The 136,158-nt window shown below is 38.1% G+C and overlaps 1 protein-coding gene across 1 annotated transcript; it reads right to left on the reverse strand.

The window, feature by feature from the left end:
• Nucleotides 1-7,419: 7,419 nt before the first annotated feature.
• Nucleotides 7,420-115,703, reverse strand: CPNE8 (copine 8). Its single transcript, XM_086473898.1, has 20 exons — nucleotides 115,564-115,703; nucleotides 102,987-103,027; nucleotides 95,413-95,459; nucleotides 81,965-82,068; nucleotides 78,112-78,151; nucleotides 75,023-75,099; nucleotides 64,846-64,909; nucleotides 62,039-62,142; nucleotides 60,115-60,219; nucleotides 53,842-53,883; nucleotides 47,320-47,395; nucleotides 40,637-40,690; nucleotides 37,576-37,637; nucleotides 27,892-27,938; nucleotides 26,933-27,114; nucleotides 24,850-24,977; nucleotides 21,103-21,205; nucleotides 16,881-16,938; nucleotides 13,979-14,052; nucleotides 7,420-7,608 (listed from the first exon to the last, which is right to left on the reverse strand). Exons 1-20 carry the CDS (start codon nucleotides 115,701-115,703, stop codon nucleotides 7,420-7,422), a joined length of 1,737 nt encoding a protein of 578 aa, XP_086330024.1.
• Nucleotides 115,704-136,158: the final 20,455 nt, after the last annotated feature.

Below are 136,158 nucleotides of genomic sequence, written 5' to 3' on the forward strand. Positions count from 1 at the left end.
GTCTAGCCTAAACCTACCCTGGTGCAGCTTGAGTCCGTTCCCTCTTGTTCTGTCATTAATTACCTGTGAGAAGAGACCAGCACCTACCCCTCTACAATGTCCTCTCAGGTAGTTGTAGAGAGCGATAAGGCCTCCCCTCAGCCTCCTTTTCTCCAGCCTAAACAACCCCAGTTCCCTCAGCTGCTCTTCACAAGACTTATTCTCTAAGCCTTTCACCAGCTTTGTTGCCCTTTTCTGCACTCTCTCCAGCACCTCAATGTCCTTCTTGTAGTGAGGGGCCCAAAACTGAACACAGTACTCAAGGTGCAGCCTCACCAATGCTGAGTAGGGGGGACGATCACCTCCCTACTCCTGCTGGCCTCAAATACTCCTGCTGTTCCTTCTTGAACCCTCTGGTCTACCCTGAACATGTGCTTTCGTATCCAGCTGGAAGCACTGATGACAGCAGTGAGCTGGCAGTGCTGCTTGCCTTCTCCACCGCCCATGCTCTGTGAGCCTCCATAAGAGGTCTGGTGTAGGGGAGATGTCTCATGCTACAGGTGAATGAGAAAAAAGGAACACTGGGGTATTGAATTCCCAGATATTGCAGGCAATAATGTGATGTTGGCTCTTTCATAAACTCATTTTCTCTTGGAAACAAGCTAGATTTACTGCCGTTCCAAGACCTCACCACGGTTTTGCTTAGAAACCTCAGATGTGCAGACAAGGACCCCCATCTTGCTGTCCTCTTGTACCAACTCACTTGCCATGTCTTGCTCCTCACCTGATGACAACCATCCTGATGCAACCACTGTGAGACTTTTCCCTCCTCATAGCCTTTGGTCACACTCAGGGGCCTGTCCACCGAATGTGAACCTCCTGAGAGCCTCTCTCTTCACCAGCCCGCTGAGCCCATCACTTAGAAAGCGAGTGACTGAAGCATACATGTATTTCAGACAAAATCTCACCAGAGGCCTCCTCAGCCCTCCTGGGTGCCTTCCTACCCATCCACCCACTCCAGTCCTCCTCTCCCCGTATACTATCATTGCCTCTATCTCAACTAGGCTGTCTATATTTGTAGGATAGACAACTGGGGCTTTGGGAGAACATTTAACTATTTAATGTATTATTTCCCTGCTTAGAGGGAGGCCACACAACTAGGCCATCCCTAGCAACCGTCCAGCCTGTTCTGAACAATTTCTAAGACAAAGAAGACATCACTTCCCTGAGATTCACTAGAAAGGGCCTCCAGTCAGTTGGGGAGGTTTGTCTATCAGCCCATATAAGGCTTCCTTGCTGCCAAAGTTGATAACGTCACCTGTCATCGCTGACGTTTGAAGATAGCTCATTACAGCCCCCCTTTGCACAGACACACAGGTAGCACGCTCCCTCTGATCTTTTGCACCCAAGTGCTTTAATTTTTTCCTCACAGGTTAAAAACCACCTGCTTTTTTTCTCTCCTGGACTCTCAAAGTTGTCTGCATGATCCTTAGAGTGTGGCCCCACAGTCCAGACAGTGCCAAGCTTCAGCATAGCTTAGCCTGGAGCAATGATTATCTCCCTCCCCATATGAATACGACCACTGTTAATATCTTCTAGGGTGATCTTCGCTTTTTATGCAGCAGTTTCACAATATGATTCATATTCTGTTTGGAGCCCAGCTGTAATCTGCAGATTATTAAGTCCAGAACTGCTGCTTATCCAGGTATTTTTCATTTTCATTTCAGTTCTGCTTATTTATTTCCCTCCTGAATGCAGTATTTCCCACTTTTTTTCACAGCAGTTTATCTCACTGATTCCTGACCTTCCCTCCACTTAATCAAAACCATTTTTGAATTCTAATCAGGCCTCCCAGCCTGCAACCCTGGCGAGCTGATACATTCATTGGTTTTATAAATGTAGTCTGTAATCTCTTTGTTAATTGCATTAATGACAATATTTGCCAGAAACAACCATGAGAAAGTCCTACTGGGCTCCCCTCCTTTCCTCCAGGTTTGACAACCTATCGATATTTTGCATTCCCCCCTGCTTGCAGAAAGCAATCAATCAAGGCTGCCTGCTCACTCCCATACTTTTGGGGGCTTTGTGCCAGTGGAAGTAATTAATGATTTTGTGAGGGGATTATTCCCTCCCCCCTTCTCTACAGAGAAGCTCCCCAGTCTGCAGTAGTCCTGTGCTCACAGAAACTAGCCAATTCGCTTCCCCCTGGATTCCCTTTGGCTGGTGATTGCACCCCGATGGCCCACTCAGTCGAAGACACAGCCTTCAGCACTAGTCACGCTGCACATGCAGTCAGTTGCTTTGATTTCATGATCAGCTCGAAGCAAACAGAACTACATAACAGCCTGCGGCATGGGGATGCACAGGCCACCCAGTTATTATGACAATGTCCCTCTCGAAGCCAGGCAGAATTTTTGCTCCCTGGGGAACAGACCAATGCAGGAGTGATGGAACTGTTCAGTGCACAGCCACGGCCCGCTGTGGCTTGGGAAGGCTGTCCCACCACCCGTGGCACATACAGCACTAGGAACCATGCTGCATGCTTGTGGAGCAGGCATGTCACAGCAGTTGTACGCCTTCTGTTGCATGGAACATCTGTAAGAACGCTCTGTCACTTCAATGCCTTTGTTTGCAAAATAAAATCATCAAATAAGAATCCCAGTGATGAAATTTATTCTTGTCAAATGTTTGGCTGTAGGCACAAGCTCAGAAATGTAGTACTCTATACCCTTTGTTTAGATGGCCAACTTGAATATACCAGCCATCTATGGTCATTCACGCTCTAATGGCAATGAACATAAATACACAATGCTGGCTTGAAATAAAACCTGAAATCCTACTGTATCAATTCAGTGGCAAAGAAGCAATAATCCATCGTGGAGTGCTGAAGAAAATTTGTACTATTGCCATAAAGCATTTTGAAAGAAAGTAAGAGTGCATTTCATGAAAAATGTGACCACTATGAGACAGCAGCCTACCACTGTGAACAGATATGGTCAGTCCTTCCTGAAAATATTCCTGCCATGATGGCATCAACCTGCTCCCCCACACGCGTTCGCATCAGTAGGGCTTGTCCTGATCTCACACAGTGGCCCTTGCTGTGGTAGTTCACCATGGTCATCAAAAACAGTTAGAGACAACCTCTGGCAGGGAGGACAACCCCATAGAAACTTTCCCATATCATTTGTCCAATTTGTTCCAACAGTCCTCGGTGACTTAACAGTCCTTTGTGTCTTTTTCCAGTTGACCCACCTGTCATTTGAAGTCTCAAAACTGGATCTGGTACACTACGTGAGGCCTTTTTATTTTGGGAACAATGAAAAGATTATCTCAGGTGGCCTATATTCAAAACTTCTACTCAGACACCTTCCCTTCAATGTCTATTTTGTGATCCACTATAACCTCAGACACTGTTTCGCAGAATTGCTGCACAGCCAGAAACTACCACAACTGCGTAGTAGGTTTTTATTACTTAAGTACTCTTACCCATTTGCCCTGATTGAATTTGCTCCTCTTTCAGGTATTTTTTCTAATTCATAAAAACAATTTCAAGTTTTAATCTCATCTTTGGAAGTGATTAAACTATCTCCAGTTGATATAATCCGCTAAGTTAATAATCATCTTTTATATATTCCGTCATCAATTGAAATGACTGAATAATACCAAAAGCAAGACAGGTCCCTATAGAACATCAATTGCTGTATTTTTCCAGCTTCATGATGAAAGACTGACAGCACTTTTCTGAACAGTCTAACCACTTTTGTAGTATTTCATGACACTTCAAATGAGGCTGTTATCTCCTGCTTTGCTTTTAAAATGTCATGTTACAGTAGCTGTTTCTCTCTTTTATCCTGAAGCTCATTACATTGCTTTTCAAGAAAATTGTTTCAGAAGTGAGTATTATTAACAAATTTTTATTGGTAGATGCAAACTTAGGTCTAGATTTTTTTAAATTGACTATTTAATTCAAGATTATCTCTCTTCTTTGAAGCTCGAAGGAAATACACATTGAGCATTTCAGTTTTCCCTAGATTTACTATTTTCTCATTCTTTTGTTAAATAATGGACTCAACATCCCTTAACCTTCTAGTATGTGTTTTATTAGGCTTTAGCAGTCATAATTTATTTTGTGGTTTTCTGTCCTTTTTCATACATACCTGTGCTATCTTTTACATTTATCCATAGCAACATATTCTCCCTTGATATTCTTGTTGATTTTTCTGTTTAAAGAACTTCTGACACAGTCATAATAGCCTCTTACTATGCTCCCTGGTTTCCCACTGCATTGCCACAATTTCTCATCATGTGTCCTTTTATTAGTTCTCAAAGATGACAATCATTTATCATTCCGATTGTTTCAGCCATTTCATAAGGTATTTTGGAATGAATGTCATCTGTCCCTACTTGGGTGAGAATTTCCAGCTTTTCAAAATGTGTCTTTTCAGAGGATACCTGCTGCCCTGAGCTCTGTTCCTCTCCTTTAGATACTTCCCTGTGGGACCGCACCTAACAAACCTTTCTGTGTACATAAGTGAGCTGATTTGAAGTCCATGTAAATTCTATTGTACAGGTTGCCATCTTCGCCTAAAACTGCAAAATTCCGTTTTGTAACTAAGATCAAATCAGTTTCTTCCAGATTCGTAAACAATTCCTCACTAGTCAGAATCAAGCCTAAAATAATCACTCTCAAATTACATCCTGCATGAGACAGCATCCTTCCTCATTTGTAGGAACATTTGTACAGGTTGCACCCTGCCATAGCATTTTCTGCAGGTATTTAAAAGAAAACATCTGTTCCAAGATAGACACCGAAGGAAGAGAGCTTTTGTCAAGGCCAACAGTTTCCCTTTCAGGGCAACTTATCTGTCACCTAACATGGCCTGCTTTACCTTTCTTAAACATAAATACTCTGTGACTCTCCAGTCATAAAAAATTAGCAAGTTTTGGCAGCAGCTAGCATTTCTTGGGAAGGAATATGAGTTTTGTGTTCCATTATTCTTACTAATAAAGCCAGAAGTAAAAATGGCTGCATAAGGTATTTTGGAGAAATTCAAGTTCTGACCGTTAACTCTCATCTCTAATACTGGAATGACTGAGGCTACTATGCAAGTCCACATAATGCTTGTCATACACATTACAGAATCAAGATGTCGAAGACACAGGGAATGTCACAAGTCTGGAAAAAGTGTCCTTTTCCCAGCAGAATGTTTAGTCCAATGATCACATCCACTAAATATGTTAGATTGAGAATCCAATACCAAACAGAAGAAAAAACAGCAGTGCAGAATGGAATAGGCTGGTACTTAGGCTTGATAGGAAAAAAACAATTTTGATTAAGTAATACCTATCTTTAAAAGTTCCTTCACTTGTTAAATGAGTTGTTAAACTTGTTTTGAGACTGATCTTTGGATTAATAAAGGCTGCTGATTAGATGAGAGCTAATAAATTACTCTAAACTGAACAAAAGTTCGTAGTTTTGGCCTCAGAATGAAAACCTGTTAAATACACGGGCCACTGGGAACCAGTACAAACGTCAGCATAAAGATTTGCCCAACCAAATGAAACAATACAAATATTAGATTAATTCAGTTATTTCTAAAGTGCCAACACTGTAAGTATGAATAATAAATGCAGAAGATGGAAGGAGAACACCACCGCCATTCAGTAGATTTAAACTTATTCTTTATGATGCACTTTCATCAAAATTTGTAGTTGCCAGGTATCAAATTTCATTCATGCAACATCAACCCACTAAGAAATACATACTTTGGTGAGAAAATTAAAGTCCATATTCATGTAAAAACTGTTTTGAAATAAAAATAAAAGGAGATTGATTTTATACCAAATAAATTTTTCTTTTTTTTAACAACAGGATATTTATCTGGAAAAACTAATTTCCCACATGAGAGAGTTAAAGGAAGTTAAATATATTTAAAAATGGAAGATTCTGCATTTACATAGTTATACACCATTAATATTGAAGATACGCTTTCTGGCAAAAAACTTCTCATGCTTAAAAAATGCACCTTAGTTTTATACTGTACATTACAACATACAGTAGTAAGAAACAGAAGTAGTAAACAGGTTATATATGCAAAGAAAAAAAGTTACATTACAAGACAGTTACAACCGTGACACAAAAAAATTAAAATGTTCAGTTTTAACAGTATTTGAAGGCAATTCACAATCATTTCAGGAGTTTTGTGAAATTTAAGGCCATTAGTTCTAAATAAAATGCATCTGACAAACTCACAAAACCGTGTATTTTGTAAAAACTGTACATGCAAAACCATTTTATAATTATATATGAACAGGCATATAATAAAATTTTTGGGTAGTTCCGTGCACAAAATTGTGCACAAAGCAACATGGTTGTGCAATTTTTAAACCAGTTAATTAACATTATCATTCATGCACCCTGCATGGAAATGTGATTAAATGACAATATTAAACCCAAATATTAAGAGCCAGCATCCCTTTGAATGGGCAATCTAGACAAAAAAAAAGTTAAAATTTTAAATTAAGTTTAAAATGGTCCATTATAAAACACCTGCTGTAATCACTCCAAAAGACTTTTCTGATGCAAAATTTCCAATGCTTTAAGGAATGCATGATAAGATTTAATGAGCTCAGTGAGTCAATTATAATACTCTGATAGTGCTGTTTTGAGGTAATTTTCTTTAATTACTCATACCAAGTAACTCTTCTAATTTGCTTCAGTAACTACCTTTAAAAAATGTAAACGTAGATAAACTTAGAAATTGGAGAATCTCTGAAAAAATACACATACCTCCCCCTCAAAGTTTGGAGTTAGTCATAAGTCATATGCAATTATGTTATTCACATTTTAGGAGTTAATTCTCAAACTGTGAGGTGAATGGATTACTGAGCACTGATTGAAGCAATTCAGGTATTGGAAAACACATACGTATTTGTCCATTTCTTAGTTTTCATTTGTATTTGTCTGGACAAACATTCAAAGAGATATTGCTTCTCTTGTTATCTTGTGACAAACTATTGCAAGCTAGAAGACATGTGAGTCAATATTCCAAACTTTTATTCTTAAGAATAGTTATAAAAGTACTGAAATTTAAAAATAGTAACATGTAAACATTGATACAGAGTAATAGCATTCCTATACATTTATATACACACAGTATTCAGAGAGGACAATATCTTCTGAGTTGAAATTCTGACTTGTGCTTTCCCCACCAACAGATACATCAAAAAGTAGGGCTTTTTGTCGAGAAAAAAAAAAATAGACTCAGAGAGAACATCAACATTTTGCTTCTAGCAATTAACAGCTTTCCAGTTGCTCACGCAACCATAGGAGACTTTTGGTTTGTGAAGAGAATTTTTCTAGCTCCAAAAAGTTATCAGAAGGTACTGCTGCATCCAGAGACTCTTGACTTGTGATAAATGCTAAGCACGTTGGAGCAGTCATATCTGAGTCTGCAACACATGAATTGGGGGTGTATAGGGTGGTGGTGCCGGTGATGGCTTTATTCCTCTGACTCTCATGTAGGACAGAAACTGCTCTGGGATCTCAGCTAAAACATCTTTAGCAAGTCTTGCCATGCTTAACACGTGGTTTCCACTTCTGTCAATGTAATCTCGGAACGGCACAAACTACAAAACAAAGGAGATGTTCACACAGGTCACTATGCAGACACAGAATACATCTGACAACAATAAGAAAGTTTTATCTAGGGAGTTAGGGTACATGAATATGCTACCTCACACATTTTATATATACATATACATATTTTGTATTTTATATTATGTATTTTATATATACACATTGCATCTCAATTTTTTAAAATCTTTCTTCTAATAGAAAGTGTCATGCTTTCATTTGGGTGAAGTTCTTCACATAAGCCATGGCTAGCTCAGATGGCTAATCACTTGTTTCACTGGTAAATTTGGTTTATCTCTCAATCCTTTTCATACAAGAAGGTAGTTCTGTCTCAGGAAGCTATTCTTAGCTTACATCTCTTGCTCATGGGGCTCTTCTACCAGAGTGCCTCTCCTCTGGAAGTTTGTGAATACAATTTTTGCCATCTGAAGTGAACAAACCAGAAAGGATGACTCTATATTCTTGATCATTTTGTGTTATACCTATAACATAACTACGAACCCCCTGAACACTTTTTATATCATACTAACAAATGCATAAAGAATCTAAGCAAAAAAGGATTGGATTCAAAAAATAACTTGTTATGCGATACCCAGATCTGCAACACTTAAAAAGTTAGCTACCCAGCGCTGGCTTGGATTTTATAATAATTACTTAGATGCTCGTGCTACTGGTATAGAAAAAAGAAACAATCTAGGCTCCTTCATTTTTATTCACAACAGACAGCATGCAGAGATGTAGTCGGTTAAGCTAGCTAATAGGTTATGCCACAGGGAAGGCTGATTTGAAATTCTGCTTCTTGCTCAGATTTTGGAGCCTATCTCAGGGCAACAGCTGTGTGACTTTTCAAAATTGGGATTCAATGTCCAAAGCTACTTCTGGTATTGATATGCTAGGCTATGCTATCCTGCAATTCAAAGCCCAATGGTGCTTTTCCACCCCCCCTCCACAAACCAGGGAAGATTTAATTGTTAACTGTTGTACTCCAGGATAAAAATAGAACTGACTGAGAAGTCAGACCCACAGATCTCTAACGTCCTGGCTGAATTCTAAAATCTGAAGACTCTTTTGCCCAATATACCAACCAGGCAAATTTTGCTTTCTTGGACGCAGAGCAACCAAGGCTACCAATTAAGCAACCAAGGCTATTGATTAAATTACATTTTTCTAAAAAGCATTGAAGTTTTCAAGATTTAGGGAACAGTGAGAGTATTTCTGAGATCCTGAGAGTTTTCCTGAAAAGACAGAAATAAACAAAAGAAATCTACTAAATATATAAAACAAATAAAAAAAACCTCTTGGGGAAAAAAACCACAAACCAAACCAAATCCAAACCAACTAAAAATACCAAGCAAAAATAATGACAACATTTCGGCAATAAAGAACTTGAACTCAATTAAATCGTTTTTATGACAACTTTGGAAATCACTTCTCACCCAGGATTTGTGAAACCTATCTAGGCATCAATCTCCTACTAAAAGGTGTTTAGAAGTCAAGTGAGATGACTCTTTGCATAACTGTCCTGAAAAGGATCTCGAATTGCCAGAAAAAAAGGCTTCAAGCCTAGGTATTTGAACTACATTGAATTAAACTGAAACCTGTCACCAAATTAAGCGTAAACAGCTACTGATTAGGGCATTTCCCCATGAAGCAGTAGATCTGCAGTTTCTTAGAGGATGATGATTTAGTCACAGAATTGTTGAAGCTAGAAGTGACCTCTAGAGATGCTTTAGTCCACCCTTGCTGCTCATGCACAGCCAGCTAGCGCAGGCTGCCATAGTCAACAAGACTACAGGAGTAGTCAGCAAGACTATTCATACAGGAGTAGCCTTTTTTCTCGATAGGAACATCCTTTACCTCTTCCTTGCGTTGTGTCCAAGAATGTATCAGGCATAAGGGCAGAAGAACAACAGGCAAAAAGGAACCTTATTTTAGGGTATTCTGTCAGGAAGCAAGGTATCTGCAGTTCCATAATTAGCTGTCAACTATTTCTGTGTTTATTCAGTAATTCTTCAATACAAGAGACAAGCATATACTGTGACGTTCACTAGTACTGACTTCTCCATGTCATAAAAAAAGCTCTAGTAGTTTTCAGAAGCCAGCCCACCACTGTCCTGTTTCAAATGGTTGCTTCTTCTTAAACTTCATCAACTTTTCTGTAAGGATAATTCCGACTGTCTCCAGAAGCATGAAGTCAGAGAATAACAAAAAACCTCAAGCACTGTAGCCTGCTGGTTTATACATTCAGCTGGGAAGGGTTAAGTTTGGTGTCCATTTCCCTCTCAGGTGGTTACTAATTATCTAATGCAATATCAGTCTTATGTAAAAAGCACGTGCAGTCTGAGTTAAAGGACAAAATGTGTCCCATCCCAAGAGACCATCTTACCCATTAGTGTGCAGAAACAAAAACTCAGACCACTCTTCTGCAGCAAAGGGAGGTTATTTCAACAGTGTAATTCTTGAAATGCAATTACACAATACAGATGGCCTGAATTCGTTCTCCCTCCTTTCTCCTTACGGTATATAGATGTCGGAGGAGCTGGAGGAACTACAGACAGATCAGCATACGCGCAGATATGGCAATGACAGCAAGGCCTAAAGCTAAAATGTGGAAGACGTAGAGGCGGCAGAGGAATAGAATGAAAGAAGTAAGAGAAACCAATGGGAAACTGATGGAACGTAAAGTGCTTTTTCTGTCATTTGAGAGTTTAATCTAAAAGGCTAATATACACCATTTTCAGGAGAAACAATAGGTACATTATTACAAGTATGTATTTTCCTAAAAATTGTTAAATAGAAAAAGGATAGCAAAGGAGCAGAAATGAAATAAACTGAGGAAGAACTGGTACACATGTAATACAGAGTCCCTACAATACCTATATATACTAGTGAGGAGGGAATAATGAAGGTCATGTCTTTACAAAGTCAGCAGTAAATATAACACAGTGACTCACTGTTAGCAAGCAAATTTTTCCTTTACTAATTTAATTGAAATATTTCACACTACTGACTGTTAACAGTTAATTTCACTAGCTAATTTTAACTAACCTAATACACAAAAAGATAAACTTTCTGTATTTGAGTAGTTAATTTTATAAAAGCAAATCAGTTTTGTTCTGCTAGATATATAATAAAGGTCACATCAAACCTAAAGGGTTTGACATTATCCCTTTTTATTTATTTAGCCTGCCTATAATGTATTTGTTAGTATTTAGACAGAAAAAAGCACAAAATAATACTGCCTTCAAGGCAATTCAATATGGCTTTGGGCAAACACACAAAATAAAACTGCCTTCAAGGTAATTCAATATGGCTTTGGGCAAAGTTCTGACTGAAATATGTTAATAGTAAATAAATGTTTTATTACATTTCAGATATGCAATGAATTCAAAAGAAATACGAAAGGGTACCCATTGCATATTATTTTTTATTTCTCAGCAGAAATGGGAATATTTCTGATGCAAAGCACTTCCACAAATATTGTTTATAGTATTTGAAGAACTATCCAGTTACGCTCTTTGAATGTAAAATCAGCCGCTTTTGGAACTGCTGTTGTTTGGAGAAATTATGTATAATTACATTGTGTATATTTAAATGCATTTAAACATGAGTACAATGCATGCCAGAGATATCTGAACTAGCTTTAAAAAATCTGCTGTGGCACAGGGTTTGCAGAAATACTTGTCTGGGGTTCAGAAACACTTAAGCTCTGGAGGCAGATCTCCACATACTGCTCTGTTGAACAGCACTGACATATATATCATAACAGATTACAGACAGCCGCTCTCTAGCCCAATATGGACTACCAAGGAACACTATAAAGGCTTTGGCAAAATGAGAAACATTATTTCTTGCCTCCTGTTCAGCTGTGCACCTTCTCCTTATCCCTACTTTTATAATTATCTTTTTGAAACATTGACTAAAGCAGTCAGCGAGACAGCATCTTACTCGTCTAAGAGTTTTGATATGTCACTCTCCCATCATTTGTTTTCTCTGTATGCTGCAGAAATTAAAAAAGTCTCTTTTTCAACTGTTAGAAAAAGAAATTCAGGAATCTATGTCTTTCTTCAATGTATATCCATACAGATAATGAGGGTAATTTAACTGCTGCCATCTTATTCTCATTTCTGGTCCCCATTTAGGAAAAAAATAGAGAGGGAATTTTAACGTAGTATTTACAGAAACAAAGAATCACAGAATCGTTTAGGTTGCAAAAGACCTTTAAGCATCAAGTCCAACCATTAACGTAACACTGCCGAGTCCACCACTAAACTGTATAACTAAACACCACACCTACACGTCTTTTGAACACCTCCAGGGATGATGACTCCACCACTTCCCTGGGCAGCCTGTTCCAACGCTTGATAACCCTTCTGGTGAAGAAATTTTTCCTAATGCCCAATCTAAACCTCCCCTGGTGCAACCTGAGGCCATTTCCTCTTGTCCTATCGCTTGTTACTTGGGAGAAGAGACCAACACCCACCTGGCTACAACCTCCTTTCAGGCAGCTGTAGAGAGCAATAAGGTCTCCCCTCAGCCTCCTCTTCTCCAGACTAAACAACCCCAGTTCCCTCAGCCGCTCCCCATAAGACCTGTTCTCCAGACCCTTCACCAGCTTCGTTGCCCTTCTCTGGACACGCTCCAGCACCTCAATGTCCTTCTTGTAGTGAGGGGCCCAAAACTGCACAAAGTATTCTAGGTGCGGCCTCACCAGTGCCCAGTACAGGGGCATGATCACCTCCCTGTTCCTGCTGGCCACACTATTGCTGATACAGGCCAGGATGCTGTTGGCCTTCTTGGCCACCTGGGCACACTGCTGGCTCATGTTCAGCTGTCAACTCAACCAGCACCCCCAGGTCCTTTTCTGCCTGACAGCTTTCCAACTACTCTTCCCCAAGCCTGTAGCGCTGTAGGTGGTTATTTATTTGATTGAGAAGCTTTAAGACTGGAAAAAAAAATCTGATCATTTTAATTTCCATATGTTTATGTAGACTTGTTTATTTTGTATTCTGAACAAAAAGAACTATAAAATCAGGTGTCATACACATGTTCTGAACACTTCCTTGGATTGAGATATAGTATCCACCAGCAGTTACCAAATCCTTAAACATTCACATACCAGTATCGGTAGCATTAAATATTTTGAAAGTTTCAGTTCCTGCATATATAAATGAAAACAAATACACACATTCCAAAGTTCATCAGCTGCAATCTGACCTTAACTATTATTAAAACCTTATCACCTGCAATATAAAATATTCATATAGCTCAGTTATTTTATATATATATAAAATATATTTTTGTTGGTTATATATATATATATATATATATATATAACCAACAAAAATCCAACCTGGCTTGGAGAGAATTAAGTGAATAAAGTCTTTACAGGGGGGTAGGTAATCAGGAGCCTATATGGGGTGCCTGGAGCATGGATGAAGTACATAGTTCAGGAGTTCCAGAAATCTGTAGCTCTGAGGGGGAGCGGGATTATGGTGGGTGTGTAAGTGCATGAAAAACTGGTGCACCACCCTGCCAGTGGTTGCATAGGTTTGAACGACAACTCCTGTGATGACTGAACAACTGTAGAGAGCAGGAACAGAATCAGATGACTTAGGCAGAGAAACGGAGGTGTCCGTGGAATGCAGATTAGAGCAGCACTCTTAGGGCTTGGTTCAGTTATGTGAACACAGATCATAGAATGGTTTGGACTGGAAGGGACCTTTCAAGGTCACCTAGTCCAACTCCCCTGCAGTGAGCAGGGACATCTTCAGCTAGATCAACTTGCTCAGAGCCTTGTCCAACCTGACTTTGAATGTTTCCAGGTATGGGGCAACAACAACCTCTGTGGAAAACCTGTTCTAGCTACCATTTGAGGTTCCTTAAAGCATGAGATGTCTGCATGGTTGCATGTAGCAGATGCAACACAGGAACTGGGAGACACTCATGGTCTTTTGGATTGGCAGTTAGAGGCAAGGGAAGAGACCCTAGGCATCTCAAATGCACTTGTTAGAAGTCTAGGCATTGCCGACTTCCACAAAATTTGCAGTTTTTCTTTACGGAATCATAGTGAAACTGCAGCACAGAGGCAACTAACTCTTTTCCCAGGACTGTACAATCCTAAGACTTTTTATCAGTGTGCTGCCAGTTAGAGGTTATTTCCCAATGAATGTAGCTCCACTACTATGTGTTATATAAAGGCATATAGCTATCACAGAAAGTTTCTGAGCTTGTTATAAACACCTCAAGATAAGGTATGTCAGTGCCAAGGTAAAATGAAAGGCAGGAATACAGATAGAAACAAGAATTCAAAACAAACAGGACCAGTAAAATCTAACTATTAGAGTAAATTTTCTCTCCCACCTGCACAATGTCTCTTTCTGCAAACTTTCCTCTTGAAGAAATCCTCACTACATCACCATCCAGTTCTTCCATCGCTCAAAAAAAGAAGAAACAAAATGAATTCATCTATGAGTTCAGCTACACAACAAAAACAATCTTACTGAGAAAATCTTCAGCTCATTTACACTTTAGGACAGCAAAACCAACAACTGTTATTTAGGCAACTCTTTAAGTTCATTTGTGCCATAAAATACATCATGCTTTCTAGTTACCTTGCCCTTTTTCATGCTGACAACACATACTTTTTGCCTTTATTGTCATTTTCAGAACAAAACAGACCATGACACGGTCCTTGTCCTTCCAGCTCTCAAATCAGCAAGTATATCTGTTTTGGTAAGGCTATATTTATACTTTCATAGGTGGAGAAGAACTATCTTCAGCAATTATTCTTACAGAAGATATCACAGGATACAGCAAAAAGAGGTACTAACTCACATTCATACTGGAAAAGTAATGACTGTTAATGCATAGGAATGAGATCTTAAAAAAAAAAATACAAAATTTATTGGGTAATTCTTCTTGTATCTTTCTGAGTAGGATCCAGGAAAAGTCTAAAATTGTCCAGATACCCAGAAGCCACTCTAGGTAGAAAGGCACTCCTGCTCTCTGGTGAGTGTTGAAATGGATGGACTTGGGATCACAGACTATGGCTCAGCTGTTGGATCCGCAATCCTGCAATCCTTCTTTCAGCATACGCCATGAAAATCAAAGCCCCGCATCACGGAACTTCCCAGGGGTTTTACAAACTGGGCCGAGTTCACTGCAACCAGCATTTCAAGACCTAGTTCTTCCAATCCAAGAACTAGAAAGCATAAATGATGCCATCAGGAACCAAGTTCAAACCGAACAAAAGAGCATGTTTGTTCAAAGAAAAAATTAGTGTGTCTGTAGAGCATGTTGCCAGATGCTGCTGTTGATGCAAAAAACGTACATGTGTTCAAACCAGGAGACTGAACAAGTATTTGAAGGAGAAATCCCCTGAAAATTTCCAAAATAGACATAAAGCACATCCTGCTCAGGAAATGCAAATCTTAACAGTATTCAGGGAAGTATCATATTTACTCATTCTGTTCCCAGTGTTCTTCAGATAACCACCCATGGCCATGTCAGATACAGAATACTGGGCAAAACAGACCCCTGACCTGACACGTTACAGTCATCTTCACATTCTTACGTAAAGCTCTGCCAAAGGTATGTGCCATCTGTCTGAGCTCCAGACTTTTAAGAACCCCTCTAATAGCCCCCAGTGGCTGGGAGATCTAGGGGGGAGTGATATCTGGAGAGGAGTAGCTTAGGCTCTCTACAGCAGAACCGAGACTTGCCTGGCCTTTGAATTGTAAGACAACGTGCCTGGAACACACACCCTCCTACACACACACATTTCTTCATTGTCCACATCAGACATGGAGTCTCTTGTTTTTTTCCAGAATGAATGTCTGCAGATAGAAAAGTAATTTCTCTGCTCTCTTGGGCATTGAGGGACTACAGATTTGGCACACATCAAATAAGTGAATTTAACTGAGGCATTATATTCAAGGACTGTGGGTCCAAAGATGGAAACCGTATCCTGCAGTACAAACAGAATCCTGCCTTAAGAAAAGTGATAGGAATGACATCCAAGAATACTGGAAAGACAACCTCCAGAAGTAAAAAGAAGACAGAATCTACATGTCCTGACTGAATTAAGGGGAGCCTGGCCAAACCCGAGGACTGGACAAACAGGGAGAAAGGGAAAAAGCAAAGGAGAGGTGAGAGAAAAGTAAGTAATGTACAACTAAAATTGGAATTCTTAGGTAAAAATAAAGTTTGCAAATTTCCCTCATATGCATTTATGAAGATAAGCTGTCTTTTCTCATTGCTTATGGCATACAATCATCTGAAGCGTAAGCATCCACCTGGACAATCTCTTCAAGGACTAAGATACTTAAAATTATCACTATACCACTTTCAAAAAGCATAAGAAAGTCAACCCCCAATAAATTTTTTTGGGTGGTTTTTTCCCTCTTCCTCTTTTTTTCATACTCTTAGAATATTTGTACAAGAATTAACATGTACAGTCAGTAGTGACTATTTACATTATACATCTGTGGTAGTACTAACTGTATTTCACATACAAAAAGCAGCATACTGTCTAACCAGAAGTACTAGAATTAAAAAAAAAAAAAAAAAAAAAAAAAAAAAAGATGTAGGACTTTGAGGAATAGATATACAGGAAATCTCTACACTTCACAGTGCAGTGATATACATGATGGCACTTAATAAATCAGTCCAAATAACAGAAGCAGCTTAGTTATTGCAACAGAGGATGGTGTTCCGGAACATCACATGAAAGAGTATGTAAATTATCCTGGTAATTTCTCTCCTGCTGTAATATTCTCTTAATGCTGCTAGACAGTAAGGCTCACTCCTGCTTATCTAGTGAAACCCAGTTTAACCCAGATTACCTCCTCAAATCTATTTATTTTTCTCAGTATTTTATTACTGTAGTAAGAACAGATGATCAATATTTCCAGTCAACTGACACTTCACAAGGCAACTAAATATCCGTGTTGAAGAAATTCGACATTACTTGAGTATACTTAGTTTACTGTGGGATTTTTTTTCCTCATCTTCTGGAGCTCTGTAAAAGCTGAGCCCCCATATGGTTCCGTGACTTGAATAGAGACCCTGAGGGGCTACACAGCTCCACATGGTATCTTGTAATCATACTGAGTTATCAATCAATCCAGCTGGAAATGTCAACAGTGCTTACTGCCTGTTCCATATGAGGCTCTTTTAAAGAACTATATTTGTTTGAAAAGCCACATATTACTAAAACATAAATAAATACAAAAAATTACAGGAAAAACACTAGAACACTTACCATCAAACTCTGCTGGTCCTACCCCCACTATAATTATTGACATTGGAAGCTTTGAAGCCTTCAAAAGAAGAAGAAAAAGAGCTTTAACACATTACATAACCTCTGCCAATAGTACATGAGATCTGAGGACAATATGAATAAAAACCACGCAGAAGTTCTGTTTTAAAGAATAATTTTTTTTTCACCTAAGAAGTTGAGTTGTGTAAAATGTCTGCTTAAGTGGTACAAAACATCTTGGATGAAGACAGAAAGGCAGATTATTATTTTAATTTATGTTTTCCTTACAAAGTCTTTGAATCATATAGGATCATAATTAAACACAACAAACTACATTAGGATTTAATATGGCAGCTAAGCTGACAAATTTATCTTAGAGACTTTTGTAAACTGACAATAATTGCAAATACGTACCTAATGAGAGTTTGACATGTATTCAAATGCACTTTGCTGTTTCTTGATACTAGATAGCTGGTTGGAAATATGTGACACTATTTTTTACATAGATCTTATGCCAATTATTCTCAAGAGAGTAAATCACTTATTTGCACAATATGTATGTTATATTTCTTCCATGAATGAAATTTTATTCAAGTCAGCCAGCCGTACCACAAAGTAAACAAAATATCAAACTGGTTTATGGTAAGATTTTTAATTTTGCTTAATCTTTTTCATTCAAAGAAACATGACAAAGACAATATCTGCCTTTCCCTAAATAAACTCTCTGTAAAACCTTTAAAATTACAAAGACAGTATCATAAATATTGGATTCTCCTGCACTGATAGTAGCACCAGATATCTGGTGGTTTACAGAAATAATCTGAAACTGCCTCCTTTGAGGAGGGTAACAACTAAAAAAAACCCATCTATCAAATGTCAGGGTTGACAACTGTTCCTTACGAGATAGTGTGATGAACTGTGAAATGTCTACAGCAATTTTGAACGGGAGTACACACTGGCCAAAAATCATAGATGTACCCTTTCTGCTAAATTAAGCTCTGCTTCACTGAAGTGGTTTTAGAACATAGTGCTATATTTCTCTTTTGGAATATAAAAAGTGTTTTTCTCCCTCATTTAAAAGATATTCTCATTTTACATACATCATCACCACTTCCCATTCTTCATCTGTCATAATCCTACATATAAAACCAACTTTCTTTAAGCAGAAGATTTAGTTAATTACTGTAAACATGCTATTTAAAACAATGAAAATATGCCATTCTATAAAACACTGTTTAATGTTCTACACCACTATACGTTATACACTTTATACTATACATTGACTGCAAATTCGTAACAAAGTGTTACTACATAGTCAATCTTCCAGCTAAAATTTTGTAGCAGAGTAAAAAAAAAAATTCCCTTGTTAGTTAAATACTAATATGCTATCGAAGATAATAGTAAAAGTCATCTGGCCATGGTTCTGGGCAAACAGCTCTAGGTGGCCCTTCTCAAGTAGGGAGGTTGGACAAGATGGTGTCCTGAGGTCCCTTCCAACCTCAACCCATTTGTGATTCTGTGATTAAGGGCCAAAAATATAGTGTAACTGTAACTGAATTACAGCGCACTGTGTAAGCCAATAATAGTTAGTACAGAATATTCTCAAGACATGAAAGCATTTCCTAGAACAGAACATCTGTTTTTCAGGTGTTTTCTAGAATCTTATTGCTTGGTTGTAAAGAAAACATCCTTTAAAGAGACTCCTACCCATACAGACATAGTATTATGTGATAAAATATATTTGAAAAAGTAAGTGGCAAGGACAGCATAAAGACAAAGAGTTAAACATTTGCACATAAACTTAAGCATTGGCATTTCCTGAATGACAGCATAACCTTTAAACAGTTTGGTAAAACAGAATGTGTCTGACATATATGCTGTAATGATGAAGATGCCTAAAAGCACAATTAGTGTTAAAAAATGAAACATACTCTTCCTGAGTTTTATACATATCAAGTTGCATTGAACATCATTGCCCTTTTTATTATTTTGGATATTATTAAGACTGAAAAAACTGCTATTGAGTAGCATTTAATTGGTTCTGTCATGGTATACTGTGATCACAGTTTGAGAAGTATACAGAAAAATGAATACATCTTCATAAAAAGACAGCAAGTATTCCCAAACTTCCTGTCATTCAAAGCTAGTAACACATCTGCTGTATTTCCAGATAGTTGTAGGCTAAAACCTATTATTGGAAATAATACTGGAAATGAACTATTTCTGGAAACAAGGTTTTTCTGTATGCCTTAGGGGCAAATTACTTAATCTTACAAGATATCATCCAACTAGACTTGCTGGTCACTAACTTATGGACTTCAAATTGAGGGGTGAGTTAAATCAAGAGCTGCTCTCTTTTCTCCATGGAGCCTTTCTGTACCTAAAGGAAGGCCATCTAAAAGAAGCTATGTTCCAAACTTCTAGGCTAGACTAGAGGATGAACTTGCAAACTAAAAGTCTGTCTCCTTTAAAAGTAAGAGTCAGTTTATCCTGTTTTAATATTGGAACCTGGAGGAGGAGACCAGGAAACTGGTACCTTCAACAGAGCTACAGCTTTGGGTGTAAAAACTTATCAGGTGGGCTGTCTTCTTGATACTAGATAGCTGGTTGGAACTATGTGACACTATTTTTACATCAGTTTTGTGCCAATTATTCTCAAGAGAGTAAATCACCTATTTGCGCAATATGTATGTTATATTTCTTCCATGAACGAAATTTTAGTCAAGTCAGTCAGCCTTACCAACAGTCAGTCAGTCCTTACCAACACACAGACTCTGTCTACGTGCTGCTGGCTAGAACTCTCCAGTGAAAGACAGAACATTTCAGTAATATTTTCACGTGCACCCTATGAACTGGAATGGTATGGAATCTCTACAGGACATAGTGAAAGTGGGCCTTCAAAAATATGCCACCTTATTCTACACTACTTGTTTTGATATGATGCTTAATTATTTTAATGTAGGCTTTTCATCCACCACTTCACTATTAACTAGATCCACTGTGGTAGTTCAAAATCGTTGGTATAGATCTTTTCAAACCCTCTCTGGAAGTTGTTTCTGTGTACACTTTCATCTGACATTTAAAAGGGGTGTGGTTAGCAGGTCAAGAGAAGTTCTCCTCCCCCTCTACTCTGCCCTGGTGAGACCACATCTGGAATATTCTGGGCCCCTCAGTTCACGAAGGACAGGGAACTGCTTGAAAGAGTCCAGCGCAGAGCCCAACGATGATTAAGGGGGTGGAACATCTCTCTTAGGATGAAAGGCTGAGGGAGCTGGGTCTCTTTAGCTTGGGGAAGAGGAGACTGAGGGGTGACCTCATTAATGTTTGTAAATACATAAAGGGCGAGCGTCAGGAGGATGGAGCCGGGCTCTTCTCAGTGATGTCCAATGACAGGACAAGGGGCAACGGGTGCAAGCTGGAGCACAGGAGGTTCCACATTAACATAAGGGAAAACTTTTTCACTGTGAGGGTGCCAGAGCACTGGAACAGGCTGCCCAGGGAGGTTGTGGAGTCTCCTTCTCTGGAGATGTTCAAAACCTGTCTGGACGTGTTCCTGTGCGACCTACTCTAGGTGGTCCTGCTCTGGCAGGGGGGTCGGACCAGATGATCTTTCGAGGTCCCTTCCAACATCTAACATTCTGTGATTCTGTTATTTCCCAGGGGCAAAAGCAAAATGGAACCTGTTCATAATACAGAATATTACTTATATGCATAGCTGTTTTGAAGAGAAAAATATTGAAAATAATGCAGAAACTGAGAAACAATTAAGAATTTTCAAAATTCTAGGGGACTATCTTAAAAGGAAATCAGGTGGTTGGTGTGCTTGCCATTTGGGATATGAAAGTTTGGGGCAGTTTTTAAAAAGTGGGAGGAGGGGGATCAAAACTGTCTGCAATTACTAGAAAGATGAAGAACAGTTCACGATGAAAAACTGCATGGTGGGATGTGCATGAGGAAGGAGGAGTCAAGCAGATGAGGAAAATCATATGAACATACAATGTTAGAAGAGTATGGTTTCCCACAGAACACTATCTAATCAAGTTAAGATTCAACTTTTGCTTTCTTTTTGTCTTTATGCATAGTAAACTTTTGCTGTTTGGATAAAATGGTTAATTTATGGAACAAATTCAGTGCCTGAAATATTAACTGATTTGGTTTATTGCCTAAAAAATTAATTCCTAGAAACATAATTCTTTTAAATTTCAACACTTTCAGCAAAACTTACATTCACTATGGATTCTTTTGTCTGAGCCATATCGGAAATAACTCCATCTGTAATAATGAGAAGAACAAAATACTGGGAGCCATCTTTTACTGAAGCAGCATATCTAAGGGAAGAAAAAACAATATTAGAATAGTTAAAAGAATCCTTTATACAAAGGAACTAATATGAAAAGAAGCTGTATTTTAAAAATTTGACTACTAAGGACTAATAAAAGTAAAGAAACATGATTCAGTGGATTTCAACAGCAAACACATTCATAATTAAGATGGACATTCTACTTTCCAATGAGAACATTAGAAAAAAGTAACTAATACAATATTGATATTGATAATCTGCATGTGTTTAGTTTAATCAGTGAAAAATGGGAACTGTATCACTACCAAGAGGAGCATGGACAGAATGTCCTTCATAGAATCACATGTCGTTAGAAAGTCTAAGTTATTTTATAGTTATTACATCTGGGGAACATAGTTTGGTATGAAGGGCATATATTAATATTGAATAGTTGGGTTTACAGCACAAATAAAAATTATCAGGAATCCGGACACTGCATAAATATTTCATTGATCTTTTTTTTGGGGGGGGGTCTTAGAAAAACAGGTTATTTACTGTTGACCATGCTTGCAGATTTATAGTTCACATTTATGTGCACATTTGTAAAATGGCTGAACATGCACCCTGCTCCCCTGGCTTAGATATTCATCTCTTTACACCACCCATAGACGTCCTTTCAAGACTCAAGCTTCTCCCTGTGCCATACATGAATATAAGACAAAACATATCCCGTGCTATTCCAGTCCCACCTCAGCCAAAGAACCCAAGAAGCAACTGCTCTTTGAAAATGAGCAGCTTTTGAAGATCTGGAAAGTCTTGAAAGATAGCAAGTCTGTAGCTGCCTCACTGAACTTTATGCCCTGCATACCAGAAACTAAGACTTCAATTCATTTATCTTCAACTTCCGACAGTCAAAGAGTCCTATACAGTGAAAGAAGAACTTTTTTTGTGTGTGGAGCAGTTTGCTTCACTTGCTGCTTCACTTGACAGCAGCCAGTATAGTTCCTACTTTCATGAAGGCTCTTGGTGCTGTGAAAGAGTCAAATAGTAGAACCTTGTAAAAAACGTATCAATGAGTAGTATGGAGAACAGTAAAAAAAAAAAAAAAAAAATTAGTCTCCATATGAATACTGTGGAATATATGACCAAGTACAGAATATGACCGTCAAAGAACTCACTATCTTATTGATCACTGAACATGAATGAAAGGCCTGGGTCTCTGAACAGGACATGTTCTAATGATGCTCACAATGATTGCATGTGCTTAGAAAATTCTAACTCTAATGTCACACAGCACACTGGCAAGCGAGTACTGCCAATAAGTAAGATGCTGTAACTGTAACATTTACAAGACTTTGGAGGAATGTGTGTGAAATGGAATCCACAACTCACAGAAAGCTACCACATTCCTCCCTCTCCCTCCCCAAGAAACAGATGGGTAGAAAAGCCTCACAGACAATGAACCCGTTGAACATCATCTATTTGCATACTGGCAGTAGGGACTGAAAGTTAAATATCTAGATTAGCAAGACCTATTGTGGAACAGATTTTCACTACTATGCGGAGACTTCTTTTATTTGATTTTTCCACAATCCTTATAATCTTTTCAATGATGACTGCAGTGACAAGGGATGATGAGAGAGTAAAATAAAAATTCATTATCCTTTCTGAGCACTTAATACTGTCTACATACCTACACTGAAGAAGTTGAACAGAAATTCAGTTATTTGAATTTTCTACAGAATAAAACATTCTGAAGTCTTTTGCAAGAAAGATCTTACATGAGGGGAGATGACAGAAGACACTACGTTGAATCTGGTGTAGTTTACATAACTCCCTAGCTGGGAGAAGGACAATAAACTCATTATCTCCTTAAAGAGCTTCTAAAGAGTTCCAAGACCACAACAGGATAGTAATACCTGACATTGTTTCCACAGAGCTGATCAGAGGCATATTTTTAAGTAGGAGGGATGTGGGAAGAAGAAATTTCTTTGAGACTGAAGGTACATTCAATGAGTAGCTGCCAGCTAGATCATAATTTCTAGTACTATGCCTATCAGAGTCAACAGAATAGCCAAGAAATTGAACCTTGAAGGAAAATGATGTTATTGAGAACTTGACTTGTACATAGATTGTATTAAGGATGATCATGCAACAGAAATCCTCATGAAGACACTTAGCTTTTCCACTATAACGGAGTGTGATTTGCTAGCAGAAAGGGTTCGCAAAGTTTACAACAACTTGGTATTTAGGGAAAAGTTCAGTGGAAGAACTACAAATGCTGGTGACAGGCTTTTGTAATTCTGCAAAAGTTGACAAATATTCCTGAGAAACAACTGTCGAGTAAAGGAACTAAATTTACGCCAATGCTTTGATGGTACTAGATCAAGAATTTCAATTTTTGCAATGAACAGGAGGCTTGAAGTTAATTGCCAAATTCTGAACCAGCCAGCTCAGCTGATATGTCCAGTTCTAAAGAATAAGAAAGAGCCAGAAAAGTCAATGGACTAGATTTCCAGTTAGCATGGCTAACGCAGACACTGAAAAGTCACATCTATGGAATTCAGCCAGCATAAGGATTAGCACATTTCCTCACAGTCTGAAAACTGCTGCTGGAGAGATCCTGTCAAAGGGAAGATTAAAAGGAGACAGCTAGTTGCTAAAGACAAGCAATGGAATGTACATGTATATAATTTGGATGGTATGATTTGAAGATGGAACAACTAATCCTAATGATAACTGAAATTAACTACCTAGCCGTGCTGAGGTGCGCTGAAAAGTCTTCGCACCATAGAACTTGCAAATTATTTTTCGTGGTCTGTAGAACTTACAACTGCAAGAACAGATAGTAAATAAATATTTCTCACTACAACAATTAACTATTTTGCAAGCTCATAAATAAAACAGTACAATGATTTACACATCCCTACTGCTTTATTTTATAAACTTTAGCTCTTTCTCTGTATTCATAAATACAATAAAATCTGTTCAGGTAGTTACTCAGCTAAATTATCTGAGCCATATCACTTTCCCTATACCAACACATGCAGGTACACTGTACGTCAAGATCTTGTCTGCCAAAATAAGGCAACATCATCCTTCTTAAGAAACTTCTACAAACACAAGAAGTGTTTTACTTTGAGAAGTTAGATGAGTTGTTGCATAACACAGCACTGTGGCTCCCCAAGAGTGGCTGCTGTACTATTGCCTTAACAGTACCACTACCGGCTGGGAATGGTTGCCACAGAGAGCCCCGGAAAATTTTGTTGATGCTTCGGACATTTTGAGATTAGAGGAATTACATATGCCTAGAAAAACTGTTTTAAATTTTTTTAATAGATTTATGTCTTTTCTGTGAAGCAAAAACTCTGTGCTCCAAAGGACAAAGAGGGAACACAGCAAAGTGACCTCCTAAAAATTTTCTTTCATTATCATTTCTCCTAAGATTTTAATACAGGGTGGATGAACTGGATCACTTCTATTTATTTTTAATCAGCGATGAAATTCTGCAAAATACCAGCACATGGTCTTCAAGCCTACTCAAAAGGATAAGTTAATCATGTTAGACTGAATAAACAAAACAACTGTAAATATATTTTCCAATATTTAGCATCATGTAACTGTTAGCCTTTTATATGCAATAGTTGTACTGACAATAAGAAGTTTCTGCAAAGCACCTGTTGCGATGCTTACCTGGCTACATGATTAATTACCGGGGCAAAGTTTGTTGGTCCATAAAGCTGTACAGATTTTAGACTTCTATAATATGCCTCCATTACACCATCAATTCCATGGCAGTATGGGTTTTGAGGGTTTCCATTCTAACGAAAATAAGACATGATTACATTGCTAGAAGTAGCTATGAGGCAAAAATTATGTAGGTTAGTGAACACTATCCAGTGTACATTTTTAAATGGCAAAGATCTAAGCATTCTAGGATCTATTCAGACAGTTTACTACAAATGCCCAATGTAAGTACCATGGCTGGTTGTGTTAATTGCCTAAGGAAGAAGGTTCTAGCAGCCTCATGTTATATGCAGTCTGAATCGCTGGAAATGGTTCCTAGACATAAATGCCATCTTAAGTGGAATTAAACAGTCTTTCTTTCATGCAACAGTAACTGGCATTTCCCTCTGTGGATTTAAGGTATGAATTATAGTGCAAATGTAAAACTGGCATTTTGTTTAGGAGCACAGTTCCGACTCAGTAATCTATTATTTTAAAAATATGAAAAAAAGCAATGGTAGCCAGATCCCAGTGTTCATACACTATGTGAGTAAAAGGTAAACTATAAACTCTTCATTGTTTGGGTCAATGTTTCTGCATTTGAAAACTGATTTTCAACCTGGTATAAACAGACGAAAAAAGGAACTTATTCTTTGGGAATTCACTGAAATGGCTGGGATTGTAAATTCTTTGGGTAGGTATTTCACTATCTATCTCCATAATGACTCTATGATGAGGATATCTATTTACAGACGACAATACAAACATATAAACTAAATCCCAGACTAATGACCCATGTCAGGCCAGAAAAATGATCCATGAAAGGCTTCAAAACCTTCCCAATCACCTTACTCTCCTTCGTGTGCTAACACCTTGTTGGCTTAACGTGCCAGCATCTTATTCTGAGGTAGAGTATACCTCCCTGTGAATCTAGAAGAGCAATGGGGATTTTTCATGGAATTAATCTAGAACATTAAAAGCTAGTGCTGAAAACACTGCTTAGCATTAAATGGGAGACACCAATATATGTTTATATGTGGAGGAAAAAAAAAAAAAAAAAAAAGACTAATTTTTTCTTCTGTAAAAGCACCACAATGCCTCATGAATTAACTAAATTAATTTTAGAAACAACATTTAAAACAGAAAGTAGCCAGGAATAAGTCTGCTGTTTTAATAGCCTTAAGATTATATGTATCAATATATTTGAACTTGCTACACAGAAGTCCAAAGAAAGTTTGTGATTCAAATATCTGCAGTTGCACCTGTTTTAAATAACTAACTGTGTGGAAAAGCTTTCCTTGAGATAAGATATGCGGCATTGTTTTCTAGCACAGGCTGACAGACGAAATACACATCTACAATCACCAGTCTTCTGCCATGTCTTTGCTGCTATCTAATTAAAACTCTCCTGATATACCCACACTTGCTGCAATTCTGACATCTTTATCCTACTCAGAGAAGAACAGAAAAACTCAAAATAAGCAAGCAGATAAACATCCACAGTAATCACAAGCATCAGTTAAAACATATCAACCTTTCTGGCAAATTCTCTTAGACTTTAGGTTTGTAATTTAACTGGCACATGGCCCAGTCTCACATTTGTTCCTGTCACCTCAGCTTATAGTCCACTTAGTTATCTCTATGTCTCTAAACTAGCAGCCTGTAAAAGATAGAGAGATCTCAGAAAATGAGAGAGAACAATAACAATAATAATGAAAGATCATCTTGGATCATGAATCACTTGCTTCTTAAGATAGATTAGCTTCAGTCTGAAGTCTTTCAAGCATCTGTTTCTCATGCTGCTACAGCTGAAGTTAAAGATGATTACTTTTCTTTATTACTATTTTTGGTCTACAGGCACTTCTTGACTCTGGATTTCTCTCAGTAACTTCACTATGATGAAAAATTTTGAAGCAGTCTTTTAGACAGAAGAATTAGCACATTCTCTGTTATTTACTTGTCCACTAATTGCTTAAGACTGCAACCTTAACTCCCAAAATTTTGTTGCAGAGAAGAAATTAAAGCAATATATAAATATTTGATTACTTACCAGTGCAAACTCATGTGATACTCTTCCATCTGGAGGCAGTCTAGCTCCAAAACCTAGAGCTGGGAACATTTTATCACTATCGTAGTCCTGAATTATTTCACCTACTGCTTTCAGTGCCATGCCATAAGCATTCAGCTGATAGGGATTCATGTAGTGCAGTGAAGTAGGCTGTGAAGGGTTACCTGTTGAAGCAAGGATCGAATTTACTTTAAAACTGAATCACTTCAAAATTTTCTCTCTTAAAAATGATAGAAATCTAAGAAAGCAGAAATTGAAAAGAAAAGATCATGAAAAGAAAATTAACTTATTTCCCATATGCATAACTGTGGTTGTATCAGGTAAAAATGCAACGTTCTGAATACATTTTTGATAGATTAACAGTAGTAGCTGTAAACTCTTTCAGCATTGAAAGGGCAGCAAGAAACTGTGATTAGACTTGTAAATTTGTGTCACTTTATAATATGATATACACTTTTAAGATTAAATTTACAAAAGTATTATGACATTCTGAAAGCAGTTTTGGAGGAGGATCAAAACTTATCTCTGCTTCACCCCACTTCAGCCTCTCTCCACCTCAAACTCCTCTCTTTTGCCCCTCTCAATGGGGGTCTTCTAAGTTAGGCAGTTTTCACCCAGCAATAATAAAGAAACAAAGAACGACAACAAAATAATCAGAAAGTACACAAATATTTGCAAACTGCTCCTGCTTATTTAATTTTATATGTAGCTTTTCCAATTTTTATCTGTTCTGTTTGCCCTGCTTTTCTGGACAGGAATTGGCCTCTAGTCTGCTGCTCAGCAAAATGGAATCCTGATTGCAGGTGATGCCAGGCATATATATAATCAACAACACAATGAAGTTAAGCAGAATACTGATATAGATACATACACACACATATACGTACACTTAAAATTGAATACAGCACATACATACACAAGAAATTTATTTTTATTCTTACCATTTGAGGCTGTGAAATCAATAGCTACTGTGAAATTGATTTGGGTTCTGTAGAAAAAGCAAATATGAATCTTATTAATAGTTTACTGTTATGTGGAAAAATAAACAAGAGATGGTAACGTTGTTTGTGGACAATCTGTAGGACACCGACTTTCTAACACAGGAAATAAACACTGAAAATACTCTTTTATAAGGTTCCAGCCAACAGTTACCCAACACTACTTTATTAACACACTGAAAACAGTTACTTTACTCCATCCTTCCTTTTTTCATTGTTTATGAAAAATATTAAATCATTAATAAGCTTATTAACATTCATAAACATTATTAATTCATTTTCAACAGTAATACTGATTTTTCCTCGGACATATTTTAGCCATAGCCATGGAAGACTTTGACAAGAGAAGTAGGTTTTTACTAACCCGCTCCTTTTCTTAACACTAAAACTATGTCTTCAAGCAGAACGTGTCTGAAATCATGCTATGCATAAAAACTTTAGACAGGATATCATAGCTTTTGGTAGTGGATTTCTTTCACGTGAACACAGTCAATACTTTGAGTGAGCATATCAAGGTTATTCTTGGAAGACAAAAGTAAAATCTGGAAGCAAAAATACAAAGACCTGTATTTGGAGCAGTAGCTAAATAAAGCCATTATCGTGCATGGATCAGTTGTTAGCATAGACGTATTGTCAGAAAAATTAATTATTAATAGACTTTTACAGAGTGACAATCAAATTAAATGCAATTCTGTTCCACAGCTTCCTTCAGGACAAAATAGTCGTTCTGGAGATAATCTCTTAGCTAGTAAGGCTCTATCAGGAAAAAGAGTTTGTATGGATTTGAAAATTGACTTTTTTGCTTAGCTTGAGTCTTTTACATCTTCCTTTGAATTTCTGCCTCTCGGTGCATGCAACTATCGACTTAATGGCCAAATTACCAAAGATTAAAGCTCTCTGAAAGTTACTGAACAGATTTAATTCATGCATATTTACATTAAACATCAACAATCTGACACGTGGAATGACAGTAGTGGTTTTACTGTTCAAATAACCTGATGTGCCCAGAGAAAATATTATTTATTTCATAAAGAGCTGGGCATGAAAAAAAATTTTACATGGAATCATTTTATCATGCTGATCAAGGCTAACACAAACTAACCTGAGTAACAGGTGGACTTTTGAGACTTTGTCTCTAAAAAGTGGTAAAGGCCTATCAATGCCCACAGCATCAAGAAGAGTCCTTGGAACACGGTCAGCCCAGAATACGTCTAAAAACACTGTGGCCTTAATATGGACTTTAACAAAATAAACAGTGAAAGCTGATGCAATCTCTGAAAAGTTCAGAGACCTAAGCTTTATGAGAGGAGTCTTCTGCCAATACTTGTGCATTCTGCTTTATGCAGTTTCACAAAAAAAAAAAAAAAATTAATGGCATGACAATTTGGATTTTGGCTGATGTGTACCCAAATGTCAGGCTCTGTGGCTTCTTAATCACAACGCCCTGCATTGTCAGTTAGTTGTAAGAGTATAGATCCTAATTAGTGCATGTCAACTAGTTATCTACCACCATTCCTACAGTGTGCAGAAAAATTGTCTTCCTCACATAAGAACAGATTAGGAAAAACAACAACAAGAAAGTCTAATACAATATCATCTCTAGATTTATGCTTAGAGTCCTTATTGGCACTGCTAAGCAAAACTGCTTCTGGGCTGTAATCTCCCTGTACGTAAATGTTAAGGGCTTTGGTGTGGTACAATGTTCGAAGAATAAAACAAGACTCCTCCAAGCATTACATGTCAGGTACATCAAGTACAGAAATCCTTCAGCAAGCTGAAGAATGTGTCACAGAAAAAAACCTCAAACAGCTTTTCCTCTGTATAAGAACAGCAAAATGTATTTGTAAACTCATTTCCTGGATCAGCTATTCTGATCCAATTGGTAAGAAGAAATGGAGTTTCACAGATTCCGAATTCAAGACAGAAACAAAAGAAAGCACAGTGAAAGAAGATTAAAAAGGAAAATGACAAAAAAAAGAAGAAAAAATATTAAATCCACATCTAATGGCAAAAGGAACAAAGTCAATTTTCATGTAACTACAGGTAATGACCGACAGCATCAGTTTCCGGAGTATTCCTCAAAGCAGTGTATCTGTATTAAATGTATACTGCTCCAGATAACAGAAACCCATCTGGTAAACTAGAAAAACTCCCTCTCCCGTTGACAATCCACTGTATTCTGGACTATGATTTTTGTCCAAGCAGCAGAGTGCACATATTACAGTATCTGCCAATTTGACAACTAAAAAAATCATGACATGAAACTACATCAAAACAGATGTCTACATTGCTATAATTTGTTTCATCTGTATGTACATTTTGATGATACTGCAACAGAAAAACATGCAAGAACTTACATCAATTACCTGATTTCAACCATTTATAGATGACTATAGATTGTATTTCAGTTTCCTAAATATAGGTTCCTAATGTTATTTTAGAGCCCTCAGGGTACTTACTACACCGTGGAAATTTTTGGGAGTCTAAAATGGCATTAAATGCCTATATAGTTCAGGAAGCTGGATCCCACTCTTAATCCAACTGTCACTTTGTATTATGGACTCATGACCACAGAGAACGTCACTCGTGTCTTACAGAGAACCAGGAAAGCTAAAACAAACTCTGTTAGGGCAAATCTGCATGGTGATCACCCTATATTTTCAATAGCACTTTGTTTCATATATCATACAACATATGTATGGAGAAGAGGAGGCTGAGGGGAGACCTTATCGCTCTCTACAACTACCTGAAAGAAGGCTGCTGCCAGGTGGGTGTTGGTCTCTTCTCCCAAGTAACAGGCAACAGGACAAGAGGAAATGGCCTCAAATTGTGCCAGGGGAGGTTTAGATTTTGGATATAAGGACAAATTTCTTCACTGAAAGGGCTGTCAAGCATTGGATCAGGCAGTCCAGGTAAGTGGTGGAGTCACCATCCCTGGAGGTATTTAAAAGACGTGTAGATGTGATGCTTAGGGACATGGTTTAGCGGTGCACTTGGCAATGCTTGGTTAATGGTTGGACTCAATGATCTCAAATGTCTTTTCCAACCTAATGATTCTATGATCCTATATCAGAAACATCCCTCTGAATATGATCTCACAGAAAAGAGACAAAGCAGCCTAAGTTACATAAGCGTCCTCTGAGGAAAGGAATAATAAATCGCAAAAAAGTACAAAATAAAGGTCAATCCTTGTAGTCAAAATTATCAAAATGTAATTAAACCTTTTTGAACATAAAACTGGGTCTTTCAAACAAACAATTCAACTTCAAATTAATACCCCTGGAGATAAAAAAATTTAAAAGCAGCCCTAGTATTGTGAACATCTGCATTTTGTGTGAAAAATTATTAAGAAAAGGTATTAATTTTGCTACTGTTTCACCAGGACTGAAAAAATTAATCAGCCATAATTGAAAAATTTAGCCAGGAAGGCTAATTTAAAAGCTGTGTGTCATGAAAACATCAGATACAACTACTTTGGAAGCCAAATGGGATGACTGGGAAATTAATCTGAATGATATTTTAAGAAATGTTTTCATGGTAACCCATGTTATCCTAAAACCAAATTAATGTAATGAATACATCTGAAAGTCCACTGTCCTGTTTTTATTTCTACTAGATGTTTTATTTCTTTTTAACAGACTAATTCTTAGATTGTATCAAGTACACATTGTTAGGCTACTGTTATTATTAACATATTAACCTTCACCAACAACTACAAGGCTATTGATTACTGAATTTTGTGTAACGGATATTGGCTGAAAGATAATTAATTCAGAATATGGATGCTTAAAATTCATAAAAGGAGGTAAAATTGAAGTCTTTGAGACAAATTTAGATGCCTGATTAAATGATGCAAATTTTAAAACACATCAAGACAACAAAACTTACTGTTTCTGATAAAGAAATTCTTTGGCTAAGGCTGTGTCCCTGTTTTTCCAGCTGTAGGGTTCTCCAGGAGCTACATTAAAAGCTCATGACATCTGCTATATCAGTGATGTTGTGACATCATGAGGCTTTGCAGAGAAGCTGCTAAAACATTGACACCAGGCTAGGCAGGCTGAGCTGCTGAAAGTCCTGTCCCAAGGGAGAACTCAGGTAGAATATCCAATCACAGCAATGGGCCTTATGGATTCAGAGCTGGATAGTTCACTACTACTCTGTCAGAATGTAGTCACTATAGAAATACATGATCTATTTGATACCCAGACAGGTGATTTCACCCTATACTACCATGAGAAATGAAGAAAGTATCTTAAAAAGAACAGTAACCTTCACCTCACAACCACAGAGCTGCCATTTCATTTGTTTCTTTGGGAGAGCAAGGCAAAACCTACTGTCTTCTAAGAGCTCTAGCAGTACTGATACACATAACGGAACAAACTAAGCCTGGATGTAGCTTTTTAATAGGCTTCATAACATTTGTAATTATTAGGGTTTTTAAACAGTACATTGGAAGGAAACACGAATTTCCTCCTGTGGCTTTGGAATGACAACCAGCTGGTCTGTTAGTGGCGGGGCAGGGGGAAGCTGTTGAAGGTTTGAGGACCACTTACTGAGCAGAACTCTACAATGGAGCTAATGGAGTAACTAACACTACCAAGAGGCTGCATCCTCTCCATGGCATTTAAGTTCCCAGTGACAGTTATTTTCTAATTTCCCCTTTGTAGATGCTTGTTTTGCCAAATGCCGCATCAACATAAAGAAGATTTTTCTGGTAAAGGCTCTACAAGACCTTCCTCTTTTAGTGTCTTATTACTCCCTATTATTCTCCAAGGATACAAGAAATATATGGTAAAGTTTCCAAAATACGTAGCTATGGCAGCCCTTGCTTCATAACTCTACCTCATACCAGGTCTCCTCCAAACATCAAATATGCATGCCATTACATTATATGGTGTACTGGTTGGATGAAAATAGCTGTCACGAAAGGAATTCTACATTTATATTTTGACCATCAATGATTCAATGCAGTTCAGTTAAAAATATGTGTCCACAGCCCTTAGAATCCAAACAACGTGTGGGTATTCAATTCTGAAAACCTGGATGAAGGTAAGGCTTTTAACATGATGGGAGGAAAACAATTCCTCTTATTTTTCACTAATCTGGGACAGAAGAGATGACTTAATATTTTTGAGTTGCAAAAGGATTCAGCTCCTGAATTTTATTGATTTACAAGTCCCTAGAGTAACTTGCTAGTTCCCTCCCTATTCTAATAAGTCAAACAGGATAGAAACTTCTGTACAGAAATATCCTCTCTGTCCACTAAGTCTTGCAGCTTTTTGGCTCCTTTTGTCTCTTTTCCAGACAAAAAACACAGCAGGCTGTTTGATAGTCATTCCTGTAAACCACGATAATTTCAACTGCATTCCTCTTCAAGGCCGTATCCCTTACATTCCTGAGCTTAATCATATACTTGGAGGTGTTTTGATAGGAGTATGTTACTAATTGTAAGTGGCAGAAGAAATTCTATTTTGAAATATACATTAATTATTAGCACAATGTACCTATTATAATTGTGGGAAGGTCAGTGTGGCAAAATATGTGATTAAGTATCAAGATATAAGGAAAAGCCAGCTACTAAGATGGCACCACTTGATGCAATCTTCAGATGAAAGAGAGACATCCACCTCTTTCCTGCCATAATGCTATAAAATCCAGTGTTAAGCAGTAAAACGAAATTAGAATTTATGGACAAACTTCTATTCCATTCTTCAAAGCTCTTTAAAAAAATCAACAGTCATATTGATGATACTTATAATGGAATACCCCAATTAAACAGATGCAGACTCAAAACATAAATGAAATCAATACTGTAATCCCAATTTGTCGCAGTTAAAGCTGTCAAGATTTCCATTAAATCCGTATTAGTTCTAGACACCTCAAATCAATTACAATGAAGGTTCTGAACATGAAGTGTTTCATAAAGCATCAATGTATGGAAGAGCCAATACTGTGCCTATTGCAGAATCAGTGTTTTCTTCCCCTTGCCTAACTAAATGGAAGAAAACCAGGGAACTAAAAAAGCAATTTTGTAGGACACTTGATGGGAAAACAGACTAATTAATGACAAAATCTTCTCTTCCCCCTTCCTTCAAAATCTGTCAGCTGGACCGCAACTGATATGTAGTAGTATCAAATGAGACTAACGAAAGACGAGAGAAGCCAAGAACATGACTCTGAGTCTCAGCCTCCTGGTCGCGTTTACAAAACTGTATAGGTTGCAGAAAGACAGACAACAAATTATACAAGTATTTCTACAGTTTTGACTGACATGTACATAGAATTAACTGTATGAATCACTAAACAAGATTCTACATAAAATAATTAAATTATAAGTATTACTGCTCATACTTTTAAGTACAGAGCATTCTACTGAATTATACTCTTTTTATATAAAAGAGTAAAAAAGCTTAAAGGGTAATTATTAGTCTCACAAGTCTTCTTTGACTTGCAGTTACAGAGATATATACAAAATATCAGTAAGAACAACAGAGTATTATTTGTATTCAAAATTTCTATTATTTGCCTACAGAATGTAGATAGTTTTATTAACTTGTATTGTAACAGGGAGGAACGTGATAAACCACCCCAAAAAGATTACATATGCACCCACTACATTCTATTGTTTCCAAATTTAGATATAAAACTTAATTCCTCAGTACCTTATACACACTCTTCTTGTAGAGATTAATTTTGAATTAATTGGGAATAAGATGGTTGTACATATATGCCACAACACACTTCAAAGAAGAAACAGCTACACTAGAGGTAAAACTGTTTCTTCATGCATTTGTGTATACATATACTTCATTCAATACGAACTTTTGGTAAACATGGATGGATGGCCATTTTCTGCTTCTGTAAGTCTACAATGGGAATGCTCCTGAGAAAGGCACCAGCAGTCCTAATAAAAGCAACCTGTTTCTCTCAAACTCTAGGTTTCTCTACTAAAAACAGAGCACTTGTGCAAATCAGAAGAGCTCCACAACAGATTGACCATGACTGTTTGTATGGAAATCACATCTAGAACCTTGATGCTCCAAGTACTCTTCTGTTATCTCAAGTAGCTGTCTATCTGTTACTCACAGTGATCCAAAGCAGACACAACAAGCCATGCTGATCATTAGAAACGGACTCAGAAACATAGAAAGAACTGGTTTCCTAACCATATTAATCCAGGTGCCTCAGGAACACCTTGTCAAGCAAACGGGCTGATAAAATTATTTTCAGCATCTAGATTCAACATATTCTTCATATGTAAAAGATGCAGTAGTACCTTGACAGCATGCCTGAGCTACATTAGGAAGTTTTATCTTTGCTAAACTGTAAGAGATTCTAATGCAGCCAACAACTGAATTAAATCCTCTATGAGGAGAAACTGTAGGATTCAAAGAGTGAAAACATAGACAAGAAGTATTCCAGCAGCAGTGTTTCCAGTTAACTGAACTGAACTGGAGGTAAGGACAGCAATTCTAGAAGAGCTCGATAGTTTGCAGTCCAGAAGCACCCTGGAACAAAGTGTAGAGTCCTGAGTGTACTAACAAGCCTTTTAACGGCCCTAAACAGACTCACCTCGGCCCTCCACCATGTACTCTCCCATTGGCTCAGGAGCCCCATTTCAGCTCAGCCTTCAGTCCCTGCTTGAGCTATGCAGAGGAGTATGGATCTCCAGCTCAGCCAAGCCCACGACTGGCCAAGGACTCCATTAATCCAGATCCTGAGCAGTGGACTGACTTCCAGGCTTGGCCTCCCTGCCTTGTCCACCATAGGCCTGCGTGGCAATCACTGGACCTGATCCTGACCCACATCTGTGGTTTGCCTTCCCAGCCTGACCTCAGCCTGCCTCATCACCACAAACTTCCCTGATGATCTGGGCTCTTAATTGAGTCTAGCCACCATCTCTGGGCCTGCCCTGCTTGCCTTGCCCATGTACTGTACAACTGGCCCTGGCTGGTGAGACCCTGCCCTGCCAGCCACGCTACCCAGCTGCGCTTCCAGCTCCCCAGCCATTCTGTGGAGAAACGGCTGCTCCCCGACACAGCTCCTTCCTTCCACTAATGTGTCCCACTACTTACACACCTCAATGATGGGCCTATGCAACTCCCTCTGATGGTCACCTATAACCTGTTGTGTATACCACACAACATTGTGATATCAAACAATCAAATCTGAAACGTTGCAGAGGCTCTGCATCTTATCCAAATGAGAAAATACCAAAAGAGTGAGCAAATGAGCAAGGCAAATCACAAATTTCTCCAAAGATATTATATAAGAGTTTTTAAGAGAATACATCTACAACCATGTTAAAAACCCTAATTAAATATTCCCATTTTTAAGTACTATGCACAAAATATTCTTGTCAGGTTTAACCTTAATGAGCCAAAAGACACAGTGTTTTGAGATACGTAACAGACTGAATTCACCATTAGTGAAAATATTTATTTTCTTGGATGGAGATTGAACAGTAGTGAATTTGGATCTTCCATCTTTAAAATTTAACTGTTTGGGAGAACTGCAACATCAAAGAGGCTGTTAGTCCTTGAGAGAGAAAAAGATTACACTCTGCAGCAGCCCAGGGGTTAGGGTCAACAGTTTGGAGTACATCTTAACAATGATTCATTCCCTCTAGAAGTCACCAGTTCAGTATGGAGTACAAACTCAGGCTGCTGTTTTTCAAAACCTTGAATGCAATGGCAGTCAAGATAGCTTACTGACAGTTTCTCTGTAGCGAACAATTACGATTAGAGGCGTCATTTTAACTTAACGAACTTCAGTGATGAATGTGTTAGGAATAAACCTTAAGCACATTCTTATCTGTGGGATTACCACTGTTGGGAACAAAGGCAAAACCTTATATTGCTAGTGCCAAAAGAAAACACAGCCTTCTTTTATATTTCAGCTGAAGCCTGGTTGAAGACTGGCACACAAAAAAAGTAACTTGTTTCCTCACAGGTAGTCAATGCTGTAAATTAAATTTGGAATGTATATTCAGACTGTATGCCTCAAAAATCCATATTAGGTGCTTAGGAATATATAATAAATTATTTCCATTTATCTTCGAGAAAAATTGCATTTGGGGAAAGAGCCAGGAATTTTTGAGATTTGATCCTGTTTACAGGCATGTTCTAGGGTAAGCTGTTTGATGCTTCTGTCTCTACTTCTCTTTTGGGAAAATGATGATAAATGAGAAATTGAACATTTTACAGATTTTACATAATTAGTACTGAAAAAATGCATTTGAAGTGAAAAGGCTTTAAATAAATGCCAATATTAAATACATCAAATGTTAGTGTAATCTGAAGAAATAAACCAGCATTTTACTGATTTAACAGTATACAGATAATTCCCTTTCGATTAATTCAACTTTCACTGGCTGATCAGAGGTCATTACTCAATGTCCATGTTTTAGTATAACATCAATTCCAACATTATAAGTGATGTTTCATAATTTAACTTACGTCAATAACTATCTGCAGGTTTTATGTAGGAAAGTACAGACTCTAAAATGAGGAAACAATACAGCTCTTTACAGATACTAGAGTCATCATATGCAAAGTACAAATACAAATTATTAGTGAATTACAATAAGATTGTGAAAACAAGAAAGGTTTGTTGCCAATCACATACCCGCCTTTAATATAGTCGAGGAATGAAACTTCTGTTTCAATTAGGAAGGAAAGCAATGTTACCTGAAAGCAAATAAAAGAGAGTCAGACATGAATTTTCATTTCCCGGTTGAACAAGTAGAGACATAAGCACAATGTTTTTGAATCTCTATCCTTAAGATGTGATTTCCTACAGTATTAGGGGAAAAAAGATTTTTTTTAAAAAGAAACCATTTCAATAGGCGGTTCTCGAAAGAGAAGACAAAAATTTGGAAGTCTACTTTGCTTTTTTTTTAAGCAAAAGATAATGAATGGAAGATTGTGTTCCAGGGCAGGTTACCACACGTATGTCTTCTGATCGCTGTGTGCTACATCTACACACATGCACACGAATATTAGAGGCTAGATGATAATGAATCTATTCTATGAGTACTTCAACACTCTTTAAAAAACTTAGTTACAATTATTTATGTAATTTCTCATCTCACATTAAAAGTGGTATTGAGTACTGATGCAAGCCAAGAATGCAAAAATCTAATAAATTGTACATATATATGAAATATATTAAAAAAATGAAAGTGGATATAAAAAAATGCAAAGATAGGAAATTTCTTCAGTCCCAGCTTTTATCATTCAGAAATTATATGGGTCCAAAAACAAGACAGCGGATTAAAGGTGTTACTGGCGTTTCCAGCACTCGAGTCAGAAGTATGAACTCAAGTGGAAAAGATCCAGCATTTAAGATCTTCATATACCACGCAACATTTATGAAGCAAAGAATTCAATCAATATTATTTTCATTTTATTTACGAAGTCACACAAAACTCTTTCACAACATAAGTGCATCAGGCAGTCAGTGAAAACTGCTTACGTAACTACTCAAAGCAAATTCACTGATAATGATACAAGGAATAAGAAGGGGACGGAAGTTTGTCACAAAATTTGATTTGCCTCCAACTGCAGCAAAATATAAAAATTGAAAATATGCCTATGTTGCAAACTTGGACTCAGAATGAGATCACAGGTAGTATTTCTGTCTTCTATCCTACTTCCTTTGTCACAGGTTCTCTGTGATTCTTAGTGACTTGCAAAGTTTAAAACCACCAAATTACCCTTCTAGTTGAGTACAGAAGACCATAACAAAAGTTCTACCAGACTATCAGTAGCATTGTCATGCATACAAGACAGAAATTTCTATGCATGTTCTCTCTGGACACAGTCATTTAATGGTTCAACTATTATTACAGCTGGTCATCTTGTTCCTAATTAGTTTAAGCAAATGTTTTCCGTCAATCTGATTTAAAAAAGTAAAAAATGGAAACAGACGACACCCTTACAAAGTGGCCAGTGTTTACTTCCATACAGACAATCACTACCAATGTTCCAAGTTTTATACAGAGAGTTTTAAACTTCCCTACTTTGCTTTGTTTGAAACTAATCATATATTTTGAAATATTTCTCCTTACTATGTAGTTTGCCTGCTTGAATTTAAAATAATCCCTTAAGTAATAATGAATTGAGATGGCTACTGTATGTACACAGTCCTTAAAAGCAGCAGTGAGACAGCAGCCAATGATCTTGGCTTAAAGTTCTCCTACTTAAAGCTCTCCAGAAGCCAACTTCCTGTTGGTGAGAATGGTGCTCTTGGTACCTGGTTAGAAAATTTAAAAATCTGAGGGATAAAGAATATCTTGGGTGAATGACAGGCAAAAGAAAAACAAAACTGCAGGCAAAGACATAGGAAAGTGACAGTTTGGGGAAGCATAAGGGAAGCCTGAAGGACTAATAGAAGTAAGGGCAAATGGGGGCAAAGAGGACTTGATAAAGAAAAGAAATTACAAAACCAACAGTAGACAACACTGGTAGAGAAGGGAAGAGGAAAGAAAATTGCTAACAACTCTTTATTGGAAATTTCCATGTAATTTGAGACAAAGTGTCTGCCCAAACATGAGTAAAATACATTCTTTCAAATGGAGACAGATACATGTGAAGATGTTAAAATATTTAAAACGAAAATCAACAGGAAAACTGAACATGTAAATGCTGGTTTTGCTATTCTGTACCCTAAGTCAGATTTGATACATACAGTTTTGAGTACATTTACTTCTAATATTGATTTAAAATAATCTCTTTTCATAACATTCTGACTTGCTAGTGTAGCATAATAGAACTTTAACACGCTGAATTGTAGTAAAAGGAATATGCTAGCAAAAAATAAATGATCTAACAAATCAGATCTTGTATGGTAAATTTTCATGGTTAAACTACTTCTGCCTATTTTTTACAATTTAAAGCAAAGGTACAAAATAAGTGTTCACTTTCCTACTAATGAGCAGACTTATACAAGACAAAACATTCCTTCAAGGTCACAGTTCAGAGTGAAAGTAGCCCTACTGACTTCAGTGGAACTGTTCATGCAGAAAAAACCCACACGTTGGATGTGTTTTCAGAAAACATATCTGATTAGATTTTCCAATATACAATTCTTCAGCATTTATCTTCATTTTTCTGTAAATGATCTGGACATCATGAATGTCAGAACATGAAAGCTGAGAAAGTGCTGAAGGGAATTACTTGCACTGCTAGCGAACGGTTCATAAAACAGAATACGGCATACAAACAAAAGGATATTAAATTGTTATTCCAAACTATACTAATAGATCTTTCAATTTAAATTTACAAAAACCTGTTGGTAATAAAAAATGTTGGCTCTTTTTGGTTTAGTCATGATTAGCATACTAGCTTTTACTGATGGTAGCTCAGCAGTTAAATTTAAGAAGAAAGTTGACTTTTAAAAGTGCAGATAGGTTTCAGATAAAAATTAATAGTGTTCAGTCCAATAATTTCAAGAATTTGATTGAAATTTTGGTATAAGTAATTTTGGAAATCATTGGTAACTTAACAGCACACTTGGACACAGCTTTTCTCTGACTCTTCAAATTAAAATAAGCTGAAAACAGATGTTGTACAACAGTAAATAGTTTATTGTTGTGGCCTTCACAGAAGGTGCTGTTCTAATCCGGTTAAATTACACGTCAACTACACTCTGTAAGCATCCAGTAACATAAAGTATTTTTACTTACTGTTCCAGAATTAACATACTTTTTCTTTTTTCCTTTTTTCTTTGGATTTATTACCTAAAAACACAGATACAAATATTGAAGCAGTATGATTCATGATTTAACATAAAGATAAGATACATAAGATACTTTCAATGCAAAAAGTAGTCTAATTTCAGTGGATTCTAAATTTATTCATCATACTGTTTACTTATGCACCTCAATGCTGGAATATATGCATATCTGAAAACTGGTGAAGGTATCTTCATGGCACCTGCTAGGTAAGCCAGTGCTGTTATTCGCATTTGACAAACAGGGGACTGGGGCAACAGAGGTGAGAGCGTTCATTAAATCTGAGTGCTCAGTGAAACGCTTCTTTGAATTTTCACAAGATTCTCAATTTTTCTGCATTCCTGATTCCAGCGTTTCAGTGTACTGGGTCACCACTTCTTCATCTCACAACGCCCCTCTTCACATTCCAGTTAATCTGTTTCCATCTTCTCCTCATTATCATCTGAGAAACATGAGAGTTGTTCTACTCCTAGTTTCTGTATTCGGTGCAATGACAGGACCTGGCTGACAGGAAGAGCAAGTGGGGGTACAGATCATACTGTGCCAGAATAGAAACTAGTCAGTAATTTCATGAAAATGGCACAGATCACCACCTGACTGGCGCACGGGAGCTGTGGGGGCTCAAAGCACTCCCCCCCCACAAGAATCTTTATGGAACTGGAATACAAAGCATTAAACAGTTTTCTTGAACCCACACCTATGAAATTTTCACTGTAGCCACTGATAAAAATTGTTTCCCTTCTGAATACCTATCCATCCAAAGGCAAGTCTCAGTCAGTTTCATTACATACCCATTAAAAAGTACTCCTGCTTTTTTCAAAATTGCACATGGAATTGGAAGCAAAACATTATTTTGTTAATTAGGTCAATCAACTATCTCATATATAACTAGGAAACTCAAATCCTTGTGGCTTACTGCCAAGTTTTACTGTAAACTACTCACAGATGTTCTGTGAATGACAAGGAATGAAAACATTCCCAACTGAAGTCTTAGTCACTTAACTGCTATGAAATATTTAAATGATTTTGTCTGAAAATGGGAAAAATAGTAATAAATGTTTTCCAAAAATTCTCTCTCCCCAACCGAAACGAAATTACATTTAAAGATCATATTCCTTGCACAACACAGATCAGCTGTGAAACATAAGACAGAAAGAGATAACTATCATTTGAGGTCTTCGCAAACAGGCTAAATGTGAGAAACTCTTTCTTGCCCTCCAGTATGCCACACAGTTATCTAGTAAGTATTCTTCAAAGCTTTTACTGCCTTACATATACATAAGCCCTTTAACACCCCTGCCCCTCTCATTAACAGTCTATTGACTAGTGAAAAATGGATGAAATCTGTGTAATGGTGGTTTATAAACAATGCAGTAATTCTTGTTGAACCAGAATCTTCATCAGAAAGTGACTCTGCTGACAATTGCCCAGAAGAGGAAGATGGAGATAACAGACAGCCTGCCTGCCCTGTGGCCCTTCATTCACAACACTCCAGAATCCAGTGGTCGGGACTGAGTGAGCAGCATATTTCTTTCCAGCAGACAAAAAGGAGATTCATCTGAACCTTGTGCTTCAGGTAGCTTGACAACTGGCTTCTTAGGAATTGCTAGGAAATGCACCAGCGATTCGAGTGAAATATCACAGGATACAAGGCATCTACTTGGGATCAAAGATGTATTAAATCACAGCTCGTCTCTCTCCTATAATTACATGTACTAGAATTATTATAACATTTATGTGGCTTTTTTCCCTCAAATTTCAGATAACTTTATAAATAAACCAACATTTTTTAGCCTCTGTAAGTCTTATACCCCTGCAGTAACCTAGGAAGCTACACGATCCCTTACCTATTAAAAAAAGTCAATCGGAAAGAGCTTGTTATAGCAATGTTTCTAATGGGAAAACATGGGATACCCACTCAAATTTCTCTACCTGCCTTGGGGCAATTTGTAAATGCAAAACAATTGAAAAAGAATTTGTCCAGTCTCTTTTGTTCTGATATTGCACAGACTGACCAAGTAGAAGCAGTACTGAAGTACGGAGGATTACAATGCGGGGAGGCAAACATGAGATGCTCAGGAAATGTGTGCTATTGCTGTGAGTAAGACACTGATACTACATTTAAGAAACTCCAAAATGACTTAAGATGTTGTGACAGAATATTCCTGGTAGGGTAGGAGTCATGTTAGTGATACAACAGGAGAGGACATTTTCACCCCACACAGTAATCTGTGCTGTGACACTATCCATAGGAAACTGCTGTAAATTACAGTAACTCTGGAGTTGATCTTGTATCTAAGTGAGAAAAACACCTCATGGCTTTCAGTTATCTTCGTCCTGCTTTGCACAACAGCACCTTTGCTCATCTTCAAAACAAAAGTGCAGCTCAGAAGTGGAGCACCCTCCTTCCCTACCTTGCATCAGTGCTTGCCTAAACCGTCATGTTTGTGATCACCTGTATTAGGAGAATTAAATTTTACAAAATACTGAAGTTTAATGGCAGTGGTCCAAGACCAATGGCTTAAGGAATAACAAAGATCTGCACACCATACAGAAAAAAACCCAGGCTGTAGCCACATAGGCTTATCTTCTCATTATTAGCAAGAATAGCTTTCCATGAGGAAGAAAAAAATACATCTCAGTTCTGTGAGACACGATGCATGCAAACTGCATGATGCTGGAACTCATGGTACAAATACAGAAGCTGACCTAAATCCTTCAAAAAGCATACCTAAAACACAGAAGAAGGTCCTAAGTATTAATTCTGAGGGACTAAGAGGTCTTGAAATTAAACTGTCTACCAGGATAACCATGACTAATTAGCTGGATTTGTCTTACATCTGAATCACCCTCAGGAGAAGCAGAACTGAGAGAAGTTCCAATCATGGGATTAAGACTGCATCAATGAAGACCTTGCAGACAGGCTGGTCAGGAGTTTCACCAACCTGGACACATATGCGAGTCTAAATTCACGAACAGGCTCTCCTACCACAATGGGAGGGAATAGAACTGCACTCCTCAAGACACCTAGTCATGGAACCCCATCTGAATCCACAAGTCAGTAGGTGGCATCACATAGCAGAACTGCCTGTATTACCTGCAGTATAATTTGAAGGTAAATTAGATGATAATTTGAAAGAGATTGTCATACTAACAAGACTATGCTAAAGGGAGATTTGGTGGAAAAAGTTATTCTTGTTTTTTGGATGGCACCTAAGACCATTGGTGATGCTAGTGAGCCTTAGATATTACTTTCCCCGGGGGAAGTTGGGGAGGGAGAGATAAGATCAAAATATTAGCTTCTGGTAACACTGGAGATCAAGGACAGAGTCACTAAAGAAATGCCAAGAAAAATATCACACACAGGTAGAAGCTGGGAAGGAGCTCCACAATATGAGAAAGGAAAAATACTTTCAGGGACTTCCAAAACAACATGGAAAAAAAATTAAGTGTCTTATTTTTCCTCCAGTTCCTATACTTGGTCTGCATTATACAAGACAAGGGCTGAAACTGCTGATGCAGGAAGAGGACCTCTTTTATGCTACCAGAACTTCTAGAGAGTGGGACGGTTCAGTGTATCATAAAGTTTTCCAAGAGACGGTTGCTTTTAACTAGAATAATCCTGCTGATAATCAGACCTAGGAATGGGCATTTGTATTGTGGTGTGATGAGAACAATCTACTGCATGAGGATAAGAGTCAAGGTCTAACTCAAAAGAGCAAGGCTCTAAGAACCAAGGCAAAATAAAGGCAACTTCTAGTAGGATGCACTGTCACCTTTCCCATCTTTCCCTTAGGCACTTTGGCAGATGGTGTATTTTCCTGGGTTATGTTCATTACTCAACTGATACAAACATATTCTAAGCTCATTAGAGAGGAGACTATAGCCTCTTCAATGTGAAAGAAAGGAAAACACAACTAAACTTAAAACTGGACTATTCCTGTATTTAATGCTATTTATAAATTCTGAAAGGGACAAAAGATCTCATATTTTATATCAGTTTATTTTTATAAATGATCTGTCAAAGAGTCATCAGACAGATATACTGTCTGGAAATCATAAAACAAAATGCACACCAAAGAAGTCTACCTATAAAACACAGTTCTTTGGGTTCATGACTCTGTGATCTGAAGCACTGAATATGAAGTTCATACTCAGACTATTCTAAGGTTCCTCTATTCCCAGTATATAAACACCTTAGAACAATAAATACAGCAGAGGGTACCTTGCCTAAACAGCAGTTATCTTGTGCTGTATGAATGCTCGTTATCCAGAAACCAAAGAGCAAAAACGAGAACAGAATTCATTCAGAAATACAACAAAATAGTGAAGTTAAAAATAAAACACAAAAGGCTCTTTGCAAATCTCAATGAGGTTATGAAAGACCGACAGAGCAAAACCTACAGGTTCAACACTTCACCTTAAAGAAACTGAAAGTATCTGGCACAATCCACACACTTGGTCTGCATGAGCATGCGTGAGATGGAGGGTGCTAAAAAGCTTTAAGACAAATGGCTGGACATGTGCACACGTATATGAAAATGCAATAGCAGGTATTTTCACACAGGGGAATATACTGGTGACTGGAACACACACATTATTTCCATGGGAAAATTGCTACTCTTGAGCCCTTGCAGGGAGTATCTCTTTACGGTAACTGCTCTAATTACGCAGACCACCTGTTCCCAAACACCACCACCACATCAGTATCATGAGACAGCGGTGGGGTTTTGTGCAAATGCATCAAGAACGTCTATCATCAGAATGGGGAGTGAGACCCTTAGGTCTTGTTGTGTACCTAAGCACCAGGCTACTGCTGGGTGAAAAAGGAAAGGTAAAAGGAAACACAGGGCAATCACGCAACTAGACTTAGTTGTCTACTACCCGTATCACCTAAAGTAGAGGTAACACTTCCTGGCTTTCGTACACATAAAAAAAAAAAAAAAAAAAAAGGAGGTGGAACTTGAAACACTCCACATTGTTTTGCCATCAGAAAGAAACCAATTCCTTTTACAGGAATTCTGGAAGACAACTCCAAGTACATGATGCAATACAGTGCAGACACTTGACACAGACCTGGACAAGCCAGTATGTTTGCACAGCATAGTGTAGGACCTCTGGTCCTAAAAGGATGACAACCATGTTATATTGGCACTAGAACTGATCGTTAGACTAAGACAATCTAGGCAGAACTTACTAGCTCAGATGCGGCGTAATTCTAACTCACCTGTACTACTTCTAGCTGGGAACCATATTCACAGTATTTGAAGTTACAGTACTACATAATGTTACCTACTGAAGATAAAGCTGAAGCAATCTAAGTTATGCATAAAAAAAGGGGGGACTCAAAACTGAACATTAAATTTCTTGGATCTATAAAACAATAAGCCAGTTTAACACTACAGAATGTAATTTATTTCCTTAGGAAGAGTCTGTAAGTTGAGACTTCTTAGTGACAAAATACATTTTAAATCTGTTCCTCCTATTGCCTCTCCTTATTTAACACATTTTGAAATTTCATGACACATTTCTCATTGCAGACTGAGATTTTTCTGGGATACTAATTTAAAAATGACGTTTCAACGCTGGCGTCTTAATGCTTAGACTTCTTTATTTCAGTCAAGTTTTTGGGCCCAAATCTGGGATAATTTTTAAGGGGACCTTTCCAAAAAAGAAAAAAAGATGCCAAAAATAAGTCCCTTTATGACAAAGTCTGTGCATCTCAATTTTTGTTTGCACAAACTCACTGATTGCTTCTGAAAATAAACTACAGCATATTTTGAAGATTCAGTAAAGTCTGATCTCGGAAAAGAATAAATATACTTTTTTGCAAATCCCAATAATCTCAGACTAAATTAAGAAACAAATCTTAAACTAGGGATTTATCAGATCTGAAATAAACAAGTCTGCACAAATTTGTCCACAGGGCCCAGCGGAGAAAAGAGAAGAGAAAGAAGACTAGAAGGAAATGTGGATGTAGTCTGCATTCCCCTGCAACACATGATACGGTCTCACCACAGCTTAAAGTCATATGACAATATAAAACTCTGTAACTGAATCGACAACTGCCTTCAATCCCAGTAGCTGGCAGATGTATGAATCCTAAACTGGAAATGAGATGCAAATTTTTTTAAGCAAAGATGATAACTGACCACATGAAAAAACCACCAATAAGTAAGCCCCGCATAAAGATTCTAAATTCTGCACTTAAGATCAAAGGCATGTGACGCTACATCTACAGGAATCATCAGATGTCCTTGGGCAGGAGGAAATAGTATACAACACATGTACTGGTTGGCAAAAGGAGAAATGAACAACCAATTGTTCATACTAAAATGGGGATAACCCAGTATCTGCTCCAAGCCACATCATACCAATCCAGTTGCTTGAAGTGCTGCTCTTGCCCTATCACAGCCCAGTGTGCATACACACACACACACATACCTACCTGTCTTTAAATCTTTTTATGAAGCAATACTTTTAGATTCACTGTTCTTCATAAAAGAGAAATGTGAAATAATTCCAAAGTTTGATTCTGACAAGCACTGTGCAGATTTGACCAGTTTGCCATGAAAACATTGTAAGTGTTCTTCTCATTTATTTCCTGAAAGTGAGTAAATACCCACAATACTTACCTCATACACATTGAACTGAGATTGCCCTCTTGACAGCTCTCTGTAACTTGTTGTGAATTCTCCGATGAAATCATGGCTGTATAAAAAAAAAGTTTTCAAATCAAACACACAGCAGTTAGTAATTTAAACACATATTACATCTTTTTATGAAAGAGAAGCGCAGCCAATATGAACTGACACCCAAGAAAGAAGCAATGGCAAAAGATACAATTTCCTTACAAATCTTTATTTCTCCCTCTGTTTCTTCACTCTATTACTAACAAAAATTTAGAGATTAAAATCATTAGCTTAAATCTTTCTGATGGCTTCTGCTTAACTTAGCTGCACAACAAGGACTAGGTTGTAAATTAGTGATTTGACTCCAACGTAAGCTTACAGAATCTGAAAAAGCAGAGTGGGCTATCAAAGCCTATCACCATTTTCTCACTGGATGACCACTGGCACCACAGACTCTGAACTGTGTGTGAGACTATGGGAGAGAAAGGGAGGTATCAAGAGTGTGAAAGGAGTAACAAACCAGAAAAGACCAGTCCTACCAATTTGTGTAATGTGACATTGAGCAGTGCTATTAAGGGGAAGACCCAAAGCCTGTTTCAGCTGCTATGTCTTCCCACCTAGGAGGAGAAACACAATCCACTGAGGCTACTCAGCTTACGGTATTAGACACCATTGGAAATTAAATCTTAACATAACATTAAAGTGGTTATCAAGCTTTTCCTTTTAAATTCTGTTCCTGCTCCAAGAAGACGTTCAGCACTCCTGTGCTGTCACCCATGTTTTGAAAACTGCTTTGTCAACTCCTAACCAGGGGATGGCACACTGCCAAGGAGCCACAGTGAGCAGGGCGGCCAGAGGGAGTGTAGTGGATGAAGTATCACTGAGCAAGGTGGCTGGGGTCAGGGAGCTGGGGCACAGCAACCACAGGGCTGCCAGAAGTGACTGAACAGCAGGTTCATATCTCAGACAGGTACCTGGAATGGAAGTGACCACAGGGGTGAGTGCCTAACAGCTGGCCACACAACCCGTTCCCATTCTCCACCCTTCCCAGCTGAACTTTCCTCACTGCTGCTCCAACCCCCCTTCCCCCCTGCCCCATCTCCCTTGGTTTTCACAGCTGGTCCCTAACAAGGCGTATCTCCTCCACACTCTGCTTCCGCATCTGGTGAGCTATGAAACTAACTTTTTTACCTTCCCTCCAATGGTAAACTAGAATAGAAAGTCAAAGTTTTATGACTTAGTTGCTTGTAAAATTTGGTTTTAAGAAATATAGCACACTTTTAATTAAGGTATAAATATTAAAAGCAAATTTAAAGAAATCTGAACGTTGCAAGAAGAGAAAAAATTGAAACAATCCACAGCAACATGAAATTTCTTTCTTGATTTATTCATAATGAAATGAAACGAAAAAAACAACCCCCAAATATAAATCTCGCTTTCCGAAACCAGCACGAATTCACAAAATACATAAACCAAACAATTAAAGGGTCCAGTCATCATGCTAATGCACATGAAATGAACAGTGTCCTGTAAGAAGACAAAGAAATACTATATGGTGAAGATGTTCCTGATTACTCAGACTCAGAAGGGACCACCTGTCATGAAACACTCTCCTTCCAGTCTGGAGATCAGGAAATTTCAAGACAGACAAACTAAGACTTTTCTTAAAAAACTATTTTGGAGGTATTATCTCCTTTTATTAAATGCTTTCCAGATTGCAATGACTATTTAACAAAGGGAACAGAGGAAGCCACGCATACAGGCTATGGAACTTGAATTCTATACGGATTGCAGCACATAAGGTATATTCAACCTTGGGTAATCATGGCACTGGAGAAAAACGCACCTTGGTTAAAGAGGAACCTTTCTCTTTCCTAACAGTTCTTATCTTAAATTTTCAAGTCAGCTTGTACATTTCAAAGGCAGAAATTCAAACAATAGCTCAACGACTACCTACAAACATGCTGTGGCGAACAGAGAAAACAAGCAATTCCAGACAGGGCTGTCTCTGGGGAAAAAAAATCTGTACTGCTTCAAAATAGTTGTTTCTTTAATTCTAAGAGACACTGGAAAGCCTCTTTTCCTTGTGGCAATATACACAGACTGACAAGAACTGAGCTAGAAAAATGTAATTCCTCTGACTGATCACATTAAAAAGGTATGGGCACATATAACCAGTCTCAGAGTTCTCTGCACTTAAGAGATCATCAACCTGGATCTTAACACAGTATTCAGATGGATGTACGCCCCTCCACTAGGTTGGCTCTGAAAGATGAGTGCCTGTAGTACAACATTTGCCTTTGCCAGACCTATAACCCATGAAGAAAAACAAGGCACTGATCCCTCCCAATATTCATGGTCACAACGAAATGTATCTCCTTATTAGTCTCTGGATTGACAATCCGAAGAAGTTATTCTCTTTGCCTTCCTAACACCAAATATTCATAGACTTAAAGACTTTTATCCATGAGTGGCATATCAGAACACTGACTCAGAGACTCTTGGCACATAAAATAATCACTTGAGCCCCATCTCCCTAAATGTTCCACTTTTGGCACTATGCTTTGAAGTGCTGAAAATCACTTTCAGAATTGTACTAACTTAGATTTTTTTAATGATCTAAAGGAAAAGGAGGTAAGGACAATCATCACCAGAAATATGTCAATGAGTAAGGGGAAAAGTGCAATAATTTAAGTCATCTATCTAGCTGGAGAAGGAGGATGAAGATGGAGGACAAGAAATAAGTTGAGAGTGAGATTTACAATCTCTCCTGCAGTGTTTAGATTCTCAGATGTATGTTCTGGTGGCCCGAGGTTAGCACAATAATATTTACAGTTTTAAAATTCAAGAAAAAAACATTTCTTCTGCATAACAGATCATAAACGTCAAGACTGAAATGGCTTTTGCACCATGTATGCTAAGTAACAATTTCTCTGAAATTAGTGAGAAAGCCTTCAGAGAGAAATAATAACATCAGAGTACTATTGAAGTGCTGATGTGAAATTGCACATCATCTTATTTTTTCCTTCTGTAAGACCTGTCTGCAAGTACTTCACTGATAAGACACTCAATAAAAAAAAAGTCACTCTATTTCACACAAGTGGGCTTGTCCAAAGTAACAGAAAAAACTTTCTGACTTCTTATAGCATCAAATATTTTGGGGTTTGTCACAGCTCTTAGAAGCAATAAAAGGTATCAATTAGAACAAGTGGTTCACATTTTGACAATTTCTATGCAAAAACTGGTTTGAGACAAAGAAATGTTTAATAATTAATAATGTTACAAAAGTCCTGTACTACTTTTAGTCAAGAAATTTTAACTGATGTTTGAAAATAAATGAGAGCTAAGAACATACAATTACTTTTAACAATATCATTCATGAATGTGACAGTAGTAACCTCAACCCAAAGCACCCTGGTGCCATTTTCTCAAAGCACAGGTAACAAAGAATGGGGAAAAAGGAAAAAACCCCTCTAAGTCAAGATCAAGAAGTCAGAGTCAAGACAAGTCAAGACTCAGAAATCAAGAATATGCACAGTAATGTTGCTATACTGATTGCAGAATAACCTGCAATATTCAGTATAACTTGCTTTGCTATCTAGCAGGCTCTCTGATGATCTTTCAAAGGTTGTTCATGTCCAGTCTATACGTCTCTGGAGCAAACAGATTCAGTGTAGTGAGGTGATCAGTTAGTGTAACAACTGCTTATAAACAGAGTCAATCAGAAATGGAAATTAATATAAACTGAGTAACAGCAGCATTGTACAAAAAATTGACAGACTAATTCTTGAATGGGATTCACTTCAGATACATTTGGCAATGTCAAAGTTAAATTAGGCACTTAGATTCTTGCTACAATCACTAGTAAGTCATAGGCACCACCAACTGGCAATTTATTCCAGTTAGGATGGATTCAATCAGACCATTTACCCCTGTAAGCTACTGAAGTAGCTTAAGTGATTAGCTCAATCTAGTTGTCTGATTTTTACATTGTCTGAAGTTACATGAGATGAATGCTGTCTCATCTTTCTGAGGAATTTAACATGTAAGATGTCAGTGTTCCACCTGCTTCTAAATAAAATTAAAAAAAATAAAATAATCGTAGAAAGCAGAAGGCAAAACCCCCATACAATTAGAATAAAAAGTAATACATGTAAATAGAATCATAGAATCATAGAACGTATTGGGTTGGAAGGGACCTATAAAGGTCACCTAGTCCAACCCCCCCTACAATAAGCAGGGACAGCTCTAACTAGGTCAGGTTGCTGAGAGCCCCATCAAGCCTGACCTTGAATGTCTCCAGGGATGGGGCTTCCACTACCTCTCTGGGCAACCTGTTCGAGTGATCCACCACCCTCATATTAAAGAACTTTTTCCTAACATCCAAGCAAAATCTACCTTTTCTAGCTTAAAACTATCACCTCTCGTCCTATTGCTACAAACCCTTGTGACCAGTTCTTCCCCTGCCTTCTTATAGGCCCCTTTCAGGTATTGGAAGGCCGTTATAAGGTCCCCCCCGGAGCATTTTCTTCCTCAGGCTGAACAAACCCAGCTCTCAGCCTGTGTCTTCATAGGAGAGGTGCTCCAGCCCCCTGATCATTTCCATGGCCTCCTCTGGACTCGCTCCAACAGGTCCACATCTTTCTTGTGTTGGGGACTCCAGAGCTGGATGCAGTATTCCAGGTGGGGTCTCACCAGGGCAGAGCAAAGGGGCAGAATCATCTCCCTGGACCTGCTGGCCACACTTCTTTTGATGCAGCCCAGGACTCAATTGGCCTCCTGGGCTTTTGTTTATTAGATAGTAATTTTACAGATATTCAGAGTGGGATGTGAACAAAAGCAGGAAGAGTGTAGAGGCTAATGATTATACGAATCCCACGGTAAGTTGAAGATTTCACTCAGAATTGCAGCTACACAATATTATTTGTCAGATGTCTTAATTTTCTTTTTATTCATACCTCAGTTTCAGATTTTGGATTAAATGGGACAGCACATGGGGTTTGATACCTTAATAAAACATAATATTTATTTTTTATTAACTTGGCAATGTAATTTAATTTTTCATTGTTAAATTATTTTTAAAAATGTTGTAGTTTATACATGAAAGTAAATGTATTACATTTTGAAGGATTTGGCAAAACTAAGTGAGGAACAGAGGATGTTAATAGAAATTCATAATTACAGTGATGCAGTGATTTTTTGCTAATAAGGCGTTGTTAACTTAAATCCTTGAATTTTTAATTGCTAGAATATGCTATTTTGTCTCTCCAATGAAAATCTAATCAAGAAGGATGAATTTGCACTAGCAGGTAGTTATAAAGGGTAAACATGTGATAAGAATGCTTATAAATCAACAGGTTTCATGATGGAACCAAAAAGACAAAAGCATAAGCTGAGAAAGCTGAAACTGGTTTTGGACCTTGTCAGCAAAGAAATGAGTGGCAGCACAGGATAAATTTGCCTATTATGATTACAAGATCTGTTGGGCCACAGAAGCACAATATCATTAGCTACAAGATGCAAACTGTATTAGCAATATTAAAGCCCTTACTGTATAATAAATAATATACTCTTAAAAATACAAATGTAAGTGCATACCCATATATTTAAAATATAAATGAAGATTAATAAGAAATAATTAAGACAGACCAACTTGAAGATAAATAGAAATCAACATATTTTTATATTACATACAAGTTTTAGTACCATGGTTCATGAATACAGTTTCTAACCAAAGTATTAAGATACAAGCTCAAACATTTTTAAAAGAATGAGAGGTTATCTACCCAGTCCAATAAAAAATAATTCTATCTTTTTTGTCAAAATGAAGACAATTTGAAAGGCTAATTTCTTCAGAAAAAAGGTACATTCAGTACAGACAGCAAGCTTCAATAATAACCGATTGGCCCTCTTGAATTTAGCAACAGAAATTCGATGTCTATTCCACCATTCTCTTTCTAGCAATAGAGCTATTTAAAACCCTGGTCTTCAAACTCTCGAGTTTACAACAGCATTTTAATCAAGACAGGCATGGAAATGAACATCCAAACATCATCTGAAATTATGATAATGAATAGGTAGTTTTTACACTGAAATATCTAGGCAACCATGAAGTAGCAACTGCAGGCTCACCAGTTTTATCGTACTTGAAAAGCAATGGTTTATGAAGCAGTGCTTTAAGCGAAAGAAAGTAGACTACAAAATGGATTATGCCTCTCTTCATACATGTACATTAACTGATTACATAATGAGATTCACAAAACTGATTTTACAAATCACAAAGCATTCCATCTTGCTCGTTCCATGTATGAACACAGATACACATCATGTTTGAAACAGGCTAATACCTCAGCATTTACCACAACTGCAAAACAAAACAGAACTGTTAGCACAGTGAAACTTTTTTCCCGGTACCTGCACCTCTAAATATTGATAAATACCATTCTCTAGCCCTGTTCACATTTCAAAACATCCATAAATATGTGTACATAACCCTAAAGTTTAACAAGAGAATTAATGTCTTACCTTCCATCTCTATCCCAATCATAAACTTCTACTTTAATTGTCCTAAAAAACACAAAAAAAACAGAACCTTATTAAAATATATAGTAAAATGTACCAGGATTGCCTTTAATACTTGTATTTTAATAGCATACAGGTGCATCAATCACACCAAATCCAGAAGGCAGAATTTTCTAGTCATTTCTCATGGGGCAGAAAATAGCAAGTCACTCAGGTTACCCAACATATCTTCATAAATTAATAGTAAAATATAGTAAAATACAGTGGAAGCTAAGGAAACAACTAAACACATTGGAAGTGAAACCAATATATTTTTACTTGCTGATGCTCTGAATGTTCTGTGGTCTTTTTTATAAATGATTCTTTAAACCTTAAAGTATTATCGAAGTTTTTAAGAACATTAACAAACTGGAACTTATTGTGAAGGTTTCCCTGGTATATGCTATTATCTGGAAAAGGGATATCTACTGTGGGGTAATAACATCTTACAGAAAAAAGTAATATATCCATACTTGAGAAGAACTGTGCAGAGCTTGAGAGGACCTTTATAAAACAAAATTATTAAGCAGCAAAGTACAGATTAAAAGCAATGGTCGCAATGCAAAGTAAAGAACATCTAAAGCAGAAAGGAATTTTAGTCCATACATTTTGGGTCATAAATGAAAATACTCCAGAACACAATGAAACATCGATCTGGTAGACAGTATTAACCTCTTCCAAACGTTGTGCAGTGGTGAAAAATGAAAACTGTGTAAAATCCACCCAAGATCTTGTGAAGGAACGGTCTGTGGCTGCAGATGAAAGAATTTGTAGTTCTTTAAAGACTGTGCTTTTCCCCTCTTAAACTTCCCCCTAGCTCTCAACAGAGGAGGAAGAGGCTTGGCTAACTGACCAAAGAGGACAGAAAAGTGCAACATAATTTTTTTCCATAATTCCTGTAACGCCAACAGGATAGTTGTTCAGTTCTTTCATCACACTATGCTATATAACCATCAGATTACACAACATAACCATACCCCAGGCTTCCTAGAATGACATAGAATAAGCAGATTGTGGGGAATGAGGCGTGGAACACAACTGGGTACCAGTTTTTCCTGAACTGCCAGACTGACCTGGACATTGGGAATATTAACACTCTCTTAGTGAGTCAGGAGCTGGTGGGCAAGCTGGGTAATAAAATGTTCAAGTCTGCCAATACCCAAGTACTCTGTGCAAACACTTTCTCAAAATAACTAATTAGGATTTACCTCATTTAAGTCAGAATTGAAAGCCAAACTAGTACATTATTATACACAAAAAAAACCCCAACATGGATCTAAAATATTTTTTCACAGTACAAAACAATGAGTAATTGGCAAATTTTCAGAGAAGTGCCTCATGAAAAATGTTAAGTATATAATGGTTTCATACAGCTTCTTAAGTATCCCTCTGATGAACCTGCAACTGGCTACTGTGTGAATCAGGATACTGAGACAAGATACCACAACAGTTTAACTGCAAGTAGTATCCAATAAGCAAGCTCATCTACCTCCTATGCATTACTTCACATTTATGAGACTACACCTCTCATGAAGAAAGGCTGGGAGAGTTGGGGTTGTTCAGCCCAGAGAAGAGAAAGTTCCAGGAAGACCTTATTTCAAGATATAAAGAGACCGTATAAGAAAGATGGAGACAGACTTTTTAGCAGGGCTTGTACTTACAGGACAAAGGAGAAATGGTTTTAAACTGAAGGAGGGTAGACTTAGACCGGACATAACGAAGAAAGTTTTTACAATGAGGGTGGTGAGGCACTGGCACAGGCTGCCCAGAGAAGCTGTGGCTGCCCCCTCCCTGGCAGTGTTCAAGGACAGGCTGGATGGGGCTTGGAGCAACCTGGTCTAGTGGAAGGTGTCCCTGCCCATGGCAGGGGGGGTGGAACTAGTTGGTCTTTAAGGTCCCTTCCAATCCAAACCATTCTATGATTCTATACAGACATAAAAGCTGCAAATGGAAGATGAATGTGGAGATGAACTGTTTGCTTATGAGTGAAGCGAACCTCTGAGAACAGCTTTAACTACTCTTGCTTCAGGGATGTCTGGGACATAGATAAAATGTAGAAAATTTCTGATGTAAAGGATCAACCTTATTTCACACACTTACTTGAAGAGTGGATTTATTAAAATGCAAATACTATAGAGCATAATAGCATCAACATCATTAATGAAACATGAAACATATATCATGATGGAAATAATATATAATTTTATTTATCTCCTTTTACTACAGAAAGATTGTATATATAAGTAAATTCAACAATCAGTAATAACGAATCCTATCTGGCCACAAAATAAACTGAACATGTGATAGAAAAAAAATATGTCCAGACTTCCTATATTTTAAGCAATGACTTGCTTACTTTTATTCTTCAGAACCATTTCACATGAATCAAAGTCATCAGGTCTGTGATATTAATAGAGGGGACAGGAATCCAAACAATTACTTTGTAATTTGCTTCCACAGAAGCTGCTCCCCATTCTACCTATGAGATACAGTCTAATACATGTTGAATAATTTTCTTTATCTAGGAAGGGGCTCTTTGGGGATAAGGTTGATCAACAGCGGGTATTATGTACACCCACAAATTCATGCCTAGATGTTTTTTGTATTTTTTATGATATTCCAAAATAGGGAAAGAAGGAATTGCTTTGTCTGGATGCTTCTCTTTTCAACTCAAAATTAATGGCTCTGACTGCATCATTTGTTACATTTTATCCCTCTTGTGGAATTTCACTGTGGGGTTAAGTTACCTTAGAAGGAAAACTCATTAAAGTGAAAGTTGTTATGTGGAATGAAGTCAAGAACAGCTCCAAATCTACTTTATCCCACCAAGTATTTGACCTTGAAAGGAAAACCTATTTAATTTAGTAAAAAAGCAGTATCACAGAGGTGCGGTTTTTTTGCTAGAGAACCATTCTTTTACTTCCAGGTTTCAAAACCTGTTACTACTAAAACAGGACACGCTAGTAAGTTAAGATTTGCATAAGGTTTAGTGGAACTTAAGTTTTGAATTATTTTACAAATCTGTGTTCAAATAGCCAAATCATCTCGGTGAGAAAACCTGAATTCTTAAGATTATCAAGCAAATTCTCGAGAAGGATCTTCAGACATGCAACTTCAATATAAGCAATTCTTCTGTGAATAAAGCTCCTCTCTCCTGAAATTTATTTAATATTAAAAGGATTGACCACAGATCCGAGTTTTACGTATTTTGCATGGCATGCAAGATATTACAGGGCCTTTCAAATCTTCACATACTGATATTTTACCCTCTCTACACAGCTATTTTTATCTTAAAGGACACAGTTCTCTATGGGTTCTCTATCTTAATTCTAAAAAAAAATCTTTAATTTTAAAAAAATCAACAGAATAGAGGATGTTGGGGTTTCAGATATCTCTGTCTTAAAAATAACTGTGTGATATTTGAGAGCTCATATTAAGAGAAAGAAAGAGAACAAAAATATTAGAGACGCTAAGCACCACTTCAGTACTGAAAACCCATCCCTGTGATGGCTTAAAACATATCGTATGTTTATGTACTTTGACAAAAACAAATCCTGACCTTTTCACAACAAAAAAGTGGACAGAGCTCACTCAGGAGCATACACTAACTGAAGATTTACTCTCCCTAAAACCAGAATGAATGTTTACTGCAATATATTCTTACTAATGATATTATTCCCACCTTCACATCTATCACAGAACCCAGAGCACCAAAATTTGATCTGTGAAACTACCATTATCTGAAAAAGACTTTTGGGGTTTGTGTTTTTATGAGCTTGGGAATCTAATTCTTGCCTTTAAAAGAAAAGTTTTCAACTAAAAAAAACCCCACACTATGGATGCTTCTTCTGAACTATCAGCAGATACTAATTTGAATTAATCTGACAACTAATGAGTATTTCTTAATTTGAAACACGATTGTTGTAGGCAGGATTATGAAGTTCCATGGAACCTTTTATTCAAAAGGCATTCACTGAGCACATTATGTTGAAGGCATTCAAAGTAGAATCAATAATTTGAGACATGCTATTATACTTCTTAATTATCTTTTGGAATGCTGGAGTTTTTCAATATGACACTACCATAATATCTTTTTTAATTATTATGAAAACCTTTTTTTTAACATGATAAACAGTGCAGCATCAAGAGACTAGCTTCATTATGCACATGAACCCATATACAAGTTAAAAATTCTATTTGATTAGAATGCACTTATTATGAAATTGTTGTATTTATATTGAATCTAATTGAAAGAGTAACCAACACGGCTGACCATGACTGTACCAAGTACTTCACAAGGAGGGTGTTAGCAATGTAGGAGAACCTTTTTTCCTTCAGTTTGAAGGAACATGACATCAAATACTGGAACAGATCAAGCAAAGCAGCTAAGATCCAGTAGAAAAGACTAAAAATGGCCATTCCCTCAAAAACGGATTAAAAAATACCACTCTCCTAAGGAAAAAAAAAAAAAAAAAAAATCACAAGTCTATTAGCTTTGGCTTTTTAATAAGCAGCTCATAAAGACAGAGTTTTAAGTTTATTACTGTTAAAGCATTTTGCTTAGCTTAGTGAATGTAAGTGCTTCTTCCTCTCCTGCTTCTTCGTATGGACTACTGAGGTTCAGTCAGTCGATTCAAGAGTTGATTGCTTATCCCCTGGCAATAGCTAGTAAATCACAAGTTTAAGGAATGCCACCCCAGAAGACTAGGCTTTCACAGTAACCAAATAAAATAATTTTAGTGTACACATTTTACCAAATAATTAGCTTGACAAAGTAATGCAATAAATTTATGACATGGCAAAATAAGGTACTACAGTAACATAAAATGTACATGAATGGATGGTAATCACGTACATGGAAGCTGAAAATAAAAATAGAGGTAGAAAAGAAAAATAACTACTTTAATTCCAAATTAAAGATATTTCAAAGACACATTCATAGGAAAATTATCAATTTGAGCAAAGTCTTATTTAATTTCCCTACATGCAGCAACATGTTTCAACAAAGGATTTGGCTTCTGCTGATGGAAACATTATTTCATGATTAGAAGAATGCAATACCAAATTTCTTTTTATTTTAATCAATAAGATAAAATGCCTTAACTTATATAAGATAATAAGATATGATCATACCAATCTCAATAACATAAAACACATGTTTAGGAGGTTACAAAGCATTCAAATCAGATTTTTGACCTTTTGCCTTTGAAATAACCAGACAAGTACGTTTTGCATCTCTTGTATTTTTCACAGTCTGTATAAAGCTGAATTGAACCTTAGCACATCTATCTACTGTATTCAGCTCATGTATTATGCATATTTTTATTCTAGTCTTCATATATTTCCTTCACGATTTTAAACTAAATATTACACTACACACTGCTAAAAGTATTATGACCAATTGATAAAATTATACTTTCTCAGAATCTTACAAAAATAATTCCAGTACTCCAGATTTCAGGTAACAGAGTTAGATAAACTACCAGACATTTAAGTGGGTACTACTTAACACCACCAATATCTACATTCATTTCAATAATATGAATGGTGACAACAGAACAAGAAGTCATCACTGCGGAGTTAAATATTTTTCTTGTTGATATTGTTAGAAGTTAACATGTCCATTTTTTAGGAAGAGTAAAAATATGCATCGTTCCTCAACTTAACTAATTTGCTTGTTCTTATTGGTAAAATATTGGCTAAAACCATGGTATTTTTACCATGTTTTTCAAAGACGGATCCTTTTGCATTGGGATCACTTCAAACTTCAAATCTGAAGATGATGATTACCTTCTGCATTTCTTGTCTACTTGCCTATACATTTTAAAGGCTTTTATTTATCAGCATTCTCTGGCATTACAATGTTACCCAAGGAACACTGATCATAATTTTTCACTGAAACATTATTAAAAAATACTTGTGCACACTAGTAACAGTGGTCATTCTTCAAATTAGTCTTTTCTTTCTGTTTCTTAATCAAACCATAGACAGCAAAGAATTTTTTTCCAGAGATCACCACTATACTTCCTACAGATCTAGCATATTGGCTTTATTTTTCTAAATTCTTTAACGTGATGAATGGTTTTGAACACGTATTATCTTTTCATAATGCTGATAAAATAACCTAAATAACATCAGGAACTGAATTGCATAGAAAAATGCACGTACCTATAAAAGAACCTGAGTTAGGGAGGAAAAAAACCCATATATGCTAAGAAAGCTTAACCTACAGCTTACCGGTCATAGTCTCCATTGCACAGTGCTCTGACCGAAATCTTGAATGCCTGCCACACTGGATTTAAGGTATTTTTTATGACTTCTGTTTTGTGGCAGATGGTAAAACTGTAATAAAAAAAAAATATGTTTTGTATTTATTTACTTTTTCTTTTGTGTCATCAAACATGCAATCAAAAGAGCTGTAATCTGTATTCACTCATACAATGTCCATATAAAATTTAAGAAAAAAAGAAATGCAGTGAAATCAGAGAGAAGAGAGGACTGAAGTGGACAGATCTGTTTGAGAGATTATGGACTATGGTGCTGAACAACAGTAAACTTAAAATTTTTTTTACCAAAAACTTCGACAAGAATTACAACCATTCGGTCCATTATTTCAAGCAAGAGCAGTCTCCATAACACTTGTTTAAACAGGCCTTGTACAGCCAGGAATCAGACACATATCCAGAAAGAAAGTGGTCTGGTAAGGACTTGACTCTTGCTTAGCAATTAAGAAACTGAGCTGAGGGAACCACGGCTTTATGATTCTTGTTCCCCATTTCATGTCTATGATTTTTTAACTAGGGCTGCCTCAGGTAAAACACGTAAGTCTCTGTGAGATCCTATGATCACCCTCTCTGGTGAAATGCAATGAATTGTTTTAGGGCATTCTGCTTTCTCTAAATGACGCAAAATTAGAAGACTTCTTTTGAATCCTCACCTTGTGGACTGAATTGTTCAAAAGAAAACAGGAGGCAAGGTCACTGGTGAAATCACTACTGAAATTCTACATACAGATGTAACTAAAGCTGTCCTCTGAGGGAATATCTTCCTTACATTTCAAAGGGCTATGTTTTTATCCTGGCTATGATTCAGAAGGCATGCCTGAAGCTAAGAGACAGAAAAGTGAACATCCTTCTGCCCACAAATGCAGAAGTACTGCCCCAACTTCCTGCTGGATTTGGGAGACCAATAAAGAATTGGTGGCTCAACACTCACCTCCCAGAAGGACACAAAGAAGCATGGCACTCAAGGCTAAGAGAAACTGCTTATACCAGCACTCCCAGTAACGTCCAGAGAAATTCCACTAGTGACCTTAATGCCACTCACAAAGGAGCCATAACTGCTCCAGGTTTGTGATTTAAGACACTCAGCATTTGTTCAGGAAGCTGTTCCTATAATCTGCCTCCAAGAGTGAAAGAGCAGGGAACAGACACACATATACCCATACACAGGTTTACGTTCCAGTTAAGCTACTGAAACAAGTAATATCACACATGTCCAGCCTTTGGTTTGAAACAATCTTGTATGTGAGGACTATCAGTTTCCAAGAAAACTTAACCTGCCAGTAGATCCTCACATCAGCAGCATGTTGACCAGAAGTTAGCATGTCAAGTCTTAGCAGCAGAAAAGGACAGATTAACCTACTTTAACAAACTAAGGCATGTAGCAAACTGCCACTTGTGAAAGAAAAAAAAAGAAAAAAAAAAAAAAAGCTATTTAAGGTATTTTTGAACTTTATTTCCCAGAACTCTGTCAGAATGATGAAAGATATTTCCAAATTTGCAGTATAAGATGTTCTTATCTAAAACAATTTCTAAGCATTAGCATATTCTGCAGCTACAATTCTATTTGAGAATTTTATTTGATTTAAAGGTATACTATATCGTAGCAAAAGTAACACTATTTGTTTTTATTACAATCAATTTTCATAATTCTCTATATTTATCATTTAACTCTTAAAACCCTGAGTTGCAATATTTGATCTATTTGCTACAATAGTTTTATTCCTATACTGCATAACATGATACACTTGAATCCAACAGACTTTATAAAAGAAACACAGCTTAAGCAAACAAATATAAAAAAATTAAAACTATATTACCATCTGCAAATAAATAAGTTGCCTACTGCTTAGCAGCAAAAATACTTAACAAGCATCTACCTGCCATCTTCATTGCTTCGATGAAATACAAGGAAAGGATCAGATTTCCCAAAGAAGTCCTTCTTGTCTAGTTTGTTCGCACAAAATTGCATTAAAACTGAATCCTGAAATGGGTAATACAGAAAAATTACATACAACATGCAGTTTACTACACTAAAATCAATTAAAAAACTATCACTGACTAACAACCACACAACTAGAAAACAAAATAAATGAAGGTATCTGCCTTCTTGGTGCCCTCTACGTATCTGCATTCCTGCAATGTCCTTATAGTGCAGTTTCAACTGCTGGAACCAAGAATTCCTTTGTAAGGGGGTGCAGAGGTAGGGTAAATTTCTATGCTAAATGCCTCAGGACTTTTCCAGTAAATTCTGACATTCGAAGTTGCGTTCTGAGGGAAGTAGATGCACAGGCAAAGAACACATATTAGAATCAATTTTAAAAACTACAGAACACTGAAACAGAGACTGTGGGGTCTCCTTGGACATACTCAAAAGCTGACTGCACAGAGCCCCTAGTAACCTGCTCTAAGAAGAGCAGAAGGGTTGGACTACACAATCTCCCAAGGTCTCTTCCAACCTCAGCAATTCAGTGATTCTAAGAATTTTTGCCATTCTGAATACGAGCTATAAAGGTCTGGCAAAAAATCTCAGAAGATCAGATAAGAATTAATCCAAAAACTGAATTAACTTAGGTAGGAAAATATCACAGAGAAAGGATGTGAGAGCTGGTGAGACAGAGCAATAGATTGCGTGAGAGAGTGTGCACATGAAGGAGCATGACACAGGATGCAAAAGAGTGCAAGAGAGAGAGATTAAGTCACAAACTGTTTGCAAGCTCCCTTCAGTGATTTTGAACTAGTCATCATATATGTAAAATTTGAGTGGGGCAAATCTGGAAGAACATGAAGTCCTTGGATGGCATCCATTATTTGTCTTCATTAAAAGGGAAAGAAAAAAAAATCCTGTTCTGATTATGGATTTAATGACGTATTTATGACTTTTAAATAGTTTGTTACAACTGGAACACAAATGCTGGTCTTGGGGGATAAATCCAGAATATCAGGAAAAAACCTGCCTTTAGTCTCTTTTAAGGTTACAAACACATGCTTGGTGTGATGGCAAACATCTCTTGAGAATGGTAGGAGCTTAACTTACTAAGAATTATAGAAGTACAATTTCTGCAGGAAAGCAATTAAATGATGCACCCATTTTGTCATCTGGTAAAAGTGTTAACATTTTGATCATGTACTATGTACAAAAGTTTAAGCCAATGTAAAACAGAAGGGAAAGACAGGCATTTTCCATGACCATACTTATTCATTTGTACTAGTAACACGGGAATTTCCTACTGCTAAATGGCAGTTGAATGAGACCAAGTTGGTGCACCCTATTAACATAACTGTGCAGGAATGGCAGGTTGTCTGGAAAAGACAAGTAAGATTTGAGCCTATGTTCAAATATACCACTACAGCACATCTGCAGAGAAATAATACAAACTTGACTAAGATGGAAATGAGGCATAAAACGAAGGATTTCTTTTTACGTCAGTATCTAATGAACTTAAGAAAATAAGGCCTAAACAGATTAGCTATCAGATATATTAGTAAAAAGAGAAACATGACTCTTGCAGAAATAGAAAAAAATTAACCACTTATGACATGGTATAGAAGTTAAAAGTTATACAAAAGGCGAAGCATTACCTCCTCAACACCACCACATTACAAAAACTAAGCCCCAGAAACAAATCTCTTCAAGCCTCAAGGTATTTTTGTAGGTTCATGTATCTAATCTTGTACTCTCCGGATCCCCTGTACATTCTCCTCAAGTATCTGATACTATTGCTTTCTTCATTTAAGATTTGCTATCTTGTCATTGCAAACTCTTCAAAGATACACCCACAGCCCCATCCAACATATACCATGCTTTGACAAACTGCCCCCCCTCCTCAGATTCCAACCAATCTTTATCATCCTGTATCTATAATCCTTCCTTATTCTTCCTTCCAGTCTCTATTTCCCTATAATTTATGGATTGCTGCTAGCTCATTCAGTGCTGGGAAGCAACTGAGCTGGCCTGGCTGCCAGGTGCTTTCTGACCAGTAAGCCTCCTCCTCTGCCAATCCACTTCTCCATGAACCCTAGGAGGGCGAGGACTGGTAACATTCTTGGGGAAGGTCATGACCACACCATATCTCTCCCCTTAACCAGCCAAATTCCCCACTGCCCTCTCCCCCAATATTCTGTTTTCTATTACATAAGTAGGCATCTGCCATTAATAGGCCATAGAAGTTCTCACTTTCTTTAAAGGAAACTGTTTAAACTCTTCTTTTATGGTGATTCTTTGAAAAACCTTACTAGTTTTTTCCAATAAACATTAATTTTGCATTTTTAAAATATTATGACTTGTTACTAGCATAAAACCTTTTAATTATAAGGTTAAAAATCCAAAATTTTACTTTGATGTTCATGTAATGTCAATATTCCATAATGGAAATATAATTCCATGGCTGAAACAAATGGATCTTTGTTAAAAATTGGACATTAAGAGATTAAAATGTGATTAATTACTTGAGGAAAAAAAAGACTATATTTAAAACTCATCTAAGAATTAAAAACTTTATGCTTTGCATTGTTTTCTGCTTCTTCTATCTAAAACTCAGAGTAACTGATGGGAAAAATGTATCCTAACTTCTTACATATAACACAAAATGCGAATTTATACGTTATACCTTGGACAACCTAGTGCAGCGTAAATCACAAAATCATTTTAATTTTATTTTTCAAACTGCAATGAATACACACTTACTCGGCAACAGCCTAGTTCCTCTGCTGTTACTATGACTGTTCCACATTTCTTCCCAGGAATTCCTCTGCAAGAAAATACAACTACATCACCTGAGCTCGTTAATATAATTTATGACAGTTACAACTGACACAGATAAGCACAAGGTAAGCTTTCAAGTCACAAAACTTGATAGCATGCTATATGGTCATGTTTTTCTATCACTTGTCCTGTGAAAAAAAGTTAGTTTATCCTAAGTGAATTGGTTAATGAGTTGCATATTTATTCTAACTAGCAACAAACAAATCTGTTTCAATTTTAAAGGAAATCATAAAAAGTTTAAATGGGATGAAATGACAATATCAGAATTCTATTTTACACCCTCCCATTGATGTTTTATTTAGAGATGACTCTACAACTTACTGATTTGTGAAAAGCATCCTTTTGCAAATTTTCTTTAAACAAAATATATATAAACTATATTTAATACTACTCACCAGCCTTATTTTACATTTATTCTGAAACATTTATGAATAATAATAGCAATCTTGCCATCATATCAGATACAGCAGTTGCAAAATAAATTATAATTCACCCAGACAGCAATTAAAAACATCCTGCTGCAACACCAGAAAGCACAAAACAGATCCTTAGCATAAAGAACAATATAGGAACAGAAAAGCCACACGTAATCTGACAGTATTAGTTCCAGCAGTCTTTTTTGGGGGGGGTTGGGGGGGGGGGGGGGGCGAGGTGGATGAGAAATATTGAGAGACAACTTTTTGCATGATGTTATACTATAAATGAGAAGTTCTGTAATATCCTAACAGTCTATCAGTGTGTCCACTAACACACCTTGGCAATTACTTCTAGATTTTTTTTTCAAAACTAATGCTATTGCTTATGCTCATTTTATTTCCAGTTCTTTATTTCTTTACATCTTTCTTGAAAATAATTAATTACTTGAATAAAATCACTTTCCAAGAAGACACAAAGGTAAAATTATATTTTCAAATTTATTGTATTTTTTAGATTTTTCTAAGAGAACTAGAGGGCACTCCTGTTCTTCTGTTATAGCAAAAAATTTATGTAAACATTTACTGTTGTTGTTATTTTGCTTATTAGTTTCCTTAATCCTTTTAAAATTTTTTACAATGCTCTACAACTTCAAGGAAGTTTAGCAAGACTGTGGTATAATTAAGAACTGGTGAGAAAATAGTTCTTAGAAGCAGATAAAAGTTGAGAAATTATGAATAGAGAAGCAAATACTGATGCAAATTTATGCAAGCTCACTGACATTCTTGTTTAGAAGTCGATGTTTAAGTCTATACGGAATACATAAGGGAACACTGCTGCTATACCACTGCAGTCATTTGCCAGTAATCAGAGAAACACATGACTGCTCTTCTGGACCTCCTCAGTGCTACATGGTAAGTCTGAATTTCACAAGGAAAACAATGTATAGGGAAACTATTCAAGTTTTTGTTGTGAAATTTTAAATGATGATTTAAATACTAATGGCACTCTTCCATTTAATTTGGTATGATCTATAAAGTACAATAAGACCAAACAGGAGAATTTTCTCCAAATAACAGAAAAAAAAAGAATCTAGTCATTCCAAATGTTACACAGTATGATTCACAGTTTTATCAGCATCTTCAAATCATATGGTTTTAAATCTGTCACCTTCAACAGCTCAAGACCGAAAATTACCCATTTTAGCCTCTGTAGCAATGGGATACTGAAATTGAAATCTCTGATTTTCAAAGGATGAAAAAGCTGCATTTTTTTTTTTAAACAGTACTTCTTGAAGCTTCAGAAACTTCTGAAATTTGGTAGTAATAGCACTAGTAAAAATGACTTCGTGATCAGGGTGATATTGACCTTACATGGTAAAATGTTTCAAGGAACAAATGACCATGACCCTGGCTTTGACAGGGGAGGAAGAAATCTCAGAAGCATAACTAAAATAAACAAGTTCCCAGCACCAAAATTCTGTAGGTTATGCCAACTCAAACAGAAAGCACCAGTATCAGAATTACCACTACCTGAACCAAAATTCTTCCTTCTGAAGTATTTAAGCCCAGTTAACTGTGCCATTAGGGACACATTTGAGACATAGTCCGGGCAGTGACAGTACTTTGAAGAAAAAGCATCAAACATTTCCTTTGGTACAAAAAGTCAAATAGACTTACCCCACTTCCAAAAGATTGTGATAGATACTAGACTGTGAAAAATACAACTCTGATCACCTCCTGAAGAGCTGGAGGCCTGAAGTAAACAGTTGATAAGCAAGCACCATTTCTGACAAACTGGTCACCAAACAGTTGCCATTTGATAGAGAACCTTGTGCCACCCTGCCTGCCATTATAATACATGACAGTCAATGCCTGCCTGTCTCAAACTGAGATTTGCAAATGAAGATATTTATGCAAAGACATGCTTCATTTCATCTTATGAACATGAAGGCCAAGGGATGCCCAAACCCAAGAGATACATGTGACTGGATTTATCACTCTGAAGGATGGGGGAAACTGGAGAGGCAATCTCCTGAAGATACTTGGGTGGGCATGTCAGAAAAAAAGAGGAATTCTTGATTGTTGAGTAGATATGAAAAGTACACACAGTACAGTCATGTCTGAAAGCACTTGGGGTAAGGTTTGGCTTGTCATATTAGCAAGGTTCTTGAGGACACGTGTCTTACAAAAGAAGGATAATATTACCATGATGGCTAGTGAAGAAATTAAAATGCTTACTTGAGATTAGCACAGAACTTCCCTACAGAACAAAAACTTCTGATTATTCAGGAACTAAAAACTCTACCAATCAACCTCTACACTTTGCGATGCTATTAAGTATGAACTTTGTATGCTGGTCTTTAGACTACAAACGTTAAAAAGGTACTGGACCATTTGCAGACACTGAAAAGTTTGTTCTCTTACAAATGCCCTTACAAACCATTCATTAAGAAAAAAATCCTTAAATGTAAAGTCAGCATCCTGACAATAACATCAGTGGTCACAGATCAGACAAATGGAAAGACTTAACCAGCAATAATGCCTTGTGAGAAAATAACAAAATATTTCAAGCTGGACTTATCACTGTATGAAAATACAGTGCTAGGAGATTCAGCATTACAGACCAGTCCTTCCAACTGCCAGGGGAATACTGACTAATATCACCTTGAAGACAAGCAGGTAGAGTTCCACCTGTTTACATCCAGAATGCAGTGCCACTGCTCATCTTTAGCTTTAAGAAACAGCTGGTATTGAGCTGCCCTGGAATTCGTTCTATAGCACTGAAGTGACAATATAGAATTTATGTTCAGGTAACGAATTTCTCAGGTTAAGTTTCTCTGGAAAGGGTTACAGATCAGGATTTGTGGGGTAATAATGAGGCATTCTGTATTGCATAACCAATGCAACTCCAACACTCAGTGCTGCTTATCTGACACCCAGGTATAGAAAATGTGCCAGTCTAAGTGTGAACAGGGTGCAAACTGAATAAAGGAAGGTAAAATGTGAGGAAGATCTAAGTTTCAGTGGGTCCTACTGGTTTGAGAGCCCAGAACCTGTAGGTGTTCTACAGCGATCACCTCTTTTTGGACAGTATTTGAGGGAACAATAGTTGGACAGTAATTGAGGGGGGCAAATAATGTGATTGTTAGAGGAACCAACAGAAAACCATCATCAAATGAAAGGTCCTCGACAATACCTGCATGTCTCTAGACAAGATACAGTCTTGAGGAGTAATTATTGTCACCTTAGAGCAAATGATTCCACGTCTGAGACACCACATCTGTAGCACCTAGAGAAGTCTGAAGACCATTTGGGCTTTAACAAAGACTGAAAACATGACCTTTCCAGAGTTGGTGAAAAAAAAATCAGAGAAAGATGACAATTTATCAGGTAACTCAAACCTGAGAGGTTAAACAGAGCCTCCAATTTTGCAAGCTGAAACTGAGATGAGGCAGAGGATGGAACGTTTTTCAGATCACTCAAAAATTTATAGCCTTATCCCTGAGTTTACAGAACCTAGCCCTCTGGCAGTCACAACTACAGATAAGAGGATAGGACAAATACATAGGAAGTCCCAATTCCAGGGTTCAGATGTTTTTCTATCAATTATGTTCACAGCAAGATGACAGAAGAAAAAACTTCTCAAAATAGGCCAGCTGGCTCCAGTACAGCCTCATTAGCAGGCAATGACACTCAGATGTGAATAACTAGCATAGAACGCTCATTAAGTTTTGCAATGGCTCTGCCTTCTCATTAAAGGGAATCCCTACAGGAATGCACTTAGTAGATCCTGAAAGAAACATTCCTCCGAGTTATAAATGTGGCTAGCATCTTCTGTCTAGGAAGACAGAACATGCAAATATCTAATTCTGAATAATGTCTTTCCAGGTGATGCTCTCTTGAGAGAAAAATAAAGCTGTGCCATTTCTAGAAGCAGGTACATCTGCACTTTATCCTTTCACGCTAATACAACGGGGGCATGCAAGGCCAGTCTGAGCAAACCTTACATATGGACCTTGTCTTGAGAAGGCATTTAATGAATCTAGTAACCCAATAGGTAAAGAGAGTAAACATTAATGTTAAAATGTCAGATTCTCCACTTCACCTGCTTCGCACGACTAGGTGTATTTTCCAAGAGAAATTATCCAGAGCAAATCTTCACCTCTATACCTGGCCAGTCTCTAAATAAGTGCAACACTAAAGCATGTTCTTGAACAAAAGTGGTCATAGTCACAGGGATAACAGGCTAGCACACTACCATACTGGGAGCAGGAGTCTTCTGTGACAGACTGCATTGAGTTCAAAGCCCTTTACGGTGTCAGAAACAGAGAGGGAGGTTCAGTAGACATCCTCATACCTGCCACAACCAAATACTATCAGGTTCATGCCTCAGAGGCATAAATTGCTGGTGCAATGAAACTGCAAGTCAAGCCTGCTCACGTAGGCAAAGAAGAAAAATGTGTGTGTATATCTCCACTTTCACACTTACCATGAAGGTTAGTATCAAGGTATGTTTCAGCCTGCCTGACAGACTGCTGCAATGGTGACCCTCTAGGCTTGAGATGTTCTATCTTCATTTTGATGAAGGACAAGCATATCCTTTCATGGCACTTTCTAGGTGAACTTTTCCCGGTGACACACAATCTGACTTGGAGTTGGCCAGCTCATGGCAGCCATGGAGTCCTGAATCTCATGAGGCTTTTGTGAAATGTCCAAAGGAGATAGAGCTGAAGTTTAAGCTACAAGTCTTTCTAATTTTTATTTTGAAAGAATGTCAGAGCTTACTTGAATGCCAGTCACAGAATGGAATTCAAGCTTCTCAAGCTACTTAAGTACAAAAAGTGCTACTTCAGTAGGGTAGCTGATTGGGACTAAAACAGGACTGGGCATCCTCTTGTTTGTACAGCTGTTCGCAGAGAACAGAAAAGGCAAAATGTTAATGAACTTCAGAAATACTGTGAAGAGAAAAAGCTCTCTGATCTCAAGTGACAGATCATAAAGAACATTCAAGTTATGTGAATGTGGACTTGACTTTGTACAGAGAACAGTAAATTCAAAGCAGTAAATATCCTTAGGAACAGAAGACATGCAATGTTGTCAGTTGAATCACTGTTATTTGAACACAAAGAGTCATTAACCACATGTCTATAAGCAAACAATCCTGAAATGCAATGCAATGGCTTAATGAATAAGACAACAAATGTCTCCTAGACACCAAGGTATCCAGACTTCAGAGAGTCCAGAGAGAACAACCAACCAGGCACAGTTGTCTAGCCACAGCACCGTCAAAAGCACCAATGACAAAATAAAACTTCAACACTGGAAAGAGTGGATAAAAAGTCATGAACACTATCTCATTAACATTAACAAGTATCTACCCACACCACATAAACCAAAAGAAAAGTATATTTCAAAATCTTTCAGGGAGACGACTGATTTGGGTCCATTTAGTAATCTGTCATACAACAGAGTATCAGAAACCAGGCCTGAACAATGTTTGTTTATCCAAGAGAAAATGTATTACACAGACCCATACAATTTTTTTTCCCTTTTTTTTCCCCATAGAAACTTCACTGATATCGTCTTCTTTCTCATATCTAATTTCAAACTTTAAACTTCATCTGTTACTCACTTCAGACTTTGCTTAACCTGTATCAAGTGATAACAAACTGCTGAATGGATGATTTTTAATCTACATGTTCAAAATAAATTTTGGGAATTTTCTCAGAAAAAAAAACGTGTAGTGTGCTGAATAATTTACCACTTGGGAGGCAAAAAGAACTATAAAGACTTTCAAGAAGTCAGCAAGATTTGTCTTACTAAATATAGGTGTCTTCAAAGTCAACACCTTTCTCTGACCAAGTCACCCCAGGCCTCCAGGTAGAGTCAACCGAGAACTAGTCAAAATAGACAGTGGAGTTGCAACAGTGCAATTCACTGTGGCAGTTAGCATAAGTTAGCCCTAGATAGTGAAAAGTTAGCGAACTTTTGTTTTAGTAGAAGTAAACAAAATAGGGCCAACCTCTCGTCCTCATGAACAGGATAGTGTTTGTGTCCTCCAGTAGACAGCCAAACTATGCAACCAACCTGCTCACCATGAAGAACTGAAAACATGACCATGAAGAACTGAAAATATGTCCAGAACAAGTAGAGTGTGTCCCCATCCCATGGCACTGAGGCTCTCCTGGGACAGCCCTGGCAGGACCTGGGCAGGGGTTGTCTCTCTAATTGGGTTACTGGAGTTCCCCCACCTGCCTCGTACCTCTGTGCTCCTTTGTGGGTGTAGACACAGGACTTCTATGGGCTGACAGCTCTCCTGGGATAGGTCTGGACGTAGCCAGGGCCAGGTATTATTTGGCATCCCCCACCTGTCATTATGCCTTTCTTCACCTTTGTTTGCAGACAAGCTTTTTAATGACGTAACCAAAACACACCTCTTCTATTATACTACTTACTATATTTGTTCTCAATGCTATTTCCTGGATGCGTTTTTAAAAGTTTAATATCCAGAATGAGATTAAGAAGAGAATCACAAAACACTGTTGTTTAATAACCACAATATTTTCTGAAGTTAACCATTTTTTTTTATTGTATTAGAAAACTGATAATCTGGTAAACTAATTCTTCATTGTTTGTTTGTGCAGGGCTTTTTTTCAGGAGCTGGATTACAATTAGCCGTTTCCTACTGTTCCACAGTAGCCATAATCTATTAAACAGTAATTTAACGCTCATAATACTGATCCAACAAATTTTAGGGGTTTTCGGGGTGGTTTTGGGGTTTTATTTGTTTTGGTTTGTGGTGGGTTTTTTACTTTTTTATTAGTGTTAAGTTGGAGAAGTTCACGGAGGACTGTCTCCTGAGGGAGAGACCCCATTCTGGAGCAGGGGAAGAGGGTGGGAAGTCCTCCCACTGACAAGGAAGGAGAGGCAAAGACAATGTGTGATGAACTGACTGCAACCCTCATTCCCCATCCCCCTGGGCCACTGGCAGGGAGGAGGTAGAGAAACTGGGAGTAAAGTTAAGCCAGGGAAGAAGGGAGGGGTCGGGGGAAGGTATTTTAAGATTTGGTTTTATTTCTCATTACCCTCCTCCGATTCAATCAGTAATTAATTTTTTCCCCAAGTTGAGTCTGTTTTGCCTGCAATGATAATTGATGAGTGATCTTATCTCTACACAAGCTTTTCGTTTCATTTTTTCTCCCCCCTGTCCAGCGGAGGAGAGGAGTGATAGAGTGGCTTTGGTGGGATCCTGGCATCCAGCCAGGGTCAACCCACCGCAAGCACTCATGGAATTCAGCAAGAGAACTAACAGCTTACATTTGTTACAAACCAATTTGAATCATTTGCAGCTGGCTGTAAATTAGTGAAACTAAATCAAAGGCTTATTTTGATAAAACACTAAGTGAAAATGTTTTCAAAGACTTTTCACGCTTTTTCATATTACTCAATTTTTCAGCATGAACTGTACGATAAACGAGTCCTCCTGAATAGCTGAAATTTGCCTTTGTACAAAACCCAAATGATTGGAAGTAAGACATTTACAGACAGAATTTAGTCAGGGCTAATGGACTGGAAGGGCATAATTACAGGAATGCCTCCCCACAAAGCAGTCCCTGACATTTATGATTCGAAAGGATTTGTTTCAGGTATGTATAAGTCTCAGAAATTCAAGTAGATAAATCTCTTTAAAATATTTTCTAAACTTAAAATATAATCAAAGTTTACCACAGTTTTTGTAATTGAAATATTTCTTTTACTTTATTTTAAAGTTTCTATGATTTTATATGGACCCTTAGATTATATTAAAGGAAAACTATGTAAATTCTCTTTCAGTTTAGCAATTTAAATGGTCTGTTCTGAACTGTTATTTTATCCAGAAAGAGTTCTAGAGACAACCTGAAATTATTTTTGGCATGGAAACAGGAAACTTCAAATGCTTTTCCAAGCTTACACTTGCATTGGAACACTAAAAATTTAAGAATTTAATTGTATTCAAGTATTGAGAAGAGTTTTTAGCATGACAACTCAAGACTTCAAAGTTCTCGAAAGAGAAAATGATAGCTATCATATGTGGGTCTTCTCCAAGCTGGCCACGGTTTTCACCATGATGAAAAGTTTAGGGCCACCTCCACAGAACATCACAATGCTATTTGGTGCAAAAAAAAAAAAAAAGAAAAAAAAAGAGAGAAATGCTTTTTAAAAGTTATTTTATCTATGACATTAAGTTCCTTACATAAACAAGAAAAAAGTCTCTAATAAAATATGTCATTGGTGAATTTTGGACACTGATAACAAAATGCTGACTTCTGAGATTTTTTCACAGGACTTCAAAGTTGCTACTGAAACTAATGTTCAAGTTTGAAGTTGACAGGTACAGGACACAAGATACGTACATGAAAAAATAGGTAGTGTATAAACCATATAAACCACTAAAGATAGATATAAAAGGGTCACCAGAGTAACAGAAATGGTTAATTACAAATATATACATAAAAGAAAATGTACAGCTAGGAATCTATTAATAATTTTACATCAGATTAATAATGTATCATTAACATAACCCAATTAAAGAGCTTTCTTGTATTTGCAATCATACTAAAATAATATCTAAGTCATTGTGAATTTTACAAATTGTTATAGTTCATCCAGACCTTGATTCTTATTATTTGAATACAAAGTCAGAATATGTGCTCTGTGTGGTGTTTTCACCAAAGTTCGGCCCAGAATAATATAAGGCTTGCTAAGCCTGAAAAGGTCATCTGCCCTTATGAGGAAATCGATAATGATGAAACCTAAATGAAGAACCCTGGTACATTACTCATAATGAACCCAGTAATATGGGACAAGAACGCTCCATCAGACAGAGTAACCAAATTCATGTTCAGTCACTGCAGTGCAATTACTATTAAAAGAAAAAAACAACAAACCACAAAAATTCCAAATCAAAAGGTATTACCATCACATAAAATGTCCAGCTATACCTTTAAATGTTTGCTTTTAATGTCATATGTGAATTTGTAGCACATGTCTAGACAAGAATTGTAAAATATTTTGTTACTCAAACATTATTTAGGAATAGAAAATGAAGACTGTTTCAATAATTCATACTTTAAGTATCTGTACATGCCTATGAACAACGGTTTGCAAACGATTGCAAAATCCTCTCAGTGGGAGAAAAATCCATTGACCATAATATGTAGGATAAATAGAAAATATTTGATACTTTGGATTGCCTCATTGTTTGGGAATTGTATTGCTGAGAAAAATAGAAATACAAGTAGGAATGTAATACAAGTAGGAATGCATGGATTTGAAACAGTGAGGGTTTTCTTCCTTGATGCTTGAACAACAGGCAATAAAGATTTATGATGCTTTAATTTCCGAACTAGAAGGAAAAACATTTTTAGGTTTAGTATACTCAAACTATTTCTAATGCAAGATGTAAAAAAGTTGACAAAAATTCTGGATGAATCAATTTCTTTGCTAATTGTCCAAATTAGAACTTAAATTATCATAGTCTATAAAGAAAGACTTCTATTATACCTAATAATTTATTCTCTCTTAGAAGCCATGTCTATTGATTCCATATCAAGACACCTTACAGTAAAAAAAAAACCACAAAAAATCCTCCCACCTCATGAAGCAGTACGTATTCATCCAACACTGAAGAATGGCATACTTACACAATTGATTTTTCCAGTCTGCTCCCCTGTGATCCAACTATTTCTCCCAGTGTACAAAACATTTGTCCCAAAAAATCCTGAAAAGCAGTAATGTAAAAACCCAGAATTTATATTTCACATTGAAACAAACTCAGTTTCCTATTTATCTGGGCTGTTCACTACTGTAGAACACATTTTGCTGAACATCGCATCTTAATAATAATTATGTAATAATGAATCATAAACCAGACTCACCATCACATATCATACATAACACTTCTACATTTACAGAAGTAATTCTAATGCATTCCACTTACTGTTTTTATATTGCCTTTTTCATCAACAAAAATGAAACAGATGGAAAAAACTTAAAAGCCTTTGAAACAAGGCTGTTTCTTTACCTTCTTTAACTGAGGCATTTTAATAAATTTCCCTTTTATGAAGAGATTCTACACCGATTCTACAAATTTATTGGAAGTTAATTATGTTGGCAGAAATTCAAGCCTGCACAGGATCTGTATGAGCATCCTGGATTTACAATTACACACAAGCATTGCTTTAATGACAGACTTTATTTTCGTGTTTTGTAATTTAACTATATCACTAAAAATCAGCTAATTTTCATATTATATCCCCCTGTAAAATAAGTAGTATAAAAATATGAATGGATTTTCAAACTGTTGTATGTATACTGAAAAAAATTTTATGCTGCAGTCCAACTCTATCTTGCAACTGCAAAGAGCTCGCTAGCTCTGTTCTTCCCAGCATCACTGACAGCAGTGGTAACACCAGCTTGTGAGATTTGTTCGCAAACAGTAATGAGAATTGAGACACTAATTGAGACACTTCCTACACAGCAAACCATAACTTTATGATACTGTGTACAGAAGTGACTATCTGTACAAGTAGTTCTGATTCTTCTCTCAGCCCAGACCACTCATTCCCATCTCTGAGCTGTGTTAGTTATGGGTCCATATAGCAAATTGGATCTGAGAACTAATCCCACTGAAGAGGAAAATAACCCTGCAAAGAATAAATTTTTGAACTATGTCCTTTAACTGACCTGGCACTGCAACATTGTTTCCATAAAGAGAGAGTCTTTTAAAATGGCTAAAATTAATCTGCAAATACTCAGCTCCTCATTCATTTTAAAAAACATCAGGCATGACATATTGTAAAATAACACCATTTTCTACACTGAAACCATGTATTCCACAATTTTCTTCCCTTTTTTTTTTTTTTTTTGGTGGAGTTTCTATGATTAATTTCTATTAGTTCCACAGTCTATTATTAATGACAATTGTTCATTAATCTGTTGCTTTTTTCTCATATCAGGAAATTACCACAAACATAAAAGTCTAACTTCAGGTAGCCAGTTTTATAGGCAATATTATAAACAGCACAATGGCAGCACTGTCTAGACTGGTTACTTCACACATCCATTACAAAACTTGCTTCATTTGCTTGTTATTTTGCCAAAACCGAGTCACTGAAATTGAAATTCTTCAGGTTGACTCTTTTTTCCATCCCTCAAACTGCTCAACTATTAAACGACACTGCCCAGTGGTTCCCAAGGAATGGGTCAACAGCTATGTTTAAAAACAGGGAAGATCTTACTCCACACAAGACATGAGCAGTCTAGCTATGCAAATACTACTGGCCTGACATTTTTCAGAAACACCATCTCCCAGTGCATGGATACAAGCAAAGCTCTGCTCACTTCCTACCTACTCACTGACCAAATGCTTAAGAGCTACGGGAGACACAGGAAGCTGGCAGCAAAAGGAGCAATCCAGACCAACCTTGAGCACTTGGGAATTGATGGAAATGAACTGCTGCAGTTAAGAAACATGTTTCTAGCTACCATCTTTCACAGGGTTCTCGGAGTCTTCCTCTTCGTGTGCATAATATTATATGGCATAGTTTGGATGTCTTCAGCACAAACACCAAGTCTACACCAACTTCTACAGATTTCCTCTTGAAGACAATGGAGGGAAATAAATATTTCTGATATTAATCTTAATGTCTAAAGAATAAAGTTTCCCTCCACAATTGAAGATCCCAGGAAACTGGCACTGTTTAAAAAACAGGGTCTAATGCATCTAAGTATGCTTAGCCTGTACTAATTAGTATGTAGCAGGCACATATGTAATTCAAGATCTACTTGAGTAGTCTTCAGAAGAATACTGTTTTGTTTTCTCATTGTTTCGTTCTTTTTTTTTTTCCACAGGTTCAGCAAGATACTCAAACCTTCAATTCCTGTTCCAGTAATCAAACAATAAAGTCTAGGCTATATATTTGCATATATCTTTGTTTGCACTTCCATAGCGACTAACCTATCTTGTGTCTTATCTTTTTTGTTAAAACAAAGTTTTGTACAAATAAGTAGATTTCAGGGGGAAAAAAGGGAAGAATTCAGATAAACTAGTTACTATAGAAGTGCAAACAATCTTGGGCAGAAGCCCAGGATGAGGCTTTATCCTTGCTGAAGACAGTATAGGGAAGACTACTATTTTCTGCATCTTCCTAGCTAGTGTTGCAACTATTCAGACCACCTTTCCACGACGAGAGAGATCGGAAACAGATTGCCAGGGGCTCTAAATCTTTACAGGGAGGATCTAACTGGAGATCAATGGCTAAAAGTCTTATCTTTTCACTGTGAACCACACAGACATACACAACATTCCTTCCATTACTCCCTTATCCTTTGCTCCAGATTCTTAAAGGTTCTCTTACCAAAGCCTTCCTGTATTTAAAAAATTTGCTTTAAATTTTCAAGTTACTATTTAATCCCTTCCAGTTCAAGATGACATGAGCATAAAAGGTTTCTATTAATACTAATTGGGACACAATCAAAATATGTTTACAATTTTTAGGACCCAGAGAAATTTCAACAAAACGCAGCCCATCACATATCTAATATGCCCTTTACAGGACAAATGTTGCATTGAAATTATACTCACATGCATTATATATGCTGTTAACCACAGCACAATCACTGTATTTATCTCTATTCATCTGATATTACTTACAGTGAAAATAAAATAAATATATTTTGGAAAGCGTAAGCATTTCAGCACAATAAAGTATAACAGCAAGGAAACACTTACATGTTTTGATAGGTTAGGACTCTTCGAGTCAACATCGTAGCTTTAAAAAAAAAAAAAAAAAGGAAAGTTGTATAAGAGTTGCCAGATGACAGATCTGAGGACAATGTAAAGAAACAAAAATCAAACAATTCTTTCAGCTATTTCAACGTGTGAAATTTACACAAACAGATACATGAATGGAAGTCTCACCAGTAAGGAAGGCAAATGGGATCATTGCAGATTACACAAGTATGGTTCACTAGCTATTTGAAATGAAATAGTTTTCAACCCAGTGTAGGCTACTAAGAGAAATTATTCTGATATTCCTGTTTGAACAATGAAAGCTGCCAAAAAAACAGAATAAAGTTAAAAATTAATATTAGAAAAAAAATTAACTTGTGAACTATTTTCTTAGGTAATTTTTCACTCTTTGACTAATTAAATAGAAATAACTGACAATAAACTAAACAGCTTTTAGAAGAGTTTGACTTGTTCTTTTCAGCTTATCATAATCTTGTTCTTCCTCCACCTAGAAAATGTCACTGTTTCCTTTCCACTACCAAGTCAGATTTCAAAAAAATTACTCTGTGAATTCAAGATACATTAAAAAAAACATAATATAAGAAGTTCTTGGGGGATTACTAATCTCTATCACTTTCGCAGTCTTCCATCTTCATTAGATAATCCACAGTAATATTTCTATCAAATCCTACATTCAGGTTCAACACCAGTAAATAAATTGAAAAAGTATCCTCTATGGCCGGGTCAGCCTCCCCTCTGTGTTTCCATTCCCACTGCGTGGTATGCAAAACCTTTGGTTGTGCTGCACAACCGGTTGTTGGGATGAATTATGGAGCAGATCTCAAGTCAGGAAGATGGCAGTACCATAACGTAGCTGGATGTGGTGCAACACAGTCAAAGTTTTAGAAACATATTTGTAAACAAAGGAAAGACTGTAAATATCACTAATGTGAATTAAAAAAAAAAAAAAAAAAAAAAAAAAATAGTTGCATACTGCCAGGTAAAATTGAACAGAAAAAAACAATTTGTAATTTGACCTGAGGGCTAGCTACACAACTAAACCAAAGAACCACTTCACTGGCAAAACCAGTAAGAGATCATCAAATATGAATGGAAGGGGCCTGAGACATTGCTGGCTGTACCATTTAGGAGGGGGCTCATGCTCATTTATCAGCACACCAAAAACCAGACAAATACTCACTGCTTTCTTTTTGTTGCAAAAAAATAATTATATTAGGAGTTTCTTTCTTTGAAAAATAACACTTTGGCCAACAGTAGTACACAATTTTTCTGAGGAATTTAAAAAAAGAGGCTTTCTAAAGATGCTTCTTATCTAAATCAGGCTTTTTATCCATGAGTAGCTATATGAGATTCACATTTTTAACTCTTGAGTTCTTTCATTTCTCATTTATCATTGTTATAGGGCTCTAAAGTAAATTCACAGACTATGGCTATATGGTCACTTGCAGGCAAACATTAAAAACAGTTATTTGGCTTTGAGTTCAGGATAGACTTGTGTCCAGGTAATCCAGAACAGCAGCAGAAAGCAGTCAGCTCAGAGCATGTTTGGTATTTACAGCTTTTCATAAATAAACAAACAGGTGTCCATCACTCTGAGTACAGTAAGAACCAAACATGAGACTATTTTCCCTTCCAGGTCCAAGTCCTTTTCAGATAGCACTTATCCAGAAGTTCTTTACAGACTTTCCTTTCTTTGCCTAGACTGACCCTAGCTTGCTCTTTCTTGGTTCACTTCTTTTGTGCTTCTCTATTGCACTGCCTCCTCCCCAGAACATACATGCATCCTATGAGAAGCAAGAGGCAACCAAATCAAGATTCCTACACAGCCCAAACTGCGTCTTTATTTCAGCAATGTTTTACCTAGACTTGGAGGAGAATCCTTTATTTCACAAAGTGACTAGCTCTTACTTAAAGTTCTTTTAAATAGCAGGCAACAGTTATACTCAGAAGATTAAATAGCATTAGACCAAACTTCTAAAATAAAAAAAGTCTGCACCAGGTTTCCATGGTGAAGATGGAAGTATTTGTACCTAGCTATCTAGAAGCACCTTGTAATCTATCTTGTCACTGAGCATTTCCTTTCACTCCTTGAAATAGCTGAAGTCTAGCTGGAAGCAGCTAGTTGTATTGAACACTATGGAACTTTCTTCCCCACTCATCCCTCCAACACTTCTTTTTAACTTAGGAAGCATTCTGACATGCTATAAAAAGACATTTGCAGCTAAAGAGAAAATAGACATGGGTTTTTTTTTTTTGTTTCTAAAATACAGCAAATGCTGCCATTCAAAAGCATTTCAGTACAGCCTGCTGACAACTTCAAACAAAATCAGCAAAATTACATGTAACTTTATTAATGTTGCTAACACACCTATTGGGCATCATGCTTTTTCTTCCACTGCTATGGGAGAAATTAGAGAAATCATCACTAATGTGATCACTGCCCTGTTTATTTTATGCCCTGCTTAATGTACAGATTGATTTGCATGCCAGAAAATCAGGGGGAGGAGGGGGGGCAAAAAAAAGAAATAAATTGAGACAGCTAGAGTTTCTTCAAAGCAACTACTTGGATAAATAAATGGCACATTGAGACTAAAGCCTAGAAATTCAAAAGTGGCTTTGCTAGGAGATTTTAGGCAAATTATAAAGCCTTTCTTTATCTGTTTTGCTGTCTATGAGACAGAAATGCAATAAATGCAGTTTCTATATCAAGGCAAACTTGCAATGTAACTTTAAATTGGGAAGACATAATACTACAACTCACCACTACTATAATCAGCACCTGTGTAGGACTTGTCACAATACCATAAAGCATTATCAGGAGACCTCAGTCTTCAGCATTAGAAAGTATGGGAAGGCAGACTACACTGTATCTTTCTTGATATATTTATTTGGTAAGTAACTTAACAGATGATTCTCCTTAATCTTTTTCAAGAACAAATAAGAAAAGAAATACGCATGAAGGCAGAAATCTTAGGAACAAAAACTAAGAATTGACAAAACTCAAGCTAAAGTACATCTTGCAAAGGAAATTAAAAGAAATAGGAAACGAGTTCTTCAACTAAAAATGACACACTAAGAAAAACTGTGGCCACTATGCATACTATACCACAAACTTGAACGAATGGCTTTCCCTTAATTATCTATGAGGGTTATTCAGGTGCTCACTCATACGAAAAGGTTAGGAAAAGGATGAGAATTTGAAAAAACAAGACAAGCTTGATTACCACAAAGACTGAAATAATAAGAATGAGGTGAAATGTAACAGATGACATGCAAGGTGACTTGGTGACTGGACTCTCAATTCTGTTTTTCAAAGAATAAAGTGAAAACCAAATGAGTTCCACCAGTGGAATGAAATGAGTATATCTGGAATAATGTCAAAAGCCATCTACTTCTAGAACAACTGCTTTCATTTTAAAATCTTAACATTTAGTACACTTAGATGCACACTGGCATTTATTTAGTAAAGTAAATCTTGGCTCTGTACTACTGGCACAATATTTTGTTTCTGGAGAGTATGTCCATACCTGTTTTATTGGCTATGCTGCAAGAACATTTTAACATTTTGACATCCTTAGCTTTCTAACTATTTTCTAAAAGTAATGAATGTGAGGATGACTGTACTTTGACTAGTCAACACTTGCCAATTTCTTAAAACTCAGTCATTATTATGTTACACATTTATTTCTGAGGAAGCAATGCTAAATCAATCATGTTTATTAATGTATTCCATGTCAACAGATACTATCTCTTTTCAAGTTAATTTTATGCTGCACAAAACTCAGTGTGTTTACAGAGGCTGCAATATTAGAGTCAAAGATTGTTAACTTACAAATCAAATCGTAGATTCTCTCTTTCTTCAAAGAAGTAGTCCATTATAAATTTTCTTACAAAATCTGGATTTAAAGTGTTATCAATTACTTCTGTTCTTCCAAACTGTAAAAGAAAAGTATAAGTTTAAGCTACGTGCTGTAATGAAGTATAATTAAGCAGACTGCCAATACCAGCAATAGCGAGATAAATTCTCTTAAAACAGATGCCATGAAAGAAAATGACTGTGTTCACATGAATAGATCAGTTATTTGTGGATGAAGACAGACTGGTGGAAGACCCCATATTTCAATATAAAGAGTGGTGCATGTCCTGTAACGTATGACCTAAACATGATAAACATCAGTTCCCAAAGCCTATCAGAATCCACAAAAAGTTGGGGAAGAAATTTGTAACATAAAAATCCACTGTTTTCTCAAAAAAACTACAACAGCAAGCAAAAGCTTGCATATATGGCTTATTTCAGACAGCTTTAAATATTAGGGTACATAGTTCTTCCGTTAGAAGTGTATCATTTTTGCATTATCTAGCTCCTGTTTCACCTCAGTTCAGCTCTCTCCATCTCACCTCTCTCTGAGCTTTCTGCAAAATGCCCTTTCTTTCTTGGTGTTTACAGAAAGAGCCTCAGCTCTTCTCAACCTGGAAATATCTTAATTTAAAAAAATAACTCCAATTGAGTTCAGTCCATATACATCACACATAAATGACTGATCACAAAATATCAATGTGGTAATTTTGTTCTTGTTTTAGCTGTTCTTTCAAGACATTCAGAAAACAAAACAGAAAAGAATTAGTTATCAAAACGAGCATTTAATTTTGTCCTACACATTGAACATATCAAGGCATATTCGAATATAGCCTACTGAAAAGCTTTTTGACAGTCTGCTGAAAGATCATCATTAAGGAGTCCTCAAAACTGCAATTTGGGACCAGAGACTCTTGAATGACTCAAAGACTGACAAACTCTTCATTGACAGGACTTAACTAAACAAACAAACATGGATAAAGAAAGAATAAACCTTCTTGTAACTGAAGGTTTTTGAGATGTATTTCCTAAAAATGTTTTCACATCATGGATGTGAATCTCACTACTATAACCTGAACAAAACCCCTCACTCAGTCTCCAACAGGAGCTTCCCTATGCCCTGCATACTTAACATCTATGTGGTATGAAAGGACAGAGCATACTCCACTGTCTCTTCCTCTCAAAATGAAGCAATTTCCTCTCACTGCTTGATTCTTATTAAAATAAAATGGTAAATAACTCTGACCACGTTATTTGTGTGCTCTAAAGAAACTCCATTACTGTCATCAACCCTTTTTTTTTCTCCTTTGAATGACTGTGAGTGTACACATTCACACTGCAGGGGACGGACTCCAAGTACCATTCATTCATCTGGAGAAGTGGGCCTGTATCTAAGAGGACTACTGCCTTGCAAAAAAAAAAAAAACCCACCTACCCAAAGGTCTCAGGTACAATAAAATGTTCAACAAAAGTTAACACATCTTCAAGACACAGCTCTATAAAGTCTCAGGAAAAGGAACAATCCTCAGAAGTGACACAGTGGTGATTTGCATCTTTACAGAGTGTGCTTGAATCCTGTTAGGTACCTTCACTTTCGCTATGCTGTGACATGTTCAATTAGGACAGTCTTATTCAGAGATCTCCATATTTCAGCACTTCCTATAAAAGACAGAGAAGTGAAACTATCTTCCCAATTAATGATACCATCTCCAAATAAAAAGACAAAGAATATTTAACATAGTGTCAATTAGCATATCCCTTTGCCAAGACTTTACATCATTTCTTAAAACCTAGGTGGAATGATTCCCTGGTCTCATTGGAAACCCTGCAAGAAGGCTTCTGAATATGTCCTAAGGCTCAAATTGTTTAGAAAGCAAGTTTACTCAGTAGCAAGCACTGTATTTCTTCAACTCTCCTAAGACAAAGCAATAGCTATGAAGGCGGCAAGCATTATACAGATGTGGGCAGGAGAAATCTCCAGAAGCTCTCCAGAGTGATGAAGATATTGGATATTCAAAATAAAATCCCTTATTTTGTGTCTTAAGAGAGGACTAGCACAGGATGCACATGATCCTGGAAACAGATAAACATGAACAAATAGTTTGATCTTTACTGGTTGTTTTGGATTATAACAGTCAGTCTCGAGAAATTATTCAAGGTATTCTCTGAAACGCTGGGATAAAGTTGACAGGCAGATGCCGTAGAAATCATTCTCTTGAACCAACACTGATGACTACTATGGCCAAGTATTAATCAATGAGAAACAACAGCAGTGGTAGAAAGTTGGCATTTCTATGGGAATAAGTACAGCTGGCGTACTTGTTGGGCTAAAGGGCCTTTCTTCTCCTCTCAATAGTAGTGTACAAATTCTATGTACATTCAAAGTCTCCAATCAGTTTCCATGTCAAATAAATCTCAATGTTTATAAATAAAATCTTCCCCTGTTTTATAACATTCAACAATATTGGAGGCAGGAAAAAGCAAAAGCTGGAATGGCTGATAAAACGAAATATGCAGCAATATCTAAGCATTTAGTGCTGTTTGAAGGTATGCACTGAAAATGAGAAGCCACTCTCTGACACAAGCCAGTAAACAGCAGTTCATCAGACCAGGGATGAGAAATTAAAACAACGGGGTCATAAGGACTATCCATTTTGCAGTTCTGAACAAGAATACATCTCATCTGTGTACTTTTTTCACCTCAAATGTCCTATTTCTTCCATTTGCACTCTTACAGCAAACTGTCCAAATTCTCTCAAAGACTGGAATCAGCTGCATAAAGAGGAAATTCAGCCTTAGTATTGAAATCTGATAAACACTGACCTACTGTAGAAGCAAAGGACCCTGAGCCTTCAAAAAGAAGATCCAAGGATGACTGCATTGTAACTGGCAAAGCTACCAGAGGCACAGCAAGTAAGCAGAGAACCGTGTTAAGTTCTGGTAGCCTCTCATGCTATGTCCAACAGAATCAGACACACTTACACAAACATATTCATGAAAATATCTCCCAGCTTGTGAAGACTCAAGTAGGAAATTGTCTTGGGAGATTCCTTAAGCACCAGGCAGGAAAATAAAGGTTTTTGAAGTTCTTTTCATCCTCAGATTAGGATAAGCTTGAAGGAGAGTAAAAGGATCTTCAGTCTTGTGGGACTTACACTTCTATATGCATGGAAGACACAGAGAAATAAAATGCACAGGGAGCTGTAGCCTAAGAAAGTTTACTTTCTACTGCCAAAGCTATCATCTCACTTGAAAGTCACAAACCCAAAATAACTAAGTGAGCTCAGAGGATAACTTGTCAAAAGAGTCCAAATCCTTGGCTTGACACCTTCATAAACAGATTATTTTCTGACAGTATGATCGTTCTTGAAAGAGTAAAGACAGCTTGCACAACAGGAAGATATACTTGACTTTGGAAAAGCCACATGGAGGAAAAGAAAATTAATGGCTAACGAAAGCAGACAAGAATCATACAATACTTCAGGTCTGAAGAGACCTCGGGGAGATTGTCCAGTTTCACCTTCCTGCTCAAAGCAGGATCAGCTAGAGTAGGTTGTCCAGTCATGTTTTGAGTATGTTCAAGGGTAGAGACTCCACAACCTCTCTGGGCAACCTGTTCCAGCATAAGATCACCTTCACAGTAAAAAAGGGGGTTTTTCTTATGTTTAAGTTGTATTTTCTGTATTTCAATTTCTACCCATTGATTCTTGTCCTTCCACTGGATACAGCTGAGAACAGTCTGTCTCTGCCTTCTTTACTGCCTCACATCAGGTATTTATAAACATGGATAAAACATAAGCCTTCTCCTCTCCAGGCTGAACAATCCCAGCTCTCTCAAGCCTCTCCTCACAAACAGCTCAGTGGCCCTTTGCCAGACCCACTCTATTATGTCTGTATCCTTCTCATACAGTGAAGCTCAGCACTAGACACAGCACTCCAGCTATGGTCTCACTGGTGCCAAGGGCAAGGATCACCTCCCTTAACCTGTTGGTAATGCTGTCCCTAATGCAGCACAGGATGTTGGGCTTGTACACTCAAAAAACCTCTCCACTTCACTCAGACAGAAGGTACTAGGGTGCGTGACAACTTCTACAAGTGCACTAACAAGCAAGATACCGGCACACAGCTAGGTAAAGGAAAGCACTGTTTCCCCTTTGTTACTACATACCCTAAAATGATTGTGACTGGAGGGGGACACAGACACTCACCTCAGACAAAAACCCCAACTTATTCATACAGCCTTGTAGACTCTCTCACAAAGTTTGAGTTTGACAAAGACAAATTCAAAGTCCTGTACTGGTACTGGGGACTGAGTGGTGGGGTATGAGCTGTGCAGAAAAGGTCCTGATGCAGCCATGAGGGTTTAACAACACACTGGCTGTATTAGGGTCAGCATAGCCTGCAGATCAAAGGCAACAATTATTCCCCCTCTATTCAATACGTGGGGCCCCACCTGGAAAACTGGGTACAGTTTGGGGCTCTAAATACAACTGAATCAACGGACTGGATGCAGTTTAGTTAAATGGACCCTAAAAAAACCCCAACCACCATCAGCAGGCTGGCACACACTTGAAGCAAAGCCTATGGAGCTTAGTTTGTTCAGCTTGGAAAAGAGAAGGTTTAGGGAAGATCCATTTCCAGATTCCACTACCTAAACCGCATTATAGAAGACAGAGCCATACAGTTCACAAAGAGTACAACAAAAGGACAAGATGCAATTGCCAAAAGTTGCAAAGGAAATTCTGAAGGGATATAGGGAAACACTCTTCCAGCATGAGCGATTAAGCAACCGGAATGCGTTGTCCAGAGAGTTGTGCAGTCTCTGCCATTACAGAATTTTCAAACCTTACCTGGGAAAGGCCTTGAGCAACCTGGTCTAACTTTGAAAATGGCTTTGCAAGGATCAGGAGGATGAACCAGACACAGCAGATGAGTAGGAAGCTGTATAACACAAAGGTTCCTTTCACCTAAATTATTCCATGATTATGTCATACTTCATGTCTTGGGTTTTTAAGTTTTATAGTTCCAGTAGAAATAGAACTACGTATGAATTCAAAGGAAAAGTTACTTCAAAAGGAAAAAAAAACCACAACTGTTATAAAATGGCAACTAAATGTCAGGTTTTATTTTTTTAAACAGTAAAATAACATAAATTTATAAGTACTTCTCATCCCTTCAAATCTGCATTTTTTTCAGTAAACAATAGTTCACTTTACGCTATAAGCACGTTACACTTGGGAAATCTTTCGGACTCGATTTAAAATGCATGACAGAAGTGTATCAGTAAAAAGATAAAAATGCAATGTGCTGATGATTAAATCACACGGAGACCAGAGAACGCCTAAAAGAATGCTCATTGAACTTTCTTTCTCATCAGTTTACTGAAACAGTTACAAAACTCAAGTGATTGAATACAGTGGCACTGCGAACTTTTCTTTATTTTAAACTATGTTTTTAATTAAGGCTTCAGGTTTTTGTTCTGTTTACTTTTTTCCAAGGCCTACACAAATGATTCTTTCACATTAAACTAATAAAACAAATTAAACTGACAAGTTGCTATTAAAATTTATCTTATAGATGACATTAAAATGCTGGCCTCTCAAAATCACCAGTCTACACTTTTCAGCTAAATGAAGCATCATCTTTTTAAATCTGTTTTCCCAATTACCTATAGCCTTTTTAAAGCAGAGCAGGTTATTTCTATAAATCAGTCACAACTACTAACATAGCTGCTAATTAATTATTCTCCACATGGCCCAGTTTCCCCACTAACAGTTGCATAAAGCTAAAATCTTAACATGGCCAACAAGCAAATACCTTTAGAAATGTAATTCAGGAAAGTAACAGAATCAGTTTAACTATTTAAAGGAAAATAAATGTTCAACAAAGAAAATCAAGAACACAGTCCCTTTTCTGGATTTCCTGAGATGGAGTCTTTGTCACCTCATAACTCAAGCTCTCCTGGTAGAAAGGCATTTTTTAAATGTATTTAGTCATTTGAATTTTTATAGCATCTCAATCTAGCGATCCAGTCTAAGGGGCTATGAGGTTAATGGAAAATCATAACTTACATTTTAACATCAGAGTTACAAAAGACTAGCAAGTTGGGTAAGTCCAATATCTAAGAAACAAATCAATTGTTGTAACTGTGAGGGTCTAACCCAACCCTCTGCTAAGTACCTTCTATATGAATTCTCAGCAGTAATTCTTGCTTCAACTTTATGGCCATAAGTGAACTTGAGAATAATATTTAGTAAGCCCTCTTTTCTTGGTGGTGGGTTTTGGTTGGTTTTGTTTTTTGTTTTTTTTGGGGGGGGGTTCTGGTTTTTTTTTTTTTTTTGAGGGGGTGGCTTTTTTTAGTTTTTTTTTTTTTAAATTTTGCAGTGTTTTACCACAATTGCACTGAATTGTTCCAAATGTTGAAAATATTCCAGTGTTCCAATAATTAATCTGAAAAATAACTTCTTGTTTCTTTCCTAATTTTTATTTCACTTTTCCATCTTTTGGATCCTTCTATACCTTTGTTAGACAGAAGTGTTTTCCATTATGAAATTCATATTCTTCATGTTGATATTTATAGCTGGTTACACTTACCCTTTACTCACTCTTTCATTAGGAAAATAATTTCAGTTTAAGTTTTTTAGTGTAGTGTATGTTATTTGATCTTTTAATAACTCATTACTTTTATCTCTAGTCTTTTGTCTTTCAAACATCTTGAAATGTGAACAGTCAGAACCTAGTATTCTGTAACAATTCTAGGAAACTAAAGAACTAAAAAATGGTTTAAACTATCACTAGGTTCTTAGCTCTGATCTTAATGGTTTTTGAAAATTCTTTAGGAAGCTCCAGGTAACACTCTCCATTGGAAGTTCACTGCACAAAATGGTATATCAGCATACAATAAAAGATAATCCTCAGACTTTCTAATCTAGCTTCACTACATGCAAACAGAACAAATAAGAAACTTGAATTGTGGAGAAAGAAATGGAATACCAATAAAATGAGCCTGTTACAATAATGATTAATAGCCTCAAATAATCAGAATTGCAGAGATTACAGTGAAACAAACAACAATAACAACAAAATCATAACTGCCATCCCCACTCCAGAAAAAGCATAGTCGTAAGATGTTCCACGGTATGGTTGTCCAAAAGGAGGAATAAAGTTTTTAATATACAAAGTCGTACTAATTATCATAAAAAATTACAATATTCCTCTAACATGCATACAGGCACTCATATGAAACCTGTGTACTGCATGTACACATCATGATGATTTCTATGTAACCCTTTTAAACTGATGGTTGTACAATCCTAAGTATATAAAAACCAGAAAGGATTCCTCATTTTCCTGTGCTTTTGGCTTTTTGTCATTAACTGTTCCCTTTGAAGGGAAACATGACTTCCTCAGAAAGATTATGTTCCTTTATTGCAACTGCCTTAATTCCCTCAAACAGTTGATTTTTTCTGAGAAATCTACCAGAGAAAGCTTTCCAGTGAACTGAGTATCAAGCAACAGCAAAATTTATGCTTTCTTCACAACCGGGACAGTATATATAACTACTGTTCCAAATAAAGTTCACCAGTACTCTAAAACACATAAAATCATAATCCCAATAAATGTTGATTATAAAATGTCTAGCCTTTGTCATTTTCATTAAAACAGTCTTCGAAATCTACAAAGGAGATTCAAAAGCATGTCTTATTACGGTTCAAACAGTAATCAAACTGGTAGACGCTGCAGTGAAACGCTTAACTACCAGACACAACAAAATCCATCAGATTACCACAGAATCATTTAGGTTGGGAAAGATTTTTAAGATCATTGAGTCCAACCATTAATTTAACACTGCCAAGTTCACCACTACACTATGTCACTAAGTGCTACATCTACAGGTCTTTTAAATACTCACAGACATGGTGACTCCACCACTTCCCTGGGCAGCCTGTTCCAGTCCTTGACAACCTTTTTGGTAAAACATTTTTTCCTAATATCCAATCTAAATCTCCCCTGTTACAACCTGAGACCATTTCCTCTTGTCCTATCGCTTGTTACTTGGGAGAAGAGACCAACACCCACCTGGCTGCAACCTCCTTTCAGGCAGCTGTAGAGAGCAATAAGGTCTCCCCTCAGCCTCCTCTTCTCCAGACTAAACAACCCCAGTTCCCTCAGACGCTCCCCATAAGACCTGTTCTCCAGGCCCTTCACCAGCTTCGTTGCCCTTCTTTGGACACGCTCCAGCACCTCAATGTCCTTCTTGTAGTGAGGGGCCCAAAACTGCACACAGTATTCAAGGTGCGGCCTCACCAGTGCCCAGTACAGGGGCACGATCACTTCCCTGCTCCTGCTGGCCACACTATATCTGCTACAGGCCAGGATGCTGTTGGCCTTCTTGGCCACCTGGGCACACTGCTGGCTCATGTTCAGCTGGCTGTCAACCAATGCCCCTGGGGCTTTTTCCACGGGGATCTTTCCAGCCCCTCATCCCCAAGCCTGTAGCACTGCAGGGGGTTGTTGTAACCCAAGTGCAGGACCCAGCACTTGGCCTTGTTGAACCTCATAACATTGGCGTCAGCCCATTGATCCATCCTGTCCTGGTCCCTCTGCAGAGCCTTCCTACCCTCAAGCAGATCAACACTCCCACCCAACTTGGAGTTGTCTGCAAACTTACTGAGGGAGCACTCAATCCCCTTGTCCAGATCATTGATAAAGGTATTAAACAGAACCGGCCCCAATACTGAGCCCTGGGGAACACCACTATCTAATATATTATGATAGAAGAGGAGGATAATCGCCTCTTGGCAATTAATGTCATAAGTTAATTATCATTAATTATAATTCACTAATTAATTATTTTTATTATTACAATAATTAATTGATTTATTAGTAATAGGAAAGACCATAAGAATAAGCAGTCAATTTGCTGGATGAAAACTGCCTGCAAGGTCTCAACAAATTCCTGTGAACCTGGACATCCATGGATGGACCCATGCAGTACCATACATGCCTAAACTATTTGGAGCAGTGACTGAAAAAATGAAGTTATGGAACAAATAGATTTTTACAGAATTAAAGAGGATAAATATATAAAAGGCAACTACGAAGACTTGGCAGAACAACACTATTCAGACTGAGTGATCAGACAATAAAATGGCAGATGAAATTCCATATGGATATATGAAACACTATATGCACAGGAGGAAAAAAGTAGCAGCTAACTTAATGCAGAAATTAGGATGGCTAAAGAAGCAATGTGAGCACATAAAGGGAAAAGTTTCTGCTGATAAACTGTACAGTATACGAACTAGGTACAGCTCATGATAGTATTTTTTTAATTTCCTTACAAACTGGTCACCTTTGCTATCTTGGGATTCCACTACAACCTTGCCTAAGTGCCTTCTCTGTCAATTTGATGACTCAATCAAAAAAAGGCGCTTTTTCTTGTCTACATTGTATTTACTCCAGATTAAACAACAAAACAGACCATGAACAGAATTAATGAATATGAAGGCCTGAAGAATGAGGAGCCATAAACAATTTTAAAAGACACAATGGAAATTTACTGAGCATATAAAATAACATTTGGCAGCTCATGAAGCTGGAAAACAGCATGATGAGGACCAGTGAGAGAACAGACCTCCAGACAGGTATACAAATTTCATTTTCATCCAATGCATTCTTAGAGTAGATAGACCAGAGGCTTAGAGCCTCGCTCCGTAGGCAGTTCCTTAACACTTATGATTGATAGATATTGTCCAGTAAAACTGCGGTCAATTGAGTATTGAGCCCCCAACACAAGAAGGACATGGACCTGTTGGAGCGTGTCCAGAGGAGGCCATGGAAATGATCAGGGGGCTGGAGCACCTCTCCTATGAAGACACAGGCTGAGAGCTGGGATTGTTCAGCCTGGAGAAGAGAAGGCTCTGGGGGGACCTTATGGCAAACTTCCAATACCTGAAAGGGGCCTATAAGAAGGCAGGGGAAGAACTAGTCACTAGGGTTTGTAGCAATAGGATGAGAGGTGATGGTTTTAAGCTAGAAAAGGTAGATTTTGGTTGGACACTAGGAAAAAGTTCTTTAATATGAGGGTGGTGGATCACTGGAACAAGTTGCCCAGAGAGGTAATGGAAGCCCCATCCCTGGAGACATTCAAGGTCAGGCTTGATGGGGCTCTCAGCAACCTGACCTAGTTAGAGCTGTCCTTGCTTACTGTAGGGGGGTTGGGTAGATGACCTTTAGAGGTCCCTTCCAACACAATACATTCTATGATTCTATATTACAATGCCTATTATTTATTTAACATTCACCTTTGAAGTGTTCCCTCTTGTTTTCAGAATTAACACCCTCTTCGAAATGAAGAAATTCAGGTTCTTTCAATATATTATTTAAGGCTTCTGTAAATAACAGTAAGTTATACTTAGCCATATTCCAAACGTGTCCTCACAAAGCAAGGGGAAGTAACTATTTTAAACCAAACCTCAGATTTTGATGATGCATTTGTTGCCAATTATATTAATTGCAATACCTGATGATCGCACTGTAAGTGAAAACAGGGAAACTGGTTTGAAAAACAACACCCTATTAAATTGAGAATGAAATATCTTAATTCTTCGTTGAGGATTTGGTGTGCAAGACTAACACTGGGTAAAAGCACTGGAATCTACTACAGGCATATAGGAGTCAGCACTCAGAAAACATCTACCCTTCATTAAATGAAGGGTTTGATTTAACTATTGTATTGAATCCATCTGAATAGCTTAGCTGAAGGGAAAAAAAAGCAAATTGCTAGAATACAGTGCTAGAGAAATTATGGAGATTATGAAATGATTTACTGTGTTTGTGAACCCCAAGCATTTGCTGCACTGTTCAAAAGAAAGTAATTAGGCAAAAGAAGAAAGAGAACTATACATAAAAAGACATGGAACAGAAACAAGGCAAAGTATGTTGCCATGACTGAACACCATTCTTTAATGTCTACACATATCATTAGGGGCTTATTATTTGTCTCAATTTTGTCTTCTCCAAACAATTCCAGGTGACTTCCATCTCTACAAGCTAGTAAAATATTAAATAAGTATTTTAATGCAACAAAATGGACACATATACAGAATTTTATTGCAATACAGTATTAGTGCATTTACCACTGCAGGCAGAAAAAGCACAAAAAGATATGAGATTACCCATCCAATGTATGTATCAACTAATCTTCTACCTACGACCTTATTTTTTACTACTGGTACAAATATAATACACCACAACATATGTAATGCAATCCTGACTCAGCCCCTCTTATCATTCCAACCTCTGAATTTTGACTGTCATAACAGCTACTAGGAATGGGATTCTACTCACCGAACTTCAGATCTGACACAGTCAGAACCGTAGATTTTGACCATCACTTAGAGGCACTTCTAAAGAATGATTCATCTGATCTAATGCAGACATCTAAATTAGGTCTAATGAACTGCCCTCAGGATATTATCTTTTTCCACTAATTATAAATAGTTTAAACAGCCAACTGAGTTGTAAATACCTATACCTAGGCCTACCCCCAATAGACAAGACAGAGATAATTATGTCTTAAAAATAAACAAAACCCATGATTTTCTAGCATGTCAAAAAGTCTGTTTTAACCCCTGTAGTTCCTAAACTGACATATGATAACCTTAACCACATGCCAAAGTGCATCACTTAGCCAAGATACTCCCTAATCAGTGCAAAGATGCCATACAAGCAGTAATGTTGCACACTGCCCTGTTTAGGTGTTTTTGCTTTGGTCAAGGAGATAATATGGCAGAAGACAATACAAAGTTATCAGGTGGTCACACACTTCAGCCATTACAAACTTGGATCTGTTAAAATCGAGAGCAGATGGAACCTTTTGATCAACAATCTCCTAAATCACCTCAAAACAAGCACATGGAACATTTTCTAAATAAGGTGATAATGTTTCAATTTTACTATTGGGACAATATAATTGTCCCAGAGAAGTATGAAAATTCCTCAAAAGTCCATATGAACCTTAGAAAACAATAAATCCCAGAATTTCTGACACAATCCTCTTAACTCTAGACCAGAAAGACCCGAATACTTTAGTGATGATCTAGGCTTCACTACCAAACCACACCAAGACATCTGACTACCTGAATGCCTGAAGACTTCTCTGTGAGAAGAGTTAGCTATCCAGACATTTAGAACTCTGTGTATGTCCACTACTTCTGCCAAGTTAATTACAATTAGTGAATTCCCATGTTCTCCACACAAACCAGAGGAATGTGATCCAGTAGGCATACTGAGAGAATGTCTAGTACACAGTTCAGAACAATGAGCAGCAATTTAACTAAAAACTACAAATGAATAGGTACAATGTTTCATGTATTGCCCAGCTACATAAGCTTTTCTCCAAGCAAGAGACAAATTAAATTCTCTCATCTCAACAAGACTGAAACCCACACCCATCACGTTTCAGCAAAGCAGAAAATATGTTTCTCCAGCCAGCTGGCAAGGACACCAAATATCAGGGAAGGGGTCTGGTTTCTGTGCCCCTGGCCCCTCCACTGAAATTTTTACACAGTAGTAATTACACAAAATATCAGTTCTGAAAAAAAGGACATCGGACCTCCTCTTTCACATGGAAGAACAGTAAGACAGTTCATTCTTCTCTTGGGTCCGTTCTTAGAACATATGGCCACACAGAGAAGAAGAGTTCCACCAATCCTCTCTGTCAGGCATCTAAATAGCACATTTTATCAGTAGAAAGATTCCCTTCCCCTAACACTGTCAATTCTTTCAAAGAATAACATTAAAGGGAAAAAGTGCAGGGAGAGAGTTCCAGGCTATAAATGTTGATCTGCTGTAGATATCCAATTTCGAGGTATTTGATTTAGCTTCTTAAGACATATCTCTCCACTGTTTACAGTGATAGGTTAAGAAGACATAGTCCAACCTATGCATAATACCCTCCCTCCCTTGTTGCCTGATGAATATTCAGCAGTGCCTAAGTTCTCCCAAACACTACATGGGAAAACGAGATCTCTACTACAACAGGTAACAGGCTGGTTTTGCCGACACTATCACCAAAGCTGAATCCTTCCATAGGCCTTGTACTGCTTGAGTGTCTTCCTCTCTTGATATCCACGAACCTTGTACAGATTGATAGCTAAATTTGATTTCATTTATCTCGGAGACCGTAAAACAGGAAACTCATGTATTTTCTCTAATTTTGTTTCCCCTTTTCATGGAAATATGTGACACTGATATGGAAATCGAGATTACTGTGACTAGGTTTTAAGTTTACTGGCACATAGGACTCCTGTTGTTTAGCATGGTGTTCAAGAGGCTCTGACACGCCCTCTTCTGCTAGGGCAAATGACCAGCCTTAAGTACACTCAAAAAGTTTGTACATCTATGAATATGTATCTTACCTCTCTCCATTCTTTGTTTCCAATGGCTTGTGTGTACAAAACACAGACTGTGAAAAGAAAAAAAAGTTTGGTAATTTTCAGAATGCAACTTATTCTTAAATTAAGCAAACCAATTTTGTAGTCTGTTGTGCTGTTGAAATTCATAACTAGGACAATCAAATAGTAATATGTTTTCCCTCAGTTTTCAGTATGCCTAACCAGATCAGTGCCAATATGGTCTAGTTGTTGCAGCAGTGACCTAATAAATAGGGTGGTTCTAAAATGGGAGGCAACACTTATGCTTGACTGCCAGTAAATCACTTGACAATTCTTACCAGTAAAACTGGATAAAAGCAGGTCTTCACTGAATGTGGATGGCTTGGCTATCCTAGTTAATCTAAAGCATAACTACCTTGAACTATGCTTCCTTCAAGGGATGACAGAATTAAGATAAAAACAAATGAGGACCCTACTGAAAAAAGAAACAGGGGAAATAAAAGTGGAAATAGGAAAAAACCAACTTCTCAGGCTTTCTTCCTTCATTCTGCTTCAATTTATTTATATATAAGTATCTTGCATATGCATCCCTTTTTTTAAAAAAAATAAAACCTAAAAAAAACAGAATCAATGAAGTCTGTTGATCTAAGCTATTTTTGAAAGACCAAGCACCATAATCCCACAGGCGTCACTCTCCTTACAGATCTGTTCTTCCAGCACAGAACCCACTACACATTAATCTGCAGCTTCCATCAGAAGGACTGGTGAGAGAGGTACAGTGATAATAATCAGGTCTTGTAAACACTACTATAAGTACAAATCATTTGACTGAGGGACTACTATAAACTTTATTTTCTACAGCTAACAACCATGAAGCAATTTTTACCTGAAACTCCACTACATTCCTTTTCAAAACAATGGAAATACAGATATTTGAACACTTTTTTCCCCAACAAATTCTTCTCTTGTGCTAATCATTATTTATTAGCAGAAGGTTAAAGACAATATTGTTGTGGGTTGCAGCCTTGAACAATAGAGATAGAAGCCTGGTTTTGTTCCCAAGTCAGAATCATCCACAGACCAAAGCAGAAATGAAGTCAAGCTTCAAACTATATTTTCTTCTTACTTGAAAGGTATTTGCTCCACAGGGGAGGGAAAAAGAAAAAAAAAAAAAAAAAAAAAAATCCCATTAGGCAGTAGCAAATAAAGAGGAAGAACAGAAAAAAGCCAAGTTCAGTATTTTAGCTCACACAGAACTTAAGTTATCACAATTCAACTTTTTTTTTTTCTTGTAGAAGAAAAAAAGCTTTTACAAAAAAATTTAAAAATCATTCTCTGGAGATGTCTGTCTTTCTCCACTTACTCAATATGAAACCTTGGGCAATCATGCTCCTAGCTTTGGTTCCTGCTTATAGTAGGACGAATTCAAACGAACAAGCCTATTTTTACAGCACGCTCTAGAGTAGATTGCTGAACTATATTACATGAAGAATTAAGTCAAATGGGAAAATGTGAGAAAACAGAGTGAAATGGAAACTATGAAATCAGCTACAGAAGAGTCTGAAGGTTACTGAACTTCTGACTAACCTTTGCATCTAGTAAGATCTGTGCCAAGGTAACCCTGGGAGAAGAAGGAAATGTTGTCAAAGCGAGTTTCCATAGGCAAAAAAACAAGCAACAAAATATTCTCTGGAAATACCCCTACTGCTGACATAGAATCAGGTAGGTTTTCACAAACATTCCTTTCACTTTCCCCATTAGAAACTCTTTTTTAGACTCACTTTACCCATTCTGCATAATGCATATTTTTCCAATTTTCAGTAGTGGTTTCCAAAAATGCAAATATCTTACATATTTCAAAAGCAGATATAATTGTGGATTTTGTCCATTTTGTCAAGAGCTTACATCTAACTTTTCAATTAGAAATTTCTCATACTTATAAACTTGAGACTAGAACTGAAATTCATTTAGAGGAAAAGCCACTCTGTACAGACAACGTGCACTTTTGCTATTCAGATATTTGTATTGTCCAGATTTTTCTTAAACATAATCATTTTTCCCTATCGATTTGCTGCTTTATTTTTTGTACTACATCCTGCCCTGTGTATGAGAGTTAATACAGTAAATCAAATAACAATTGTGCACTGCAGCTGTGGAACAAGAAGAATATTGAAAAATGAGAGATTTAATATTGAGGAGAAGAAAGCAACAATACAACGGTAAAATACCCACTACCATCAACTTTTCAGAAGAGAAACGTTCTGGCACTATCTTATCTCCCTAGTTTATGAAGCCAAATAAAAGAACAGCTATGAACAAAGACTAAAAAAAAGATTAATGTAGGATAATCTTAGTCTCCTACCATGGTCGATAAGATGGAAGTCACACAACTATTATAAAAGGGTTAAAAAACTATGTAAAGCTGCACGTTAAAACTAATTCAGTCTCTTAGTCTATTCCTACTTTTTGGAAGGCTGCTCGCACCTGTCTGTCTGTTAGAATCCTCGTTTCCGAATTCAGTTTCTTCGTAGTCAGTTTACTATCATTTGGGTTTTTTACCTTTGGAGGACTTATAGCAAGCAATGCTATCATTCTCACCTCTTCATTGCCGAGGCATTAGTAAACTTCTGTTCCCCTCTGCTACCAGTGGCTCCCCAGTGCTTCTAAAGGTATATCCCAGGAGTGGATATACCATCTCTCTTTTTTATTGTATATAAATAAAATTTATATATATATTTACATATAAAATATGTATATTTATTTATAAAAAAGAATCATTTATATAAAAACTTAAATGAGGAGAAAAGAGCTAAGAACTTGTAGTATTACTAGCAATTTTCTGGTATTTATCTAGGCTGCAGATGTGGCAGGTACTTTAAATATAATGAAGACATAGACTAACAACCATCTAATGTAATATTTATTTTATTGTTAAGTACAAGGTGCAAGTTTGACAGCGATACATACATATGCATCTCTAACTGACATTTAAAAAAAAAAAAGTCCTAATGAAAGCTATAGAAAAGACATACATTCCAGACTTTCTAATAAATACTTTGCAAATTTAGAATAATTTAAATCTTCTTCCACCTTTCCTCTAAAACTCACCCCAGAAATTTTCAGGAAACCATCCATGATACTGGTCTCCATTGGTGGTGAGATTCCCTATCCTCAAAGGCTCTTGGAGACAGCTTTATAAAGACCCTGATATCATATTAATTACAATAATCCCTGAAAAACTTCTCCAAAGTCATATCCAACTGAAGAAATGCAGATAAGTATGTTGAAGTTGATCTAAAATACCTGAACTGCTCAAATCAGAGATCTAAGGCTTCATGAAGCCAACTATTTTTTTTTTTTTGAGTAGAAAATAGTTAATAGTGTTGTCATGTGGAAGAGGAAGGAATAAAGTGGGATAAACAGGAAATTCTTAAGTTTCAAAAGATGGTATCACATGCTAAGATGGAGCTGAACAACCAGTTCTTCTGTAATCTGAAAAACTGAGGGAGCACTGAGGAAGTTCAAAGCAGCGCACTGATGAAGAGTAATACACCCTCACAAGGAAGGGGCTGAGAAACCCTTTTGGAAGGCTTTGCCATATGAGTTCTTCCAAAGGAAGACACATCCATACCTATAGTCAGAAATACTAACACTTAGTAATTTTTAACTCTGGACACTGATACCACAATGTCAAATTCAAGGTAAATTTAATGAAATCTTGCTATGAAAAAGAGGGTGGAAGCGGATTTATCACTCACTTGTAGATTCAGTTCCCAAAATATTAGTCTGCACCTTCTTATTTTCCCAAATAGCTTGGGTGTCCCTTACCTTACTCTGGTCCTTTCCCACTCAATGCATATATGCTCATCCTTTAGCCTGGCATCTAGTCAACATCCAAACTGTCCACCTCAGTTTTCCCAAACACAGTAACAACACATCTATCCACTTTAAGGAAGCCACAATAAAGTTGGCCTTTTCCCCATGCTACCTAAATCTGTCCATGAACCTGCACCAGTTCTAGCAGGGGCTCCTCGTTACTCTTCATTGATCAGCTTCGATACATTCTAGACAGAGCTTCCTGAAGGTCCCTTTGTGCTAATTGTCATGAGATTCTTCTCACTGTTACCACCTTCCATGGGGAGATCCTCCAGGGGAAGAGTTTTTGTCTCTCCAGTCTTTCATGTCAGACCCTTTTTATTATCATACTTAGAAGTCACAGGGCTTCACAAGAGGACATTCCATGCTGACCATGGTGCTGCCACCACAGCTGCACAGTGGCTCAGTTTGGCTAGCCAGTGCATGGGAAGAAAAGGATTCTGCTTGTCATTAGACAAAGAAACAGGCCAAATTCATTCATCTCTATCTCCTTTGCAGGTCTTATCCCCGACTCACCAAGGAAGCTCTGCTTTAGCTCATTCTCTCCAAGAAAATAAATTTTAAAAAGGGTTTTCTCAAAAATATTCCTAGAAAAAAAATGGTCTCCAAACTGGAAGAACAAAATGGTCCAAATGCTGCAGTAAATCAATATATATGACTTGCTTTGACTCCACTGAGGAGAAAGCACTGTCAGTAAGAAACTTCAGTATTGTTTAAAATACTTCATGAACAAGGGCTATCCAAGTCTGCCCCATCTATATCCAATATCCCTACGATACTTCTGTAACTTGCCTCTAGGGAGGCAAAGTGCCAGCTTCCTCCTGGCATGAATATTCTAGACTGCAGGGAAGTGGTCGGAATTGGAATAAATATTGAGTAGCAATTACAGTATCAAAAAAAGGCTAACCAAACCTCCTAAGAGAACCAGAGAAATCACAAGTTCCTTTTTAATTTCAGCAGAATGCTGTTTATGTTTACATGGGAATCAACTATATTCATGTGTGTCCCTCTCTGAGAAAAAGCCCAAGAGGAGAAAATTGGATTTTTTTCTATCAGTATGATCCCTAGATAACTGCACTGGAGTTTGAAAAGCACGTTAGAATTGGCCTAGTCAAATCCGCTGAGACCTCAGCATACAGAGTGACTCTACAGGGTTCTATCTTGTATGAGTCCTAATGGCTGCAAATTCAGTGGGTCTAAAAGCGGATTTTGTGAAAGTGGTATGATTGCTAGTTTTGACACCTTTTTTTAGCTAACAGAATAAAGTTACTGTATACAGATCAGCCTAAGAATGGCCTTTGTCCAAGCAAACAGACGCTGAGGAACATTGTCCTGCTGTACTTCCAACTACAGAAAAGAGTAGCACTTTATATACTACACCCTCACCCCTTTAACTTTTACAGTAGGGCCATATCTCTGTGCTCAACTAAAGGATACTAGGAGCAAAGAAACTAAATTGGCTAACAAAAAAACCTGCAGAATACTAAAACTAAATGTACACTGGAGAGCAGCAATCAAAGCTGCTTTGCCAAGCAATTTCTTGAGTGCAAAAACAGTATGAGCACTTCCAGAGCCAATAGTTTCCCCATTCTCTCTTTACCAAGGACAGTATTACTGTACTCCATGTTTTTGTACTGCTAACCTGTGACAGATAGGCCTGATTGGCAGTGCAACTGGGTACTCACAACTTGAGACCAGGTTTCTGAAGCACACCACCAATTTGAGTGCTTTAAATAAGCTATTTACCAGAAACAAGAAAGCAGTACGATTTGAATTGATAGGCAAGGTTCTGACACTCTAAAAAAAAATTTCCATACACTTTGAATCCATAAAAATACCACTAGTTTACTTCTCAGAAATATTTTATAGATATATTTTAAGATTTCTTTAGGTTTTCCTGCCACTCTGTTTCCTTGTGTCCCTTCCCCAGCATGGGTCACCCACCAGCCACAATCGCTTTGGCTGCCCACAAGCCACAGACCCTTCAGAGGTGTACTGCCTTTTGCATGGAGTGTCTCCTTTCAAGAACGCATCTCCAGCGGCATATCTTCAGAAGCATGGCTCCAGCAGTATCTTTGGCAGCTGCGTCTCTACCTCCTAGCTGCTGCCACTTTTTTTTTCTAAAATATGTTTGGGCAGGGGAACTGTGTGCTCCCCTGGCTGGCACAAGTTCTGGCAGGCAATGGTTACTCACGTGGCTTTTAGAGCTGACTGGAACTAGCTGTGACAGCCACAGGGTGGTTCATGGCTTCCTCCCACACAGGTCACATTGCAGTCCCCTGCACTAAACCCCTGCAATTTAAGCCTAATACAGTTCCCTATCTGATAAAAACTTGAAGCACTTGTCCCTAATAATATTTGAGCTTAAAAAACAGACACCTCATTACTTTTGTTGAAAGGTGCCTTGATTCAATAAACAGATCTCTGAATAGAATCTATCAGGGGCAACAGGTCACTGACCACTATTCAAAACTGCTTAACACAGACAACTGAGTTTTTATTAACCAACTAAAAACCAGTTAGTAATATGCAAGACACTCAATTCTGCTTCTCCATGATCCCCCTATACCAGAGGCATGGTATTGCCTATGTCTCCTTTTTTTAAAAAATGTTTCATAGGTTAGGAATGTCAAAGATACTCCTAACTTCATGCAGCTTTTCCCCAGGAAGCAGAAGCTTTTCCCACCAAAAGTCTACTGTGGAATCTCTCTCAAGAAACTCAAGAAACTAAGAACAGACATACTCTCACAAAAATACTCAAATGTTTCATACCGTCACCTGACTCAGTATTCAAGTATATCCCACCCGGACATGGTTACACGTACAGACACTTGATAGAAGTATATGTGTCTCAGGTTATTTCCAATGTCAGTAAGCACAATACACGCTATTCCAAGGAAGAAAAAAACAGGCTAAAAAAAAAGAAAATTAACTTACTAGGGGAGACAACATGACCCAAGACACCATTATCTAAGGACTAGTCAATTAACACTACAGAAGTTTGATTAAATACTATCAGAAAAAAAGTAAATCTTTTGTGGTGTCAGCTCCTTGAAAGAAATTTTATAAAGTGTCTGATACAGGAAGATAGTCACAGATTTTAAATCAAAAGTATCATCATATATAAATTCATAGGCATGAGAGTTTTTTGGGGTCCAGTCATACCTTAATAAAACTTGTGGGTGTCACTATCTTACACATCTGAAATCATTCGTTCACAAATCATGATACTATTTTTGATCAGAAAAGGTCACGTTTCTCAGAGACAAATTAACTTAATTTTTCAGCATTTGACTCTAAGATTAGTGGACACTACGTACTCGCAGCAAGTGCTTCTAGTTTATTTAGAAGTTTGCTCACCAGCTTTGAAAGAGATCCAGATCAACAGATACAAAAAAAAACCCCAACAACCCCACTTCAAAAAAACAACAAACCACTTCTCCGCATTTATTAATTTTAGGAAAATGTAGGTCGACTGGTAAACAAGGGACCATGCAGCTCAGGAAAGCAATATTGAATACAGAGTCTTTAAAATTCCAGTTCATATAACAGAAACTACAAGTGTAACTTATTGAAGTGTAACTTAATTACTTTAAATAATTGTCCCAAGGCCAACATAAACCTAACTGACATTGAAGAAAATCACCCACCTAATTTTTAAACCAGCATTTACACATTCGGAATATATAATGAGAAGGAACAATAAGATGTCACATACTTACTTGGATCAGATTTAGAAAATGTATCTCTGTCCAAAAGATTTCTGTAAAAAAAAAAGAAGAGATAAAAATAATCTTATTTATAAAAGTATTTTATAACTCTTTGATCAAGAGTCAGCTTAGTTTTCTGCCCTCCTAATATGTAAGATTTTCTCAAAGTCAGTCAGCACTAACACTTGAGTCATCTTACATTTCATTTTATTATATGGATTGGATATATATTTTTTATTGGATCTGAGCAAACTGTGGCTCACATACTCCAATAAAATTAAGTGAAAAGCAAGACATGGCATGCATATTATATATATAATGGACATCAGGAACAGAAATACCTTTAAATCACAAGCTAAGTGAATCCAAAAATTTTAGACTTTACTTAAAAGAACGGCTGTGAGATCTCATAGCCATCAGGAAATACCTATAAGAATCTGTCACAGATGAGTAAGGTAATGAGACTAAAGCATACATAGGACATACACCAAAGCTAAAATTTTTTTAAATACCCACAACATACCCAAGAATAACTAGTAAGAACTAATTTCTTTTTTATGCAATGCAGTCCCAATATCACAGCAACACTTTAGCCAACTGAGAACCATACACAGACGAGGAGACTCAAATTAACAATAAGTCTAAAGAATCAGGACTGACCAGAAAACCATTCTCAGAATAGTTACTAACATTTCATCATTCAAAATAAAAAGTAAAAAAAAAAAAAAAATAATCTTGACAAACTAGAAAAATGGTCTAAAAACAGGATGCCATTGAACAGTGACAAGAAAGAGCTATTAAACTTAGGCAGGTAGTTTAAGCTGGGTATTAAACTTAATCCACTGCAAAAATGCAGCACAGCTGCATATAGCTGGATATAAAGCAGTTATGTCAAAACCAGCTCTCGACATCACGGTAGACCACAAACTGAATGCAAGTTAGTCTTGTGCCTTCGGGAAAAAGGCATACTGGAATACATAAACAAAAATGCCACTTTAGAGTAATTGTCTGGTCCTCACAGTACTGGTGAAGTCTACAATACTACTCAATTCGAGCAATAGTGTTTTGGGCACTCCAATTTCTTGCAATCTAATACAGAGATGGAGCCACCAGAGCCCAGTGGAAGCAGAAATAATCAGAAGTCTATAAGATGTATCTATGAAGAAAACACTGCTGCAAATAGAAGCTGATCTCCATGTAGACAGAGCAAGTAGGAACATACTTAACTCTAAATTGAATCTTCTGCCCTGCAGGTGCAGAAGTTGAACTTTATTCCATTGTTTTACCACCATTCATTGTTAAAGGTAGCCAGACACAATTCAAAATCTCCACTGCTGAAGGTCTTTAAGAATGTTAGGCAGCTACGGGTCCTAATAAGTTCTTTGATCCTACCCTGGAGCAAGAGGAAGGATTAAATAACCAGTTTACATCCCTTACAGCTTATTATTTTTAATAATTAGTACATCCTCTTCAAAGGTCACCATTTATTACTCTCATTCAGCTCTAAATAACATTATTTTTGTGTTACTGAACAGTGCTGGAAAGTGTACTATGTTGTTAGAACACGGGTGTGTTGCACTCAGACTTCAACAAGGAAAAGATACCGTATTCCAAATTTAGATGCTGCCCAGTCCACATTTCAGAACAAGCAAAGGATAGCTTTAAAAGAAAGCTGGGCACATCTGGTTTACTTATTTTAGGCAAAGTAGGCACTAGGATTAAAATTAGTATTTGTGAATGAACCTGAAGTCTGTATATGCTACTTCTTCAGGACTTCTCTAATCCATTCAGAAGTGGGATTTTTATATATGCATTTAATGATACTCAGAGAGACTGTATTCCATCTTAACCAAAAATGTTCAAATATAAATTGAAATATTAACAAACCCAGGAATATCGGTGACTCCAAGTCTGTATTTGACAATGACCACTACAAACTGCTTTAACAGACTACAGCAAGTTCTGCAACATCAGAATTGCCAATCCAAAATGAAAATTGCCTCCTATTAGTTTTTAATTATACATACCCAGATATGCCATTAATTCCCGGTAACTAGAACTGGTTATATTATCCCAAAATGACTTGCTTTAAAAACCTAGAATTGAGGTTATATGAAAAAATAGTACATTTAGTTTTGGGATAGGCCTCCCACACTCACCATTAGAATTCCAAGCAATTTTAATTCCTCTGCATAAATACTATACAATGACCTTATAATTTGTATTTTAGTGTTTGTAACTGCAGATTAAGTCACAAACTTGACTCTTATGAGCTAAGGTACTTTGATTTTTCTAAATATTTCCTACTCTTATTTCGTTCCTTCTTAAGTTTTCTTGCTCTATTTTCCCATACACATAAGAACATAAAGAGTGGCCATACTAGGTGCTGTACAGCTCAGTCTATCCCAATACTCTTATTCCAGCAGTTGCAAAAAGTAGCCACCATGGAAACAGCTAAGAACAAGGGAAGAATCTGTAATGCTTCTGAGAATGTTCCTGGTCACCAACCGCTAGTTAACTGCTCAGGGACTTCTTGACTTAAGAACATTTCAACACAGAAAATAAGGACTGCAAGGCTGAGTTACCAAAGCTTGACATTGTAATTCAGGTCAGCAAGTATCATTAATTTGTAATATCCTCAATTTGACCCTTCACACATTTTACCACAAATAAACAAGGTCTTCAGCAAAGTTTGCAGACACGCCTGATCTTCCAAATCATTAATAACCAACCAAAACAGTAACATAAGAACTCAACAAGCTTCAAGAAACACAGCCAGGTTCAGAAGGAACTTCAAGACTACTGCCAATAGAAAAACAAACAAACAAAACCCAGCAAAAGTCTGATCAGTCCACTAACTCACCTAACCGCTCAAGAGGCTGCCCAATTTCATTTGTGCATTTTCATTTCAGGAGGAAAACGATCAAAGTGCTCCTTTAAATGTATGAAAACTGCATGGCACATAAGCATAGGACAATCTACAAACAAAAGAAATGCTAAAACCAAAAGCAGAAAGAAGACTGGATGTATTTCTGGAACTTTATGTAGTCTTTATCCCCTTAATAGTCAATGGCACTTTCTGCACAGGCTGAGTGATACAAGGTGTATTTCTTTCCCTTTTTCCCGAGAAAGGCATTCTCTTTCATAGTACACTATTTGTCTCAGGAAACAGTCCTAGGAAAGCTCACAAACTCAGAAACCAGAAATATCTGAAATTTCTCTTTCTTCCTCCTAATCAAAGTATCAAGAGGAAAAGGCTTCTGTTTTGACTGAACAGGATGAGCATATTTTTTCTATGCCCACTAAGTCTTTCAGATAAACAATGCAAAAAGAGAAGAGAATTAATTGCTATCAATTACGAGGAAGGAAAAAAAAGGAGACAGGCTTGTACCTGGAGAAACACATCAAATATGTACAGCAAAGAAGCCTAGGAACATCCGTGCAGAAAGCATTATTCTACCATCACAGATCCTGAAGGAATTTGTTCTGCACCTGCCCATTCTGGAGTGGACCTTCCAACATGGTTGCAATAGCATAGGTGACTAAGGGAAAAAACCTAATAGGAGCCATGGCAATAACGCCTACTTAGTCTAAACTGGAAACCACAAAACAGATTAGAAATGCTGGGATAAAGATCTGTTTTCCTGTATAATGAGAGAAATTTCCCCAGGAAAAAAAAAGTAATCAGTAAATAAAAGTTAAAACATATTTAGCAATGCCTTGCAGAATCACTTTGTTCAGTTTCATGAACTCCATGTAGATTTGTCAAAATAACTGGTTTGCCCAGTGCTTTGCTTCAAAAATTGTTTTAGAACAGAACAGAACAGTTGGAAGGGACCTACAATAATAATCTCGTCCAACTGCCTGACCACTTCAGGGCTGATCAAAAGCTAAAGCGTGTTGTTAAGGGCATTGTTCGAACGCCTCTTAAACACTGACAGGCTTGGGGCATCGACCACCTCTTTAGGAAGCCTGTTCCAGTGTTTCACCACCCTCTCAGTAAAGAAACGCCTCCTAATGTCTAGTCTTTTGTACTATGTTCAATGTAAAAAATATCTCATATATATAAACCAGATCCTTCAGGATTCACTGATCCAGTTAGCAGTGGTAGCTACACAGAAATCACTACAGTATGTTGCCTCTACGATCTCACCTACTCTACACATTATATCTATGTTGACAAAGACTGACCTACTTAAAAAGTAACATTTACTCACCTTGTTCACATACACTTTGTTTCAAATTTGACTCATTTTAATGATCAATATCTGAACTTCCTGCTCTGGAATTTTTTCGTTTTAAATTTAACCCTTCGTTAAACCCAACAGCTACGCAAAAGCAAATCCAACTCGCCCTTCAGAAATAACAGAATTCTGGCACTGAAGAACAGGCCACAGTAACTACAGAACTGAACAGTTTAAAATCTATTTCTCTAGTTTCAAAAAAACCAAACCAAAACAAAAAACCCAACTGTGTTCATATGACTGGAAAAATACTTATTTATACATTGCTTTCAACAGCTCTGAAATTGTTAACGATAAAAATGTGTTTTACTTCAGATGAATTTGTCAGAATCTCTCCAGGTGTTAAGATTTTATGTTTGTCTTCATCTTTAGATTACATTTAAGTGCATGTAAAGATTCCTTGGTTGTGAAATAAAGCATTCAGCAGTTTGCAAACACAAAAGTTAGTTACCCACGTAAAATTATTTTTAATTTTTAGAAAACATACATTTTCAATATATTATAGTCTCATATATAAGAGCATACACTACTTTTCTTACAGTACACTTGCATCACTCCATGGGAAGAGGAACTGTCCCTAGTTCATTAAACAGTTCAAACAAATGCATTTCTGTTTCCCTCACTTAATGCTGGGCCCATATGCCTTCTTCAGTGAAGATCCTGAAAAAAAAGAGAAGCATCTCCTCACTTTTTACTGTGCAGAATAGTATCCATTCCACTACAAATCATAACATAAGTGTACATCCTAGTCATCACTGTCCGTCAGCCTTAACTGATATTAACGGACTTGCAACGGTCAGTCCTCCATAAGACAACGTCTGATCCAAAGAGCCTACCTGAGTAAGAGTCTACTTGACTTCTTGCAGAGTAATTCCACAAATAACTTTTCAGTTGTAGCACTAGCTTGAGTAGTCACCCTTCCTAGCTATTTACTTCTGCATTCTGTCAGAACACAATAAAAAGAAAGCTATTAGCCTCCAGATCTCTAGATTCAAAATACCCTGGACCTAAAAGCAGATTAGACAATTTCTCAGGATTTTCTCTTCCTGTTAAAAATCACCAGTTCTCTTAGGAAAGGCTCACAGGTGAGAAAATGGTGGCTCTCCTGACTAAGAGGCAACTAGGATGACCTCTTTCTTTCTGTTCAGATGGTTTCCACAATTTGGGGCACTAGAAGGACTGGAAAGAAAGCAAACACATCTCTGTTATGCAAGCTTAAGAAAACATCCACAATACCTCTTCATAACCTTTGGAGAATTAATTGACTCTTTCTGTTCACAAGAAGACAAAGAAATAATTTTCAGCCTCCCAGTAACTTTCATTGTCAATTTAAACATACATCGGTTCAGAAGCCAGTCTCTTAAGGGAAAACAGAAAGGGACAAGCAATGAGAAGGGGGAGACCAGCACTGCTTCTGTGAGTTTTATGACAACTCACTGAAAGTCTTCTCTGGCTAGGTGTATGCAAACCATTTCAGGATGAAAGCTCTATTAAAACTGCTGACTACTCCTGGGAGTTAAAAAAACCCAATGGAATTGACAAATTTATTTACTTAAACATAGCAATAGTTTTGCAGGAATTCTGTGGAAACAGACAGGAAGTACTGGATTATGAAAAGATACTCTTGCAGATGAAGCAGACCTGAACACAATCTTAGACTGTTCCAGTTTAAATTAAAAAAAGTCCATTTAGGAATATCACAAACTGGTTGAACTCTGCTTCAATACCAACCCAATTCCTATTTGAAACCAACAGAATGAACCATCTACATTTATGTTTCTAAGGCTGGGTAGGTAAACAGTCTCTGGCTGTGAGTACCAGTGATAGATCCTGGGGGATGGCACTAAGGACTGCTGGTGGTCAAAAGACCTGTTCAATTTGCTGTCACCTCCGGTTCTTTCCAGCTACTTTCACCCAGCCCATCCAAATCCACAGATATGCTGTCCTATTTTAGATCTGATTTCTTTAGGAATGTACAGTTAATACAGTGTTTCATTGATGTATAACAATATATATTACACACAGATTGGTTTTGCACAGTTTTTCTGAAACAACTCTTTAAAAGGTATAAAGAATTCATTTAGAAAGCAACCATATACCACCAATGCAATACTCTTCATCCTTTCTCAGCCATTGCAGGGGTGTCAGCAGGTGAGGCACTGCTTCGATAGGCAGAGAAAGACAGAAAATGAGGAAAGTACTACTACTACAGAAAGCCTTCATAATAATATATTTAAAGTTGTTACACACTTCCTAGTACCTAGCCCTTTTCCTGCTGTCAGGCTTTCCTTTATACCACCCTTCTGAGGGCTAAGATTGTTGGCTTCAGCTCTAGGAGTATGTTACCGTGAGCCACCCGTCAGCATCGCATGTCCTGTACGGGGAGAAGTATGACGTTTACAACGGTGGCACGGGTGGAGCAGGTGGTCGCAGAAGGAGTACGATGTTGATGGCTTCATCCTCCCCACTCTGAGGACACTCACCTGGGGCTATTTTTCCAACACGCTCTTAGATCTTGCTCTTGCTTCATTGGCCTGCAACTCCATTTCACACCCACATTTACCAAGTATAGCGTGTATTACATCTGCTTAAGACTTGCTCTTTCAACTCTTTTGGGTTTGCCCAGCTCCCAGCCTGCACTTCTTTACCAAGCACTGGCAGGTGACCTCTTCACAGCACTGGGGTCCCCAGTGGCATCCCAAGGCCCCTCTTCTCAGCCCCTATTCCTCCACCCTGCATCCTGTGTCCCCACTTGCAAGGCCTCTGCTATCACACCGCACCAATGCTCCTCTGCACCTCACCGTTCTGTGAGGGTCACAAACACGGCATTATACACAGCATAACTACTTGCTACTATTCTCTGTAGAAACAAACAGGGTTATACCACACAATTACACAAAGCCAAAGTGAAACTAACTAAGCAGTAGCCACCTGGTCATTAGAAAAAACGCTGGGTTTGGCTTTGCAGCTAAGCAAACCTAAACAAAGCTCCATGTAGGCAAAGACAAGTTTAGACAAAACCTGGCAGGTCCTGAGACTTGCACAGTTAACGCGAAACCCTGAGGCCTGTTTCTAGCAATCACAAGACTGAATTTACAGGGCAACAGGTCTGCCTTAAATTCTAGGATTCACATTGCTGCATGCTTGAAGTTCAAACAATATAGATGCATAGGTGAAAATCAAACAGTGTAGGCTATCAGGAATGCACCTCCATGACTATTTTGATGGACACCATCACCCATTTATATTTTTCTCCCAATACACTTGTTTTCCTCAGATGAAGCCAGCTGGTTGTCTAGACAGTTTCGTTTCAAAGAAAAAACATGTAAATCAACTTCCTGTTGTTGGTCACACGTAACCACTCCACAGACTTTCAATCCAACCTGGACACACATACACAAAGAAAGCACGAAAGTGAAAGCCAGGATGAATTTATGTTCCGTATTTTGTACTATACAGAGTTAAAAGCTCAAATAATTTGTTATGGATATCTCTTTTATCATTGCATCTTTCTGCGACATGGATTTCTAACAAACGATTTGTATTTCCAAAAAAAACAGGAGGTAAATACACAGGCAGGAGAGAAGTGATCTTGCCAGAAATCAGTGCCCAGGACTATCAAAGATAAAATTAAACATACTTTTGGGTACCACAATCACTAGAAAGTGGCTGGTTAAGACTTTCAGACTGCCAAACAAAAGGAAAGACAAAAGTTCTGAGGAGGTATGTTTTGTTCCTCTGTGCAAGAAACTTGGAATTAAATTATCTTCGTTACTGAGAACAAGAGTTGCTTAATTCCCTTCAGCCCATTCATTAATATTAGATTTCTGTACAAATTGTGAAGCAGCATAGAACTGATCCAAACCAGGCATGGGCAACCAATTGTATTTCTGTTGAATTAACCATGATAAGAAGTTTATGCTGCCTTTACACACATTATGCCCGGTGTGGGAATACAGCCAGCGTAGACCCTATCCAGCATAAACCCAGAATGACAAGGACAGACTGCCAGATCGAGCATAAAGTCCAGCAGAGCAATACTATCATAAGCTTTCTGAATCAGCAAAGTGACCCTGTACTGTGTCAATATTTTACAACACTTTCACCATCTTTCAGATAACCGTATCATCTTTGACACTACTAGAAGTCAAAGTGATCAAACTACAGCTCCACTTTCCTATAGATATTAAAAAAAAACTCTCAAGAAGACAATTCTGATTGATAACTCCTCATTCAGTAAGTAAATAAATATTAACATGAGGCATAATGAAACTCTTGGCCTTTCTTGTAAGATAAGGTTTCATAAAGGCTGCGGCTCAATCAGCAGACTACAGGAAAAACTAGGTCAGTCCATACAGTAACCATGAGGAGCATTATACACATCACAACAAAACGTGAAAAACTTGAGAGCCTGTTGAACTTCTATGTTCATACACAGCACAAACTTCAAGATACGTGATAACCATCTTGTGTTCTCAGCATCAAATACACTAGTTCAGTCAACAACATAGTAACTGCACTGAATCACAGAATCACAGAATCCCAGGTTGGAAGGGACCTCAAGGATCATCTAGTCCAACCTTTCAAGGTAAAAATACAGTTCAAATCATATGGCCCAGCACCTTGTCAAGCTGAGTCTTAAAACTGTCCAATGTAGGGGAATCCACCACTTCCCTTGGGAGACTATTCCAATGTCTAATTGTCTTCATGGTGGAAAAGTTTCTTCTGGAGTCCAATCAGAATCTCCCCAGGAGTAACTTGTATCCATCACCCTTCGTCTTTTCCATGTCACTCCTTGTAATAACGGAGTCTCCACCTTCTTGGTAGCCACCCTTTATGTACTGGTACATGGTAATAAGGTCTCCCTTCTCAAGGCTGAACAAACCCAGTTTTCTCAGCTTTTCTTCATATGGCAGGTCTTCCAGTCCTCTGATCATCTTTGTGGCCCTTTTCTGGACCCCTTCCAGCTTGTCCACATCTTTTATGTATAGCAGGGACCAAAACTGAACATAGTACTCAAGGTGTGGTCCGACCACTGATAGTAGGGAAGATGGGAACAGAATACGAAGTTTTTCCAAGATTTAACTATATTGGAATCAGTGAAGAACATTACCAGCGAGGGAGATATGAGATGACAGACACATGGCCTGGAGCTTACCTCAAGCTCACATGAGACCACAAGTTTACACACACAGCTGGTAAGCGAAGATTCAAGTCTAGGCACAGGCCTATAACCAGTATGCAGTGCAAATGCCCCTTTAGAGAAAGGGGAACCTTTGGGCTGGAAAACAGTAGTGCAGTAAAAGATAAGAGCAGCCTATATTCTCTCTTCCACACCAACCAGAGGGACAAGGTCCTGATCCTTCACCACATGACAATCATGGAAAATTATGCCAGGTCGCAACAAACAAAGATCGCATAGCAGGTGATAGTCACATTTTCACCAGACCATGGATGCCCTCCAGGGCATGTGATGAAGGAGGCTACAGGGCAGAGAGGGAGATGGCTACTAGAACAATTGATCCAGACCATCGTGGACTATTACCAACACCAGAGGATCCTCTGGGATGACACATTTAAGTCATTAGATCCGGCTCTTGAGCCAAATAATACAGACTCCTGATAAAAAACCTCAGAGGTTTGGAAATATACATCTTACAAGAGTCAGAAAAGAACTGTGAACTTTTTGTTTGATAGGCACTGAGTAGTAATAACTACAAAGAATCAAATTAATTTCTTGCTTTTCTAGCATTTGTAAAACTACAGCAAATGCTGACATTCAAAAAGCCACGGGAATCATATGAAAAGGTTTTAGCCATAAAGAAACCCCAGAAAGAGCATCACCTGATATCCAAAACATTTCGAGATAATTTTCATAGACAATTTCTCATCCTATCAGATGCACTTCTCCTAAAGGCTACCTGATGTGCCCCTGAAGCTAAAACAGGCTGGCTTGCAGAATAAGAAGTAGTGCAATGCCATCTGCATAGTGCTGGAACCTGGCTAATTTGGTAACACTGACAGTATGGGCACGCAGGGCAAATTAACCTGGGAGGAGCTGACAGACAAACCATACAGAATTAAAAGCTGAGTGAATAGAAGGTGTATCCTTACTGAATAAGAAGAAAGGAAAAAAAATAAGAAACTGAAGAATATTGTCTAGAGCCACAAATTTATTCTGTGATGCAAACAGCTTCCATTGCTTCACTGATGACCAAATTACAGCACCTGTACAAACTGGAACAAGCTCCTGTATTTCCTATAATGAAAACAAGCAAAAAAAAAAAGAAAAGAAAACCAGGAAGAAAGAGTAGTTATCAGCTGACAATTGCTGATGTAAACTAGTGACCAAATCGGTTCTACAACTCTTCAGGTATCAAGGGAAAACTAATGTCATGACCCAAACTATTTTAAAAGCATTTCTCTCCAGGTGTTAAGGAATACAAAACTGCTGATTATTGAAGAACTTTCAGCATTCTCTGAACTTTGTAGTTTGCTTTTGCTGTATTTCACAATTTCATGTAATGCTATTTTTTGAGAGCTTTAGCCAATGAATGTGTTTACAGATGACACATAAACATGTGTTAATCATTAACCTCTGCCCCCAATGTCATTCATTTTATACTCAATTTTGAAACATCATTTTGTAACCAAAAGCCATCATTCCAGCATGTACAGAAGAAAGGAATCACCATGGAAATTCCCATTCCTCTGCACTTGACATCAAGACATATCAGGATGGGAGACCATTTTTTTTTTAACCAAGAAAAAAAAGCAGTTTTAACAAAACAAACTTTTGAAGATATATACAGAGAAATTAAAACTGCAAACTATATAGTGAAATTAGTTACAAGTAAGGTAACTGGTCAGAATTGATTGACTCTGTCATATACCTACATTTCTTCGTAACTATCTGATGGATTCTCAAACCACTATAGAACTAAGGCTTGAGGAAACTGTTGCAGGTATACGCAAACAACACCTCGAATGCAAGAAACTCCCATTAGAAATGAACTGCATCAAACCCAGTGTGGTGACTGGTCATTTGAAGAACCTAAAAGTAATACTAAAGGTCCTGAGTTGCTTTCACACATAGCAGCACGCCCTCCACGGGACCAAGGGTTTCTGTGGTTGCTGTCAGTGAACTTTGCAGAGACAGGCAGTAAGTACACACAAGTATTCATACGTCAGCCTAGTGACTGTTTCAGTATTCAAAATGCAATCTCACTCTATTTCTCATCATCTCAGCCTTCTTTTGAAACGCACCCTTGATAAAATCGTACTTTATTTACTAAGGAAAGAGAGGGAGTGGTCTGACAATTCAAGCTCAGAGCAGTGCCGTTCTGTCCTCGGAGAAGTGGTGTTAACAGCAGCAACTCCCAGGCAGCTACACCAGAAAATGGAGCAACGGAGTGCAGCACAAACTTTGTCTCATTTCCCATCAGGAAACAACACTAACAGTTCAAATTATCCGCTTAAAAGCTGCCAATTCTGCTGGTGAAAGAAACCGCTGCTCTGCAACTACTAGGGAATACTCAAGGAAGCCGCAAAACGTGAAGGAAGATATGAATATAAAAGCCCACAAACAAAAATACTTTCAGACCTCTACTGGGAAATTCTCCGTGCTTCAAGGGAGAAAGCAGGATCTCTGAAATACCGAAAAAGAAACCATGGCCAAACAAATGTCGAGGGACAAAACTGCATACACGAGGTTTTGCGTTACGGGTTGACATTTTTTTTAAATTTATCGGCAGCAGCGCTACGATAAAACGTGACGAGCTAACACGGCCGTTTCGTAACGGTTCTGCAAGAGAGCCTTAGACAGTCTACGAAGGGATCACTCCGGACGGGAGCCCTGGCCGCCCCCACCCGCGGCACTTGGGACAGCTCCAGAAGTTAAACGCCTGCTGGAGAAAACGCTCTGCGCGCACGGCGGCGGGACTCCCGCTCCCCCCGCGCCGGGGGAAGGATTGGGGGGGGCGGCACCAGCCGCCCGGTTGGGCAAAGCCGGCAGCCGCCCGCAGCCGCTCCCAGAGCCGGCGCTTCTCCGCCGGCAGCGGCCCCGCCGCGGGCACGCCTAGCGCTCGGCAAGCGGGCGGCGGCGGGCTGCCGCCCCCGGCGCTGCCCGGGGCTGAGGAGCCACAACTTCCCGGCGCGCCCTGCCAGGACGGGAGGGAAAGCGCCTCGCACGGCGCCGGCCATGTGGAGGGAGCCCCGCGCCCGGCCGCTGCCCCTTCCCCTCCGCTGCCGAGCTCGGGGCGAGGCACGCCCCGGCCCGCTCGCCTCTCTGCCCCCTCTGACGCCCCGCGGCGAGCGGGCAGGGCGCCCCCGAGCCGCCGCCGTACCTGCAGGACACGGAGAGCTCCACCTTGGTGGCCGGGATGCTGGAGCTGAGCACGGTAAAATCCCCCACGCACGCCATCTTCGGGAACCCACCGCTTCTGCCGGGCTTCGGCTGCCCCGCCGGCTTCTCCAGCCCGAACATGGGGCAGCGCCGGGCGGGAGCGAGGCCGGCGGAGAGGGAGGGGAAGAGGCGGCGCCAAGCGGCCCCTCCACAGCGCGACGCCGCCGCCCGTGGCGCGGAGCACCGGCCCGCGGGCTGCCGGCTGAGGCGGGAGCGGGGCGGTGACGTCACACCCGAGCGGGAGCCGCGCGGGAGCGCCCCAGCCCGGGGCGCGCGGGGTGCCCGACGGCCGGTGCGAGGGGCGCCGCCCCGCCCCGCTCGCGCCCCGGAGCCCCCGCAGGAGGAAACGGCCCCGCGGCCGGCGCGACCCCAGCGGGCTGTGGGGCGGGGAAGGGCCCCGGTGGAAGCGAGCCCGGGGGGCGGTCCCCTCGGCTCCTGCACGGAGACTCCCGTCCCGTCCGGTGCCGTCCCGCGGGCCAGCCGGGGAATCCCCTCCCTCCCCGTTAGCGAGTGAGCGGGCCCCGAGCAACCGAGCGACTCCCGGCTTGGGGAGAGCGCGGGCGGGCCGCGCCCCGGCCGGTGACGTCCCAAACTTCAACGTCCCGCCGTGAGGCAGAGCTACGCTCCCGGGGCGCGGAGGAAATCGCCCCCCGGCAGCAAACGCCCCCAGGGCTGTTTCGGGGAGCGGCGGCCCGGCCGCGGAGGGACGGGGCGCGGCGGCTCCGCTGCCAGGCGGGCGCAGCCGGGCGCCGCCAGGGGGCGCGGCAGAGGGGCGGCGCGCGGCGGGGCGCAGGGCGCGCGCTGGCCGGCCGGTGGCGCGGCGTCCCCCGGCGCTGGGCTCGTCAATTGCCCTTGTGCGAGGCGCGGTAGTTGAGCAGAAAAGTCGTGGGTTTACCTTGGTTATTCTGTGCGAAAAACGAGAGTTTCACCCTCTCATGTACTTGCGCAGGACCTTCGGGTTTTTTTAAGGCCGGTGATTCGGTCACACTGAATCTGTTCATAATAATCCACAATAGTCATAGCAGTTCCGTCATCTTGTATCTCATGTATCTGTTATCATGGCGTCTCAGGAGCCCCCCGCATTCATTTCTCATCGTAGCCGTTTGATGAGAGCTGGAAGCACTGCCACCCCTGTGTCACAGATGGGAAGGGAAGGCACAGGCAAATCAGATGCCATGTCTGTAGTCGCACAATGTGTAGGACAGGTCAAAGATCGCAGGGTATCACTCCAAATCTTCTACAGACATCCTCTGCTCCTCTGTCTGCTTATGATGCACAGAAACGAAGGAGTTTTATGTGTTCATTTATGAAAGGCAAATGTAACTCTAAATCCAGAAGCCTTGTCAGAATACATTCATTTTTTAACTTAATTTCTAAATTCGTGTTGATATAATTCAAGTTCCGTGTGTAATCTCAGCTAGTACATCAAAATAATAATGGATGGAGGACTCAGGTATGGACACCTGGTTAGGTTCCAGCCCAGAGGTTAAGCAGTGGGAAGGCAGAAGGCAGTAACATGCTCTTGCTTACTGGACCTGTACTCCCTGTGCACAGCACACGTCTGAAACATAACCTCGGTGGCAGAACCCCAAGGAAGGTGTCACTGATATTTTTATTCAAAAACTTCTAACTTCACACCCTACTTCTAATCTTCTGCCTCTGTTTTCAGGAAGGTGTCACTTGAGGTCTCTTCCTTTTCCTTCTCTTGTCTGGTTGGTGAACGCAAAGCAATTTCTCATCAGGTATCACCAAGTATTTCCTTTTAAACTGGCCTGTTGGAATTTTTCAGTACAGCCAAGAAACCACGTACCTTCACAAGTGTTCTAGGTGTGTCTGCAGGCAGCCAAACCAGTAAACCTGCAGCTGAAATTGCTAAAATAAACCAAAGGCAAATTTAGTTCACGATTATCTCTTTCTATACAGTAGTGTGAAGGGATGGGTGAATGACCACTCGTGTCTTGAGAGGCTAATGCCGAGTACAAACAGGGGACTAGATGACTAAAAACTAAAGAACAGTTTTAAAGAAAATATTAAAACTCTTTTTCAGCACCATAATATTGGGCCTCCCTCTTTTATAATCTACGGTCGAAATCTAAACATAATCAGTGGATCCCACAGGGGATGATATGAATAACTTAAAAGGCATGAATAGTTATTATAATAACTATAATATATTACTATATATTATGTAACTATCATAATGACTATAGGCATGGGTAACCTAAAAGTGAATCATGTAAATGTGATATGATCTTATATTCTTCCCTACTAATCCAATTTAGATCACTGCTTTGGGTTAGGTGAGGGTTTGATTTGATCATGTCTGATCTTAATGGTTTTTTTCTACTTAGAAAAATGCAAGTGGTTGGGTATTGGTGATTCCATAAGTAGAGAATCCTATGAAAATAGTGGAGGATTTAAGGAAATTCAAGTCTTCAGCATTGCTGGGGACATATCCACCTCTTTTCATCATGTTTATAAAGGCACGGCTATTTTATCTGCTATTGTTTTGGCTTGGAGTAAGTACGTAATTCTCAAGCACTGAGAGTGATTTATATGCGAAAGAGAGAAACTAAAAACTAAACCGAGGGATAGTTAAAGGATATGCACCAATGGGGCTAGATGTACATTGTTATAATTCCAGAGACGCACTTTGTATTTGCTCATTCTTAAATGGCGCTGACGTGTGGGGACTGGAACAGTGCCGAAGTATTAGGACAGTATCTGGAATTTACATAGAAAATAGCTCTCAGATTACAGTGCAAAAGAAACATCAGGGCTGTGTGTTGTACATGCGATGCTGACATTTGAATGAGATCATTGACTCTGAAAATTTTGCAGTGGGAAGCAGGACATATTTTCCTCTCTTTCGTGATTGTTACTTTATTATTGTCAGCTGTTGCTAATTATCAGATATCTACATAACTTGTTTCAATGTGTGTAACCTAATTTAAGGGGATGAGGGATACGCTTGCAGTAATTACAGCACAAACTATGAACAAACTACAGGTTCCAGAATAGCTGTAATGTGTAACACTGAATGATTGCTTTAAAACATTCAGTTTAATTCAGTTTGATTCAGTTACATTCAGTTTAAAACAGGCTTCAGCAGTGGAATTGAACCCAAATACCACAGGATGCAAACACTGATTACCCCCCTCCAACCCCTCAGCTTTCTGCCTTGTAGAACATTAATTAGACATCTCAAGAAAATGATTCAATCTTTGCAGTCCTAAAAAAAACCCCACACACAAAACCAACACAAACTAATCTGTAGGAAGGTATGGAACTGGGAACGGCATGTTTTCTTCTGTAGATGTGAAAGAACATGTGGATGAATATAGGAGTGAGCTTAGAAGTGAGCTTCAGCGTTACTGGAACAAAACAACTGCGACTATAACACAGTACCATTTTCATGACAACCAAAATACCACTTACTAAGTCTGAATTTGTGATGAACATACCATATTCCCTGGTTCTCCTTCAAGTACTTGTTCAGTAATTCCCTTCATTAACACCCAACAAACACTATCTTTTTATCCTGGCTGCTGTCAAACTGTTTCTTTCAAGAACCTGAAGAATGGAGTGAACCTAGCCATAACTTGGTCCTTTCTAATAGCCAAACATAGCACTGAAACAACACCAATACCCTAATACATGCTACAGTTCGAGAGTTGTTATGTCTTTCTTTTCTGCCTTTGATTACTATACTTAGCTTCCTCTTTCTTTGCCACTGATAAGTGTTTTAATCCATCAGCCAAAGGCATTTAGCATTTGATAAGGCAAGTGGAGCCATCAGCATCACCATCATTACTGGAACCAGCAGCAAGCATCATGGCTGAATCCAGACCACAGGCTTTAAAAATAATCAATGATCATAGAATCATGGAATCATTAAGGTTGGAAAAGACCTCTAAGATCATCAAGTCCAACTGTCAGCCCAACACCACCATGCCCACTAAATCATGTCCTGAAGTGCCACATCTACACGTTTTTTGAACACCCTCAGGGATGGTGACTCCACGATTTCCCTGGGCAGCCTGTTCCAATGCTTGATACAACATGCTGATGGGTATGTTTGGTGCCTTTATTCTTCTAGTACAAATTATCTCCTGTAACTCCATGATTTTGTAATCCACTTTCAAAACACATGAATACTGATGAAGCTCTGTTTTTGTGACAGTCTAAAGTCTAAAGGAGGGTCTGACTCAGAAGTTAGACATAAAGAAAAAATCTCCACTCCTTCAAGATTTTCACTTAAAATACTGTTTTTTCGAGGGCTTATGTCTGCAGCCTCACAGGTGTCAAGGAGTATACATTCTTCAGTAAAAAGTATCTAGGCCTATGTTCCAAAGCCTTTGAAACGTATCCTTGCTGTATGCAGGAGAAAAGAGCACCTTGTGACGATGGCATAAGCATGAAGAAGTTAGTGAGTCATCAGTGCGGAGACAGCTAATGATTTCAGCATTTCACTACCATGACAAATTTAGTAATGCATTTGTTTGTATACCTCTTTACTGATTCCCTGCAGAATAAAATCGCAACGTATAAATACCACTTCCCCTCTCCAAAGACACAAAAGATAGCTGTTCAACAAATACTCTCATCTCGCTGTATTGTACTTCTCTACACCAGAACTGGCTATGTTACCTGTCAAAGAACCTTTAGCAGTACATAAAATTTCCTGGATTATTTCAAACTTTCTTCCAGTTTGATCCAGGCCAGAAAAGACAGATCATCATCAGCACAACCATAAGGCTCCTTCCTTCCACATCCTAAGGAAAGCATTCTTCCATAGGATCAACACAGTCCTCCTTCGCTGGAGATATTGAAAACCTGCCTGGACACAGTCCTGTGCAACCTGTTCTAGGCAAACCTGCTTTAGCAGGCGGGTTGGACTAGATGATCTCCAGAGGTCCCTTCCAACCCATATCATTCTGTGATTCTGTGATTCCAGGTTAAGTAGCATCAGTTCTTGACACAGTTTTCAGTTTGTTCAAGAGCTCTTAAAAAATGGCAAAGACCCCTGAAGAACTTTCGGAATTATCCAGGAGGTGTCATGTAATCCGTTTCACCTCTTACACTTAATACTGCACAGTAAGGTCTCTACATCTATGAACAGAGGAATTTCAGATTTACTGAACCCTTCTTCTGGCAAGCATAGATCTCAAGTTCTAAGCATGTGACTTGGGAGTATTTTCAGTGCTAGTTTTTAGCAGTCAACGAAGTCAGATTACAGTTCATATTTCATTTTAAAGGAATCAACTGATTAGTTCTTTTTGAATGAAGAAATATTATTCATGCATCTTCAACGGAGCTATGGGCCAGACTGGTATAATTTATGGACAGGTTGCCTGCAAAAAATAAGGATGCATTTAAAGCCATTTTTCTGGAGAGAAAACTCATGACTAGCTCATGGCAGCAGACAATTTCAGGTGCTGCTAAAGTAAAAGTGTTTAGTATGGCAGCAAGGATGGTGACAAAAAGATTGTCCGCATACACTTTATCTTAAAAATCTAAATAACAATGTTCTTTTCAACAAACCTAAAATAAGACAGCCGCAAAATGAAACCTCAATGTGTTCATCACAAGATCAGCTGAGCACTTAAGGAAACTATTTTAATTTCAGAAGAGGAAATCTACTTCTTCCTCTTCAGTCACTTCCCATGTTCTTGGACTACTCTTGACAATTGGAATTACTTTTTTCTATCCTTCCGTGCCATGCCCACTCATATTTCTAAGAAATATCAACTGATTTGCAGAAAATATATGAGTGTTACAAATCTTTTAGGAATCAGATACTCTACAGTTTCTTTCTCTGCCTGATCTCTACCCACATCTTTTCCCCCAGGCTGCTTCCAGAGTGTTCATAAAATCACTGCCACCGTTAGCAACACATCTTTGGAGGCAAAGGCTTCGTATGTAAAACTTGCTTTGCGAATTGGCTAATGCAGAAGATATAAGTGCACTCAGCCTCTACAGCTAATAGGTATGTTCTCCAGTTATTTTCATCGTTGAAACTAAAGTCAAACTCAGTTCTTTTAGGATAAAAAAATTACAGCAGTTCTGAACCCAAGAGCCGCAATGCCCAAACTGCTACATTTGAGCCATCCTTCTCCATCAGTCAGGTTGTGCCCTTCATTACTCATGCACAAGACTTCCTATATTTCCTAATAACATAGAGGAGACATCAGCTCACACTCTTTCTGGCATGGAAGAAATCAGTACCTCTGCCAAAGAGAGAGTAGACTCCACTGCAGATGTTGTCAGAGAGCACCAATTGCTGAGGTATTACCTACCTGTAATATTCAGACAAGTGTACATGGTGAGGGTGATAACCTGGACTAGTCTGGGCAAGGGTTGGATCCACAGCCTGCCAATAGTCACACGTGCAAACTCACATAAATGTATAATCTGGATGTTATATCAGGTTCACATATCATTTCAGCTTCCCAGAAGGATCCCAGTGGAGTCAGGGTAACACTATATATTCTAAATAGCCAGTAAGAAGCAAAACCAAACTTCTCTGTCAACTGCTTTTTAACAGTTTCTTTCACAAATTCCTCAGTGTAAGCCAAGATCGTGGAATTTTGAAAAAAACCTGTTACCATATGTGCCCATACCATGTCTATTGCTTCATCATTTTGAGAAAAAGTGGTGGGTGTTTTCGTATTCCTTCAACAATAAATGAAATCCCAGCATGTTGCCGGGTCCCGACCATGTATTATTTTTCACGCAGTCAGGCTTACAGGGAAGCTCTGTCCGAAATTAATTTTGAAAGATGTGTTTGATTTTTATGTTAGTTACTTTATTCACTTGATCCTTTTTTTCACCAAGATTGCACTTTTTTTTTTTTTGTGGGAGAAACCAACAAATGCCCTTTGAGCATAAAGAGAACATGGCTTTACTTTCATAGAGGAAAAACTTCATGGCTCCTTAAGGCTCTCTGTTGTATTTAATAACCCACTGTTATACATGGAACCAGAAAGTGCAAGCCTCTCCCACACGATGGAGTCCTGTCATCTGGACTCTGGGAAGAGAAAGAATTGTGCGGGAAGATTAGTGAAATTGTGAGAGGATGTAAAATATTCTCCGTTTTCCAGCTGAAAGACTTTCTGAGTAAATAACAGACCCTATAGTTCCATCTATGATGTTCATTTGGCTTCTGCAATTGATTTTGTGTCTCAACCTACAAGGACTCAAGCAACAGTAACTGAAATACTAGGAATACTATTAAAAGTCTCCACTCCCACAATTATCAATCATTATTCCTTGATAAGAGCTTTAAGGTCAGATGCTCAGTCTGGCAAAGCAGACTTTAATCCGTTAAATCACTTTGGCTTTCACCTTCAGGAAAGGCCTCCAGCAGTAAGGTCTTTTTGTTCATATACTCAAAGAAAGTTTATCATTTTAGAGTAAATACAATTTTCTGAGATACTCATTATGGTTGGGTTCTACAGAGCCCATAGTTTTCTCCCAGTGTGCAGACACCATGTTTCTGGGCAGGGAAGGAGCTATGCAGGGGTCGGGGTTGCTCTGTTCCTCAGTGTGGGGTGGAAGCCTGGCTGTCATGTACACAGCTGGGAGATCTCTGCAGCAAAAATGAGGTCCTTATACACAAGGTGTTTTGAAGAATAACAGTTACTGTGGGGCAAAGTCTTCTTTGTCTGCTGCCCATTTACCAGAAGCAAGCTCCAAAGTGAATACTTTGAGAAGCTGATTTTAATCACTCATGACTCATTTCTATCTATGAACTAAATTTTCCAATTTTATAGCATTTCTTTTGATTCATTTTATAATGACAGCTGTAGTCTCAGTTACCAAACATCAACTTATGATATAGGTTGGTTTTGCGTTATTAATGAACTATCAAGAAGGCAGTGTGACTTACAGTAATGACATTTAGCAACTCACTAAAATATCTAGAGAAGAAATGAGAACTTCAGAGAGTTGTTTCTCTTTCTTTCATGGAAACAGAAAAGGACCTCAGATGGGAAAGTGGATTTTAAAAATTATGTGTCCTTTTTACATCCTCATTTATTCCATCATTCACTAATTGTAATTTTATATTATTATTTCATGACATTAAAATACCTTAAACTCTTGACAGCATGTGGATTGTCTTTCAGAAACACTGTCCATCAGATTTTCCTCATTTCACAGCAACGTTCAAGCAATTAGAGTTTTAATGAGGCTGAAAATTTGTAGCCCAAATAATGTAATGAGTTTGACTATCTTCCAGAACGACTGTGGCACTAATGCAGGAATGCATTTAACCATATGCTTGAATTCATAACTGTGTCGTTGGGCAGCAGCAGTCTTCCTGACTTAAGTGAAGTGGAAGCCCACTCAACATTTTCTGAGTTTGGAAGATTTATTGTACAATTTCTTTGCCTGTGTGAAAAGTACAAGTATGATATTTCTGTTTTCTCACATCACATTCTGCTATCACAATGTACTTATTCATGCCCACAAATTATGCACATGAGACCTGATCGATTACTTAACTTTCAGTTTTAAAATACCACTTAGAATTGAACAGTATTTCTCAAATGGGAGGTAAATTAGATTCTGTAACTTAGCAGAATATGAAAGATTAAACTGTATCAGTACCATAGACTGAACGGTGCTGATGGCTGTCAGGACTTCCAATTATGTATCTGTGATAAATGAGAACCTTTTGTTTCCTCTTCTTTTCAGAAGGTCTTGCATCCTGATAGAAATATTTTTTTTTCCTAAAGTGACTTCATACACATTGTTTATCCAACTGTGGAATAAACATTCATCCTCAAAAATAAAGAACTAATTAGTTTGGGGCAATTGCCAGACACCAGCAGCACACATTCCAGAGTCACAGTAATGAGAAGTCTATAAAAATTATCCTACTATTTAGGTAACCATAGCACAGTTGTGTTAAAGTTCTTCTGCAAAAAGATGCTGGCTAGCTGCCAGCGCAGCCAGCATTTGTCAAAGCTGAGAAAGTAACTTCATGAACAGTTCTTTTTTTTTGTGAGGGAAAAACAAAACAAAACAAAACAAACCCACCAAAAATGCTAAAACAACTTTAAAGCAAAAGTAAATGGCAGATTTTAAAGTAGTCACGTAGATTACATTCTGAATTTTCTTCAGAGGTAAACACAAACCTCCCTAAAATAAAAAAAAAAAAAATTATTTGAATATTGGTTCCTCATTTCATACCTACATATTCGATTTAGAATTTAACTATAAACAAAAAATTCGATTTGCTAGTTCAGTAGCTTTAAAAATGGTAAGTTAATCTTACTTTGCATGACTAAGAGCAAAATTAGAAAAAGAATGATCCTTAAACATATTGGATACCTAAATCACTGCAGAAAATTAAACAACCTAGACCAAATTCATCCTTATAGGAACACAACAGAACAGAAATGAACAATGAACTAATTAACCCTCTTGAGTTTAACAGATAATTCACTACAAATTAATATTACACTTTAAGTATTAACTTCAGGTCCTTGGTCATTTAGTTTTATTGTGTCTTTTCATAGTGATATAATTAGTATAGCTATGTAGAGTTATATAGTAAATTTAGAAGTTTGATTACAATATATATTTTTAATCCAGTTTATGTGTTTCCCAAGAAACGTAAGTAACCCTTTAGAAGGACAAGGCACTTAAAAAGTTTGTACTCTTAAAAAGTTTCTACTTTTTAAAAGCCTTTTGGAAAAATACTATACATGCTTCATTAATCTTTAAAAAGAACAAGCTTGGGCTCCTAGCACAAGGATGAATTCCTTATAGATGATCGTTGAAGATGTACTAATCCTAACCCTCAGTCCAGTTTTAGCCTTGCAGCATACCAAATTCCAAGAACCACCCTGTGAATTCAGTACAGAATGAAATCCCTCTGCTACCTGGCATCGTGTGGAAGGAGACTCCCAACACAAGTGTTCTCCTCGGTGCCACCTAGATCCCAAGAAGTGGATCACGAACTGTGTATCAGAAAGGGTCACTCTCAACTATAGTTGAACTGTAACTCAGCATTCTTTTATCAGCTCCATCAGTAATCTTGAGTTTACCTTCTGCAAGACTAACCCTTGCCTTAGCTTAGCATTGGCTGAGAGACCACTTACACCACGGAAACTCAGTATGGCAAGGAAATTTGAGAAGTCATTCTTCAAAACCTACTTTATCATCCTTTTTCACATTAAAAATATGTTTTACCTAGTTACTCTGTGATTCTAACATTCTAACATCTATATTTAGCCTAATCTTAATAGTCCTGCCAGATAGAGAATCTTAATGATGCAAATTATTTATTCTTTATTATTATCTAAAGCTTAGTTTATTTTTTTTTTAAACTCAGTAACTTTTATTTTACTTATTGCTGAAGATGTCTGTCCAGCTAGAAATGTGACACGAACTTTAAATACAGCTTTTCTTCATGAGGCCATCTCAGCATGGTAGCTAACTCAGCAGGGAAAGCGCTTTTTCACACTGCCTAAAACATGGAAACCTGCTCTTTTTATCAAAGAATGGTAGGATCACTGAGGTTGGAAGTGACCTCCATGTTTCATCTAGTCCTCCTGCTCTGAGCACGGCCAGCTTCAAAGCTAGGTCAAGTTGCTGGGGTCCTTGTTCGTCTGGGGTTCAAAACTCCAAGGCAAGGTGTAGCTTTGCTGAGTGACCCTTTCCAGTGTTTAACAACTCATAAAATTTTGCTTTATATCCAGTTAGGATTTCCCTTGCTGCAGCTTGTGACTGTTGCCTCTTGTCCTTTTTGTTGTACACCTCAGAGGCAACTCTCGTGCTATGATAGCTCCACTCAGGTAATGGAAGACAGCAGTTAGCCTCCTCCTCATCCTTCTCATCTCCAGGCCACACAAGGAGACTTCCCTCTGCTCTTCTTGCTTATTAAGTTCTAATCATCAGCTCCCTAACCATCCTAATGATCTTGCACTGGCATCCCTGCAGATTGACTGTGTTATAGCAGGGGTCCCAATGCTGTACCCAGATGTGACCTGGGGGAAAAAAATACTACCATTGCCTGCTGGCTATGCTATCACTCATGCACCCAGGGTGGTGTTACCCTTCATGGCTGCCAGGGTGCCCTGCTCTCTCATGTTCAGCTTGTTGTCTGCCAGGACCTTTGCTGCAGAGCTGCTATCCTGCCACTCAGACCCCATCCTGTACCCGTACTTGGGCTTATCCACCCCAAGTGCAGGGCTTTGCATTTTTCTGCGTTTGAAACCCATGAGGCTCCTGTTGGCCTGGTCCTCCAGGCTGCAGCGCCATAGATGAGGAAACCCTAACCCTAACCCTACCCATGGCACAGGAGCCTCTCTCAACACAGCAAATCAATGTGACAAAAGTCCTTGTTATTCTCTCAAACCTGATCGTATTTTTTTGTTTCCAGTAGTAGCTTTTCACAGCACAACATAGTATGGTAAAGAAATACACCTTAGTCACGGTTCAAAAATCAGCTCAATTTGTTCTTTTTAACTAAATCATTCATTTTTATTTCATTCAGGAGAAGCCCAAACCATAGGCAGAATGTAGCATTGGTCTTAAGATTAGCCTTGGTGCAACTTCCCAACCAGTCTGTGAACTTATGCTAAAAGATAGTCTCAGATTGTAGAAGCCAAGCCGTAACCACGTTCTGCTCCATTGCCTTATGTTTGCCCCATGGCTCTTGGTTTTCCTACAAAGTAAATACAGCACAAGAGTCTATTTGAATTACTCTCCAAAACGTAGATATATATTTCACTGTGCAGTGAGTATTTGCACCTTATGTTTACCCTATTCTTTGTCGTCTCTGAAACTGCATTTCTAATATTACCCTTTTGTTTGGCTTTGAAAAGATCTCTTAAAATATGCTATTCTTTTTATAGTTGCTTTCCAAAATAAGCTTTGTACAGATGTTTGCTATCTAAATCTAATTAATCAAATTGATTCTTCTTTTATAGTAAAGGAAGACAGATACGGTGAAAAATGCAAATACTAACAGATATCGAATATACATCAAAGGCTTTTTTTGCCACTATACTTTCTGGGAAATTGCCTCTGCAATGCAAATGAAAAACAGTAAAAGTAATTCTACTAAATGAACAGAAGATATACAGGTTTCTTTAACTCTCATTTTTGAATGATTAAAACATTTCTAAATACCCCTTCCCCTTTGAGGAGAGAGACCTTTGAAACATAAATATCTCGTTTTAGAGCTGTAGGATTGTTCAGATTTTAACTAATCATGTCCTATTTCTTTAATCCTTTTTCTTTCTTGATGTCAATGGAATGCATATACTTTATTTACAATCACATTAAAAATAATACTTTCATGATCTGTTCGTCATATTGAGGAACAGATTAGCTATGTAAAAAAGGCATTAAAATAAAAAGGGACAGCAAAATCATTTTTACGGTAGAATTTAGGATTGCAGATTATTATTTAGCTAAATATGTGGAACTGTGACTACAGAAAAAATGCTATCCTTTAAAAATTACTTGCTCAGATAAAAATAAAGTTAAAAAATTAATGGGATTAAACTATGATTTGGTGATTGTTCATGTTGCCAGTGCTCCTTGCCATGGTTATTGATGAAAGTGAATTCTGAGACCAGTGTTCCACGCAAAAACTTGTTATGGGCAGAAAAGAAAAGGCACTTTATATGGGAAGCCAAGAACTTATTGTTAGTCTAATGATAATCTTAAGACTAATTACAATACAACAGTTATTAAGATTAGGCTAGTCACAATAATACTAGCTGCCACAGTACAAATTATCCGATTAATACAGAATGGCGTTAATAATAGAGTTAAAACTGTTGTACAAAACTTTCCTAGTAGCTACCTCTGATGTTGAGCTGTCCTTCGGACTCCCATTTTTGGTCCTGTATTTGATGGCATCAGTATTGCTAGTGAAGAAGGTGGGGGTTGCAGCAAGCTATCAACATCCCATGCCCTTTGCCAGGAGAAGTGTGATGTTCATGATGGAGTTTCTTCCATCTCTTTGCTGGAAGAAGGAGTAGGATGTTGATGGCTTTGTCCTCCCAGCTCTGAGGATCCCCACCTGGGACTATTTTTCAAAAATGCTCTTACATCTTGCTCTTGCTTCATTGGCCTGCAACTCCATTTTACACCCACATTTACCAAGTATAGCGTGTATTACATCTGCTTGAGACGTGCTTTTTCGATTCTTTGTTATTCCAAAAACCAATTTTTTGCCCAGCTCACAGCCTGCACTTCTTTGCCAGCCACAGGTGACCTCTTCAAGCACTGGGGTCCCCAGTGGCATCCAGAGCCCCCTCTTCTCAGCCCTTGCTCCTCCACCCTGCATCCTGTGTCCCCACTTGCAAGGCCTCTGCTATCACACCGCACCGATGCTCCTCTGCACCTCACCGTTCTGTGAGGGTCACAAACACACCATTATACACAGAGTAACTACTTGTTACTACTCTCTGTAGGAAAATTATGGTCTGATACTAGGTGGTAGCCACCTGGTTATTAGAAAAACTGCTGTTGCAGCTAAGCAAACCCGAACAAAGCTCCATGTAGGCAAAGACAAGTTTAGACAAAACGTGACAAGTCCTGAGCCCTTGCCCAGTTAGTGTGAAACCTGGGGACTGTCCCTGGCAGTAGCAGTATTGGGCTGCTGGGCTACATGAGATCCTTCTTTCGTATCTGTATCTTGGACATTGTTTTTTAGGGTAACACTTCCTTCTGGGGAGTCAACCCAGCTGTCTGTAAGACCCCTTCTTCTCTGAGAATCTTACATTCCTTTTCCAAACTGAAGAGCCTCAGCATGCAGTCACCGCTTGCCTCTTTCAAGGCAGCTTGATGTTGCCGCACAGTCCTGCAACACAAGACGTGGATTTGAACTTCCAGACTCACAAAGGAAATGGATCTGTCTCAGTGCTCAGATCACTGCAGTACACCTGTACGCAGAAGACAGGAGAGAAGGATGATCTTCATCGTTTACAAGAAGAGTGAATCTTATTCTGTTCCTATAAGAATAAATATTCTGGAGTAGTGAGCTGACATGCAGCAAAGTTCGTCTGTCATGGAAAATGGTGGGATCTCAAACACAGCCTATTTTCAGTATTTTTTAGAGGCTAATTCTGAATAGCTTTCTTTTTCAGGTGTCTACATGTATATATGTTCCGTTTAAGAAGTGTGGACTTCTAACATAGGCTTTAAAATTCTTACAGGGAGAATCCTATGGTATGGACACTTCAGTTTGTAGGTCCCAAAGTAATTTGAATGGATTTAGTACTTCAAGTTCTGTCCTGAGTAAAGTAATGCAATAAATGTGAAACAACTAGATCACAGCAGAGAGCTGAAGAATAGTTGGCATATGGTTATTATTAGAGGTTCTCTGAATTCCCTTTGTGTTCTGCACTGTCTTAACACTGGAATTGTTCCTGCCTCAGAGACTAAATTAGGCTAAGGTTCATCATGTGGATTTTAAAGATAACTGCAGAAGATGGGTAACAGAGAGCACACAGAAAACAAATAATGACAGATAATTACTTCTATTGATAAAATCAGTGAATGGAGACAATGCAATGTAATACATCAAGATTTTGCTAAAGGATTTGATATAACTTCTCACCAAATGATGTGTTGATTAAAAATTAGCACTATACAAAATGAATGCAGCACATGCAAAAAAGATTATGACTCAGAAAGTAATTCTAGAGGGCATTTATAATGGCGTGTTGCAGGATAAGTTCTCGTCAATGTATTTATCATTTACTGGGAAACTTCACAGATAAAACACAATGGAGACCATTAATAAGGAAAAAGAGTAGTTCTATCAAGTGATTGGAATCTCACGGTAAACTGGATGCCCTGGAATAATCACATAATGTAGTTCAATGCAAACACATGGCTATAAGACACAAAGATATAGATCATGCACATAATACAGAGCTGTTTTAGAGAGCAGCATGTCCAACACGGATTTGGACAAGGTGGATTACAGCCGTGGAGTTTATAGTGCTGTAGAACAGGAGAAGGCCCTTTCCCCAAACACAGACTGGCTACAAGCAGCAGCTGCTGTTTCCAAGGGGCCTTAGGAAGTACAGAACAGGAGTCTGAGTGTCAGCCTGAAACTCAGGGGAATTAAATTAATGCATCTAAGACAGGAGAATTTTTCCTCATTTGCAAACAATATTTTGCATAAGTTAAAGTAATAGAAAATTTTAAGGTATGGAGTGAGAAACAATTTATGGCAAACAAATCCAACCTCCCTCGGAACATACTGGCTGTAGTCCTGACCTGGTGCACCCCAGAGACCAAAGCAAATATCAGCGACAACCCTCCTCCTTCAATCATCCCCCACTTTTCATCATCTAATCCACCTGACTGAGGGTCAAGCTGTTGTCCCAAAAGCTTGGCTCTGTCTGTGTCAGGTTCACGTGTCACCACTCTTCTTCAGTATGGAGAAGCCAGAAAGGACCTTGTGCTCCAAGCTGAACTTAGCAACTCCACTTGGCTGCTCGCCACCCCCTGGCCGCTGGACTGGCTTGTAGCTGCTTCTGCCAGCTGTGCTCTCTGCCAGTTGTCCCCATCAGCTGTGTTTGCTGTCTTGCAAGCTGCTTTGCGGTGTCACTAGCAGGCAGAGTGGCTGCTCGGCTGCTGGGCTGTTTTGCTGGATTATTTCACAGAGCAGTGCCTGGGGTATTTCAGCTCTCCAGGAGGGTTCAGTGATGCGCAGGAATGCAGTGAAGTCATCACCGCAGAAAGGAGAGTCCCCAAATATGGTCTCTTAAAGATTGCTTCGCTCACTTTCTCCTTGAGGTTTCTTTGCCAACTCTTCCTGCTTCAGCAGTTATTTCCCATAAATTTGTAGGATTGCCCAGGCTTTTCCCATCCTTGTACCTCAATTGATTTTAACAGAAATGCTGTCAATATTACAAAATGCCTATGAAATTTAAATCTGGTAAGGCCTGGCATGTTGTCTGTTGTAGTTAGCAGGTCCCACTGTCCTACAGATGCCTAGAGTGGGTGCATCCTACACAATAGCCTGCTGCTCCCAAGGAAGGTCCACTGGCCTCTCTACAGCTCAGGCCTACCCGAGCAGAAAAAAAGGCCAGTAGGTAATGTGTTCCTGTACTTGTATTTAACGCAACAAACAGCAAAAATATCCTTGTGAAATAATGCTTCAGGTTGTGGGTTTTTTTTTCATGTGGAGTGTATCTCTGCAATAAATAGTCCTAGTTGCTTGATTTTCCTACAGCTTCAACTACATAGTTAAAACCTCTGAGTTTTCCTATCTGTAGCATTTGCTGCAGTACCGAAGCAAGAGTGAAAGAGCAAACTTCTTACGCAACATCAGTAAGACTGATGACTTGCCTATTTTTGGCTGGTTGTCCCAGCAAGATTAAGGAATCAGTTAACCCACAAAACATAAGAGCTAACCTTTAGTTGGTACCCTGCAGTGGTCTTATAGATCATTTAGTTGAGCCAAACCAGTTAGACGGTCCATTGCTGTCATACGTACAGGATGCAAATATCTCCCAAATTTAATGCTTAAACTATTAGCCTTGCTCTTCACTTCTTTAGATCAATTTTATTTAAAAACTTCTTTTCAAAAGAACTTGAAAAAACAGAGGTGACTCTAAAACTAGTGTAATGAATTATGTGTTGGGTTCCCCAAACGAGGCAAAGCCAGAAGCAGAACCACAGGTTGAATGGGGAAGAAAGAAAAAGCTCCAAGACTACTTCTATGTGACCAGCCGTGATATTCTCAACAGTGCTAATAGGAAAACCATAGCCCCTTCTCCTGTCTCATAAATCCACCCTCACCCATAATCCTTTGGCTCCTCACAATGATTGTCTCCCTTTCTATCTGCTGACAAAACCTTTATAGTATGACTAGCATAAACTATTTTATCCTTGTGATTGCTTTTTTCAGTGTTTTAATTATGGTGCACAGCGACAGGTCAAGGGGCAACGGGCACAAGCTGGAGCACAGGAAGTTCCACCTGAACATGAGGAGAAACTTCTTTACCGTGAGGGTGGCAGAGCACTGGCACAGGCTGCCCAGGGAGGTTGTGGAGTCTCCTTCCCTGGAGATATTCAAAACCTGTCTGGACACGTTCCTGTGTGACCTGCTCTAGGCGAACCTGCTTTGGCAGGGCAGTTGGACTAGATGATCTCCAGAGGTCCCTTCCAACTCCTACCATTCTGTGATTCTGTAATTAACAATATTTTTCTACAACACCATGCATTTCATGATGAAAGACAGTATATGGAAGACTGTGGGCCACTTACGTGCTGTGCAAAGCTGGCTCACCTGGGAACTTCTAGGGATCTGTTCCTGGGAAGTGAAGGACCACCTCAAGAAGGAGCCCTCTGCTAGGGATTCACCTAGCGAAAAAGATTTCAGAGTGGGATATTAATCCAGTTCCAATCTGGTGCCGGACGGTCTGAATAGCTGCAATTTCAAAGCAGTTGAAACTCCTTGGGTGAAAATAATCTTACCTAATATTAGAAGCGTAGAAAGTAGGTGTGTACGCAGGGCTAGGTGTCTAGGCTTCTGTTGTGATCAGTGAGACCTGGTGAATGCTAGCAATGGGATTCAGGGTGGGATTCACCCAGCCAGAAGTAGGAGTCTGCTTCAGAGCAGGGCGAGACACTGTGGAGGTGTCATTGTCTGCACTGACAGCGAGGGGAACCCCACTCATCTCCAAGTCTGGGCTGCAGATACGTAAATTTAAGCAGGAGGAATCTCCATATTTCTTTATTCTCTGTGTTCTGTAAGACCAAGGCAAGTATAGCGCATACCAATAAGCCCATAGCAATTTCTAGTCCTAAATGGTACAAAACAAATAGCATTAAGAAAAGGAACTGTAATAGGCTTGATTTGTTAAACATATGCGAGCGTTGGTTGCATAGGAACTAACACATAAAACTCATTGTAATTATGTCAGTGATAATAACAACTACAGGGAAGATTAATTTCATATTATCTCTAAATTAGCGTCTTCTATTTTCTAGAGGTGGAAAAAGAAGAAAGCATGAAGAAAGCATTTGCGCTTGAAGGGGTGGATTTCAAGATCTACTTCTAATAAGATAATTATTGCTTTTTAAGGTTCAGCAGAAGATATACTTATTACGCTTAATAATGGCTCTATTGAGAACACAGAGCCGAATAATCGTTGTCCTGCCTCACAAGATTTACAATTAAAGGATGTGATCTGGAGCAGTAAGAACAGCAAAGTAGACAAAAGTGGGAGATAAACAGCTCTGCCTGAAAACAGAACACAGCAAAACAAAAGTCTATTAGAGAATATCTGAAGTAGGTTAATAAAACTATTATGACACCAGTCCCTGTAATGCCTACAGTAGAGTATATTTGCCAAACCTAAGTATCATTAAAACAAAAATTGATGCCATGTTTAAAAGGATGGCCTTCATAAAGTAGTATTTTGGTAGTTGCTGATTTGACCTCTGTACCTCAAATCAAAATACAAAATACAAAACAGTATTATAGATGTAACATTAGGCATCATGAAAGATGATTGACTGTCCCAGAAAAAATTAGCAATGGCACGCTAAACTAATAAAGCAAAAAGAGCAGCACTATGCAAACTAGGAGTATTTTAACACTCTGTTGGGAGTGCTGGATTCACACCATCTCTCCAGCAATTAGGCTGAAAGTTTTTCAAATTTCTGTTGCAGATGAGGTTTCAGAGGGGAAAAAGCAGTGCATGTGCATCTCACCCCTCCTCTCTGATGTGTAACGATGAGTTAAAACAAAAACAAAAAGCCCAAAGTTCTCTGTAAATATTTTTCCCAATTTCTTTCTGTCCCCCCAGCAGTTCTGTTAATCTTTAGGGGAAACTTCAAACAGTATTTCAGGCTATTTAGCCCAACTGCTGGGCTGAATTTGGCCTTGAGGACAATGTCAGCCTTAGAAAGCAATACAGTGCAACAGGAGCAGACTGTAGAGTGAAAGACTAGATGCTCAAGAGCCAACACCCATCCTGTACACTTCATGGTGGATTTACTTCCATATAGCCTGAATGCTCCTTGATGGTTGGAGTGCATTGCTTGTTGTCCTAGAGAACCTGTTCTGGTTTAGCTCATGCAAAATAAATTCACTTTACATGTTCCCAGACCCAAGTGCAGCAAATGGAAACAGTCAGGAAGTTCACTTCAAAAGCTTGCTCCTCATCTGAACTAAAATGCTAATATAGGGGCACTTTTGTCACATACATCACTTGCAGAAAAGTCAGTAGGAATTCTGTGCATCACCCAAAATATTAAATTTAGCCCTCAGACAATTTAAAATTAAGAATGTATGCAAATATTTTATATAACAGTGGTTTTGTAATCTTCTTTTAAATGCTAAATAAAACATGCTGTTATTCTATTTTTATTGCCAGCTTGACATGAACATTTAACGTGCAAGTGTATTTTATGAGTATATAAATAGCTGCTTTTTCAAAACGGGGCTCAAATGTGTAGCTGCAGGTGATTCACTAAGAAAGAAAGAAGTACTTACAATACACACAAAAATACAGTTGCCTGGTAGGTGTACACAAAAGAAAGTTCATCCACATACAAAAGAGCTCTTGAAGACATAAGAGTCATCTTCAAATTGTTGCTTCATGGTTTGAAACTCCCCTTAGATGCTGAAAAACAGGAAGCATCTGTTTCAGATAGGCAAACAGGCTCAGCATCTCCCAGTAAACACTGTTTTTACTTCCATTGCTTTTCAGCTACATGTTAATTCCAGACATTGTAAGTTGGAGTTTCTCAAACGCCTCTCTAAACCTCTATGACCACATCAAACAGATTAAGAAAGAATGAAATGCTGCATAGTTTGTGCACTATATTATTTTATTTTATGTATTACTAAAAAATTTGTTTCTTCTGTGCCGTAAAGTACAGTACCTCCAGCTGCTTGATCTAAAAACACGTCAGTGTTAAGGAAGTGTTCTTTTGTCTTTACCAACTTGGCAATGGCACATAACAGATTCCCCTTCAGACTTTGCCTATGGAAGGAAAAAGAGAGGAACATTGCTTGTATCTTCAAAATTGTCGTGTCAAGTTTTTTATATATGTGCATGTGCATATATATAGCTCCAGTAATTGCCATGCTTTTTATCTCAGTTTTCTCAGATTTATTCTCCAGAAAGCATAATCAGGTGGTGAAAAAAACCTGATCAACACCCTTTCAAAGAGCAGAGAACAGTGTTGATTTCCTTTTTGCTTCCTCTGAATTTCTATTGCAATTTCTGTATTTTATCTGGGTTTAAAAATTGATTTTTAAACTAGAAGTTTAGAGACCTTTTATGGATGATTGGAAAACTATCATGACATCATGGTCTGCCAAAGAAGTACTACAAATCTATCATCTGGACTCTTGATATAGAGGGAAAATACCCAAGAATGGTATTATTACTGCTTGGAGAACGCATAAGGACCAACATGTAGAGGAAGAGGCTCAGACAGACCTGGAAACATCCATGGCAGGACTGAAAGGAAATTCATCATCCACCATCACCTATGGCTGAAGACAGGATCTGGAGAAGGCAGCTAGCAA

Source organism: Leptosomus discolor, chromosome 1 (genome assembly GCF_034619465.1).
Source record: "Leptosomus discolor isolate bLepDis1 chromosome 1, bLepDis1.hap2, whole genome shotgun sequence".
NCBI classification, from domain to species: domain Eukaryota; kingdom Metazoa; phylum Chordata; class Aves; order Leptosomiformes; family Leptosomidae; genus Leptosomus; species Leptosomus discolor.

Bases quoted from the DNA above. Each gene is read 5' to 3' on its own strand.
- CPNE8 (XM_086473898.1), bottom strand. From the start codon at position 115,703: ATGTTCGGGCTGGAGAAGCCGGCGGGGCAGCCGAAGCCCGGCAGAAGC. The intron at 103,028-115,563 runs GTACGGCGGCGG...TTTTTTTTACAG, and splicing joins GAGCTCTCCGTGTCCTGCAG to AAATCTTTTGGACAGAGATA. The intron at 75,100-78,111 runs GTAAGTGTTTCC...ACTGCTTTTCAG, and splicing joins GTCCTAACCTATCAAAACAT to GATTTTTTGGGACAAATGTT.